Here is a 144,179-nt window from a genome sequence, read left to right as displayed (position 1 = left end):
TGGCTGGAGCTGCTGAGGGAGAGCAGCACCGTGCACCTCTCACTTCTGTGGAACAAGAGCAGAGGGAGGCACCGGCACCACCTTCCCATGGCTTTGACAAGGAGGAGGCAGAAGAAGAGGAGCGGAGAAAGTCATTGGCCCTGCTCAGCCCCACTGCCTTGGAGTTGGTTATGCAGGAAACAGCCAGGTGCTTTGTGATGGACATTGTGCATAAGGCTGTGGCTGCCATCCAGGCAAGAGCTGAGCAGGAAAAGGAGCAGGAGGATGTGGCCCAAAGCCACATGGATGTGTCAGTGGCAACAGTGACGCCAGTAACACTGGAGAACATCGAGACTCCTATGGCTGTAGAGCCTCAGGCAGAGCCCAGCTCAGCCCCTTTCGCCCCTGCAGCAGATGAGGCTGGAGAAGTCATGGTTTCGCCCGTGCCTGGAGATTATCAACAGGAGGCCGGCAGAGCTGTTGTCTCCCCAGCACAACATGAGGAGGAAGTTCTGGCTGCAGTGACGATGATCCCTGGGGCAGAGTCTGGGATATCTTACCTTGCACCTGGAGCAGATGATGAAGGAGAAGCAGCAGCTTCACCTTTGAGTCAGGGCTCGCAGCCCCAGGTGAGTGACACCCCTGTGACCGGCATTGGGGATCCCAAGGTGCTGGAGGCAACCCCAGATCCCAAAGTGAGTGTGTCAGGGGCATTGCTTGTGTTCCCGGTGCCTTCCAGCTGACATTCCCTCCTTCCCCTGCCTGTGTTCTTGCTCTCCCATCCGGCACCCCTCCTCTGGAGGAAAGGCACTGAAGGAGAGCAGCCCGTGAGGGACCTCCCCAGTGAGCAGCCACCAGCAGCAACCCCAGAGCCCAGGTGACGGCCAATGCACCACCCAGGCCTGGCGCTGGACACAGGTCTGCAGGGGAGAAAGCAGCCCACGGCACAGCACCCACACAGCTACCTGCAGCCCTGAGAGAGACACATCTAGGGAGAGCTGTCATCTCCTGATGTTCTGCTGTATGTTTACAGGAGGAGCCAGCGGCCTTCCCTGAGGAGAACGATGAGGAGGCCAAGCAGGAATTGGAATGTGTTAGTGACAAAGAGCTGTCTCAAGGGGAAGCCCTCACCATGTACAACATCTGCGTCAGCCCTCTGGTGCCAGAGCTCTTCCAGGACGCCCGAGAAGACATCCGTCTGGAATCCAGCATCCACAGCAATTTGGGCACAAATGCGACATCAGAGGCAGCTGGAGACCTGCAGAGTGTGTCTCCTGTCCTGGCCACTGCCACAGACACCGAGCTGGCAGCTCCTCCTCTGGCTGGAGCTGCTGAGGGAGAGCAGCACCGTGCACCTCTCACTTCTCTGGAACAAGAGCAGAGGGAGGCACCGGCACCACCTTCCCATGGCTTTGATAAGGAGGAGGAGGAAGAAGAGGAGCGGAGAAAGTCATTGGCCCTGCTCAGCCCCACTGCCTTGGAGTTGGTTATGCAGGAAACAGCCAGGTGCTTTGTGATGGACATTGTGCATAAGGCTGTGGCTGCCATCCAGGCAAGAGCTGAGCAGGAAAAGGAGCAGGAGGATGTGGCCCAAAGCCACGTGGATGTTTCAATGGCACCAGTGATGCCAGTAACACTGGAGAACATCGAGACTCCTATGGCTGTAGAGCCTCAGGCAGAGCCCAGCTCAGCCCCTTTCGCCCCTGCAGCAGATGAGGCTGGAGAAGACATTGTGTCGCCCATGTCTGCCAACCAGAAAGTAGCCAGGAGAGCCATTATACCTCAGAGAGAAGACAAGCAGGAAGATGCAGCTGCATTGAAAGAGATCCCTGGGGCAGACGGTCAGAAACCCCACCTTGCCGAAGGGGGAGATGCACAGACAACATATGTAGCACAAGAGCAGGAGGAGGCAATGGCACCACCTTCCCATGGCTTTGATAAGGAGGAGGTAGAAGAGGAGGAGCGGAGAAAGTCATTGGCCCTGCTCAGCCCGACTGTCTTGGAGTTGGTTATGCAGGAAACAGCCAGGTTCTTTGTGATGGACATTGTGCGTAAGGCTGTGGCTGCCATCCGGGCAAGAGCTGAGCAGGAAAAGGAGCTGGAGGATGTGGCCCAAAGCCACGTGGATGTGTCAATGGCACCGGTGATGCCAGTAACACTGGAGAACATCGAGACTCCTATGGCTGTAGAGCCTCAGGCAGAGCCCAGCTCAGCCCCTTTCGCCCCTGCAGCAGATGAGGCTGGAGAAGACATTGTGTCGCCCATGTCTGCCAACCAGAAAGTAGCCAGGAGAGCCATTATACCTCAGAGAGAAGACAAGCAGGAAGATGCAGCTGCATTGACAGAGATCCCTGGGGCAGGCGTTCAGAAACCCCACCTTGTCGAAGGGACAGATGCACAGACAACATCTGTAGCACAAGAGCAGGAGGAGGCAACGGCACCACCTTCCCATGGCTTTGATAAGGAGGAGGTAGAAGAGGAGGAGCGGAGAAAGTCATTGGCCCTGCTCAGCCCCACTGCCTTGGAGTTGGTTATGCAGGAAACAGCCAGGTTCTTTGTGATGGACATTGTGCATAAGGCTGTGGCTGCCATCCAGGCAAGAGCTGAGCAGGAAAAGGAGCAGGAGGATGTGGCCCAAAGCCACGTGGATGTTTCAATGGCACCAGTGATGCCAGTAACACTGGAGAACATCGAGACTCCTATGGGTGTAGAGCCTCAGGCAGAGCCCAGCTCAGCCCCTTTCGCCCCTGCAGCAGATGAGGCTGGAGAAGACATTGTGTCGCCCATGTCTGCCAACGAGAAAGTAGCCAGGAGAGCCATTATACCTCAGAGAGAAGACAAGCAGGAAGATGCAGCTGCATTGAAAGAGATCCCTGGGGCAGACGGTCAGAAACCCCACCTTGCCGCAGGGGGAGATGCACAGACGACATCTGTAGCACAAGAGCAGGAGGAGGCAACGGCACCACCTTCCCATGGCTTTGATAAGGAGGAGGTAGAAGAGGAGGAGCGGAGAAAGTCATTGGCCCTGCTCAGCCCCACTGCCTTGGAGTTGGTTATGCAGGAAACAGCCAGGTGCTTTGTGATGGACATTGTGCATAAGGCTGTGGCTGCCATAAGGGCAAGAGCCGAGCAGGAAAAGGAGCAGGAGGATGTGGCCCAAAGCCACGTGGATGTTTCAATGGCACCAGTGATGCCAGTAACACTGGAGAACATCGAGACTCCTATCGCTGTAGAGCCTCAGGCAGAGCCCAGCTCAGCACCTTTCGCCCCTGCAGCAGATGAGGCTGGAGAAGACATTGTGTCGCCCATGTCTGCCAACCAGAAAGTAGCCAGGAGAGCCATTATACCTCAGAGAGAAGACAAGCAGGAAGATGCAGCTGCATTGACAGAGATCCCTGGGGCAGGCGTTCAGAAACCCCACCTTGTCGAAGGGACAGATGCACAGACAACATCTGTAGCACAAGAGCAGGAGGAGGCAACGGCACCACCTTCCCATGGCTTTGATAAGGAGGAGGTAGAAGAGGAGGAGCGGAGAAAGTCATTGGCCCTGCTCAGCCCCACTGCCTTGGAGTTGGTTATGCAAGAAACAGCCAGGTGCTTTGTGATGGACATTGTGCATAAGGCTGTGGCTGCCATCCAGGCAAGAGCTGAGCAGGAAAAGGAGCAGGAGGATGTGGCCCAAAGCCACGTGGAAGTTTCAATGCCACCAGTGATGCCAGTAACGCTGGAGAACATCGAGACTCCTATGGCTGTAGAGCCTCAGGCAGAGCCCAGCTCAGCCCCTTTCGCCCCTGCAGCAGATGAGGCTGGAGAAGACATTGTGTCGCCCATGTCTGCCAACCAGAAAGTAGCCAGGAGAGCCATTATACCTCAGAGAGAAGACAAGCAGGAAGATGCAGCTGAATTGACAGAGATCCCTGGGGCAGACGGTCAGAAACCCCACCTTGCCGCAGGGGCAGATGCACAGACAACATCTGTAGCACAAGAGCAGGAGGAGGCAACGGCACCACCTTCCCATGGCTTTGACAAGGAGGAGGTAGAAGAAGAGGAGCGGAGAAAGTCATTGGCCCTGCTCAGCCCCACTGCCTTGGAGTTGGTTATGCAGGAAACAGCCAGGTGCTTTGTGATGGACGTTGTGCATAAGGCTGTGGCTGCCATCCGGGCAAGAGCTGAGCAGGAAAAGGAGCAGGAGGATGTGGCCCAAAGTGAAACAGAGGCACGGAGAAAGTCATCTGCCCTGCTCAGCCCTAAAGCCAGTAAGATGACACAACCCAAAAGAGACAGGAATTTCGTGAGAGGCGTCCTGCACAAGCCTTTGCCTGTTGTCTGCGAAATGGACGAGCAGCCAACACCAGCACAGGCCCAGAGTGAGGCACCAACACAGGCCAGGAGCCTGGGCACAGATAGACAGGGACCAGGACAGGCCTTTACACAAGGACTAGTACCACCACACGCCCAGAGACAGGCCCCACAAAGGGTCTCAGTTGTCGACAGAGCTCTGCAGGTTGTATTCAGGCGCAAAGTGAGGAAAGCACCTGAAGAGCATCAGGGAGAGGCCAGCAGAACCTTTGCCTCCCCGCGATTCTACAGGGATGAACAGGCAGTGCGTGCAGCAGCTCAGGACACCGAGGAGGAGCCAACTACATCATTTATTCCAGTGGCACCCAGGCCGCGCTGGTGGCACCGGTTGCGCCAGTCTGAGAATGCCAGGGCCTCCCCTACCTGGGAGACAATTGAAAGCCAACAGGGGAAAACCCCCAAGAAAATGCAAAAGTGGCAGCTGCAGTCACGACGTAACCTGCCACCCGTTGATGCCCATTCCATCACCTATGCTTGGGGAACCGCCAACCCAAAAGAAGGATTGCATGACACCAGAGATAAACACGTCCGAGAGCAACAACTATCCTTCTTCAGAAGGGCACTGAAGCCTCTGCGCAGGGCTTTCCACAGATCCTGCATCAGCCCGCAAGCGGAGGAATAATGCCCCACTGTCAGCTCCAGGCCCGAGGGAGCTGCGCTGAGAACGTCGTGCTGCAGCCTGCGCTCGCTGTGGACACTTCTCGGGCCAATAAACCAGATCCCTATCTCCCCAGTTCTTGCCTCTGTCTGCTCCAGCTTTTCCCTTGTGTCAGTAGCAGAGAAAGCTGCGGAGCGACCTCTTTCCTTGCAGCACTTCCCAGCTGCTGAGCTTGCAGTCCTGCTGGCTCTTGGCAGCACATGTTGGCCAAGTAGGAAAAGCTCATCCCGATGGGATGAAACAGTGTGTGATGCAGTGGCTCCCACGTCAGCTGGCTTTTGAAGCCCAGTGCCTGCTGCAGCCCGGTGACTGGAATGACAGGGGTGTAGAAGGGTTGGGAGGAATAAGGAGCAAGGCTTAGAATTGCTAAGGCCAGAGATAAGGGACGAGAGACTGTGATTCTCCTGCTCCTCCTGCACACGCAAGCTCTGGAGCAATGCAGGGAGAAGCTGGCGATGTTTCCAGAAGCAGAACTGTAAATGGACAGCAGATGGGTGACTCCACGCAATCCCCCCGTCCCCATCCTACAGCTTCTGACCAACCGAACAGGGGGGCTCTTGCAGCTGCCCTGAGCCATGGCCTCGTGTCCCCAGGGCTGCAGCAGAGGAACGACAGGGAGGTGGCCCTGAGGCTGCAGAGGTACTTGTGCAGGAATGTGCACACTGCTCTTGGCTTGTGTTTGGGATTGGAAAATCACCGTGCACTCCTGGCCACCCTGTGAGCAGCTGGCACACAAAGCTCCACAGTGCAACTCAGCCCACACGTCATTCTCATACCCATGGCAGCAGCGGTGCTTTCCAGGTTAGGAACATGGGGCAAGCAGCAGAGCACCTGCCAGCAATGCCGGCAGCGAGCATCAATTCCTGCATCAACAGCAAGTTCCTCAGTGTGCACTACAGGCCTCTTGCAGGCTGACTCCTTGTCCTGGGTTCAGCAGTAGCAGTCATTTTTTCTCCTTCTTGGTAGCTGGTGCAGTGCTGTGGTTTGACTTTCGGGCTGAGAACGGTTGCTGATAGCAAGTATGTTTTGAGTTACTGCTCAAATGTTTGGTTTGTCCAAGGCCTTTCCTGAGCTCATGCTCTGCCAGGGAGGAGGGGAGGCCAGGAGGAAGGAGAGACAGGACACCTGACCCAGGCTAGCCAAAGGGGTATTCCATACCATAGCACGTCATACCCAGGATGTAACTGGGAGTTACCTGGCAGGGCTGGAGCTCTGGGGGGGTGGAGGAGGTATCGGTTGGTGCTCGGTCGGGCAGGGTGGGATGAGTTATGGGTTGGTGGCTGGTGAGGTGTTGTATTCTCTTCACTTGTTATTGGCTTTATCATTATTGTTTGTAGTAGCAGTAGTGATTTGTGTTATACCTTAGTTATTAAACCGTTCTTATCTCAACCCATGGGGGCTACCTTCTTTGGATTCCCCTTTCTAACACTCCGGGAGTTGGGGGAGCAAGGGAGGGAGTGAGTTAACAAGCTGCGTGGCTGGTTTTAAACCACGACACTCCTGTGACACCAGCAGCCTCTGCTGTGCGCCCCTGTATGGAGGAACCTTTGAGCTGCTCCCAGCCCATCACCCCTTTGCTCCATCACCTGCTCTCCATCAGAGCTGGCTTTTTAATTCGTGTTGTGCATTTTCTGCAGTGGGATGTGCTGGGGGAAGTGATGGTCCTGTCCCAGTTCCTCCTATTGCAAAAGTAGGCATCAGCTTGTGCTGTGGTTTTTGGGAGAGGGGAACCTTGCCCAGAGAGGAATCATTCCACTTCCCAAAGAAGCCACACTCTGGTTTCCACTAACACTTTCCAGAGTGGCAGGAAGAAACCTGCCTCCAGGGTGCAGCAGATGCAGAGCATGAGCAGACCCACTCTGAAAAATGCTCCTTATTGGGTGGGTTGGTTGGAGCTCTCCAAAGGGCTCTGGAGGTTTCTGGGAAGTGAGTCTCAAAAACTTCTCGGGTTGTGCTCACTCTCTGTGACCACAACAAACTCAGGCTGAGAGTAAGGACAAGGGTGTGATCCCCTAAGGATGGAAACCCACACTGTGGCTAGTTGGAAATCAGAGCTCTCAGTTGTCTTGTGCAGCCAGGTCACAGGTAACTTCTCCTGGAGATAAGCTGGCCAGGGTAGCTCCTGGAATTTGGAGTAGAGCACAAGCCCAGACCTTCCCAGCACTGCCAGTGCCAGCACTGCAGTGCTGGGAAGTCACCAATGGGGTCTGAGTGAATGGATCTGCACCCAGGCAATGCCTTGGATGGAGATGTCTCTTCTCCTTGCAGGTAGAGAGCTTGAAGAGCTGTCACCTTGCTGCCTTCTGCTGATGATGGGTGCTGCCTGCAGGGCGCCAGATGACCGATGCTGTCCAGCCTCTTCTGGGCTCACCTCTGAATTGCTCAAAGTCTAAACCCCACAAATAGTTTTGTGTAAAACCCCAGACTGGGCTGTTCCTCTGCTGTCCTGTCCTGCTCCTCCCCTGGCACCGAGCACCTCCCTGGCAGGGCTGGATGTGGCTGATGTACTCCAGAGCTCCTGACCTCGCCTGCCTTCCTCCAGAAGCCATGTGTATTGGTTTAAATTTGCTTATACCAGCTGGAGGAACCCATCGGACATCTATTATTTCTAAGATTTCTCAGGAATTGAAAGGAGGGTCAACTTTCTTCTAAAGCCCACTCTCTTGCTGTAACACTGAGATGTCATGGGTATGTTTTACAAGGAAATATCCCCTTTTTAATAGCACCAATGCCCTTATTTTCTATCACAACTAATGGAACCAGCGGTAGAAACTCATGAGCAGCACAGTATTTGTGCTTACATTATCCTTACAAGGATAAACACTATTGCCCTCAGTTTGTATAGAGTGACTATTCCTGCTGTTTATAAGAGAGCACCTCCTTTTCAGGTGGCAGGAAGTGCAGGGTCAGTTCTGCTCTGCAAACTGAGGCCAACTGTACAATAACTGATATTTGCAGAGCCAGAGCCTATCAAGCAGCAATGCCAGAAAGCAGTTGTACTTCAGTTGTATTGCGCTTTCACCCCACCCAGAACATCAGAAGCTGGTACAGTCCCAGCTCCTGTTTGTAGCACCTCTTTCTGTACGGGTTCAGAAGTGTAAACCACATCCTTGAAATTTCAGATTAAATCCCAAGGAGACTGAGGAGTTTGCAGATGTAACCAGCATTAATTCAGTACATTAATTCTGCAGGCAGAAGAGCATCCAGTGTTCAAGTGCATTACAGCCTTTTGCTTATCCAAGAAGTTTTCTATAAGCTTGTGAGGAGAACATTGTCAACAAACATGAAAATAAAACCAACACAATCTTGGCTTGAGGAACATTTCCCAAAGCTAAGGATTACCATCACCCAGTGATGCAATATCACTTCCAGATGGTACCAGCATAAAGGCATGGCACATCCACAGCAGCTGTGAATGAGCTGTGGACCTTGTGTTGCTTCATTGTTTTCTCTCCCTGTGTCATAGAATCACAGCATCAACCAGGTGGGAAAAGGCTTTGAAGATCAAGTCCAACCTTAAAGTGAGAAGCATAATAGTATGTGTCCTGAAAGAGCTCTGCCACATGCTTGGTTCCCCAGGACTGCATGGCTACCCCTGCAGAAGCAGTTCTGACAGGTTGTGTTAAAACCCAGCCCCCTGTTTGCATGACCAGTACAAATCAGTAGATGTAGAGGAAACAGCTCCTGCACAGTGATCATCTTACCCTTTGCCAGTGCTCCAAGAAGATGCAGACAGGATCACATACCATACTAGATAGATTCACAGATGGTTTGGATTGCAAGATGTCAATTACAAGAATTAGGAATGTATTATTGGTAGAGAAGAATTGATACAGCTGAGGCAAAATAGTAAGATTTCTGGGTCTGAAAGCATGAAGCAGAATTATTTCTCTCTGATCACACCAAAGATTTCTGAGCTGATTTATTTCATAACTTATGAAAGATCAACACAAAATCACTGTTTTCTTTTCTTCTTCCCAGAACCATAACTGAAGTGGAGGCTGAGATGGAAGAAAGGTTGAACTCTGACTCAGTTTTCAAGGGCAGGTCTTTTGCTACATAACCCAGGAATTGTCTGAGTTTTCTGTTACGTTCTATGCTGCCATCATCTGGCTCTTTTCAGAAAACCTGACATTTTCCAAATCTCTGTTACCTCCAGGCCTGTTTTTCTCTGGGTAGGAAGCTTCAGTGGTTCCTGGGAAGGTATTTCACAGCAAGGATTTGCACTTGTCCAAACAGCAAGCTTCTCTCCAGCTGCCACACTCCCTTTTGGCTAGGCATCCAGCTCCCTTTGTCTAACTGAGCACTCAGGACAGAGGGAGGATGTTGATTTATGTGTCTTTTCACACTCCAACATACTGTTCTGATTCTAGCTCTTCTCAATCATCCAGCAGAGGTTTCTTGTTAGCAAGGCAGTTACTTTTCACATGCAAGCCACCAGGATCCTGACCATGTTCTCCTAATTCAGGGAACACAGACACCTGGTCATGGAAAACACCTTTCTTCCTACAGTAAATGGGTGTTCCCAGCTCTTCCAGTGATTAACTTCAATACAAACAGGTAGTTTACTTACCCTGAAGCAAATATTATCTGCTGCCTAACAGGGCAATGATAAAAGGTGAGAGAATCTTTCCAACCAGCTTACACTGATCCAAGGCCACACTGCTTCCAACAGATACAACCTTCTCCTCCTTCCCATTTGACTAGCAACCAGAGTACTGTGTAAAGCTTCAGAAACATTGCTCTGGCTAAAAACTGGATTTCTGATGGCTGGTAAAGTTCTCAGTGAACCATGAAAGCAGTGATGCTAATGCAGACATGGGGGAGAACGATACGTACAGTAAACTTGGCTTCATCTTCAGGCTGCAATACACCTAAGGAAAATCTTTCCTCTTTTTAGCATTTCCAGTCATAGAAGGGGGAAGGAATTGTTCCTCAGCTCCATTTAAACCTGCCCTGGTGCAGCTTGAGGCCGTTTCCTCTTGTCCCATCCCTTGTTCCTTGGGAGCAGAGCCCAGCCCCCTCCTGGCTCCATTCTCCTGTCAGGCAGTTGTAGGGAGCAATCAGGTCCCCCCTGAGCCTTCTCTTCTCCAGACTGAACCTCCAGGTCCCTCAGCCATTTCCATCACACTTGTGCTCCAGGCCCTGCACCAGCTCCATTGCCCTTCTATGGGAAATGTTGGGCATTTTGTTTATTCCCTGTTCTTCCCAGGAGCCCTCTGGTCTCTGTACATGCCAGACTAAAGTCTACTGAGCAAAACATGCTCAACTGCTTTGTCTCCCTGCCAAAGGATTCACCTAACCTGTTATGTAGGTAAACAGGAAGAACAGAAAAGCAGGGCTGCCTGCCTCTCAGCTGGCCAGCCACAGCCCAGTCCCAGTGCAGAGCAAAGACACCAAGCAGAACATTACTGTTGTACAGGAGCTGCAAACAAGCAAAGAGAGCACATCAATCAATGTGCACTTCTTGACAGGACACTAACTGATCGGCACAGGGAGACAACAACATGGGGTTACTGGGAGATGTTCCAATATGCTTCCCTACATTTCTTTTCCTGTACCATTGCCCAGGTGATTTAAGTAAGATAAGCTTCTGCTGGACATGTCCCTGTTTTTCACAATAGGGAGCTACTGCAACCAAAGGAGACTTTGGGGCCTGTAGTTTAGAATGACAAATCTTGGGGCAAAGCAGGAAAAAAGGGCATATTTAAACAGGGACTGTGAGGAGAGGCAAACCTAAAGGGAGAAAAGAAGAAGAGAGACTTGGTCTTAGAAACTTTAAGAGCAGCTGCTTGGATTTAATCCCCACAGCCGGGCCTTGAGAAAATCTACATAATCAAAACTGAAATTAGAGAGACCTGTCCTTAATGACCAAAGTAAAACCATGGCTAATACTGGATATGCAGAAATGACCACATATTCTGCACAAGCAGTAACTGCAAATGACAGTGTGCTGAAGTTTACAGGGTCTCTGTTTGCTGCTTAGTTTTTATTGACAGAACAGAGGTGGGACAAAGAAGATGGAGGATGTGACAGCTGAATTAAAGCTCAATTGGGAATTCAAATCTGAATTGGACCTGAATGAATGGAAGCAGGTCTTGTGCTTCCCCTAAAGAGCTTCACTGACCTGAATACAAGCTGAATGCCTCCCTCATGCATCCCAGCAGAAATGGGCTGAGACTTCCAGACCCATTTATGAACTGGCAGAAATGGACCTGGGCTTCCAAGGCTTGAAAGAAGTCCCAGTCCTATGGAAGCAACACCAAAAGCACATGCTTACCTCTGTAAAAATACCCATGTCAGCATGGTTAAACAGTTTAGGCTTGAGAAAATACCTTGCATACAGTTGTTTGCAGAGGAAATGCAGACAATTCCTTTATTGGCCCTGTATAGTATCACTGGCATTTATTTCTTATGCAGCCAATTTTCCTAGCCTTGACCTGTTTAACTTTAGAGCAAGTAGGAAACAGAGAAGCAGAAAATCATGTAGAAACATATGGCAAGTGTTCGTCTCTTGTGGATTAAACCAACCAAAGAATGCTTCATTTCATTTTTCAAGCAGGCTTTCTTATGTTTCTGGAGAGTGCTGATGCCCTGTAATATCTGAGCAAGATAGCATTAGGACCATACACACTGCACTCCTCCTTGCTTTCTTGATAAATAATGAACTCAGTGGTGCAGAAGCAGCACAACATGCCTGTATGAAGGCGACCTCAAAGCCCACTCAGCTGCTTCACTGCTGTGTATTAAAATCAATGAGTTTCTGCTACAAAAAGAAAGAGGTGTCCTTAGGTGGGAAGGAGATCTCTGATCTTGTATTGTAGCACAGCCACTGAGAGCCACAGAATCTACACTGCTTAGTCTCAAATAATACATCTCTTTTTAACAGGGGAAGCAAGGACAGGCTGAATACACTTACTATATCTATTGAAAGAGGGAATAGGAGACCTTTTCATTTGCATCTTAAGCACCTTCCCATTAGTAAAGACTGGACTGCCATTAAGACTCTTTTTTTCTCCTCTTTTATATAGCTAATAGAGGAAAAAAAATGGCAATATTGAATGCCAGGCAGCATCTGAGGCTGCTAACTCAGTGCTTAATGGATCTCAGTTACAGAGCCCTTATTTTTGTGCATGGGAACATCTATCTGGAGGTCAGCACATTTCATTAATATTTTTGATTAACACATCCTTCACAGTCGGTTGGAGCTTTTAATGCTCCCCGGTTAATGAAGTAACATCCTGAAGTAGCCATTAGCTTGGGACATAATACACATTCAAAATTGCTGTTTCATTAAGACAGCTCAGTTTTACCCCAGATCCTTCAAGGCTTCATCCAGCTGCAAAGAAGAGTTAGCAACACCCTGTGACACTAACATCACTTTGAAGCTCCTGTCCTGCCTAAGTGTTCCAGTGAGGAACAAAAGTGACAAGCATGTTTCACATCTGAAAAGCACATCAAGTACTTTATGAGCTCCACTCAAGCTGTTTGCTTGGACTGAACTTCTAACTGGAAGATACTTTTATCACAGATTACCTAAATTCCACAGAAGAACTTCCTAAAATCTTAAGGAAAGTCACTTCCTGGTTTTAGATGCTAGAGACGTATCAATCTCAGATACATCAGTGATTGCTAGCTTTGGCCATAGAATAAAATTACAAGTAAAAGTCAGAAAACCAAGATCACCTCAAAAGTGCTCTGAACTGCCCCATATGCTCCAAATATTCTCCTCTTACTGACGAGATTTGATCTGAAACTATTCGGATTTGACATCTGTGCACTTTCTGTCCCAGAGTTCAGTGTAGCCTACAGAGAACTCAGAGAAGGGGCGGAAGAAGCATCACCAGTTCAGTCTGCTAATGTATGGAGCTTTCTTTCCAAATGTAATGTGCCTGTGATTTATGCCTAAAAATCTTTGCCATGTCACTGATGCTGAACTTACTGTTTCTACAATATACCTTCCTCCGTCTGCAAACTGTCTCTGGTCTAATTTAATCAAGTTTAGCCTATTAATAGGATGACGTAAAGGGCAGTTATTTTGCTTATCTCATTAAACCCAGAAATTTGCTATACTGCCATGCCATTGAATCCCAGACAGTGGAGGAGCATTCAATTAGGACTGCATTATTCATCATTACTTACATTTAGTTTTCCTTTAGCCTCACTAGCTTCAATCTCTCTCAAAATACATACCACACAAAGAAACATGGCATCTGAAGGTCAGCCTCTATCACTTCTTTTGGGAAAGAGATTTCTGGGAAGGCAGGAAAGAAAATGGAAACGAAAATGTGTCCCAGAAGCCTCCAGGAACATTATTTAAATAAATAACCTAAATACAGTTGATTCCAGTTTCTCCAGTTACTGCAAAATAGACCCCAGCACAGAGCAATCTGCCATGTATTCAGTAAAACCTCAGACTGGGCTCTGGCAAGGAACTTATTTCCCTCTTCCTTCCTTCCTAATATAAAGAAAGTACAATTGGATGTGTGGGAACGTAATTAAGAGACACTTCCACAAGGACTTCCTGGACCAAAGAGACAGATACCACCTCTGCTTACAGGAGTCACACTCACAAGACAGAGGCCATGTACACATCAGCAAGGACTGGGGTTCACTAGAAAGAGAGCTGTGGAATGAAGCAGTGGGTGCTGATGACCTGACATCTTCACTGTGCATACCTCATAGGAGTTTACCTCAAACAAAAAGTAGGCAGGTTCCATCAGGGGCTGAATGCAGCTGGTGAGCATCAAATGTGCTCTTGGAACACATCACCCTCTTCAGTTTCATCTGAAAGAGATGCAGTAAAGCCCCCAAGACTGCTCCATGGTGTAAATCAAAGCATATTCAACAGAGAGAGGCAATTTGGCTTCAGAAGCATATTCCTGATCTGAACTAAACCACGGATCTAGACAGGGTATAAATTCTTCCATATAAGACCCTAACAGCATAATATACACAGGAATCAAATTCATTCTGTACTGTGCCCAGAGATGCATCCCAGAAAGTGGAATCAGGATGGGTGGTGCTGTGTGAGGCAAGGTGGTACTGTGTAAAAGACAAACAGGAGGGCAGGCAATGTTTTCAAATTAGAGAGTCTAATCTCTAAATTAGAGTAAAATCTGCTTTAGTATTTGAATCAACTGAGAGTGGCTCTGCAGCACGAGCCCCAGAGCTGAGCACCAAAAGAACTGTCTCCTCCAGTGGCTTGGGTGTTTCTGAGTCTCAAGTGACACAAAAAAGATCAAGGGTTTTTATAGGCTGAAGACCTGAGACACTCAGCTTTTCTGTATCTGGGCTTTGTCACACAGCATTAACCTACAGTATTTTGAGATGCCTAAACAGAAATAAGTTTATTTTTATTCAGACAGAAATGAAATATAGTTACAAAAATTAAAAGCAATCTCTTCTATGATTCTATTCTGTGCGCTCTGTAAGAGACTGGAAGACATGGATATTTGTTTGGAAACATTTACAACACACCTAAGAAGGAGGCAACCAAGTTAGCAGAGATTTCTAATTCAGTCAGAGCGGCCCTTCAGTGTTTCAGATGCAAGTCTGCCAGGCCTTCGTGTGGGAATGTGACACATGGGGGGTGACACAGTGAGGGTGGGTCACTTTCCTGTAACACAAAATTGAACAACATATTACGAAACATACAATTTAAAGAACAGCAGTCAGAAAGGTGATCCAGTGCCAAGTGAGACACAGCTCTTATCCACTGCGGTGGATCAGAGAATTGTAGGATCATAAAATCTCAGAATGACCCAACCTGGCCTTGAACACTGCCAGGGATGGGGCAGCCACAGCTTCTCTGGGCACCCTGTGCCAGCACTTCAGCACCCTCACAGGGATTTGCTTCTGCTTTAGATCTAACCTGAACTTGCCCTGTTCCAGTGTGAACCCATCACCCCTTGTCCTATCACTACAGTCCCTGATGGAGAGTCCCTCTCCAGCATCCTTGTAGCCCCCTTCAGACACTGGAAGCTGCTCTGAGGTCTCCACACAGCTTCTCTTCTCCAGGCTGAACAGCCCCAATGTTCTCAGCCTATCTCCATACGGGAGCTGCTCCAGTCCCTCCTCATCCTCATGGCCTCCTCTGGACTTGCTCCAATAGCTCCATGTCCTTCTCATGTTGAGAACACCACAACTGCACACAGTGCTGTAAGTGAGGTCTCACGAGAGCAGAGTAGTGGGGCAGGATCACCTCCCTCGACTGCTGCTCACACTCCTGTTGATGCAGCCCAGCACATGGGGGGATTCTGGGCTCAACACACACTGAAGCAGCTCATGTTCAGTTTCTCATTGACCAACATCCCCAAGTCCTTCTTCACACACTTTACTACTGCCTCTCATATCTGACTATGATCTTAGAGGTCTTTTCCAACCTAGGTGATTCTATGATTCTATGTGAGCAAAAAATAATGAAGCAGCCATCAGTGGCCCTGAGATGTTCAGTCTCCATCTCACCATGGTACTGCTTCTCTCTCCTGGCTAAACTGAGCAACAGGAATAAGGATGGTATCTTAACAGAGAAGGAAAAGGCATTCATTTGCTTTAAAGCTGTATTGGGTTAAAATTCAATAGCAGCAAGACTCAAAAGAAAGTAATCAGGAAAGTATTATCACATCTGTAACACCCTGTAGCAGTTCTGAGGACAAAATAATCTCTTCAGACAGAGTTCCTGAAGTACAGCAAATAATATTAAGGTAATTTCAAGCTACAAACACTGGTACTATATGAAGACAAAGGTCTCGATATGAAGTAAAGACAAAATGGTCTGTGGTCCTTAACATATATCTATGCTAGAGAGTGGTTCAGCTGAGAAGGACATGGGTGTATTGGTGGATGGCGAGTTGAGCAGAGCAGGCCCTTGAGCCAGGAGGGACAAAAGTGTCCTGAAATGCATCAGGAGGAGCGTGGCAGCAGGTTGAGGGAGGTGATTCCTTCCCCTCTGCTGATGCTGGCAAGGCCACATCTGGAGCACTGTGTCCAGTGCTGGGCTCCTCAGTATGAGAAAGACAAAGAGATGCTTGAGAGGGTGCAGTGGAGGCCACAGGGATGCTCAGGGGTCTGGAGCAGCTCTCTTATGTGGCCTGTTTAGCCTGGAGAAGAGCAGCCTGAGAGGATCTCATCAATGCAGGTCAATAGCTCAAAGGTGGGTGCCAGGAGGATGGTGCCAGACCCTTTCCAGTGGTACCCAGTGACAGGACGAGAAGCAATGACCATAAACTAAACTTCCTTAACATGAGGAAGAACTTCTTTATGTGAGGGTGTCAGAGCCCTGGCACAGGCTGCCAGGGGGGTTGTGGAGTCTCCCTCTCTGGAGCCATCCCAAACCCACCTGGACACGTTCCTGTGTACCCTGCTCTGGGTGGCCCTGGTTGAGCAGGGGTTGGACTGGGTGATCTCCAGAGGACCCTGCCAACACTGATGGTCCTGGGGGTGCTGTGATTTTTGAATATCCAAAATAAAACCTGTAGAGCACTAACTGTGTGTTCCCTTGTCTTTTGCATCACACAGACTCACATGAGTGGAGAGGAGCAGAGGGGAGACAAGGGGTGGGAAGAAAGGGAACAGGAGGAGAAGGGAGGAGGATGGGAAGGGCAAAGTAGCAAAGAAAGGATAAAAGAAGAAAAGATGGGAAGAAGTCAAGAAGGAAATGTAGGAGGTGGTACCATGACACAGTTCCCCAGCCTTCAGCCCTGCTGGCAGGAGGCCACAGGTCAGCAGTGAGCTGCCATCAGCAAAGAGCAGTCCTTATTTACAGTTCATAATCTTGACAGCAGGAGTCATCTCTGGGAAACGGGCTACGCTGATTGAAGCTTCCATCAGGCAGCGCAGGCACCATGGACTTGGACCAAGCTTGCCACACAGCTGGTGTTCCTGTGCTAACCAATGCCTGTGACAACCTACCTTTGCTTAGAGCACAAAACACAGAACAAGATCTCAGCTGGCTTTTGAATATTTCCACATCTCCAAGAAATCCCATGTAGAATCACACAATGGTTTGGGTTGGGAAGGACCTTAAGACCATCCAGTTCCAACCCCCTGCTTTGTGCAGCGACACCTCACTGTCACCCAAGGCTCTCTCTAACCCAGCCTTGAACACTGCCAGGGATGGAGCATTCACCACTTCCCTGGGCAACCCATTCCAGTACCTCACCACCTTCAACATTACCAGACTGAAAAGAACTGAAAAGACCATGGCTTTCTGGGATAGGTCAGAGGTTTACAGCCACATTCTCCAACCCCTGAAACTTCCACTGCAAGTGGCAATAGCCCTCCACATTTCTGACCAGTTCACAATTTCTCTGCTTCATTAGCTCTTTGTTCCTGACCCATCTATTTGGAGAAGCAGCTTTTCCAGACTTTCAATTTGTCTAACAGACAAGGGGTGATGAGTTTAAACTAAAAGAGGGAGATTAATGCTGGATGTGAGGAAGAAATTCTTTACAGTGAGGGTGGTGAAACCCTGGCACAGGTTGCCCAGAGAGGTGGTGGATGCCCCATCCCTGGAGACACTCGAGGCCAGGCTGGATGTGGTTCTGGGTAACCCGCTCTAGTTGAAGGTGTCTCTGCTCATTGCTGGGGGTTGGACAAGATGAGCTTTGAAGGTCCATCCAACCCAAACTGTTGGGTGATTCTATAGTACTCTCATTGTATCTCTAAGAAAATTCAGCATTCCTGATCACAGTAGTTCAGTTTTAGAATGTATTTGCTGTGATTTTTCCTGAAGACTCTCAACAGACCTCTTTCACTTACAAGAGTTCATGACATTTATGCTTATAATTCTTTGTAAAAAACAGCCCTTATCACCTGCCTTTTTTATCTGTCCAGAAATGATGGTAAATCACCACGACCTTTACCTCACTCACTAATTCAGTTAGGCTATGTCCAGAACAAAGGGCCACAATAAATGCCAAAGCAAGTGCTACACCCACTTATAAATCACACAGCCCCAATTCCCTTTTTTAACAAGTTAAATATTTACTAGATTATAGCCAGCAAACAACACATTAGGTCCCTCAGATGATCACTAATTTCTCAGAGGAAAAGCCTGTAGCAAGTATTTCTTAGCTCCACCGTGGACGTTTCTAAAACATATTTTTCCATCTGCTTTCCTTAAACTCACAAAAGACAGTTAAACTTCACCTGGATGGATATGTGCATTCCCAAAGCACACTAACACAGCATCAACAGGATTTAGCATCTCAGACTGGTTTTCTTCCAGTCCTTTTACCTTGTTGCTGATTGCAAAGGGGTCGTGGTAAATGTGACATCAAAATGCAGTCCTGCACTTTGGTTTCTGAACATCAAAGACAAAGAAGGTAAGATCTCAATTTCTTCACATCTATTTAGGCTGCACACCACCCTTAAGAAATATGGCTACCAAAATCTGTCTTTCCATAGTATTTTGATCCTGCTCTTCATTCTGTTTTTCTTACTAAATAAAACCCTGGTTTATGCTTCCCCAGTTATCTGGATCTGGATTATGAGGTTTTGTGCTTTCAGATGTGGGAGGAGAGGACTGAGAAGTATTTGTGTTATTCCATCATACCTTTAATGCCTTTGTGACAGTTCACAATGGATGAGTATCTATTTCAAAGTTAGAACTACACAAATCTTGAATATCTGTGTGACTGGACTATAGCTGCTCTTGGGAGATGGGGGAAAAAAGGACAGAAAGACAGGGCGAGGAAAAAGGAGAAGGGGATGCTGCAATATAGTTAAATTAAATCCAAGTGTTCTAAACCTGTTTCTGTGACATTAAAAAATATTAGAGAGTGATTTTGAACACAGAAGAAATGCTGTGGTCAGGGTGCTGATTTGGCCATCAGCAAAGCAGCTGTGCATAGCAGCAATCACAGCTCACACAGAGCTGTGGTGGTTTGGCTCACACAGATTGGGTGGTTTGGCTTTCATTTAAACCACAACTCTTACTGCCAGGACTCGGACTATTTTAATGACAATCTAATTAGCCATGTCTGGTTTAACCATTCTGGATACTCAGGAAAGGCATCAAAAAGCATTGTGAGGAGAGCCATCACTGAGAAGTATAAACAGAGACAGCTTTTGCCTTGCTTTGTGCATCCTCCTGGGGTAATGGTTGGACTTGATGATCTCAAAGGTCTTTTACAACCTGGTTGATTCTATGATTCTTTGGACACCAGAGATAAATGCAGCACTGGATTGCCTTAACCATGCCCCACACTGAGTTTTCTGCTGATTTATGTGATGATTCTGTATTCAGAGCTGTGTTCTCATGAAGCTCATGTTTGTCCGAACTTCTGAGTCCCAAACATCCTTAAATGCTAACTCCTGCTCAGCTTGCCTCACTCTCAGCACAGGTTATTTCACCTTTCAAACACTCTGGCACCTTAATCTTCACTTTAAGTTGCTGAAAGCAATTCCTATTTTTCCAGCGTTCCCTGTTCCATTTTTCAACTCCCCACTTTTTCTGTAGACTTCGCCTGAACAGATGAAGCTTCTTTTGAATGCAGGGGCCTGCTTTCTGCATGGCTCTTTACCTCTCTCTCACATCCTGTTTTAATAGTGATGCTCAGAAGATTCATTTCAGGTTGAACTCTCAGAGGACAGAATGAACCACAGCCTTTTTTCCCTGCTTTGTGATAAATTCCAACCATGGACATCCATACCTTGGTGCTGGTGTTGGTAGAGGCTTTAGAGAAATAAGCAGATGAACTAAGAACTGGTTTAGAAATTACCAAGTTTCTCACATGCTTTTTTAATTTCTCACTCATTTAACTGTACCTGTTTGTGTTCATGATTTCATCTAAATGATACACATAACTTATGGGGCTTTTCCTTTAATGTGTTTAGTTATAAATCAAACTGTTCCCATGCAGATTGCCATAGATTATTGTTTCTACCTGTAGAATCCCAGTTCCACTCCCAATCAACACAACCATGCACATCACATAACAAGTGAGATTAGCACATCCAGGGAGACCCGGTGAATGGACACAGAGATGAGAAAGGAAAATCAAAGCTGATGAATATGATGTGAATCACTGAGACACTTTGCTGGGCTCCGAATTAGCTGTAGGTGTGTTTACATGGCTCAGGAAGCAGACATCAGTGTTATCTTGGGTAAGTGAAGAGGTAACTGTATACACGTCAGTAGCCAAAAATGCAAAGATTTATAAAGGCTGAAAGTGTGAAGAACAAAATGCTGGAATTTCTAGAAACCATTAGCACAAATTTACCCAGATTACCATAAGCAGTGATTTCTGCATCCATTGAAAGGATTTTTGAGAATTGAAACAGACTTTGGGAAGGGTAAAAATAATGCCTGAAAACAGGGAATACTGAAACCAATTATTTTAGGAACAGTTCAGAAGGCAGCACAGCAAGGAAGATTAAACTGTCCATCTCTGTTCAAAAAGGAGGTGGCATCTCATAAAAGGTGGAAAATCAACATAATCCTTTTACACTTATTGTGTGATCAAACTATGGAACCTGTTGCCACAAGAGGGTGTTGAAATTCATGATTCAATATTAAGGAAGGGATTAAGTAGGGACTTCCAGAATTTTCAAGTATAATTTGGAGATCAGCTTTGGAAAAAAAATTATTTCATATTTCCAAATTCAAGCCCAATTTTGCCAGAGAGCAGTAAGGGATCCATGAGGGTAAAGGGAAGGACAGATTGATTATTCCTTGTATCAGTACTAGGCTGTGCAGTGTTGGGAAAGGGATAATAGACATAGATGCATCTTGGTTCTCTTCCAGGATGGTACTTCAATTCTCCTAGATTAGACAGTAGCCAAGAGTCCAATAAACTCTCCTGAATGTTCATATTAAGGGGGATAAAGAATGGAGATTAACATGAAAATGCACCATAAATGCTTCTGGTCATATTAAAATGTTGATTTAGTATACTTTCAAAGACTGTGGACACAGTTAGACTTGTTCTAACCTGTGTTGTTGTGGGGTAAGTTTTTATACAAAGAATCAAGAACATTGCTTTGCTGAGAGGAAAACCAGCACAGCAGAAAGAGGCTCTGTAGTCAGCAGAGGGAGTCAGCCAATTCCAGAAAGCTATTCAGCTATGTTATGAGTGGCCAAAATGCCCTCTGGAGATGCCCGTCTCCACTGACCAGAGACGGAATATAACACCTACCCTACATCTATAGTGAGACTTGGACATGGAATTGGTGGAACAATGTTCTCCCACTAACTTAATGTTGGTGTGTAATTTGTTAAATCTCAGGGTGTCTCTCAACACAGAACTGCTCTGCCAGCTCCCTGTGGGAGGCATGAAGCAGATGCAGGTTAATACATAGTGAAGATTTTCACTGACTCTAGTTTTAAGAACATCCCTCATTTTAAACAGCAGAATAAATTCCACCTCAGACACAGAGAAGGCTGAAGCCAAATTCTGGCAGCTTCAGCCCTACCAAGTGGCATTGATTTCTACATCCTTTTTCCTGAAGAAAGGATGTATAGAGTTGTCCCACATTCCTGTTGGCTGAAGCATCATGGCAAGCTCCTCTCAGAAACCCAGGACCAAGATGAATTTTGAGGTTTTCCAGTGTTTCAGCAGCCATTTCTCTTCCAACCTGTGTCAGGACACTGGTTTTTTAACAGCTGCTGGTGGGACTGTGTCAGAAGTGCTCAGGATGTGGCTATGCAGAGCAAAATGCAGGTAGCAAAGAGCAGCACTGTGGCCACCTGGCACTGTCCATATCACCTTCAAGCTGGGACTTGTATAAATCAGTAGCAGCCAGCTATGTAACTGATAGTGAAGTGTATCTGCACCCAGGGCAACAGGAGCCTGTGTGATTTCACTAGTTTAAGTACTTGGAAGCAGCAAAGAAAAGATGTAATAGGTCATGTCATGAAGGCCTGAAGGCAGAAGGGTTCTGGGGAGGGTAGGAGGGCTGGGTGCTGGGGGAAGCCTGGACCGACTCAGAGTGGCAGCTATAACAGCCTGTTTGACTGCAGAACTCAATTGTAGCAGTCAGCTCAACACCAGTCCAGCTGCTTCCAGGTAGTGTTTTCTGTAACAAACTAGAGGTCTTTGAATCAGGGTGAACACGTACTCACAGAATGTGGCTTAAGACTCAAGAGAGGTAGTTCTCTGTGTTTAAAGACGCTTCAAGTTTTGGAATTCCAGGGGGAATTCACAATCCACTATAGAATTACCGTGTCAGATTCTCCACTACTGCATAGTACCATGCACGCCAGCAGACAATGTGATTCCTAACAACCACTATGAAGGTGTAATTATAGTGGGAGTTTCTACATGTAGCACTAAACCTTTACCTACTATCATGTTAGAAAGATTTCTTTTGCTTATGCTAGGGCAAACACAGCTCCCTTCTTCCCTTTAATTCCCGCATGCCTTTCCCAAAGGCTAGATTGCAAGCAGTAAGCATGAAAGGGACACCACTAATGAGCAGCACCTATCTAATAGCCATTACCTAGGGAGATTCCCACTCCATCTGTTGACTGACAGATATTTCAACAGGAAGATTACCCAGATCTGATAAGGAATATTCCCATCACAGGCAGGTCTCATGCTCAATAGATGTTAATAACATTAGTCTAACATTTAAAGAGTGCCGAGCAGTACAAACAGGTTCAAGAAGCTTTGATTATGGATTCACCCTGACATAAATGAAATAAACCTCAGCAGTGCTGCCCTGATAGCTTAATTCTTGAATTCATCTTACAATGGACAAACCACATATTAAATGCAAAGTCAACAGAGACTTCTGGGCAAGTTAAATCATGGCAGAAGAGGTGAATGTTTTCCTGGTTTACTTTATAACACTCACCTTTGGCCTGTAATAAAATCCCTGAAATGAGCAGAGAAATTTTCAGGCACTTAACAAATAGAAGAGATTGGAGAGATCATTGATCCATCAAGCACTTGACAGCCCTGTCAGTGACCATTTTTATGCAAACATATAGAAGCTACCATAGAGCTCCTTAACTTCTTAAAGCACCTGCAGGGGGATGAGATATGAAGTGACAAGTGAATTGTCACCATTCCTACCAAGCAGCCATTTCTAGCAATTACATCGATACAAATATGCAGACAAAGTTATACAAACCAGTACTTTGTGCTGGTTTCTTCACTTGCTCTTTTTTGGCATGTGCAAAGCACATCTCCTTCTGTGATATATATATATATATATACATATATATATATATACATAAACAGAATGACAAATGATTCATTCAGCTGGTAATTAATTTCTATTTCCTAATCTGGTTTTTAAGGCAGGGAGATCACCATAACTCAATATTTAACTATGGAATCTGGTTTGTTTAAAGCTTCTTACAGAAAGTTGGAATATTTTTACATGCCCATTTACCTGTAGCTTCATTTCTGCTATTCAATTTTAAATTCTATTTTCTAATTAAATTTTATTTAATTGAGGCCTTTCTGAATGGGCAAACTGCCTGAACGATAACATTGTTCCATATACCAGATAAACCTGAGAAACAACTCAGAAGATGAGCATTTTATATCCTGAACAAACAACCCGTGCAACAATCTGGCTGCTGACTGAGGAGGCCTGAAAATAGTGACTAGAGAACTAAAAAGGACAGATTTGCAGGAGCATGAATGCCTGTCACAAGAATTACACAAGAGCTTTCCAGCTGGTAACAGACATCTCTGTCACCATGGCTGCATTCATAACACCTGACCACTCCCGTTACAGAACTGGATCAACCAACTAAGAACACGTCAGGACACAGGCTCAGGGATCCTTGTGCCTTAACAGCTGCTCATGGAGGTGGACACGTGGCCCCTGCACCGAGTTCTAAAGTTTCTGCTGATGACTGCAGTGGAATTTGGGTGTGAATCCATTCATCTTCCATTCCTTTATCTAGAATGCAGTAAGGCCAAGCCAACAATTCAGCTGTGGTTCTTCCTTAAATGCCTTCTTTTCCTGTTTGCCACATTTCCTTTTTCAGAAGGCCATCTCCTGTGGGCAATAAAGAGCTCAAGCAGCAAAATAAAAGAATAACTGGTATTTCATGAGGAGATGTTTAGAGCACTCACCTTTCTTCACATTCATAAATGTTTTTCTAGCCCACAACTATTTCAGAGATGTATTTGGGCACAAAGAGTGCTTTGATTCTATATTTATGGTAAGATCTTATTTCTTTGCATGTAAGGATTACAAATGTTTTCCATTTTCAAAGAGATAGCAGCACAAGTTGCTTCTCTCAGAAGAAAGTTTCCATTAGTCTGGAAACAGCTCATGTTGGCAATGCCAGCTGAGGAAACAGCAGTCTGGAAAACAGAGCAGCTGTTCTCTGAAAGAGAATGAAGTGAGAAAGCTAAAAAACCTTTGTCTCTGAGCTTGGGTTTGTCATCAACTACAGTTTCATTGTGATGGCCTCCCAAAAGCAAGTACTTAAAGGTATTAGTCTGCTAGGTAGACTAGAATGCCAAGTAGCTGCAACATGCTCTAGGTTGCAAATATTGTGAGTCAGTCCTGTTGAAACCCTAATGTGATGCTGAGGGCAGAGCATTGGGGCACTTCTACCATGGGGACTGTCAGGTGCAGAAAACACAATTTAATTCTCCAAGGGAAAAGCCATCACAAGGAATATGAAGCAGCCAGTGGAAGAAAATATGAACATGGATAATGCTCATTCTGGTGGGGATCATGCAGAGCACAGCAGAGTGGAGTGGGGTAGAGTTATTATTTTGTAAGGACAAAAGGAACCCTTTGAAATCTTTTGGGTATCAAGAGAGCTTTAAATGCAGTAATGGAAACAAGACACTGTCACTGAAGTGGCCTTTCCCCTACCTGATGATGGGCCTAAGGAGGATTCTCCATTGTTTTCAGGAGGGCTTCTTTTGTGTTTCACTGAGAACTGAGAGAAGGCAAAACCCGCTTTTTCACAACCCCAGGCAGGAGGGTGATGCACAGTGAGTAAAAAACCACAGTAAGCACAGCATTCCATTAGGGAAAATGTCTCAAATGGGGATTTTCCCGCAAGACTCATTACAGCTTTTCCACTAAGTGTGGGATTCAGTGCAGTCATAACTCCTCTGACTTCAAAGATGCCTGAGAAACGGATTTGGCCCTGGCTCTTTGGCAATGGCTATCTGGCCGAAAATGAAAGCTGAAAGACTCAGGAAACACCAGGGTAATCTTGTTTCCTTTTCCCCTGGTGCAGCAAGTGCAGAGCTGACTTCAGAACACAGGATGCTGTGTGTCTGCGCTGTCACTTGTCCACATGCTGCTGCTGGAAATCAAAGATTTAGCTTCTCAAAGAAGCTTCTTAGCAGATACTCCTAATGGCATTGCAGAGTAAATCAAGGTACTGAAGCACATTAATGCAGTTTGTCTTGTATTTGGGCAAGGGGCAAATATATTCCTCTACAGCCTTGATCCTTACCTGGCATTTCTCATAAAGATTCTCTGTCTCAAGGCAAGAAGCTTGACATTGAATCTGCCCAGACAGAGCTTGTAATTACATGTTTGGAATGATGAATACTTCATTTCTAAGTGTTCTTTACCTCCTCAGCCCCCGCACAGTAGAGATCACCATGCCCTAGGATTGCTCAGTGGTGTCCAGAAAGAGTCAGCAAATTCCACAAGAGAAGTTCCCTATAATGAGGAAAGAACTTTTTCTAATCAATCCTTGTATTTCAAGATGTTCTTTTACACAAACAAACACTGAACTGTATCTACCGACCCACATACTATTTTGCATCAGAATGAGATTTTAGAGATGCCTAAACTAATAATGCATGGGTGCTGTTTTGGGCCATGCACTGAGATCCATGCAACCCTGAGCATAAGGATGGACATAGTTTGTTCCCTAAGTGGGATTTTTGGTTGAAGTTGAAGGTTTTTTGTTTCAAACTAAAAAGGAAGAAATGACCTCTGAGAACTGAGCTGCAGTAAGAGGTGATACTGCCCATCTACACAAGGCTTTTCGAGGGCCTCCAGGTAGAGGGTAGATGCGGGTTATTATTCCTAGCATAACTTTGCAGCATCTGTCAAACAGAGAACGATACTCAGTCTTCCTTACAAAGCTGACGCTAGAGGGATAAAAACTGTATCCTCAGAAAGATACCCACAAGAAATGTGGATTTAGAAAGCTACAGCCAGGAGCCTATGAATGAGCCACTATGAATGCGTGCCACTGAAAATGACTTCTCACTTTCCAGTCAGTTTGGAGCATTACAAGAGTAATGCTCTTTTGGCTGGGTCCCTCAGCACAGATGAGATGCTAAGTTATTTGGCTGGTCCCTACTTAAACTCAAGCTTGCAATATCCAAGTGGATGCCTTAAAGAAATCACATTGTGCAGCCAGAACCTTCTTTAATGAATCTGATCTCTATAAATAATTAAAGCTACTTCCCCATCTCCCCACTCCCATGAGCAAACTTTGTGCTGTAACTCAGGGGACCAAAGCTCTTTGGAACCTCATGTTGGTCGATAGTGCCCAGAGCTGCTTCACAAACACTGACAGAAATCTGAAATAACTCTATCAAGGCTACACATCAGGTTTGGGGGACTTAAACTGGGTCTAAACTGGTGAACATAGAGGATCAGGCTCTATAAATTGAGGATCAAGTTCCATATAATTAAGTCCTAGCCACACCAAGGCATTAATATCAATTTCCCTATGCTGCAGGCTGGACAGATCACAGTCAGTAACTAAGAAGCGTGTTTAGTACTCACATGGCTCTCACAGCCACGGTATGCAAGCACCTATGGACACTTCTTTGGGAACCTTAGTTTCATCCAGCACAAAACCACGTGTTTTAACACATGTGTAAACATTTTTAAACACCTCAGTGCCATGGGTTAGTGGTGGCCTTGGCAGTGCTGGGGTAAGGGTTGGGCTTGATGATCATGAAGGTCTTTTCCAGCCTCATTGATTCCATGATTCCATGCAAAGGGAATTGCTGGTACCCTCAGGATAAAGGGTTATCATGTCAGAGTGTTGGAAGAGGGAGGACTCTCTTAGACTGGAATTCCAGTTCAGGGCAGTGTCTTTCTACTCTCAGAGTTTCATGCAATCTGAGGATTGTGTTGCTTCTACACTTGAGCAGCTGTGCCACCCTATGTTTACCTGTCATAACACAGCACAGGCTCTCCACGGGCAGTGCAGCCCCTGCCAGGATCTGACAAAACACAGACAAAAATCTCCCCACCCACCACAGACAGATGAGACCTACAAGCCTCAGCAGGTTCATCCCTGGAGCAAGGCCAGTTTCTGTGCTCCCCTTTTTGACAGTGCTTCTTTCCCACCAGCTGAACAAGTAATACTGGATGTGCTGTTTGTTAACCTTCCTATGCTCTTCTCCTACAAAATGTGATTGGTAGAGGTTTTCTCTGTTACCGTTCTTACCGATGCCACATAGACTCCTTCTCTATGCCCATCCTGTAAGTCCATCTCTTTGTCAGGAGGAAATACCAGCTGAGCAAGCCCTGCCCCATTCACAGTATGAGAGCTGAACTGCTGATCAAAGAGCTCTCAAGTTTTGTTGTTATATACCTGCCGATGGCCAGACAAAAGGGCAAATTATAGATGATGAATACTGCTTCTTTAGCAACTTACTTTCTCTTGGGTTAGTTAACCTTTCCCTAGTGTTCTTCATGATCTCTCATCCTTGTGATTTCTTCCTTGGTTTATGTTGTTCTTGAGGTTATGTTTAGATCTGTTACAGAAGTTCAAGCATCATCTATTTGAATGTTTCCAGAGGTGCTAAGGCACATGCAGAAATTAGTCATTGACATTAAATAGTACCAAAAGTAAAATGAAGTCAAACTAATTAAAAGCAAGGACTGGGCTTCCTGTATCCTGTGGATTTTTCTACTTGTTTATTTTTTCCCCTGGTCTTAAATACCCTTTCTGGCGTTCATTTTCCCCTCATCTCACTTACCGCTATTACTACGGCCCACCACCAGATATGTTCCTCTACAAATAGCCTATGTCTGCTCACCAAAATACACTCCTAATCTGTGTGTTTGGAACCACGATCTGCTATGCCCTACCTTTTCCATTAGATTTTGTAACCTTTCAGGCAGTGAAATATTCTGCATCTTTCCCTATTGTTGGAAAAAACACTATAGATACCATAAACCAGCCTACTGCCTAGGATAAATACAGACAGCTCAGCTAAAAAAATGAGTTATCTGGTTACCATCAAAGTGAAGGGAATGGAAGGCTATGTAAGTCCTGCTAGTTGTAGATGATCTTTGGTCACAGTAAACACTGAATCATGTTATTTAATGCACATTAAAAGGACATGTTTTCTAACAGTGCACTTCGCCTGGTATTGATAAGGTCTCTAACATGATCAGAAAATTCAGCTCATACAAAGCATCATGAATACAAAGCCAAACCTTTATGAAGGCTTCTTTCAGTTAATTTATAAGCTCACTATGGCACCATCGCCTGCCCAAGTGTTGGTAAAACACCTCGTGTGTCTGGAGCACAATATGCTTCACTGGTTTTAGAAACCCCTGCACAGACAGTGGTGAGTTCTCTGAATGAAGAGAGGCTATTTGGAAGGGAATCTGAGTTTGTGGATTTCCCATTCATAGATGCACACTTTGTCACGTATGTGCACACAGCTAGAGAGAGGTGTTAAGCCTTGTGCCTGGTACTGTGGCTTGTGCTGTACGTACACCGTAACTTACCACCACTGATGGCCATTTATCAAAGCAGATGGAATTCAATACCAACCAGAAGCTTGATTATTGACAAGTCAAATTTTTGCTTTCAAGAGCTAATAAAAGCACCTCTGAAAACAAGACAACTTGTGGTCACAAATAGGATCACAGAATGGTTTGGGTTGGATTCAGAGCTCATCCAGTCCAACTCCTGCAATGATCAGGGACATCTTCACTAGACCAGGCTGCCCAGAACTGCATCCACTCTGGCCTGGAATAGCAATTTACTGCACATAGAAACAGACTTCCAGCACTGCTGACAGGCAGAGGTTTTGCAGCTTTCCTCTGGTTGGAGCTCCCTGTCCCAGGTCTTCAGAAAGCTGCCTTTAAGTGTCACAGAACCCACCAAGCCCTCTTGAAAACCTGCCCCAGTGTGCTGAGCCTGTCACACAAGCAGCACGTTTGTAAAGAGCAACGTGTACTCCAGCAAACATCCTTGTCACAAAGGTTGAACTGAGGCAGTGATAGTGCTGTGATATAACAGAGAAGGAAACCCTGAATGTGAGGAGACACAGGGTCTCCTCAAAGCTCTGCTTACTGGCTGCATTTTCTGCTGCATACGAAAGCGGCCAGGGATTGCTGGACAAACTCAGTGGCAGCCCCTGGCTCAGGCTCTAGCCTCCCGGGATGAAAAATGCCACTCCTCATCTCCAAACCAAGTGCATCTGCTAATGCATAACATCAGCCTGGTTGTTGATTTAGTCAGGGCACTAAGATGAGATCTGAACTATAGCCCTCTGTGATACAGCCAGCCTGCTATATCCACACAGTCTCAGCATGCAAAGAATTGAGAAGTCAGCCAAGCCACACAGAGACATTTTCTGAGGTATTACATCATAGGCCAGCACCTTCACTTGGCAAAGCAACAGGGGCAGGTTGCTTTTAGCAAGCGCAGCTACTTGTGGAAAAGGATGGTAAGAGGAAACTGTTCAAGGGCAAATCACATTTGCTAAATGACAGCTCTGGTGTATTAGTCTGCCTCTGGGTCTGCACCAGCCAAAACCAATCTGTTAAAGGGTAAAATTATGGAAACCAGTAAGGCACAGCAGCCTGTTGGAACAGGATAAAATAGAACAGAAACACCCTTTGAACCATACCTCACAGTGAGTGCTTGATTCTGACTTCCAGGGTTTCCAACAGGAATCAAGGAGCTGTTTCAGTTCTCTTCTGGGCTGGGCTGCATTCTGATAGCACGGTTTTGGCAGTATTCCATTACTGCTACGGCTGGTTGCACTTGTTATTTTGCATGAACCTCTATAAAGCAAAAAGGCTGTTGAAAGCATTTGGGTGGATTTTTTCCCCCAACATTTATTTTACCAAACGACCAACCCTCACTTTAGGCAGATTCTGAATTCAGATCTCACCTAAATGGCTGTGCAAGGAGTAGTCCATGTTCAACAATGGCTCTCCCTCCCCATGAGTTTTCTCACCATTCTGCCCATCTGCCACATGGGAAACAGGAAATACACAGTGGAGCAGGAATGATTTTCCTGATTTACACAAACTCATTCACACTTCATCTGGGCTTGTAATTAGACAGTGAAAAGACAAAGTCCTTATACTCACATCTCATTACTCACACCACCAAAATAATGGCAAACCCAGTCCCCATTTAAAAATCACTGCTTCTGCATTAAAGAAGACACCTTAAAAAGTGCCAAGTTCCAAAAACCAGGTTGCAAGCAAGTGCATTCAGCAACTGTCACCACAAACCTATTGTTCTTTAACTGGTACAGTAGCACTGTAGATGCTAATACAACACTAACATCTACCTGCTAAACCCACCACCTACCTGTGACAAACAGCAAGTTCTCATGGGTCCGATCTTTCAAACACTTCTTCACGTAACGTAAAAAGTCAGAAGAAAATTGACAATAAATATCAGTAAGGAATATGTCTTCGTTGTTCTGAAATCAGCGTTTTCAGTTATGCAACAAGACATTTGCTTCTTGGATAACTTTACTTGTCTTCATTATCTAATACTGATTCCATTACTAACACTAATTTAAAAAGTGGTAAAGAGTTGAATATATTAAGTATAAATATTACAGGTGTTTAGTTTAAGGGAAGAGTCTTACTCCCACCAGCACTCTGAATTGTGTCTGTGAGCCATCAGGAAACTTCGTCTTCAGAGAAGAACGTGGAAATGTCTCATTCAAACCAGACAGTGCTGTCTGAGATAGAAAAGAAAGCTTAGGTGTTCTCATAACCTGGAAAATGTGTGGAAGAGCAAAGAGTGTTTCAGAGAGCTGGGATGATAGAATAGCTGGGGCAAGGGAATACCAGCCCTATGCTTTTGGTACCTTTATGGCTGTAAATGCCCAAACCAGTACTAATAAGTTTGGCTGAGCTTTTATTAAGCCCCTTTAATATAATCTAATTTGTCACTTTGTCCTGAAGATGCTAAGAAATTTGTCAGCTTTTGTCATAAGTTTCATCATTTTGTGTTTGCCACTGCTCCAGTATTACTGTCCATCCATAAAAAGGCCAAAGGAACCTGCTGGTTTTAGTCTGCAGCAATGGAGACTGCACTCAGACCTTGTCGCAGTTACTGCTTAATATCCATGTTAAAAAGCTGCTGGCATGCAGAAATTCCCACTTGCAACACCCAGTCACTGAATTTTGTTATCATTTCGCTAAAGCAAAAGGCCTTTCACTGTCAAATTGCTGTTTCTTACAGTGTTCCTGAAGAACCACTTAACGGCCTATGGAATAAGTTAAGCTCCTTTTGCAGAATAGAATTTCCATTAAACCCTTCTATCATTCTTCTCATAACATTCCACTCAGATTTTAGCATCTTTCTTGATACATTGCCAGCAAAATTGCACAATGCATTCCCCACAACAGTTATTCCCAAATACAGAGGAACTTCCATTCTCATTAGAACATTAACCATTTTAGCTACACGTTTGCTATCATCAGTTAATATTGATGTGATTATCCAGAATGACTCCCAAGATCTGCTCAGCACCATGACGTTTCAGGGCAGTTCCTTAAGTTGAGGAATTTCATCCTTTGTAAAGAGAGGACTGCTTTTGATATGGATGTTGGTTATGATCATACAGTCTGGAGTGTTCCAGATCACCCTGTGCCAGCAAATTGTCACCTTTACTTCTTAGCTCTCACTTCTCTGTTCTTGACTTGGCTTGATGTCAGTTTGGTTCCTAATGAAGGTAGAGATGAAAATAATGTGTGTACTTTATTGCCTTTCCCAGAAGGAACATCAGATTAGTGACAGGATTTATTTCCCATTTATTGGTACTCACTATCTCACTTTAATGCATTATTAGGTCTTGTATGAGCCTACCCAACACTTGGCCTGGAATTGATGATGTTAGAGTGACAAGCCAGAAATCAGCTGGGTTATTCTATCTACATCTTTAAATAGCAATGCACGTTTCTGTAAGGAGTTTTGAAATTTATGTGGTACAGGTTAAAGCAATGACTTCTGTGGCAGAACACACCTGTACTGATTGTACTAAAGAATGGTTAAGAAAACAACTACTCCTCTCCATTCAAGAGAAAATGACACCTTGCAAAGGAGAGAAACCGCAGCCAGGGCTTTGAGGCTTTGTGGAAGCAGCTATTACTGCCTTCGAGTGTCACAGCAGTTCAGATGGCTTCTTAGGACTCACTAGGAACTGTCACACTCCAATATGATGTGTACACGTATAAACTGTTTCTTGACTGTGTAGCATTGCTTGGGTTTCATTTAATGCAGGGCTATGAACACTAATTCTGATCCCTCATGGTGCTGAGGGGTGAGAAAATCCACAATAAACTAATTGTGGTGATCAACTTGTCTCCAGAATTTTATCAGTTTCTTCTCCTACATCACAAATCTCTCCTGCAAAGAGTTTTTACGTAGCAATAAAGAGAAGTTGTAAGTTGCTAACATTTTTGTACTTATTTTTAAAGGAACAAAGAATTTCAATGCCAATATGTTAATCTTCAAGCAAGAACTGATCAAGATACCTACCAGGATGACAGTACCAGATGACTTTGATTTAGGTTTTAGATACAGTTACTTTCAATCACTTCCTGTTTTTAAATGAGTGCCACAGATCAAAACACTGAGGCCACATACAGTTGTATTTAACAAGAACAGTCTTCCTACTGCAAAATGGTGCATCAAAATCTCAGCTGCTGTGAACACTGTAGAGTTGGTTTAGCTCTAAGCAGTACTGGTTCAGAATTATAACAACTGTGAATTTCTGCTATCATTTACTTCATGGCTCTTACATAGGTCAGCCTTAAGGAAAAAAAAAAAGAGAATCGCTTTCTTCACAGTACAAAACACACATGGAGCAGTCTGTGATTTCTGAACTGCAGAGGGTCACTGCCAGGGTCTATTTGCCACATGGAGGCATTATTGTCAGCAGAAAAATGAGAGACGCTGCTAATCATAGAATCACAAAATTATTTGGGTTGGAAAGGACCTTAAAGCTCACCCAGTTCCAGGCCCTGCCACAGGCAGGGACACCTCACACTAGAGCAGCTTGCTCCAAGCCCCTGTGTCCAACCTGGCCTTGAGCACTGCCAGGGATGGGGCAGCCACAGCTTCTCTGGGCACCCTGTGGCAGCGCCTCAGCACCCTCACAGGGAAGAGCTTCTGCCTTAGATCTAACCTGAACTTCCCCTGTTTCAGTGTGAACCCATCACCCCTTGTTCTATCGCTGCAGTCCCTGATGAAGAGTTCCTCTCCAGCATCCTTGTAGCCCCCTTCAGACACTGGAAGCTGCTCTGAGGTCTCCACGCAGCTTCTCTTCTCCAGGATGAATAGCCCCAATGTTCTCAGCCTGTCTCCATACGGGAGCTGCTCCAGTCCCTGCTCATCCTCTTGGCTTCCTCTGGGCTTGTTCCAACAGCTCCATGTCCTTCCTACATTTGGGACACCAGGAATGCACGTGAAATACTGATGAAGAATCCTTATGATATGTGTCCAGATAATGAGTCCTTGTATGGGCTGATAAAAGTCCAAAGGATAATAAAGATCTTCAGCTTTTCCTACATAACACTTTGTTATTGATATGAGCCTTGGAAAACAGAGTTTGCAAGGAAAAAGCAAAAAGCCTGATTAGGCAAATCTAACTGGTTTGCAGTTAAGCAGATTGGAGGCAGATGCCACCAAAGACCCCTTGTAAACTTCTAAAGTGCTGAGATTAACCCAGGCAGACTACTATGGCAGCCTACAGATAAAGGAGAATGCCTGAGATCTCCGACTGCTAAAGTTTATTTATCCCATATCCACATGGCAAGAAGAGGCACCTTATTCATGAACTGTAATCCTTTCCCTCACTTGGGATGATCCAGTTATTCAGAATGACTAAATGACAAAGTAATTGAACAATCAAAGATGTGCATTAGATCATTCTTATCCCACTTACAAGCCTGAAACTGAGGGTATATAGAAAACAGAGGTAACTAAATTAGATACCTTCTCACTAGTTAGGAGCATTCCTGTAAATCAGACAAGTTTGTTGGCTCATTACTCCGAAGATTAAGTAAGTAAATTAAAGGCAAAACTAGATATAAAATACAACCAAGAGGTTAATGTAGAATAATCGATTGTAGGCTCTTGTGAGCATATGATTCATTCAGAGGATGCACATAACTGTATAGGGAGAAGGGGAAGAACCAGGGCAGAAAGTGGATCTGGAAATACTGATTTAGCACAGGAGGATACATGGCAGTGCCTTTTATACCAAATGGTTTTGACAAGCTGTACTACACACAGCTTTTCCCTAAAGAGCTAGAAAATCACAAGTGGACCATTACTTCCAATGGAAGGTTAATCAGAGGAATTAAAGTAATTTTCTAGAAGAGAAAAAAAAAGAAGAATCAAGAGTAAAGATGTTTTGCTGATTCACATTCCTTTTGGAAAGCCCTGTGTAACCAGAATAAAACCCCAGTTGCTTCAGTCATGTTTAGTCTCTGTCCTACACATCTATTCTCGTATTGTTCACATTGTTTTCAAAACTGGCAGTTACATTACACTCAGTCCTACACAACAACCACCTTGTACCCAACCTAACGGATCAGTACAAAAAGAGTCTTTCCAGAATGTCCTACAAGTGCTTAAAGCTGCTCTGAGGGTTTCATAATTGCTTAGGTGAGGGATTCAAACTGGGATCGATTTTGCCTGCAGCCTGTCAGAGCAGGCTGTGCACCTTGAGAGCTGTCACCATGGACCCACAGAGGTAGACAGATTTGCTCAGGGTTTATAGGATTAATATAAAATAGGAAAAGGACCGGGGATTATGATAATGGTGAGCAGAAGTGGGAGGAGGAGGTGGAAGAGGCTGAGGCTCACCCAAGGTTTTTTGGAAAGCAGGTGTTACCAGGCTGGAGAAAGTACAAGCCAGCAGCTCAGGTGTTGCTGTTAGCTTTGCTGAAGCTCTCATAATGGTAAGGACATTTAAGGCAAAAGGCTGCAGTCAAAGGAATGGGAACTTGGAAGAAGAGTTGCTTCTAATCCTACTTGCAGCACTGTATGCAGTGCTGGTGTCCCCAGCATAAGAAGGACAAGCAGCTACTGAAGCAAGTCCTGAGGAGGCCATGAGGATGATGAGGGGCTGGAGCACCAGTCTTATTGTGATATATGATACACATCTTCATACAGCTGGAGAGAGGGTGTTTACATAAAGAGCATTCTTGAATCTCAGAAGAAAAGCATATACATATAAACTATTTCATTATTAACTCTTACTGGTGTTTGAAGTGTAACCTATGTGAAAAAGTGTTGACACAGATGCTGACACGTGGTGCTCCTTCAGGGAAGGGACAGATTACTGTGTGTGGTGCTCATTCCTTGGTTCTTCTCCCATTGCTGACTGTCTGTTGGAAACTGAGGATGTAGAACTTGTCATACAAGCACTGAGCAGCCATAAGATAATGTCAACCTTTCATCACAAGCCTGAGCTGCACTGGCCAAAAGAAGAGAACAGACCCACTAAATTAAAGGATGCTAACGGTGAACTGGAACTACTGTTCCTGGTTATTCCTTCAAACTCCAAAATTCACTGTGTCCAATCCAGTGACAATGATAAACAAGAAATGTGGGTTACATTTCTAATCCAAACCCCAAGAACCAGCTTCTTCAGGTCTCCTCACTGCACTGGCTCACTGATTATTGTTTGCACTGTCCACAGAGGATGATAAAATAGAAGCCTTTGATCTACCAGCAGTGTTTGAAAGGCCTATTAAGTCTCCAGAGGGAAGAAAAGTTTCCCCACATCATGTTAAACTGCCTGTATAGGTAAATTTATGTTCAACAGCTTAGTTTATCTAACAGTTTACCACCACTTCCCTTTCTTTCTACTCCTCTCTTCCCTTCTCCTGCTCTTTCCTTCTCCTTTGCACTTTCCAGTAGCCACAGTTCCACCCTCTGCCCTCCTCCTTTACTATATTGAAGCACCCCTCAATGATTTGACTCCTTAGCTCAGGAACAGCCACCGTGTTACTTGGTTAGCTCCCTGCCAGCTTAGTGAGTGGATTCAGCGAGCACACAGCCAAATAAACTGTGGGAATACATATCCAGGACTGAGAGAGGGAGGCAGGATGCTTTTCCTCAGCTCCACACAACCATTATAAACTTCTCATGTAGTATCACCCTAAGTGAATGCCAAGTAAAGAGTATACTATCACCCACTTAAGATTCGGGTGAAAAGAAGGAAGACAGCTACATTTTCTCACCAGAAAGGTTATGAAACAAGCCTAAAATCCTCACAATCAAAACAAGCCTTACAAGAAAAATAAAGGAAACAACATTATACCAGGGATTTTTTTTTTCTCCTAGTTAATAATCACCCCTCTAAGGTAAGGGGTTAAGTAAATATATGCTGCTATGAGAACCAGAAGTGAAATGTTTGAATCTGTTGCAAAATACAAGTAGGTGACACACTGTCACAGGCATCTGGATGACTGTTCAGCTTCAGCTGCTTGCGCTGCATCACTTTGAGCTCCACAGAGCACGCATCAGCTCGCCAGAGCCCCTGTGTTATTCAGATGACCTGCAGACAAACAGGGGACAGCTGAGATCAGCCTGAGTGACAGGTGAAGAGCTTTTCTCAGCCCCTGTTTCCAGATAGCAAACTCCTCACCAAAAGAAATAGGTCTTCCTCACTGAACAAAATACATTTTCAACATGTGTTATCTGCCATAGGTAATCTTATCAGCTCTGCTAACAATAGTTTTTGCATAATCTTATCACGTTTTATTATTTCCCATTAATAGCTGGAAGGGCTTATGGCAAACAAATTGTATGTGGGATATTTTTTGCCCACCCACAGCACAGGATACTGAGTATCTGGAGCACAGGAAGGATTGTCAGGGTCTGAGGTCATCATATTTTCACAGCAGCTTCAAGTTTCAGATAAATAGCTAAGCGCACATGCTCATAATACACGTCAGCATAAGATCTCTCATGGTCCCTGGACCACTGTAGTAAGGTAAGCCTGAGCCTGCAAGATAGCTGGGTTCATCATGTAATTCATGGCTGCCAGAAGAGTCACATTTCCTCCATCAGCTTTCTCCTCCCACTGCTGCTCCCCCAGCCAGAATACCATTCCTTCTTACTCCCTAATCATGGAATCACCCAGGCTGGAAAAGCCCTTTAAGCTCATCCAGTCCAACCCTTACCCCAGCACTGCCAAGGCCACCACTAACCCATGGCACTGAGGCCTCGTCTCCACGTTGTGTGAACACTTGCAGGGACGGTGACTGCAGCCCTGCCCTGGGCAGCCTGTTCCAATGTCTGAGCACCCTCTGGGGAAAGAATTGTTCCTCAGCTCCACCCAAACCTGCCCTGGTGCAGCTTGAGTCTGTTTCCTCTTGTCCTGTCCTTTGTTCCTTGGGACCTTGCTCTCTATTGAATCACTTGCTGAAGGTATCCTGAACTTACTCATTCTATGCTTTTCATTTTATGAAGCGGTGGATAACACCCAACTTGGGAATGAGATTTCAAGTGTAATGCTAGTGAGAAATGTCTGGTATCATTTGTAAGAACATAAGTAGTTTTGCTGCACAACTGTGTGAGGTTTCGTTTTGGGTTTTCTTTTTAATTGCTTTCCTGGAAGATGGGCGAATTCAATCAGTTCACAAAGCAGTCAGGGGAAGGAGAGTGGCTGGAAAATGTGGCTGGAAGTGTAGGAGGAGAAGGCAGCTATTCCTCTTTGCTCTGCTGAGAGCTATCAGATAAGATTCATCTCTTCTTGCAAAACACCTGAGCTCCAGTGCTCAGGGTAGAGCTTGCTACAGGCACAGGCTGGTTAGGCAGCTTCCCAGAGGAGCTGTGCCCATGCCTCAGGAGATGGGAATCAGCTGATGTAACCCACACAGCTTCCATTCTTCAGCCTGCAAACAAGAGGCTGGTCATCAGAGGAACTTGTGGAATGGTTTCACCACCTCCAGCCTTGTCCCTGGCTCTTCTGCGCCACCATACTCCCAGCCCCACCTGAAGAAAGGCTTTCTCCTAAGGAATTCCTTCTTCAGCTTTGTCCTCTAGTTTAAATCATCTATACATTCAGGGCTTCCACCAGCAGCTCTTGTACTCAGAGAAACCACTCCTGACACTAAATGGTCACAGAAATATGTCTGCAAGGTCTTAATTTTGCTCTGCAATCCTACTGAGGCTTATGAGACCCAAGCACCACCACTGTTGTCTTTGTGTCCTCCAAGAGCATCAGAATAACATGTCACACAACATACCTTACTATGGACAGCCCCAGGATTTGGCCCTGACCATGGGGTATTCACCTACTGAAAGACAACCAAACTACACAACAACTAATGGTGGTTCTCAGAGCCCTGCTAAGAATTCCCCGTGCAGTTGGCTGGGTAGGATTTAACTCTGCACTATTCTTGGAAGCATGTAGCTGCAGCAGTTGGTAACTGCTGGGTTGCAAGCAATGCATTCCACAACATGCTCAGGGCTCCGAGTCTGAGCACTTAAAGCTCTCTGCAGTTGCCTTTATTTCAGTTTATGTTTTGAAAAGCAAACACACACAATCCTATCGCATCTCTCAGCACCTGAACACATTCTGTTCGGAATCTCATGTTTAGTGTCACCACAGTAATTAAACTACTCACTGAAGGGTGGTTTTAAATGAGACAACAGTTTGTTAAAGCTGCTTTGTGGAGCCTCCCACTGGGAATGGTTTCACAAACCATTCCCAAAATACATGAGCCCAAGAACTGAGAAGTATCTGGGAACATGGAAACAGCTACAAAAACCCTGCTTAACTGATTAAAATATATATAGTGTGTATATATACATATATGCATGATATATAATCAATAGACTTTGACAAAGTTCACTGTGTAATTTTAGAAGACAGGGGCAGGATTATCTGTATTTAGCACAGTTTAGCACTTATAGCTCCACTGTGCACATAGGAAACACACCACGGAACAGAAGGTGCTGCACTCTAAAGTTTTCTACAATATTGGAAGATATCTGACCATTAGATTTATTATAAAATACTATTAAAATAACGTTTTAAAAACAATTGAAGGCAACAACCAACGACTCTTTCTTTAGTTTGATTTCAAAGACTTAATATATTCATGGTTATGAATAGCAACAGGAAGGGAGTTGTACCAACAGAAACATAATAGTCCCAGGTTTTTTTCCTCCCAGGGTGTGCCTCTACTCAAACTAGTAAAGAAGATAGAATTTAGCTTCATAAAACTGTATAAAACAGATACTCGGATGTTGTTTTGTTTCAGTGAGAGGACCCAATAAATTCGTTATGTTAAAGGACCTGCCTAGGAGGGAGTTATTTCTCCAGACCTGGCCTTCAGACAGAATGTCAATCCCTGCTGAGAGTTGGCAGGGGTTTTGTTGGGAGCTTCCTCTAAGAGCCTAAAAATACACCTTTTTTATAATTTCCAATACTGTATAATTGATGGAGGAATATGTGGCTTCTCCTTCCCCTACAATTTATCACGTATCTTTAGGCATACTGGCTTCGTACAATCTGGACTCTGACTAAACTATAACAGAAAGCATCTTAAATGTATTCACCTGATAGTGGTCAGGAAATCCCACATGCCATCAGACTCTCATCATTAGATTAAAGATTTGGTGACCAACAGAAACTGAGAGGCTATACAGCTGTAGATGTATGAGCCATGGAAGGAAAGCAAGCAAGTCTCCCGTAGACATGGTACACACAACTAGTCTGGTAGCTACGTGTACCCCTAGATGAAATATTTAAACATGAACAAGTACCTACAAAGACACCCAATACCTTTACTAATTACTATAGTTTTATGTATATTTGCATTATCTATTATTAGGTGTTATATATATGTATAAATATTATATACATATTATATTTATGTATATAAATTAATATTCTGGGGATAGTTGCTTTAACTTTGTCTCTCTAGATTATCCACAATTTAAAGCCTTTTGTCCCCATTATTAACATATATTTTTCATAAAACATCCTCCAGTTTAGCTTAGAATTTATGACTTGATGGATACATGTAAATGTCAGTTATAATATGAGAGAAATTAGGTCAAAGTAAAACAAATTCCGTGTGATAGGAGCTGCTTCTGTCTGGTAGTCTTCCCCTGGACTTCAAGTCTTTTATTTACTGAGGGCTAAGTTTTCTGTCACTGAGAAGTGTAACTGTCTTAAGCTTTTTAGGGAAAGACACCAAGTAATGCCCCATGATGAACCCCAGAAGAGTTCTTTGCCCAGGCAAAAGCTGTTTGCTGCTTATTGAGCAACATTAATGCACTGTTGACTGAAACAGCTGGAAGTACTTTGCAGATTAATGGTGAAATGGCCTTTGAAACCAACCTTGGAGACAGACAAACTTTGTTTCTTTGGGGAAATAACGTACAGCTAAAGAGAAAGGCTCCAAAAAAATTTGAGCAAGCAACTGCCCAAAGGCTTTAGTTGTCTATTTGTGTGCATTTCACCAGGAATAAACAGAAGTGGTTAGATCTTCAAATTTCTATTTTTGTTGGTTTATTTTTCACCTTGAAAATTCAAAACTTTGGTTCTGGTTGGAGAAGAGACCATTTCTCAGTCACTTGAGGCATCCCAGGCATAAGACCTCTCGATTGCCAGGATGCTGAAATAGACATTGTTAGTGAGTGGTCTTCAACAGAATTTCTCTCCTCTCCATTCCTCTGCTGTCAGAGAGTCAAAGGCTACGTGCAAACAGATGTATAGTGGCAGTACATTTACTCACTGTAAGAATAAACAATCTACTTTGATACCAAATCCAAAACACCCTTCTCCTGATTCAAACACAGCTATAGAAGGCAGCTCATCACAAAGTGAAATAATCACACTTCAGATAGTCAAAAAAGTGACTCATGAACATGATAACCACCTTTTCCAGAAAGTATAGGCCATATTTCTAACTGGTTACAATCTGGCCAACTCCATCCTCTTCAAACTCACTTTTTTTGAGAAGTGAAAGCTTCTTGCTCCTTACCTTTAATAAGAAGTTTCTTCTCAGAAGCAACTGTTTGCTACTACAACAATCTCTAACCCACCATGCATGTGTTACCTTAAGTTAATGGTTTATTTCAAAAGAAATCCCAGTGAAATGAGTCAGAGTAGAACTGAGGATGGCTCTGTCTGTAGAGGAGGACCAGGGACAGCCACTACGGTTCTCGATGCCAATACTAAGACTTTGCTCTGCAAATGAACAAAGGGACTTGCATTTCCAGCTGTGAAAGCGCTTCTGTAGTCTTCCTTCTAGATTCTGGGTCAGGATATTACCTTCTTCTGAATTCCCACCCACTTTTCTGTAAGAGTTCAGAACACAACTTGTGCTTTAGATTGTCATTATTACTCCTACATTAGGCACCCAGTGCAAAATGGAAATGAACAAAGGAAGAAGTGAAACCGAAAAGAATCCAACCTGTCTGATTCATCTTGTGATACCACAGTTTCTGCTGCATAACTCAGAATCTCTTCTACCAAAAGAGACACAGTTGCCCATTACAGAAACACAGGCTAACGCCTTGTTCTCACAAAAGTATTTTAGGTTTGGGTTTGGGATATTTTTCTTAAATTCACAGAATAGGGAGGTAGTTTCCTGGTTATATTTCTGCCAGGCATAAAAGCTCTGGAAACCCTTGTTCTAAGAATCCTGCAGACTGAAAACACAGCTGCTCAGATTCACTGATCTAACCCATAACACTGCAGATACTCCAGGCTTAAAGGGCAGACAAAATGACAGCTGGTCCATTTCTTCTCTAGCACATAAATCCTATTTAAAATAGGATTAAGAGAACTGCAAAACAACCTACTGAGTGAACAGCAAATCCTGCCGAGCAAAGGGATATGTATGATTTAAACAATTTAAAATGGGCTTTAAATACCTTCCTTAATAATGGCCACTTAACAAGGTAAGCAACATTTCAGAAACTATCTGGGGATTTAGGCTTGGGAAAGATACAGTATCTGCTTATTGGGTCTGTGGGGATATAACATCCACAGTAAGGTTTATAAAAGCATTTAAATAATTTTGGAGCATAAAGTTAGGAAAACATTTGAGATCATAAAAAATCAAGGCAATGTGATCCCATGGATTCTATTTTGAACTTGAAATACTGTTCTCATTTCATTCACTGAGAACGGAATCCCATTTATACCAGAGGACATATTCTGACCCAAAACAGACTTTCTAATTTCTGATGTAATCCTTTGCTGCTTTAAGTATTTTTAAGTATTTTGAAGTCCACAGACACCCTTAATCGTTAAGATTAACTTCACTGAAAACAAAGATGAGATAAATTTGGGGGGGGGAGGGGGGGGTTGGGGGGAGTGTGTGTCAAATATGCAATAAGGCAGGCTATTCTTGTGAAATATTAAACAGAAAGACTGTCTCCCTTGCAGCAAGAATCTATTTATTTAATTCAGTGCTGTGGTTGTACTTATTCTCAAACCCATAAACTGAAGACATTGCAATTCCCATGCAATCTGCTTCTTGATAGACCTCAGTACACTTGCCTTTGAACTTCACATTTGCTTTTATGTGGTATTGCTTTTAATTTTGGGTGCTGACCAAATGAAGCATATATTAGTATTTAAAATATAAATATTCACTGGAGAATAAAATGGGGTCTTGGCAAGTTTGAACAAAACCTCAGGGTGGATCACAGTAGGAACAAAACATTAATACGTCCTTAATCCCAGTGTGGAGTGGGATAGTTTGCTTGTGTATACAGATGAACAATGATATACTTAGAATCCTTGAATGGTTTGGGTTGGAAAGGACCTGAAGATCATCCAGTTCCAAAGATGGAAACTGAAATGAAATACTGATTCCTATCGAATGATGAGGGTGGAACTTCACCATCAAACATTGAGTTCTGTAATATGTTAGAATTTGCTAGTAATGACCCTGATTTGCCACCAAGGTTTAGGTCACTGATGACATATAAAGTAACACCCCTTACCAAATGCTGCTGAGTTTAGGCATCTCAATGAATTAGCAGGAGAAAAACCAAACATGCTGACTGACTGTCCTGTTGGTGTCCTCACAAAGACTTAAGTTACATGATACCAAGGGTAACACAAAGGAATTCCAGATTCACATTACGTATTTCTGCTGTTTGCATTCAGCTTTATCTTACCTGGGATTTTTTCCACAACTGGATTTTAGTAGAGGCAGTTCCACTTGTTTTGCAGGTTTCCCAGATGGATTTTGGGAGGCTGACTCCCACTCATGTAATTGGAAAGGTCAAAATATACACGAGCCCTTAAAGAGCATGGTGCTGATTTCAGAAAAAGTCCACAGCAAAAAAAAACCTCCAAGTCAGCTGAATGGAAATTCAAATTCAGCAGGAGAGCCACTGGCATTTCAGACTCATCTTGGTGACATTGAAATGATGATCCCAAAATCTTTACTTAGGCAAAGCTTCCCCCGAGTTCTAGATAGCTGACCAGTAATTGCACAGATTAACGCTTGCATTCAATGACAGACCTTATTGCTAAAAGCTTATTTTACTTTAAGTTAGCAGTTCTAAAACTTTCCTTCAGCTGTGAATACAGCTTCATCTAGAAAACTGAATTAAAACTGCCATCTCAATGAAACCCATGCCATCTACAGGGCTAACATTACAACACCTTAACACACACACAGGGTGAAATAACTTTCACGAAAAACAGGAGTACCTAAAAAGTTGAAAATGACCAGCATAATACACAAAGGAAAGAAAGAGAAATAGGAAAGTAATAAAAAGTTTATTCATACTATGGTGCTGGAAGATTCAGTTCTGGGCATGTAACAGTTAAAGCAGCAGTGGCACGCTAACTGAGCACATTAAAACAAAGAGTTGGCAGCTTCTGAAGGAAAAGCGCTTGTGCTCCACTGTTCCAACTTGTCAGTCAGCTCATGCCAGCACTCTCCACGTCTGCCTCTTCTACACACCCTCATTGCATGTGTCTGTCTGGACTGATCTGCTCATCTGTGTGGGGACTCTCCTAACAAGTGAAAAATTCTGCCTGCTCTCAGCTCTGGAATTGGATCAAATCACCTCAGCTTCTTCATAGCCTCACCAGGAGGCTTTTGCTTATGCTATCAGCCTGTTTTCCTTCACTGCTTGTCTGTTTCTGATTTCTAGAATGGAGGAAGCCGAACTGCTGAAAGAAAGATTCCAGGCCATAACAGTAAGTGCTTCCAGTTATAAATCTCAGTATTAAAATCAAAACACTTAGAAGGAGTATTGTGTTAATGAGCTACTGCGTGTTTTCTGAGAGTGATTTATCCCAGGACAGAAAGGGACTTATGACTGCTTGAAATTGTTACTTGTTAATTCTGGTGCATAGCTACTGCTTTAAGACAGCAAAGTTGCCTGTGCTGGCTTCATTACAGGTTGTATTGTGAATTCAGCTCAAGGCAGTGAAAGTATGTGTGCAAATCACTGCTGGCCAGTTTAAAATCCATATCACTGTCATCCCAAGTGAGTGTTTGCCTGAAGGACAGCAGGTCAAAAGGCAGCTAGAGAATTCCAGAACAAATCAATTTTTCCATTTCAGAACACAGAAGAGTTTTAGGTTTGCACTGTGGAATTCAATGCAGTTTCTGAATTATTGATGACCTGTTGTAAATATTGCTGTCTGGAAAGTAAAAAAGGATTAAGCAAATTCGTACCTGTCAGTTTGCAAAGGAAGGGAAAATAAAAAGGACTAGGTGCAGTTTGGGCTGGAAACATTGGAAAATATTCTGTTTCTCCTCTAATGAAAATCTGCTTCAAAGGATTTATTCTGTTTTAAAGGAGGGACTCAGCTATTTTTTAAAGAAATATAACCTAATGTAACAAAAATGGCTGAAGCCAAATTCTCCTTTGATTTGATCTCCCCTGAAACCTATTCAGTTACAAAAGAATTAAACTGAAACAGAAGTTGGCCCTTTGGAAGGAAAGGAAAACTGAAGGAGGATCACTGACTGACACAGCCAATCTCAAAAACAAATTATGGGAACAAAAGTATTTCTCACACTCTGAACATGACAGATTAGTTGTGAAACAAACACTACTGCCTGAATAATACGTTACTGGAACCAAACACATGGAGAGGGCAGAACTGGAAATCTGCAGGGTTTGAATAAGTTGGGGTTTAATTATGACACTTGATAAGAGCCAACAGGCTTTATCTGAGACCTGACTCACACCTGCAGTTTGGAATGATTTAGAGTTTAACTGCAGCGGTGTTTGAACCAGAGGCAAACCTGGGCTTTGTCACTAGTATATGGGCTCTAAAGGTAAAAAATGTTTTGGCACTCCCAAGAATTCCAGGCCTTGTAATGTTTTGCACTTCCTGGTATCCAGCAGGAGGAATGGGGCAGCAGACTTGCTGATGAGGACTCCTTTGAACATACTAGGGTTGGTGTCTCTGGCTGCATCTTCGCCTCCAGACAAATAGTGGAGAAGTATTGTGTGAAGAAACTGTGACAGCTTCGAGTGTCTTGCATTACAGGAAATTACATTTGGGTTCTGGCCATGACTTCATTTATTACACTTGCTGCGTAAAGCAACTATTTCTTCTCTACTTTCATCACTTGAGAGCATTAAATTGCAACACTTAGCGTATTTGTTATTATGCACTGCACAAATTAAGGAGCCTAAATAAGTTGAAGTTACCATCAGGTTTAAAAATCTGCAGTGCAGGTTGTCTAAGAAAAAAACATTGCAATTACAATTGCAAGTCACTCAGTGGCTGTGGGAAGGTTTGCCCCACACAACATACCTGGAATTTCATACCTACGAGATGTATGTTGTAAAGGATCTAAGAGAGTATAGCAAGGGGCACCCAGAACAGCTACACTTACACTAAAAACTTACTGGTTTCTGCTATCTAATGCTTGGCTCCTTCACAGCATCTGGCTCTGAGAGTGCCATTAGGGGCTTTCAAATTAATTTTCATGTCTTCTCTATGTAGCAAATTAAAAAAGGAAAACTTTATTATTGGTATTCTTATTCCAGAGAGCTTATTCCAGAGCTCTGGAAGGAACCATTTTTCTGTTATGTAGCTTCCACCTGCTGGTGGTATATGTGCAATAGAACAAGTAAGAAAAAAATCATATGCGTCCATTTTGTTAGAGAGGCTGTTGTGTCTTAAAATACAACAGCTCTAGCATTTGCTGTGGGCAACATTGAGGTGGAACAGCCAAAGAGGAACCTTAGGCTTAGTCCTTCATCAAATCCTCCATTCTAGAAGAAAACAAATCTGATAGAAGATGTAAACTGTGATTAAAGATTTGAATTATGACATTTCTGCTGTCTCGTGCCATCAGGCTCTAGTGTTCATAGCTTTACACAAGAGCCGTCAATAACAAAGCATTACCTTTGGAAAAGTATCTGAAAACAAAAATACATCAGCAAAAACATTAGCTGCCCCATTGGCTTTGTCAGTGCATGGCATCTGCCACAGACCAAGCAGACCAATATTGGTACCACTGTGGAACACTGATACAAACTAACGGACTTGGTACACAAGATACCTAGCAAGACGCTGCATGTGTTTCCCTTCCTTTCAGACAGATCCAGCTTAGAACACTATTCTTTGCTCAAAAGTCAGGAAAGATGCCTGCATCTTTTAATAGGAATGAAAATTAGGACAAAAGCTCAAGTCTTCCCTTGCATTGCACAGAGGGGAACCAATGAAGGTGCTCTTTTGTAAAAAGCGAACCTTGGCCACACTAACAAGAGCACAGTAAGAAAGGATTAGAGGATTTCTGCCAGCAACCTGATAACCTACAGGAGCAGAGTATGAAGTTTAGTAGAAGTATGGAATCCTTAGCTAGCTATCTAGGAATAAGAAATGACACCATCAGATGTGCCGTCAAAGCTTTGTTCAGCAAGAAAGGATTCACAGACAAAACAGCAGAATACACTGCAGGAAGTGTCCTAACAGGTTCCAGAAGTTATGCTGGCAACACAAGGTTCAAAGAGGCTCCTCATACATCTCTCCTGAATTTAACTTCTGGCATTAGACCTGCAGCTTTGATTAGCTATATAAAAGACCAACTATTTTAACCTATTTCATCTGGATAATTGTATAATCGATGTTCATTACCAACCAGTGAAATTAAAACATGCTAGAAACCAAAAAATATAAGCAGAAACCTTGAAGAAAAAAAAATACTGGATTCAAAAGAAACATAATAAAAAAGAAACAGGCAAAAGCTTCATTACTGAACAGGCTCCCTATTACACGTTTAACTTCAAGTTATTTGTGCCTTTACACTCCGATTTCTTTTGCACAGTATTTGTGTGTGCCACTTCTCATTTCAGACTGCCCAAACCCTTATTATACATCTCCACTTGTACAAAAGGAATATTTAAATTGACTTAAAATGTTTTTCATAGTATAAACAAAGTAAAAGTCGTTCTCTGGCTCAGAATCTTACCCAGAACTGTAGTAAAGAGAAAAAGCAGGTTTCTTCAGAATCGTAACAATCTGTATACACAAGCTTGTCACTCATCTAACAATGGGTTAGTTAAAGGCTATTTATACAAGGAGATCAAGAGCATTTCCTAGTTAAGGAAAGGTGTGAAGGTCAAAGACCAGATGCTATGTCACCAAAATCAGGACAGGTTGAGTAAACTCCAGCACAGCAGCTCTTGAATAGTCTCCATAAAGGGACAGAGCAGAAAAATTACATATCGTAGTGATCCTAAAGCATGTATTAAAGAACACTGGAAAAACTCAGAATCACTACAAGGATGAAGGCAGCATTTATCTTAGAGCAAGTATGTATCTTGCCTCATTTGGTGTATTAAAAAGGCAAACTAACTTCGAAATTATGAAGTACAGATGGTGTTCTTATTCAACAAAGTGTCCCTATAACCTGTGGTCCCACTGCTAATTTCTGATTTCCAGTTACAGTGAAGTGATTCAGCCACATACACTACAGCTCTTCCTGTTTCCACATCCCAGATCCTAGGGAAACAGTGGAGGACAACTCCCAGCCTTATGTCCAGCACTTCCTTACCAACTTTCCAGACTCCTTACACACTGCTGGTTCCTTCGGTGGGCCAAAAGGACAAGTCTCCTTCCTAAACAATACCTGTTTGAAAGCATACTCTGTGAACAGAACCCATAAGTAATCTGTTCCAACTGAAAGGAAAGGGGGATTAACCTCCAGACAGCAAATACTTCTGCACAAGACAAGATTATTTCCTTTGCTTCCCTAAAACATACAAAGAAACAAGTCCAAAAGCTGCCATGTTCAGTAACAGGATTGTGTAGCCTTGAGGTTGACCAAGAGCCTATTAATACAGCTTGTAAAAGTCACCTTCCTTTGGCATCATTTCTTTCCCAGTAGCTGCTGAGAACACAAAGTACTAAATCAGCATTTGGCCTCATATACAGGAGCCACAGGGACACTCCATGTGACAGCAGCTATCCAGAACCACAAGAGGCTCAAGTGTTCCCAGCATTTAGACTGTTCACCCATCATCTTTCTCCTATAATGCGTAGCAAAAAGGTTGAGGGTGGCGCTATAATAGATCAATATTATTTGGGGTTTTGCCTTCTCAAGTTCGGCAGCCTTTGCAAAGTCAAACATCTTCTTTAGTTGAGAGATAACAACATATATGAAGCATACTAAGTTCCTCTGTGTTCATCTTCACCACTAGTTGACTAGTAAAATAAATTTCTAAGTCTTTGTTTATCCCTATTTATTTCAGATATCAACCACAATATCAGCCAGATATCAGAGCTGGATTCACTAATAGCCCATTTCACTTAGCAATGTACCATAGTGCAGACCACGCAGACACTTTCCTCTCCTAAATGGCACATGGCCTGCCTTAGGACCTTCAGTCTGGACCCATTTCTAGCTTCATTTTGTATGTACAATTGTGCTCAAGGGGTATTTCTTCCTGTTTTCTTCCCTTACCCTTGACAAAAGTAAATGACTTTTAATTCAGCTCACTTCTTTGCGGTCATTAACATGTTTAGATGCACTTCAGAGAAGGAGTAATAGAAACCATACCTGCGTAAGACACATAAACTGGTGCTGCTAAGAATTCTGCACCAAGTGCTATGTAAGCTTTAAAATAAGGCTTCATTTGCATGGATTGATTTCTCCCTGCTCAACACCACTGGGTTGTTTTTAAGCAACAAGTTTTATTGTTCCTTTCATCTGTAGGACAAAAGGAAACTGCAAGAAGAAATTACACAGAAACGTCTAAAAGTGGAAGAGGAAAAAATGAAACACCAACATTTAAAGGTAAGTGTTGGATTTATGTCACTAAAGATAGCCTCGAGTTGTGCAGCACAAATAAAGGTTTGAGATTTGGGAATGCAAATCTTCATGCATTTAAATTGTGCTTTTACTATCAGATTTTCACAGCTTTCTGGAGTCTTGCCACAACTTCTTCTGACTTTAATAAGCATCACTCTTTGAAAAAAACAAGCCTACACTCAGGAGCTAATGTTATTTGATCACTTTCATGGCATAAAATGAGATCATAACCAGGAATAACTCACAGCTGTAAATTAAGCCTCCCATTTCAGACTGGGTGTGTTCATTCCTTAATTCCACTACAGCAGCCTCCCTCGGTGCAGGGTGCAGCACAGCCATGAGCTCTCATCGCACTTGTTTTCCTGGGAAACCAAAAAAGTAGAAATACAGAATCACAGAATCCACCAGGCTGGAAAAGGCATTTAAGCTCATCAAGTCCAACCATTAGTAGCCTATTTTTATTTGTAATAGCCTATTCTAATTTGGCCATAGCCTTTTGTCAGCTTGTTCAGACTCTGTGCTGAAATAATGATGTTCCTTTGTATATTATGGCCTGGTGGTGAACTCAGCATTACAATGGCCACATGACTAAGAAACCAAAAGATCCGTGTCTGTAGACACTTGAAATTGCATCGATTTCTACCCAACACCACCATTCTTTAAATGTCTAATGCAGCGTGCACTACATGTCATTTAGGGAAATGAGACAGAAATCTATACTTCTAGAAATATGCAGGACTTGGTATTTTACATACCCTTTTAATCATGTGAGTGGATAAGCAGTTTCAAGAAAGATATGTTGAATCCAATGCCAGGAATACGGCACGTGCCCTTGAGCAAAAGTGGGAAAAGCATATTTAAAACAGACTCCTCTTCAAAATAGGGACTTAATCCTGGGTTTCATCCACCCTCTTGAGTCAAGCCAAAAAAATGAGAAGTTGTGATCAACTAGCTCACTGGGCCAGGTAAGCCAAGGCAAAAGTCACTCATACTTAGGATTTATTGGAAGGTGACCGTAATCTTACCTACAAGAGGAGAATAACTTTTCCAAGTCCTGGACCTAATGAGCGGTAAATGTGACTCTTCCTCCACCTTAGTACATGGTTACATGAAGCACTGTAATTTACGTTCCAAGTTTCCATGCCTCTAACTTCAGAATGACCCTTTTGCCCTTCTTTTATAAAGGATAAACTGATCTATTCTAGACAACCAGCTAATCCTTACTGCTACTACAGGTCCAGCCCTAGGGCAACTTCCTTACTGATTTACTACGTGTCTTCAGCCAACACTAATATGTACAATGGAGTTAAAAAGTTAAGAAAAACAAAAAGCCAAAGCCACCTCACACTCAATCTGAAGAGGTTTCATGGAATTTTACAGAAGCTAAAACATCCCTGGAAAAACACTACTGACATGCTCTTCCTTTGCGAGAGGACAGAGGATGGGACTTGTTTGTTTGTTCTATGAAAAAATCATACACTTATCATACAGAAAGATTTTTAAATTAGAATCAGTCAGATTGCATGAGGCAAATCAAGGATCTATAGAGGAAATGATTCACTAGGCAAAGAGGGATCAAGAACCCAAAATGGAGACTATTTTTTCCAACTGAGTACTAAGGCACCTAATAGCAAATGTAACATTATTATATGAACATCTGTTGTTGATGCCCTAGAAGCCTTGTCTTTTAGCAAACCCATTTATGCTTCAGACTAACTCAGGTATTTCAATGGAGTCAAACAACACAAGAATCCAGTGGAGAAATTGCCTTAAACCAGATTTAGAACTCTAAAATATTTAGGCACTTCAGTAGATTTTATTTCTGAGGCTCATTTCCCTAGCTAGTCAGGTTGACTTCACTCATTTATACTCCTACTAGTTGTGTATGGTGAAATCTAGAGCTCTATGACCTATTTGACATTAACTCACACCTATCCCTTAGGAAACCATTGCAGGTTAGTAAATCTCACTGACACATGGATGTTCATGTTTGCTGGATATCACTATCCTGTTCCTCATTTTGTCCTTTATTCCTATTTATAACCCTTAGTGAAGGTTTATTAGAAGGGTTGTTGTTTGGAGGAGGGTGGGGAGGGTTTGGTCTTTTAAACTTCCTTTTCATAATTAGGAATCTCTGCTTCAGCTTCCCAAGGACTTTGCTGTCCCCAAGCTAAATTCTTACTAGAAAGAGACACCTGGGGTATCATAACAGGTCTTATTCATCTGGTAGAACTATACTGGAGAAGGAATATTTATAACTCACATGTGCACTTCAACCACGTGAAGCAGAGGACATGCAAGCAAATACATGCAACCTGTGTGGTTAGGGGTCCACGGGAACTGCAAGCAGTAACGGGGGCTACCAGTGAGGGTACAAGGGAAATTTCATCCTTAAGTCATTCTAGACACACTAACAGCTAATTCTTCTTCTTAATTGGGATCCTTCTCACTGACGCAACAAGGGAAAGGACCAGAGTTGCTTGAAAAGCATAAGCAACACTGATTTGCATGTGCTTTCCAAGACTTCTTCTAGTTTAGCTGATTAAGTTTTTGGTTTCCAACATGCCAGAACTCCATGACCACTATCTTGTAGGTGCTGGTTACACACCTTTTTATTCCAGGAGTTATCAGCATTCAACTAACATCATCTGTGAAAACTGTGAAGATGATTTATGCCTCCCCAAACATACCATAAGTTGAACTGCCATACTGTGGTAAAGCAAGACCCACAAATCCAACACACCTGCGTCTTCTAGCAAAGGAGGAATCTTGGAATGTTAGTCTAGCCTTGTTAAGGATCACAGTGGAGTTGTGCCTGGAGCACGTGTAGGACATTATTCATAGACGTTGCACAATATTGTCGCAGTACTCCTGATGTGACCATGAACTACAAAAGTGATGACTTTATATCACCCTGGTTATTCCAGGATCTTATCACATCAGTGTAGAAGTATCCCTTTCCCTTAACATAATGCAAAATGAAATGCTTTCATGTAATCCTGTAACACACACCACCTAGTACTGAACTTTACAGCAGAAGGAAATGCTGGGCAGCAGAAAGAACCCCACACCCCCAAAGCAGCTGCTCCTGCACTGGCTTGTACCCATGCGTCAGTGGAGCAGCCCTGAAACTGTCTTGCTCAGAGGCTGTTTCCAAACTGCACAATGTGTCACTCCTAAAAGTGTCTCATTAGATTTGAAAGATCACATGGCATTGAGTTGGGAGCAGCACCAAACTATTGGAGGAAAGGGCAAAAATAACGCTATTGTGTTTTGCCTGTACTGAAGGAGTTTGTTTTCTTGGGCCTAACCCTATACATACATGAAACTTTTGGTGATTTCAATGAGTGTTATCAGTTTCTGCAGCCACCAGTAGAGATTTTTGGAGACAGCAATGCTGCAATACTCCTTTCAAGCCAGAATTTAAAAAAAAAAAAATCTCACTTTTCTAGGAGCTCTACTTATTATTAAAATCTCATTAGCTTGATTGAAAAGGGAATTAAGAACCCTATTCCCTGCAACTGAAGAAAACAGGATTTTGTGGTCAGTAAGAGTTATGCCAGCACCAGCCTACATTCACCTACAAGATCAGGTAAAACCATCCTATTAAAGTCTGCATTTATTTCATTTAACCCTAAGACACAACTGCCAGGAAGTGCTGCTAAGTGATCCTACAGGGTCAAGGCTCAAGACATCAGTCTGGAGAAGCCCTTGTTGCCCAGAGATTTCCTAGGATCCAGTACTGAGATAGAGAATATTATCCCACAGGGCTAAAACAACTGGAAACACTCCAGTACTGTGGTGTGGCACAGAATTCCCAACATCCCTGTTTTAGCTACAGTTTCTATCACATCATGTATATCAGCCATGAAGCAAGCTGAAAATAGCCTTTAACTGCAATCTGGTCCTACGTGCATCCTCCTCATCAGCTGGGCGTCAGTAATAACATCATGTAAAGTGTACAGTAAACAGAAAAGTGGAGGAAGCAACGGTTTAAGTGACTCAAAACACAGGATGCAAGCAGGGATTCCAACAAGCACTGAGGTTAATGCAGTCTTCTCATCAGCACTGGGCACAGCTCTGCCTCAAAGCAGCCAAAATCCAATTTAACCTTCATCTACATCCTACAATTAATCAAACTAGATAGAGGAAAAAAAAAAAAGCCCTCAGAAAAACACATATGGAACTCAGGCATCTCAAGGAATCTAAATTACAAATGGAAAAGTCATGGTTAATGAAAAACCTTCTACGCATCCTTTTCTTCCCCTGTTGAAATAGTTTTCCTAAGGAGCTCTGACTCCCACTTTTTCCCCAAGGCAGTAACTGATTTTCTATTCCTGAGTTAGTCTGAAGGGAGTAAAAAGAGCACAGTGAAAGTTGCATGGTTTACAACCTCTAACTGCAAATAGGAACTCATCTCCAAGAATATTTTCTTACACTGGGAATATTTTGGAAACCTCTGTTGACTTTCAGCTGCCACCTTTCCTATTGTAAAGCAGCTAAAGGAAACAATCAGTGGATACAGTCTTATTTTTCACCATCTGAAAACACAGCTGAGAGGTTCAGTCACCTGAGCACATGTAATACCCCACTTACAAGCCACTACTGTCCAGGAATCACTCCACAGGTACTAAACGAGTGAGGACCTAAATACGTAAGCCCTGGATTGCCCCTACAGTAGCAGTTCTAAACATGTAGCACATCTGCTGAGACATGAATCCGAAGTCAGCTACCCATGCTCTGCCTTTCCATCCAGTCCCAATCTCAACACACACATCTATATAAATAGAAGTTTCCTTATAAACTCCAGAGATACCACTGCATTACTCACTCCCTAGAGATCTCTTCCCCCTACAGCCATACCTACTGAAATTTTCATCTCTTCCACCTCCTCCCAGAAGTTACGCAATGCCATGATCCCAGGAATCAGGGCTATTGAAATAGAATTGTACACTTCTAACTGGAGCCTTTTGCATGCATCTCATATGTGTGCTTTGATACAACTGTTTTGCTGTATTGTGAACAAGCACTCTACTGGATCTATTAATAGACTGTTACAGGTACTAACTGATTAGTTTCATCCTCTAGATTTTTATTGGGTGGATTAATGGGACATTGTTCTTAACTAGTTTGGGTTTAAGTCAATCTCAAAACACAAATGTTCCTTAGTACTTCTGTTTCAGTGGCGCTCACTGCTGTCAAGTTGCCTTCTGCTAGATACAGCACAGGAATGCAGATCACACCTACAGCATCAAGGCAAATACAATAAATGTTTGTAGAGCCTAACTTTTCAAGTACATTAACTTGTCTGTATTTTTCCCCATCAGAAAAAGGCCTTGCGAGAAAAGTGGCTCTTGGATGGCCTTAGTTCTGTCACTCCAAAAGAGCAAGAAGAAATGCAAAAGCAAAATCGGGAGGACCAACAACGAACTCGTGAGCTGGAACGTGACATTTTCAGGTAGGGCAATACCCCTACCCTTCTGTCTGATTTAAATGGTTCCTTCTTAAAAGTCCTACCTCATTTGGTAAAAAGACATCAGTAAGGCTAAATATAGGCAGTTTGATACACAAAGGAAAGCAGCTTTGTTATGTTTTTCAGTCTGATAAAATCAGGGAATGCACAATGGAAACTCCCATACTGTGAATTTTACGCACAATGAGTATCTTGCAGAATACTCATTTCTCAAATCCCAGGTATCCCTCCTGTGCTATACTCAGACATCATAGGTCAACCATCCCTGAGTTTTGCTCTGAGTTAGCAGTTGTTGGACCAAAATTTCATAACAACAGTAAGCAGTTTTAGAAGTTCTTCAGTTTCTCTAGGTCCTGCAAAGCCTTTAACACCTGACTTCTACCATAACACCACTCTTCAGAACAGTACAAGCCCTGTCAGTATCCTTTGCCTGATTTTCACTTATTTTCCATGCTGGTTTGTCCTCAGTTCGTTCCTGGGAGCCTGTTCTAGCAAAGGCCTTTTTCTGCCTTTTATTAGAGATGTTTCTACAAATCTCATTGCCTAGTGCCTGCCTGCCACATGGGGCTAACATTAAACTGCACACACAGCCTCACATACAACTCCTTTACTTACTGTGGACATAATTCTAGGTGCTTATTAGTACACTTAGCTTTTCTCAAATACCACAGGGCTCCATACACAATCAGCTCCTTCCCTGGGTCCAAGCATACCGACTGGTACTAACCAGTAGCACCCACAGAAACGGTGAAGTGTTCCCATTTCTTTAGATCCTGGAAAGTTTTGTCATCACTTTTTGAGGCTTCTTCCCCTATTTCAGTTCAATAGCAACTTCCTCCATCCTCTTACTCCACTGTCTTCCCATACACACTCTCTTGGCAAAGCTGTCACCCAGTTATCTCCCACCCACCTCCATACTCCATCTCTCCGACAGGCAGCATCCCAATGCTCGCTGGTCCTATAATTATGGTGACTTCTTACATGAAAGCACTTTTTCTCAACAAAACAGCTTTTCACACTCATCAGTAGAATTGACTGCAGTGGCAGGAACTCTAAGAACATCCCAGCAGGTTGTGATGATGAAGACATGGAAGAGTGCACACCCTATGACTGTGTGATCACAAGGAAAGAGCTGTGTAGGGAAGCTGTGTGACTGGCTCAGGAGCAACAAGAAAGTAGCTCCCCACCAGCCCACTGGAAGTTCAGACCCCTCCAACCACTGGGAGGATAGATTGGACTTTCAAATCCTTATTGTTTTTGAGCCTTTAAAGCTACCAAGTAAAAAACTTGGTTTGGTGTGTGGCTATGTTGGAAGAAGGATGCTTTTGTTCAGGCATAACCTGTGTTTACACTGTTCCAAATTCCTTTGACAACACCCAGGTGAAGAACAAGCAATGCTCTTATAGTGGAGATCTATCAATGTCTATGCCACTAAAAAAAGAAAGCTACTGAACTCCTGACATACTGCCTGCCTTAAAACCAGCAAAATCTTTTAGCAAGAAGTATACTGCATCTCCAGTACCTAAATCTAGTCTATCCCCCCATAACACATTTTTAGGGCTCTTTGCACCTGAGTCACTGTAATTCAGCTCTCGCAGCAATGCTGGCAGCAGGTCCCTCCTGCCCTATCCTTGGGAAGACATAGAACTCAGGATTAAGAATTAAAACTCCTCCTAAAATACTAGTTCAGAGACTTCAGCAAATAGGGTTGATTGTTTCATTCCCATGTCTCCCAGGATCCTGGGTTTGTAACTACAGCTGTAGAGTCTTTTGATACTGTTTTTGCAATTACTGTCCCGAATTTGTTGTCAGATCAGTGGCCTTAATTTCTGTTTCCTCAGAGACAAAAATTGAACATATGTAGTGATCTTTACTCCTCTGACTCTACCCATATCAATTTTTCCTTTCAGGTTACTAGAATTTATTTCTATTTCAAATAATCAAACAGTAACCCAAGCTGAAGCTTCAAACCTGAAGAACTCTAATTCATGGATGTAAATCAGCATCACAAAGGAATATTCCTTCTGCTATAACTCTAGATTGGATCCAAGAGCTGACAAAGGATTAAAAATTTTAAAGTTTATCTGAATTAGAAGTTTCCAGGTCTTTTAAAAAACACCCATAGGCATTTAAAGGAAGATTTCTAAATGTATCTTTGCTGTAAGGAGAGAGAAATTAAGGTGCCAAACCCATAATTTGTCCCCAGTTGCTTTCTGAAATCACAACATGAATCCTAGAGTAACATCTCAGCCTGTCTCTAGTTATGATAATTACAAGGAGTAGACACAGACACATTGTGAATGAAAAGATTGCACAATTAGTACCACATCACACAACCAAGAACATTGCACTAAACAAGGCTGAGGCTCCTCAGCTTGTACACTTCATGTATGTCTGAGTCTGTAACAGTGTCACTATAGACATGCACCTGCAACCTTCCCACTGGAATTTTTTGCCAGAGACTTGATTAACATTTAGCATATACAAACCCCCCCATTTCAGAATTCCTTTCCCATGTAGGTGGGATGCAGGGATGAGAGGTCTCATCTGTTGTGTTGGTTCTGGTTTGTGGTTTGCATTTTTGTTGGGGTTTATTAGGTTTGGGTTATTTTCTGTGGGTTCTTTCCCAATAGTGTCCTTTTATATGCCTGCACTTGGGAGAAATGTGTTAGGTAGGAATTCTTTTCCTGCACAGATTCAGTTAACTACAAGCACAAGTAATGCTTGTCTATCTAGATGCCTGATATTCAGACCATAAACCAGCCATTAAAATGCTGCTGCTAATGAAATTAAGTAAGTTTACTTGCAACTGCAGTGGAAAGAAGTGCAGTAAATGTTTGTAGTTACTGGACTTTCTCCTCTTATAAAAAAATATACTTTTTCCAGGAATATAAGGCAATTTGTTTTAATACACTTGTTTAATGAAACCTGTAAATGATTCCTCTTATTTTATATATATATATGTTGTATATATATATGTGTGTATATATATATATATATATGTTGTATCAACAAGAAACCAGTGAAGAGCGAGTGCCTTGAACCACTTTGCAGACAAATAGCTGAATGTTCTGGTTATTGACCAAAAATAACATTTACGTTATCTGTCCTATTCATCCCCTTTACATGTTAGAAGTTAGTGAGCCAAGGAAGCATGTCTTTGGTTAGGGTACAAGCTGAATGAAGAATGAGGAGCCCCATCTTCTCATTTAATCTTCAGCTAATAGCACTCATTCTTGACAGAATTAGTTGCTAAACAACATACTTAAAAATGCAGGAACAACTTTATGGTAACTAAGAGAGGTGTCCCTGCCTGTGGCAGAGGGTTGGAACTGGATGATCTTAAGGTCTTTCCCAACCCAAACCATTCTATGATTCTGATGGGTGTTTCCTAATGTGATAAATGATGTAGGCTGAGGCTCAATAGACTCAAGACCTGCTAAAGCATGTGACTCACCTCAAAACATGGGAGGACTTGCTAAACTGCCTTTTCCTCTCAGTCTGGTATGTGCCAGAGTGGTATCATCCTATCTGCTTTCCATCCTTAAGCTGTTTATTTTTCTTCTGGGGTGGCAGTGGTGCCAACTCCAGCAGATCGCTAGTGGCCAGCAGCAGTCAGGCATGCTCTGCAGAATGTCTTGATTCAGCTGCTGCTTTGGAGAGAAACCTCCAATTTAGTATCTCAGCTTCTAAAGTTCCATCTTCCATTCACACCTCCACACTACTTATTTCGCCTCTCAAATAACGAGCACTACTCAAGGAGAGGACAAATCTCCAAAGGGTTTAATAAAACAACTATATCATACTCCCATTTCTCTACAAAGCACAGCAGCACCATCAAAAGATAGTTTCTTATAATTGCTAGTGTAGCTGCCAGACCCTTTCAAGATATATACAAACTGTGATGTAACTTTATAAAATGTCGTTTATCTAGATGTTTCTAAAGGCTTAAATACATCAGAAAGATCACAGCCTAACTTCTCAACTGCACCAAGTCAGAACTCTGGGTTGAGTCAGTCTGAGCTCTACAGATTGCATCTTTTAAAAGGCTCTTTTCAACAAATACCTGTGTGCACACTCCCAGCATCCTCTGAAAATTAATCCTAAAATCTATGTCTATATGCAAGTATGAATGCAAAAAGAGATACTTATGGTGTAGATGCAATTCCCATTACAAGGGTATGAGAATTTTTCCCTAACTGCACACTGAGCAGTGAATCAGCCATGTTAATTACCATACACAGTGGGTGTTGGTATGGGTGTGAGAGTGTACATAAACTTTAATAATACTTCTCCTGATCTCCCAGATAACCATATAGGGTTTATAACCTTTGATTTATTTGGGGTTGTCTCTTCTCTTTTCCTCTCTCCACTCCCTTTTTTAAAACCTTTCCAGGATTTTTCCTCCTCTTCTTCCACCTGTCACCAGCAGTGTTTAGAGTCCAGACTGAAATAAATCCATAGTAAAAGCAAATAAGTCTTCAGTTCATTATGCTTCTGTGAGCTTTCAATGATTAATTTTCATATTATGATAATACTGCCATCAAGCCTCATGTAAAAATACATTTCAATGTACTAATCTGTAAAAAGTGCAGAAACATGGCACATGGTTATTGCATTACTTATATAGCCCTCCAAGAATATTCTTACAGTTTTAGCACTTATAACCAGTACCTTTGAGCAGGCTCCTAAGGGCACCCTAGCTTCTTGCAAAGCTTAGGTCCAAAGTGGGATCAGCTTTTAATTTTTACCTTTTTTTTAGCTTTAGTTTCTTCCTGAATGCTTTTTTCCTCAAATCTCAGTTCTGAGGTCTGTGATACCTTTGGGTTTCAAAAAAGAGGATATTCTCACTACAGATAACAGTCTATGTAGTATCCTATTATTATAGCTCTACAAATCTGAGTTTAAATAAGGCAAGAGCCACAGTGTTAATTCAGCCTCCTTAAGCAGTCACACACAAAGGACAAATAATGTTTCTCTGTCAGCCTGCATTCAACTTGTCTGGTCTGCTTAAAGGGATGACAGGCTTCTATTCTTACCATTGACTTTGGTGCAATATCATGGATCTTAACACATGTCTCTATGAGGGTTACAGGATATCATTACTCTATTTGTAACTGGCTCAGATCATTTAGTTGTAGTTCTGACTGATCTCAGCAACCAGTGATATTAGCTGCAGTTGCCTTAAGTCTACAGCCATTGGCTTCTGATGGACTTAAAACCAGTGGAAGAACTATTTTACTCCAATGTGGAAGGTTTTAAAATTTGCTTGTTTTCCCCTTTAAGTTAAAAGAAGTTCTTTCAAAAACAATCCTAAAAAGGAAAAGGTAGATAAACCAGAACTCACTTATATAGCACCTATATAAGTGAGTGCTATACCAGTAGTGACATAGTTTAGTAGTGGACTTAGCAGTACTTGGGTAAAGGTTGGACTTGATCTTAAAGGTCTTTTCCAACCCAACTGATTCTGCAATTCTATAGTGAGACATGCAGTTTAAGTCCCAGTCCAGAGTTAAATCTGAACTTGATCCTACACATTCATGGCAAAGTAGGACCAGAAGGAATCTACAGTTTCACAGCATTTCCTGATGCATGGAAAGTGATAAGCCAATTTCATATTCCAGCAGAATCTGTCAGGGTAAGTAGAATCAGCCCCACTAATGTGCATATTCACAATGCGTTGAATCTGCAATGTTGTTCTCTGCCTAGTATCAAATCAAAAGGAATTGTGATTGCAGATTGGAGAAGGAAATTGAGGCCCTGGAAAGAGAAGAAATGGAAGTCTCAGCTAAGGAAGAAGCAATTTTAAAGAAACTTAAGTCTGTTGAGAAAACAACAGAAGACATAATAAAGGTTAGTGCTATATTACTCCAGAAGTAGAATTTGTTACTCATTCATCATAATAACCATGGAAAGTGGAACTATCTGGTTCTGCTAGTAGTCATAAGTAGTGCAAGTAGTCATGAGATATTGTCCGAAGTGACAGGAGTTTAAATACAAGAGGAGTTGAGATATTATACTGTTCAAGTGCCCAAATGTCTCTGTTTGCTAGTTTATGGGGGTGGAAGAGCAATTCCTATCATTCCTCATCCATAGCACTGCCACCAACCAGCAGCTTTGCATCTCAGCCAGAGACAGATCTAACAGGTACCAAGTGAATACAGAGACCGAGTTATTCATACCCCTCCAGGTGATGTGCCCGGCTAAACTGCATTATGCTTTTTACCCCAAGTCCCTGAAGAGGGTATAGTGAAACATGACTTAATATTAGTCATTAGTCTTTGTCAAAATGTCATTCCAATATTTGAAAACCATCTTAAATAATCTCAAATAATATACTGATGAAGCCGAACTGTATAGTTCTACAGTTGTTCATACACACAGATGCTTGTTCTAAAAGATATGCGGGGAGATAAGTACAACAGGAAAGCCAAAGTAGAACTTTGAAGGGAAGTCTATGAAGGCAACCAGCTTAGGCCACACCATGAGGCTGTGTGACTGATGTTTTATGTCCTGCCTTCCCCTGTGTGCCTTGGAATCACACTGGCAAAAGAGACCTGAAAATTGTCCCCTTCTCCCTTGCCATGCTCTCATGGAGCAGGTTCCACTTTTAGCCCTTCTCACAATGAAGCTGTGCTTAGAAAAAGTTAAAACTAGCAGGTAAAGCTAGTTAACACTGTCTAGTTAACATCTTAAAACTAACTAATCACCTTTATTGTTAATGGTTCTCTTTCCTAGTCTGTGAAGGCTGAAAAAGCAGGAGTTGAAAAAGGTATGTTTAGTCTAAAAAAATATTTCCAAAAGGTTCTTTCAGAAGTCAGTGAAAGCATACTCATGTTTTGTGGGTCTTCTTTATTCAGAGGCAGACTACATATATGCCAGCATACCTGACCTGCCCAAGCATTTCAGGCCTTCCACACTGAGAAGTCCAGCACATGCTGCTACTGATGACGAAGAGAAGAGGAAAGGTACTGCTTATCAGTGACTTCAAAGGGTACCATATAGAATCATAGAATCATAGAATAGTTAGGATTGGAAAGGACCTCAAGATCATCTAGTTCCAACCCCCCTGCCATGGGCAGGGACACCTCACACTAAACCAATAAAATGGTTTGGGTTGGAAAGGACCTTCAGCTCATCCAGTTCCAATCCCCTGCCAGAGACAGGGACACCACACTAGAGCAGGTTGCTCCAAGCTCCTGTGTCCAGTCTTGAACACTGCCAAGGATGGGGCAGCCACAGCTTCTCTGGGCACCCTGTGCCAGCGTCTCAGCACCTTCACAGGGAAGAGCTTCTGCCTTAGATCTAACCTGAACTTGCCCTGTTTCAGTGTGAACCCATCACCCCTTGTCCTGTCGCTACAGTCCCTAAAGAAGAGTCCATCTCCAGCACCCCTGTAGCCCCTTCAGATACTGGAAGGCTGCTCTGAGGTCTCCATCAGCTTCTCTTCTCCAAGCTGAACAGCCCCAATGTTCTCAGCCTGTCTCCATATGGGAGCTGCTTCAGCCCCAGTCATCCTTGTGACCTCCTCTGGACTTGCTCCAACAGCTCCATGTCCTTCTTACATTGAGGACACCGGCACTGCACACAGTGCTGCAAGTGGGGTCTCACTTGCAGAGTGGAGAGCAGAGTGGAGGGGCAGCATCACCTCCTTTGACCTGCTGGTCATATAAGAATATTCCTATCAATTGAATCTAATACACTTTAAGGGAAAGATAAACATTACAGACAGCAATTCCTCCCTTCGTATCAGATACTTTTCATTTTCTATCCACGCTTAACACCTACTGGGCAGTAGTCTGGTTATTTTCTATCTCCTACAAAGCTTCCAAACTCATCTTTCAACTGCTGCTGTCCAGCACAGCACCATGGCCCACTGTTAAATCTGGCTTTCTCAGCCAAGTTACAAACACTGGCTCCTCAACAGTATGTTTTTCCACACAGAATTGGATCCAAACAAAAATGTTTTTTTACAACTTCAAGTTTTGACAGGATGGAAGGGGACATAAAATGAGGGCTCAATATAGTTGTTATGTTTGTGATATTTTCATGTGTTTGATAATTCTGACATTTATTCTCTATCACTATCAGAACTCTTTATAATACTCTGTGCAGCTGCTGCATTATCATTTTAAGTACTTGTTTCTTTCCACAGCATTGTTTGCCATGGAAATTAAAGTTGAAAAAGACATGAAGACAGGAGAAAACACAGTGTTGTCAACAATACCTCTTCCCTCAAAGGAGTTTAAAGAGACAGGAATTAAAGTCTATGATGACGGCCGGAAGTCAGTCTATGCAGTGTCCTCAAACGGCAGCACAACACAAAATGGGGTGGATGAACTTGCTCCTGTTGAGGTGGAGGACCTGCTACGGCAGGCAACTGAAAAAAATTCCCAGTCTCCCACAGAGTACCATGAGCCTGTGTTTGCAAACAAGTTTTGCAGGCCAGTTACTCCTCAGAAAGACAAATTAGTTCCTGGACCAAAACTGGAAGACACTCATAGAAGAGAGATGAATGGATTTAGCAATCATCAGACAGAATTCTTCTCCAAAACAGAGCCCTTTATGCAAAAGCATAAAGAGAATGGGCTTGATCTTCCAAAGGTAATACAGCCAAAATCACCCTCTCCAGTCCTTCCCCACTCAGAGAAGAATGTGCACATTAATCCTGAGAACAGGATGATACATAACGAAGGACAAAAAGCCATGCATGAGGAATTAAAACCTTCCCAGAATACCAGAGAAATACATAATGAGACAAGGTTTTCAAGTCTCTGCCATCCTAATGAAGCATCCCCTGCAACCCAAGGTGAGGAAGATGCTCGCTACAATGTTGTTCAAGCTGTGCCATGTTACGTGGATGATTCTGAACCAGTAACCATGATTTTCATGGGTTATCAGCGCATTGATGATGACGATGCAGAGGCAAACCAAAAATTATCACAATACGATGGGGTTATCCGCGCAGAGTTAGTTATCATTGATGATGATGACGAAGAGGATAGCAAATCTGAGAAACCAGCGTATCATCCCATAGGCCACTATAGTCAGGTTTATCAGCCACTGAGCAGGAAGCCCACAGAAGTCCCACAGATGAACACTGTGAGCAGTCTGGGCACAAGTCTGAACAAGGGACCCCATAAAAACTCCATCTCCCTGCGAGAACAAGAGGAACGCTTAAGCTCTCCGACACACCATGCTCATCTTCATGGCCAGGGATGTGGAGACGGCACTGAAGATCCCTCACTAACAGGTAACAGGAAAGGAAAATCTTGTCACTGCTGTTCACTCATGTAGAAAACTGATACTGCTCTTCTCCACTAGCAGCTGTTTCTCTTGATTTTGATTGTTTCATGGACTAATATGCAATCACTAATAATTTCTTTGCTCTTGTTTATTAACAAATGCCAATGTGCAGTTTGGTACTGGTGAATTATTTCGTCTTTAGCAATGTACTAGTTACCAGCTCAAAGTTTGGAAACCAAACTCTCTCAGAAAAGGCATTTCTGTAACCTTCAGAGATGCAAAGTTGTTCTCTTCCAAGTGACAATTAAAAGTTCCATTAACGCTACCCCAATTAGCAGAATTAGTTTTCATTTCTAGCAGGTAACTAGCAGCATTGCTTTTTAACACTGTATCCTCACTGGAATGTTTCTTGGAATGTTTCTTGTGTCTATCTGCATTCTAACCAATTCAGAGATATTTGCTCCTTAAATTGCTACCAAATTGCTCCTTAAATCAGAAAGACTGTTTCATGATGAGTTTTACTTAGCATTTCTCTAGAATCAGCATTGCCAGTCTTGCCTTGACAATGTTTATACAAGTTTTAGCACCTTTTGTTCATCTGAGTTAGGTATTTTTATAGCCTCTGAAAGACAACAAAAGAGTTTTCATTACTTCTGGTTAGTCCACATGGTCCATAGTGGTTTTTTTTTTTTTTTTTACCACTTTTTATATTCTATTGATATTGAAGGTGTCTATTTCTTACTATAAAGTTTTATAATAAAAAGTTGACAAACAATAGCAAGACCTTCCAGAAACACAGAAAGCGATACTTTAGGATTATGTTGCACTTCAACTTATACAACTGAACAGCACTTAAAATACATTTATAGGGGAGCAGATTTCAGACCATAGCCACATTCTGCTTCAGAGAAAGAACACTGGGCTTGAACTACAGGCAGCTCAGGGGTCCTGAACCCATGTTCTCTCCCCAGTATTCTCCAGACTATATTCTGAATTATTTTGCATTTTGGCAGTGGAAAAGTAAGTTTGGGTCCTGCCTAGAGCTCCATTGTCAGCCCAGCATTTCATTAAGTACAGGTAAAGCCGGGAGAGATGCTGGTTGCTGCATTACCTAAGGGGTATCAAGCATTTCTGCATCAGTATGCACTAATTAGGAAGAGCTGCTCAGTAAGCAATACTCTCAGTTTAGAGGAGTATCAGCCTTGTGCAACCATGCACACAATAGCCAGCAATTTCCGAGCAGTGCTTCCCAGCCTTTCTGATCAATGAGGCCACTGCACTGTTCCATCACTTGAGAGGACCTTTGCTTCCTTCAAGCACCAATTCTGCCATCTGTGCACTTCCCTGTATCCTCCAGGACCAAAGGCTGCTGCCAGCAGCTGAAAGCTGGAGTAGCTAGTACAGGCAAGATAAACAACTCCAGCAGCTGTTCCAGCCAATTATATTTTGGTAATAGTCCCCTAATTCCCCCATCACATATGTATAGGCATATAATGGAGAAGCAACACTCATCCGTTCACATCTAACAATCTTTGCTTATTTTTATCTCCTGAAAGAAGCATCTGAAATACCATCATTTTCCCCTGCCCCTCATAGGCACCCTCTAAACAATCTGGGTTCTCTCTCTTCTGCAGTTAATAGAAAACAAACACTGACTTTCAGGGGATGGAGATAAGTGTAAATTTAGCAAAGACATTTAAGAAACTGTATTGGGTCTTACCCATTTCATTACAACTATTCTACCATGGAAAAAATATCCCATTAGGAAAAAAATGGTTCCAATTAAATTAAAAGCAAATTTAAAAGTTTGGCAACTGCCTGAAAAAGGCACCCCAACAGTTAGCACTGCTTCCAAATGAGCGTTCTTAAGTGCCCAGGAGAAACTGGAACTAAGCCATATGCCTCTTTACCTCTCCACCTATTTATTGTCATTCCCTGGGACATTTTGCTCTGTGGAAAAAGCCAGGAAGTGACTCAGTTTTTCCCTATCAGTTCTTTAATCCTATTGTGACTTCTAAAAGGGAAACAAAACAAGGAAAGCCTCCTAAATCTACAACAATGTATTACAGAGTTGTTTCATAGTGAAATAAATTGTTTTCAAAGACAACCACTAGTCCAGCCCAGGAGGTTCACCCTAACCGCCACCAGTGAAAAGAGGGAGTCAAAATTGTCATTGGTACCTCACCATTCATTACTAAAACAACAGCAAAAATAACTCTCCAAAATGAAAGCTTTAGGAAACAATTGCAGCATTTGAACATTAAACAGGCATTAAGAGAATGGAAAGGAAGGAAGCACAGGACACACCTGGGCGATGATCCCTTATGTAACAATCTTACTGTAGCGAAGAAATGAACCTTCAGAGCAAGTTACGGAACAAGTTATTGATGGCCGAGGACAACTACAAGGCAAAGGAATTATTCCATATGCCAATCTATACAGAGAAATGTCAGATTAAACTAGGAGCTTTCAGCATGCCCCCAAACTGATAGAAAAGTAGGACATACCTCCTTCCATATGGAAGCAATTCTCCACTCACCATAGGCTTATTGCAGGACCAATATCTCCAAGTACATGCCGTCAGAAAACCCATACAGAGAGAAGGATGACAATGCTATAATTAGGGCACCAGTGGTTTGCATCATTAGAGCTTGTTTTCCTCTTTAAATTTCAGTCAGTGTGCAAATGTTTTGAAGATTCAATATTCATTAAGGAAATTAAAAGTCCTTGGGGAGAAACAAAGGCTAGACATAGTGGAATGAATAAGGCAAGAAAAACTTAAGCTAAACAGGCAATAAAACCTACTAACAGTGTGGAACAAGCTCTCATGGGGCATGAAGGTCCAAGGCTTTTAGCAGGTCTAGATGAGCTATTTTTTCTTCTTACCACTGGAAGCTGTGTAACCTTCAAACCCACATGTTTGTGTCAAGGAATAATAGACAAAAAAGTTTCCTCATTGAGAAAGATTCATGCACACCATATTTCTGTAAGACATAGAGCAAGGCAAAAAGGGACTAATGGCTCTCAGTAATGCATCAGACTAATTGTTCTCCCAAACCACAAGCAGGACTTGAATCCTTCAGAACTCCCTAGTCTGCGAACAGTACACAAGGTCTTTGTAAGAGCTAAGCTTAACATCAGTGGCCCTATGATATGAAATTACACTCAGATGCTTCTAAGATTTGCAACAACTTCAGCATTCAAAACAGCTCCAGTTGGGCATTTGCTGACATACGTAAATCAAGTAAACAGCTGCTTTGATGCCCCTGTCTCTCAGTAGAGGGACATGTGCAGGATGAAGGGACGAGAGATGCTATTTTGGGTGACTCTTCAAACGAAGAGGTCAGAGGGCTGGAGAGGATTCACAGATCAACTGCGTGGTGGGGGAGCTCTTACATATCAAACAGCAGCCTTCTATTGCTGTTCTAAAAATAACCTTAACATTTAATCTTCTGCCCTCCACTGTCACTTTCAAACTAACCCACACTATCCCCCATTGCAGACAATAGCCACACTGATGTTTATATAGATAGTAAGTCACTCTGTCAGACTTAAATCATAGGAATAACATTGACTCACTACACTGGGAAGACAGGAGAGTTGTCTGTGGACATCAACACAAAGGAAAAAAGGCTTCCAAACAGTAACAGCTCCCATGGAAGAGTGTAGATTAAACACAGAGTTTAATTATTCATGCATCCTTTGAATCAGTCAAGGACAATACCAGCTGTCTGCAATGCATTTGAAAAGGGAACAGTTAAATAAGCTGTGCTAATCTTCAAATAATAATACTGGAGTCATTACTTAATGTTTCTTAATATACCTCTTTCTTGCAAAATTACCAGAACTAATGCTTTCTACTGATTTCTTTCTATAATACTAAACCAATGCTTATTCTGCTGGATTAATCACTGGAGGTATGTGTAATTCTTCATTTCTCTATATGAAGATTTAGTGTCAGAAAGAGGAAGTTAGTCTGAAAATACAATGGCTTTATTTTCTTTTTCCAGCTCTGAGGATGAGAATGGCAAAGCTGGGGAAAAAGGTGATTTAACAGCTGTAATGACATGGATGTAAAGTTTGCTACTCAAAACAGCATAAAGCTAAGAAGAATTTCTGCAGCACACCTTTTTTGGATCAGAATGCTCGCTTTGCTCCTCTCTTTTATGCACCTGGGTTATTTTGCCCTCTGTATAACCCAGTGGACTTGAATAGACTTTTAGATTTGACCAACTGCCACATAGATATAAATCACACCCTGGATTTCTCTCTAAGTAGGGGAGAGTTACCCAAGACCATAAACAGAGTGTATATCCAAGTATGAAGACATGTGCATACCTGTTCCCACAGTCAGGAATATTCTGTTGCTATATACGTAAAGTAGATAAGCACCCATTTCCAAAGAACTTCACAGGACACTGTTTCATTTCCAAGTTTGATCTACCCAATTGTGATTGAAAATGCTATTTTGCTGGTAAGAGCATTGGTTAATAAAAAACTAAGCATGAGAGATGGGAGCAGGGAGAAATATAAATATAAAACCTAGTTTCCAAGCATGCCACCTTGGCTCAAATTTAAAGCATTCCTTTTTAAGAGATAACAAAGGACACTTAAAAAAAAAAAGAAGTCAGTTTAAATCTTTAGCTGTCTTCTAGAGCTCCACAGTCCAGACACCCTTCTCTTTTATATATGATCACAAAGCCATCCTCAGCGCCTCCTCCCTTCAAGACCATGAACAGCCTGACCTTCCAAGCACTGTTTCCCTTCATAGGTTGCTTAGAAATCCCTGTTTTTCGAGGAAACTGGTTTCCAGACAGACAGTGCCTGGCCAGGCAGTGCAGGCATCCCGACAGAAACACTGGAGTTGCTAATGGTTTGTCCTCCAGCATCAAGAGAAGCTCTGTTAGAGATGCAGCTGCTGCCAGGCACTGTGGCCCAAGGCTTCCATCAATGAGCAGGTTAATTCTTTCCACATGAGAGAGGAGCTGAGGGCTCTGAAAGCAGCCATAAGGTACAGTTATCCCTAGAGAAATAACATGCAAGTTGTATTTTTCCAGTACATAGTTCTTGGGGGTGAGAAAAAGTGCCTCCTAGCACTGCATTCTTCTACTCAAAGACTCAGTATGATAGGTCTTAACCTGGTTTTAATCACTGAACAGCTAAAGCTCAGGTTGTGTTATTCTACTATAGCTGACTCAAATTATGCACCAGCAAAGAAATGAAACAACCATAAGTTTTTTTGCTGGCCTTCCTTCTTTAAAAGCAGGAAACTAAAGCTACTACCTCATACTGAGGCAGGATGGTAGGTACACATAGCTGATGTGTAGCCTCTGAGTACTTGGTGGCTCCCAGTCTGAAGTGGGTAAAAATCTTCAATCTTAGGACCTGTCAGAGATGGTTACCTGAGGAGTGGTAGATAAACCAAATAAATATACCTGTATCACATTTTCTCTGTGTCTGTCCTGATGGGATTTTGTTACAGTAAGTTATTTTCCCTCATGTTTTTTCTGTTGTTTTGTTTACATCTTCTCAAGAGGTTCTTAACTGCATATTCCCAAAAGTGAGAGACTAGGAGACTGATACCAAGTAGTCACAAGCAGTTTTTGTAACAGTGGCTATGGATGGTCATCCCCTGCCTTCCCCAGTCATCTGTGCTATAAAACTTAAATGACCCGGCAAAGGGGACAAAAATGTGGTTGCCAACACAGTATTATTCAAAGTAGCTTCAAAGAGAGGAGACTGAAGAGAAACTTTACAATGGTGAATACGTAGCAAATCCAGAGGTGAAATTTGATAAAAATACAGGAAAAGTAATGTAAAACAAATAGAACCAACCCAAACACTACACAGCACAAGGAATTAAGTTGGTGCTATAGACCCCTTGGCTGGAAAGCAAAGTACCTGGGCATTGTTTTAGATAGCTCTCAGAAAATACCAACTCCATGCCCAGAAGCCATGAAAACAAAGAGGTCTCATTAGGGAAGACCTGGAAAACAAATCAAAACACAACTGCAGTATTTAATATTTAAAATTTGAGTAGAGTTAGGCACTCTATCTCTGAAGAGACAAATAAAGGATAATGAAGATTATCAGAAATGCAAAACAGCTAAATACAGCAACAATCACAGAGGGAGAGAGACATTAAGGCACAGATATGAGACACCTAGAGAAATGTGATAAAGGCAGGAAGGTAAAAACAATATAGAGAGCATTAAATGAGGATATGAAGAAGCAGGCTTAAACCAAAACCAAGCACTGTCTCACAATGACTGAGTAAATGGAGGGGACAAAAACATTAATAGTTTTTTTTTTTATAATAATTCATTGCATAGATAAAATCCAACCACCACAGAAGCTCATGGTCCAGCTGTAGTTTCTAGTGTAGGACATCCTTGCATACATTCTAGCAAGGGGCAAGGAGACCTGGCTGGAAAGAGAAGAGAAAAATATCATTGCAGTCTTGTTGCATCTCTTGCTTTAAGTACTCATTCCTACCGCTGCTGGAGTCAATATAGGGCTTAGGAGATCCCTGCTTTGCCAAAGGGCAATTCTGATGTCAAGTATATTGAAGCTATTCAGTTTGTGCCAGATAAATCCGAGCTGTCCCACACTAATACACCAGCTACATAGCAGCATGGATAGCAGATCATTCATTTGAAGGAACAGATGCACAAAATGGAGCAGTCAAGAGCTGTGTGCTTCTGGGAAGCAGAGATGTTCATCATCTGAGTGCTGCAGCTCCAAACCTTTCCTTGCTTGTGAAGCTCTGTATTAGAAGAACAGATTTACAAAAAGGCAAATCATATTTTTCACATGTTTCTATGGATGCCATGCAAAATAGCAATTCATCACTAAAGCCACACAATTCTTATGGTCCAGCAAAAGAAAAGTGTGAAACAAAGCAAAACCTGGAGTTCTTCTTAGTGCAGTATCATTTGTCCAGGATGAGTGTCATAGATACCTGGTTCAGTGGGCTGCAGATGTTCAGCTTTTGTGGTTTACAACATGTGAAGTCACTTTTGCACAGCACAAAGACGATCAGGAGCTATAGAGTGGTTGAATTACCTCAGGTATAAGCAAAAACTGATGGTAGCAGGTGTGTTTGGAGGAATTTTTCCTGTGCCCATTCTGCATTGCCACTTCCTCAGGTACGTGATTGCAACAGTATTGCCCTTCACACATATCCCTGTAACCAGACTTATGTAAGCAAAGAATTCCCCAGAATTATTAGCAGATCATTCCTGCTATTCACTTGGAGCCTTTTGTACTTCAGCCTGCGCCAAAGGTGTAAAACTCACCAAGATGTTAACTTCTGTATTGAAGTGCAGAAGCCTGCAATTTTTCCTCAATGGCTGCCATTCATCTTAGCTTTTTGGAAAGGGATGTACCCACTTAGAGCACAGTTTACACAAAGGAAGACAGGCTGTTCAAACAAAAGCTGAAGCATAGAGATCAAGCAAACACCCATTTCATCATATCTACCTGTATGAACCGGCTTGAATTTAAAGACTGAGTTTCTTAATAAAGCTTAAAATTTTCCCAAGTAGTTCATGCAGGAACACCTCCTGTTTCAGACATCCTTTACATGTCTCAACCTCTCCCTGCCAGATTAAAGGAAGCAAGCAAACTACAGGTGCTGTTATCTGACCAAGAGCGCCACATAGTGTCACAGAGCGTGATGGAAAACAGGCAGGAAACCTCTCCCAGGCGTCCCAAACCTGGGTAAAGCAAAACCACAGGCATTACTACACTAAAAACGAAGTCTTCATCTCATGAGGTTTATGAGGAAAACAGAGAACAGTGTAGATTTCAGTGTAAGGGGGAAAAACAAAGCATACCTTATGTACTCCTGCAGCCCGCATGTCAGCTACCAACATACTATTTCAAGCTGATCAAATTAGCAGTGAATTCCATTGAAATTGAGCTATTTGCTTCAGTTTTTATTCAAAACACGTGCAAGAAACATGGTTTGTGGTTAAGTCAAGCTTAGATGGCCAATATTTGGAGGCTGCACCTAACAACTCAGTCAAAACAGTAAACCACTGGTGAGCCTGAGCACAAGTTTCTACTTGACAGTGAATGTTTGCCTGGCTAGAAGAGCCCAAACAGAAACATGCTACTGTTGATTTGTCATCACAAGTTTAAGGTGAGAGTGAGAACACCAAAACCTTCTCAGCTCTTCTTGTAAAGAAGTTTTCTTGACTTCAGCGGGATTCTTTTATAAGCAAGGCACTGGAATTTCTTTTATGCACTATCATTGGAGAAAATGGAGTAAAATACAGCAGCCACCAGCGTCTCTAGAACCAAACTGCCTGTCACTCTTTTCCTGCTGATATCAAACACTTCCATAGACTTCTTCCTTTTTTTTATCCAAAAGAGTATAGCAGAAAGTTTGGGAGTCACTGGAATATGCTGACACTCTGCTTCCTCTTGCTAGTCATGCAGCAGAAGGGCAGGGCTGGTGCTGTGAACAGACATTACACAAGTCCTCCCATCAAATTAGTTGCAACACCACACAATATTGCTAGCCCTGGGAAGGAACAAGTTATTCAGAGCAACTGCCTATTTTGCCAACTTTAAAACTGGGTGGTAAAAGGAATTTTTTCTCTTCCTGAGGAACAATAACTTTGCATTACGAGGCAAAACTACTTTAACATTCAGTTTCAACACAAGTTTTTTCAGGAAGTGCTTAGGTAGCTTTAATTTATAAAACATCTCCAAAGAAAACAGACAATCCACTTTGCTGCTAGGCAGGATTATTCTTTCCTAGTTTCTAGTTGACAGTTTTTTCACACTACTAAAAGGGACAAAAACTTTAAGATATTTACATTCATGATTTAAAAAACCCCACTTTCATTGTCACATGCAAATGAAAACAACACGCAGCACAGCTATTGTATTACACAAAGAATCCAGCATTGCCTTTAATTAAAAAGCCATCAATCATGCCTTGTTTGAGAGATTTTCATCTGTAAACTCATAGTATACAAAAACAAAAGTCCCTCAAAAACTGAGCACTGGATGGGCCTGTGATTCCCAGACTTTTGAGATCAGAGTTCCCTGCAAATTAAAACAGACACAAACCACACAATTAGTCATATACCTTTTGCTCTTCAGCCTGAGGTTTGCTATATTTCTTCCTAATCCCCCTTTCCCAAGCTGCACACAACCAGCTTCCTGGAGGAAGGGAGACGATTTAACTTATACTCACCTGCAGTCTGCTGCCAACAGATCAGTCCCAGCTCTATAAATGCCCTCATGGTTAAACCAACTAGTCACTTAAGCAACCATAAAAGATCACTGATTACAAACCAACTTGCAGCTTTCTGAGTAGGACTCATTCCTGCAGCAGGCTACACTGTGGATTTGGGGAGACTGAGGAAGACAGAAATAAACAGCTTTAGTAAACAGAGAATGAATATTTTAAGAGCTGGCCACCAGGTAATAGAGATGTTGCTATATTACTCCAGGTCTCACTCTTCTGTCCAATACTCCAACACCTTCATTCCCAGGTAGCTTAGCAGCCCTAGCCTGAAGAAGTCTAGCACTGTTTGAGTTTTGGATAAGCACAACAGTGTTTACTGCACTTACACCACAGACACATTTTCTCTTTATGGTTTAGAAGCACTGAGGGGATGGGACAAACAGTACCTTGAGTGAGGCAAACGGTGCTCCTACTTAAAGGACTAAAATTCCCAAACTCATATGCTTGTGTGCATAAGTGTGCTGCTCTTAGAGCAGAGAGAATGTTCTTTGCATTTTACTGCAAAGACAGACAACAGCATTTAGCTCATGCATCATCTGCATTTGAGAGTTTTCCACTAAGTTGGTGGTTTAGTTGGTTTGTTTTTTAATGCACAATACTGTCACGAGCAGGAAGCCTTTACATCTCATGCCATTAGAACACAGTAAAGTGAACAGTTATGATAGAGTTCAGGTCAATCTTTTCAGTTTTCCCAATAATATTCATAAAAGGTTTAGGGAACTGTATCAAAAAAGCGTTTTCAGCATCTTCTCAGTTGTCTCAACCTATAAGCTTCAATAAAGTTCAATTACTGCACTTAAAAAACAAAGACTTCATTCCTTATTCAAGCAAAGCCTCCCATTAAAAGTCCCATCAGAACACAGCTTTGTAGGACTGCAGCATCCTTCTATAGGTTGGAATTCAAGTTTTTCCTGACACTGAGCATGACACACGTGCTGTTAATATGCAATTGCATCTTCAAGGAGATGTTGTGAGAGAAGTTATAACAGAAAGCATTCCTTGCAGGTTTAGATTCAACTGCACAAGATTTCATCACAAAATTCTCTATGACTTCTTTCAGATTTGGTTGATTGCTGCCAGAAAGGCAACGAGGAATACTATATTTCCACAGACATAGATGGTTAACACAAGCTGTTTAAACAGACGACCCTGCAAGAAAAGGGAAACCCAGAACACAGAAGTGTTGGTATTTTTATCATTTTGAACAAAAAAATCATCCCATTTTGTAGTAGTTATTTACAAAATTGTGACTTACCTCTGCTTCTGCAGATGTGAGTGACTGCAATATCTGTACTCTGTCGTACTCTATCACTTCAACTGTTAGTGGGAAGAAAAACAAAGTTTGCTCTTCAGAGGAAGGAGGGGGCTCATTTTTATACTGCAGAAGTCTTGATCCTGTGACTAAGTAACTAAGTCCTATAAAGCATCAAATTTGAAAAGCACTTGGAAGTCTCATTTGACATTTCATGACCTGTAACGTCACGCTCACAGCACAAGTAAAAAATGATTCTGGAGCTAACCTACAAAAAATAACTTCTGGACATAGAAATGACAAAACATTTTGCCTCTTCTGCTAGAGTGAATCATCAAAACACCAAGTTTTGAGCTGAACAAGAAGATATTGTTTGCTCTAAACCCTTTTCCTTTTCAACTGAACAAAACTAGATTTCATTAAGAAATATTTTCTATTAGCCAACATGAGAACCTTCACTGTTCAAACATTTCAGTTTCATTTCTCTATTTCTAGGAAGTAATTACTGCAGTTAAATTTAAATTTGTATCCTTTACAATCACTCCTCCTCTACCTGCCACCTTACACAGCCTCTTAACTAATTATGCTCTTCAATTCTGCAGATGTCTCATCCCTCTCTGAGATACAGGGTATTTACATGTGCATAGTCACCTCATCTCAGTGACACCAGCCCTGAAGCTAAAAATTCCCAGTGAAGTTACTACCAGTCTCTTCACGAGACTGGTTTACTGGAGTCAGGATTTCGCCTTCATTCCCTTGCTCACTCAAAATTGCAAGCATTTGTGCTCAGGTTTCTGATCATTTTGCTCATGCAATAGAGCCATTCATACCAGCAATTTGTCACAATAAAACACAGGTTACATTTGCATGACCTAACCTGGACTTTAGCTACTCACCTGGGATCAAAACCACAGCAAACAGTAATAGACTCTTGGAAAACACTTCTACATTTCAGTCTGCCCCTATCAGCTGTGGTTTGAGAAATAGGAGGCTGCTATTTAAAATTGAACAAAACCAACTTTTCTGGAACACTTTAGTCTTGAAACCTGGTTTACTCCCATATTGGTTTATACAGAAGATATGACACCATTACTTGAGGTTATGCCCTTCCAGCTTCCAAGTTAGAGGCCAAAGAACATCTGAAATTCAATCAATCCTCAGCACCCAACACTAGGAGTTTCACTTGTTTTTTACCTTTACGTATGAGACAGTAGCTGTGTATTTCCAGAAGAACTTCAACGCCAACATGCCAAGTTACAAAAGCAATCATTGTGTAGGTGTCCCAAGGGTCAGGCAGGTCAAGGGCTGTTAGGTTCATTCCCAAGAACATAGTCACCACTAGGCGGTAAAAACAAGATACAGGGACACTAAACATGCTGTGTTCTCAACACGTTTGGCAACAGACTTCCCACAAACTGCCTGAAACTGCTTGGGGAATGAGGTTAAAGGAATCCATGTAGCTCATGTATCTAAAAGCTTTTATTTTTCTGGCAGTGAGGGGGAAGGCAGGGAGAAAAGGAGAAAGCTAAGATACTTTTTGTCCTGTTCAGTGCCCTATCATATCCCAGTTATACAAATGCTAGCATTTGTGACTCTACCAAGAAGACTACAGTCACCACATTTGTGCTTAAACTACCTGTGGAAACTTGTTACTATTAACAGAATTAAGCTCAGCTTCTGGTCCTGCAAATTTCCCTTCTCCCATTAAATAACGTTAAGCTATATTGCTGTAAGGATGCTATCCCCAAGTCTTCCAAGGCAAAAAGAAATTACTCAAGAACAGGTCCTCATTACAGAGATCTCAGATTATTTTGGAATCTCTCTGGTTTTACACAGTCACTTCTCCCTAAAGCTGTACCTGATGGCCACTTCAAACTCATACAGAAGATGGCCAGCAAGAAAAGGAATCTTCAGAGATGCCTTGAATGGTTGCCTGTAGGGATTTTACATGAGGAACAGCCCAGGCAATGAATAAAATTCCTTTAAATCACTTAAAAAGTAGTTACAAGTATTACTCCTACTCACCAGCTAGTATTCTAGCTGCTGTACCAGTACTCCAGTGAAACCAGTTAAACAATTGCCTCCTACAAAACAATGAAACGCAGTTTCTTGATTACATAGCTGGGGCAGGGGTAAAAATATTTTAAAGACATCTTTTCAATGTAAAAATGATGTTTAAAGAAACGAGCATATTTCATTTCTGTGGCTGTAACTTAAAGAATTAGTTGTGAGTACCTTGGTGCATGATGAGATGGTCTGAAACCTGCCATAAGTGGTTGAAAGATTGCCAGTGCCATCACGGTACAGCCGAGATAGGGATGAAAACCTGCTTGCTAAACACAGGACACTTGTCTTTAATAACATATATACATAAAGATATAGAGAATACACCAAAAAGTTGATAATTTTATTTATGCTAGTGTTAGTAAGTTACAGTGGTAGAGCAGCACAGTGTTCAAACTGGCAGAGGTGCAGAACACAGCAAGGTGTCCTGCAGCTGGATGGAGATTGTACTCCTTGGCAGCATGAGATACTGGTAAGTCTTCCCAGGGTTTGCCCCACTGTTTTGTGTATTGAGAAGTTCTACCATTTGAAGAGCAGAGAGCAAGATGACTGTAGAAGCTATGCTCCACCCTCTTGATCCTCAATCCTGTGCCTTCAGGAGAACCCTATCTCATCATTCTTCCCACCACTTGTCTCTCCTCTCACCCTGTCTGTTCTGACCTTAACCTAACCACTCTATTCAGTTTCACTAGCTCTAGCTCATACCTGTGACCACACTCTCCCACCTTTAACTCAGATACTCTCTATGCTTTCCAATTTCTGGTATCACCCCACACCAAATATGATATAGGTGCCAGCAAGAGGTATAACATCTCTATCAAATTTTCCAGGCTAAGCTTAATCACCAGATACAGCTACATCAAGTCATCAAGCTCATCACAACACTTACTCCCATCAGGTTTGCCATGTCAGTTAGTTAGCCATCACATTCTCTCTCCCCTCCCAAATTCAAGTAATGTCAGTCATCAGTGAATCTCTTTCTCGTTCATTTGGTCCACCCTTTATATTTGAGTTAACAAACAAAACAAAAGCACACACTTACTTGGCTCCAACCTCCTCGGTAGATAAAAGGCAACACAAAAGAAATGCTTGTGAGCATTACTGTGGTCAACATAAGCATACGATGCACCTAGAAAAGTTAAGTTTGCTTTTAGAAACTTTACAGCTTTCTTAATATACCATTAAAGTACACTTAACATCTACAGTTAAAGATGTTCTTAGTGGTCTCTGTAGACTTTGCTTTTATTAGTAAAGTAGGTAAACTTTTGATTTGTAATTGTTCCATTTTGTAAGATTAGAAAAAGATAAAAATCACATCAAGTTTAATCTCCTGTTTCTTGGATCCAGTAGATTTATAGTTCTGCTTAAAATAAAGCTAGAAAATACAGCAAGAGATAGGAGGAGATTTTGCCCACCTGAAACCACATCTCCTTTCCTAACAGAAAGGAATGAGACCAGACAGGTTTGAAGAATCGTGCAACAATGACACCAATACTAACTGTGGTAATCCAAGCAATGAACATCAGTCCTCCTGAAAATGGAAAACAAGGAAAAGGTGAGTAAATTAGCTGCAAAGACTCTGTAACAGCTTAGTCTGTACATATATGGTCAGAATTTACCAGTAATAAGTTCTAATCACCTGGTTTGGACTACAGCTTTGTAGCAGTTATCTTGCTAAAGGAAGAAACATCCATAGAGAAGATAACCAAATTATGTCCACACAGCAGAACAGAACAGCTCTGGATATTGCGTGTTTCATATGCATCAGTACAGCCAGTACATAGTGGTGAGAGATGCATGTTCTGTCACCAACTTGGGCATGAGGGAATGAAAGGTGACATTTCCTACAATTTGTTTGACAAGCAATGAGTGATGGTTCTCCCATGGGCCTGCTTTAAAGTCCAGTACTGTGAGACAAAATACTCTGATTAACTTTGATGGCTCTGGACAGTCAGTTGAGCGGTTTCTCATTTCATATGAATTAAGCCAATATAATAACTAGGAAAAATTAAACCAGAGAAAAAAGTAAACAGAAATCTCTGATGAGGAGACTGAGGAGTTGGGAGCTGGGCCAGTTTAGCCTAGAGAAGACTGAGAGGGGATCTCATCGATGCAGATCAATAGCTCAAAGGTGGTTGCCAGGAGGATGGTACTCTTTCCAGTAATGCCCAGTGACAGTTTATGGCCAATTGCTCCTTGTCCTGATACAGGACAAGTGTCGCCTCAACATGAGGAAGAACTTTTTCATGTGAGAGTGTCAGAGCCCTGGCACAGGCTGCCCAGGGCGTTGTGGAGTCTCCCTCTCTGAAGTCATCCCAAACCTGCCTGGACATGTTCCTGTGTGCTCTGCTCTGGGTGGCCCTGCCTTGGCAGGGGTTAGACTGGGTGATCTCCAGAGGGCCCTGCCAACACTGATGATCCTGTGATGCCAACATTATAAATTTAAGAAAAAAGGCAAGTACAAGTTCATTTTCCTGGGCAAGAAGAATCTTATAGTGCTGTTCTTGAAAAGAAAGACTATTAATAACTTTGTCTTCACAGTCTCACATCTTGCCAGCCAACAGTACATACAAACGTGAGTGCCAGAAAGACGAGGAAATACCTACTCCACAAAAATGAGGAAAACAACTCTCCAGCCTCAGCAAGTCTGGAACTGGAAGACAAAACTAGAAGTTGCATCTTACCATGAGCCTTGATAAGTTGTGGAGACCGGGTACCTCCAATATCCTGAGGAAGGCCTGTGATGTTGTACATTCCATTGGTGATCAGAGGCTGTTGATGATGTTTGTGTATTACTCCACCTAAGTAGTAGCACAAAGTGGTTTATTTATGGCTGATGAAAGCCACTGCACTTGTAAACGTGCCCACTCCTTATTTATGAATGCAAGTCCTGTTGTTAACACTGAGCATAATCATACAAACTACATTTCTGACACACAAACCAGTAAGAATCTAAGATGTCATTTGAGCTGTCTTGCACACTTAATGTACAAGAACCAGCTCACCCCTCTATAGTTAACAGCTTTCTCCACTACAGGCACAAAATGTGAAAAATAACTCCCTTTGATGCTGTCCCCATTTTAGATGCTAATCTCCATTTTTAACAGTATGTGGCCAGCTCTCAAAAAGCTATCAGTTCCTACCACCAAGTGAACAGACAACACGTATATATAAGTTTAACTTCCAAAAGCAAACCCATAATCCAGTAAAGATGACTGGACTAAGTGACTCAAACTTGGAAACCTTACTTCAAATACTAACTCTCAGCTACACCCCATCTTACATAAGGGTTACTAACTCACGTACAGTTGTTCAAAGAAAGGCAACCATATCTAAGTCAAATTTACCTTCACTAGCTTCCCCATCTGCCAGAAAGATGTAGTAACTGGCATCCAGATTAAACCTCCCTTTGTGAGCAAGATGAACACTTCTTCTGAAAGAACACTGAAGAACACCATCTGCAAGCCTCCATGATGCATCCTCAAGGGCACTCTGTGAAACATGAGACATTCAATACGAAGTCTTTTCAGAATGTCAGAGTAATTGACTCAAAAAGTAACCAAAAGATAAGCAAAGCACCAAGAAAGAACACCAATTATTGTGGTGGAAGGGAGTGTGTAAAAATCTCTTGCATACCTACTCAGAAGGTACGTCAGTAAGTCAAAACAGCAACATAAGTGTTGGACTTATTAACACCAATTGCAACTAAAGTCTTAGCAAAGGGACAGAGTAATAAAGCACAAAGTTTCTCAGTAGAGCAAGCCCACACACACCTGTTTTTACTTCTAAATGTAACATTTCCTAGGAAATAAGTGTCCAACCAATCCCACCTTAAAGAATTATGGATCCACTTTACTATAAATAGCTGCTGTGCAAAATAAAAGCACAAAGCAGCAGCCCATCATTCATAACTTCAAACTTACATTGGTGGAAGTGTCTCAATTGTTTTCAAATGTACCTCTGAATCAAAAACAGGAGGACTTCTCCCCTTTAAATAGGCAGTGATGGTGTGAACACGGTGGTCCTGACCAACACACAGATACGCATCATCATCACCCTGGAGAGTTTAAAGGAGAAAGGTATTTATAGCCCAACACAAACAACTACTGGCAGTCTCCAAAAACTCTTTAACATATGCAACAAGACCCAAGACACATTTCTCTAGCTATCAAGCCACTACTTTCCAGCTTTCAAACACTTCAGTTTTAAAGAGGAATCACATCAAGTAAAACAGATGACACAGGCACATTATGATATAGACTTTTATTCCCACCACACACCAGGGTAACAGCCATATTATCAAAAGTTTATCTATAGTTCACTAAATTAAGCAGACAAGGCAGAGGTGGACAGTGATGCTACTTTAAAACTCTCTTTAGTTAAAAGTTGGATTTCCGTATAACAATGCTTTGCCTTTACAGCTAAGAACCAAGTGTTCATGCACTTGGGGCATGAATATAAACAGCATCTTCTTTGTGCAACAGTTTACAGATTATGCATTTGTCAAAAGCATCATCCCTTGACTTCAACACCAATTATAAAAAAGGATTTCTAAACACTGTTTCAGACTGAATGTAATCACTCTTGTACAAACAGTGATGAAATGCAAATGGGTTTCAGAAAGCATAGTGACTCAGCTTCTGACAGGTAAGGGGTTTTGGCGAGGTTACAAAGAAACATTGATCCAACCAGGAATCCCAGTGAACTATGGTGCAATCATACAGGTTGGATTCTGTCAAGACAGATCTCCACAGGGAAATTCTACTTCAGATAGCTAAAACTGAACATCCATCTAAAAAAGGCAACCTATGCTTCTGCACTATGAAAGAGAAGTCTCTCTTGTGACTAGCAACATTTCAGTTTTCTATATGCATGTTTTGCTCAAGTACTGTTCCATCTTTACTGAGACCACAAAAAACAACTAAAGCAGAACAGGACACTCACCATCCACTGGTCATGGGACAATGCAAATGCTAAATATCCTTCACTTGGACCACTCATTTCAATAAATACTGAGCTCCTCTCTTGTTGGAAGGATAGAAAAAAACAGGAAGCACTTTCAGGATCACAGTTTGAAGGGCTCCTAATGCAGAACTTGGTCCTTCCACAACCAGATGAATTAAACTAGATAATTAAACAAACAAACAAGTCATAAGCAGTGAGAGTTTCCCCTCCTCTTCTTCCCTTTTTACCCCATTCTACAAGATAGCATACAAGGAACAGCAATGAAATGCAGTCTGTCTACATACCAATCTCTTAACCCTCCCCTAAAATTACTCCAGGACTACTAGGTGAAACACTGGTGGGTTCCAAGCTGTACTTTGATGCAAGAAAAAAAAAGGTAAGCTTGAGAGAAACTTCCTTCAGTTTAGTTTTTAAAGAAGTAACAGCAGCTGCAAATGAGGGAGAAACAAAGGGAAGACCATCTTTTTGTTTCCTTTCTAAAGTAGGAACTCCACTGATACAGAAGAAGAAAACACAAAAAAAAAGCTTATTCTGGATCAAATACTGATGCTTGCTTAATTCAAGAATCAGTAATGGAAATCCATATCAGAAAGGAGTAACACAGCTGAACTCACTAAAGGAAATTTCTGAGCCTGCAGTTATTAAATAGGAAGTTACTAGTCAAAACCAGACTAAGTCTCTTTTCCCATTTCTCCTCTCAGGTATGCATAATATTTTCTAACCATTAAGTTCTAAGTGTTCTATCGATCTGAGCCTTGTGTGCCATGACATTTAACCTACACAAGTTCAGGCTACTCCACTAGCATGAGAGAAGAGCTGTCTATGTCCTTAGTCTCTGATATCTAAGTCACTCATCCATCACCTCTCCCTTTCTGTCAATAGGCTTTATCAAAGTGGTTTCATAAAACAAACATTAATTAAACATTGATCACAAGCATTAAAAATACTATTATTTCAGTTTATAATTACTTACTGGCTTTGATAACCAGGAAACAGGGTGTGAAGTTGATATAGCCTCTAATGTTGCATGCAAAGGTGTTGTTGGGGACAGTGCACTAGGCTGAGAAACAATGGGACCAGGAATCTTCACCCAGAAAGTCTTGTATTTCTTTACAACTGTGGCTCTTAAAAACAAACCATACACATGCTCGTACTGTACATCAACAACTGGTTGTTGCTTAAAAAAGGGAAAAAGGAAAAGCTATAGTTTGCACAACTTATTGTAAAACCCCCATCTTTAGGCAGGCCTCTACCATTTTAAGGATTAAGGTAGGAAAATATCTGAAATCTCAGTGGAAAAATAATATTAAAATACATGAGAGCATGCTCTGTCGGATACAAGTGAACTTTGCCACATGCATGAATATTTCAGTCTTGAAGAGAGTTGTATAGCTTCTATCCATTAGTTCCCCAAAACCTAGCAGGAGGATGTACATATCATTTTGTTAAGTACCAGCACAGAAAGAGTCTTAATGCTGCGTGTTACAGACATGAGAAATGAGTAGTTAACTAGAAATAGTAAAGAAATTGATTTCCAAATCCCTTTGTGCTCTCCCCACAAACATCAAAATAATCCTCTCCAAGTATTCCCTAAAGCACAAATCTCTGCATTAATGCAGACTCTGCAGCAAGTAAGATGTGTCCACTTTTCAGGCCATTAGTCCAAGGATACTTCTCCATTGCTGGCCAATACTTGACACAGCAATGGCACAGGTTTACTTACTTGCATTTTAATCAGCTAGAACTAATACTAGATTTACTTACAGAAACTGTACCCGTTTTGGTGCATCCCCAGGAGCAATCCAGTAAACTTTGATGTGTTTCTTTTTTGCTTTACTTGTGTGACTGACAGCTGAATTCTGAAAACATACACATACGAAGACTCACATACTGGATATGCAGGAAGGAGATTTTAGATAACACAGTTATCACAGGCCATAACTAACTTCCAAACCAACACTGCACCATTACATTGCACACAGGCACTGCAACCAGCTCCTCCTCAGTAAAAGTCGGCCACTGAAACTTATACATACTAACAAACTGTGAGGCTAAAAGGAACAACTAGAGGTCTTTCAATCCAGTAGACTCCAGTGGCAGTGTTCAAGGCCAGGCTGGATGGGGCTTGGAGCAACCTGGTCTACTGTGAGGTGCCCCTGCCCGTGGCAAGGGTCTGAAACTAGATGATCTAAAGGTACTTTCCAACCCAAACCATTCTATGGTTCTATGACGAGAGAGGCCCCTGCCGCATTTATGCTGTAATGGTGTGATAACACTGTATTTTTTTTTACAGTAAGATAACTGCTCCATGTTTTTGATAGTAAGAGCATGAAGAGACAGTGCAATGACCGTAGAGAGAACAGAACTAGTATCCCAGAGGACAAGCCCCAGAAGTAGACTTGGGATCAGTTATTTGCATAAGATAAACAGATCAGACATGGCACTGAACTAAGTCCTTGGAGCACAAAGGGCATAATCCAGACACCCCCATGGCTTTACAGCACTGATTAATGCATTAATTGGATGTCACTGAGCTCAAAGAAGACTACACAGGGTCTAATACAAACACCTCAGTGCCTGATGTCCCACTTCAGGACACTAAACCGTACCTTGGTACGGCCACAAGTCAGGAGCTGAGACACTCTCTGGTCAGCTAACATAAAAGAACCAAGTGCAGGGGTCTCCAGGTGCTCTGCATCCCGGGCTTGGATGAAGAAGCCTTCAAAAACTGGTCCAGAAAGACGAACTGAAACCAGAAGAAAATTTAAGGTGAAATATGCTCCAGAGGAAGAATGAAATATTTCAACCACCAGAAGCAAGCTATTGAACAAGTACAAGTATTGAATGACTGTTGAATGGATTGCCTGAGCAAGATTCAACTGCTTAGACAGATCTAGTATAACTGAATAAAGACAAGCTACACAATGAAACAGTCAGTTAAACTCCTCAGCTATAACTGACACATACCTTCTATGCGGTCCCCTGGTTTAAATTCAGTCCCATTCACTGTAATGGTGTGCTCAGGTGACAGTTGTGGAGAGCTACCATGACAGGGTATCATGCTGGCGCAGGCTTCTCTTACTTTTCCATTTGGATAGCCACCCACAGATGCATAGAAACAAATAAACATCCAAACAGCAAAACCAAGGCCAGGCAGCTCCATCTATAGAAAGTAAAGAGTTAGAGGCAATTGAATACAATACACATGTACATTACAGGTCACTGCTCATCTTCAAATGAGGGAGTTAAACACTACATTTTAAAATCAAGTTTTAAAAAGCATGCATGAAAAGACACCATCTCCAGCTGCACACTAATGTGTGTTTCTGATAAATGACAGACTCTGCAGCAATGCTCACAGATAGGATGTTTCAGGCCATCAAGGGTACAGGTAGTAGATGGATCCCTCCATACAATGGGTGAATTATTTCTCTCAATGCATTTTGACACAACTTCTCAAATTTCCTTTGCTTACACCTCTCTCATTCTTCCCTCTCAAAGCAAAAAATAATCCAAGTCCCTTGAACATCTGCACAGGACAGATGGATCTTAAAACATGTTCCATTGCTGTATAAAAGTCCACAGTACTGAGGAACTACACAGCTGGTATCAAGCCCACTCTTTTATTAATCATAGTTCCAAATTACACATCGTAACAGACTGCCCTGTGTTTCCACAACTCATGTTTGATCCTCATATATGACAAATAATTCCCAGACAACAAATTCCTCTTTCTGCAGGAAAACTAAAGTTGTCAACACCTGAAGTACATTTTACACATGCAAAAGAGTGGGAATTTGGTATAAAAATTTAGACAAAGAGACACTGAGGTGCTGGAGCAGGGCCAGAGAAGGACAATGGAGCTGATGCAGGGCCTGGAGCACAGGTGTGATGGGAATGACTGAGGGACCTGGGGGTTCAGTCTGGAGAAGAGAAGGCTCAGGGGGGACCTTATCGCTTCCTACAAGTGCCTGACAGGAGGATGGAGCCAGGAGGGGGCTGGGCTCTGCTCCCAAGGAACAAGGGTTTGGACAAGAGGAAATGGCCTCAAGCTGCACCAGGGGAGGTTTGGATGGAGCTGAGGAACAATTCCTTCCCCAGAGGGTGCTCAGGCATTGGAACAGACTGCCCAGGGCAGGGCTGCAGTCACCGTCCCTGCAAGTGTTCACACACCGTGGAGATCTCAGTGCCATGGGTTAGTGGTGGCCTTAGCAGTGCTGGGGCAATGGTTGGACTGCATGAGCTTAAAATAAAGATCTTTTCCAACCCCGCTGATTCTATGATTCTATAAAGATGTGCTTGCCTGTAGCAAACATACACAAGACTTCCTTTTCTTTCTTTTGGATACTGGACCTCCAGACAATTAGACAAAAAATATCATTGCTTGTAACACTCTGAATAAGGGAGCAGTATGCATGAAAAACATGTGGGGTAGTAAGACCAAGAGCTTAAAACAGTTATATGAACAGTAACCCCAGCATCCATCACACAATATTTTGCCCTGCCACAATACTATTTCCTATAGAACTGTGGTAATTATTTTGTTAGTCAGCACCATGCAAGGTTTACAGTTGTATTGTTCACAGAATATCTTAACCAACGAGAAGTGTTTGTATATCCACAAGGCCAGAAGAAAAGAGATAAACTTCTTTTCCATCCTTTGGCACAAGAAGCAGGTTATCAGCTCTAGTGGAATATATACAAGGCAAGTATGTCTACCTTCTGGAAGAGCCAGGCCCATTTTGCACCAAGGGATAAGAAGTATCAAGTTATGAAGCTTCCTGACAGAGCACGTGGACAATGAAGATAAGAAAGGCACAGACGCGTTTCAGACTAAACTGACACCTAAAAGGCAGTCAGATGAAGACAAGGCATGTCATTAGTCTTACACACTCTCCAAGAGCCATCAATATTATTTTTTCCAAACTTCTACATTCAGTGCTAAGATCCCACAATACCCAGGGCAATGTTACATTTGTTCTTCAACAAAATAGCTCCTCAGTGACTTTACATCAGTAAACAGAAAAGAATCAGAGAGAATGAGGGATTGAACAGTCACATTTCAGGAACTAGAAAAAAAAAAACAAAACGCTCCAACCTCAACTCCTCCTCCCACATACTCAAAATAACATGATAATATCATTAACTGCTAGTTAAAATAAGCCTTTCCTTCTAGCACAAATACTTCCCCAAACTGCCACAAGGCTCCATCAACATGATTTATTCAGGAGTTCAGGAATCCAACAGAGAGCTAAAAACTGTGGTTCAGTACAATGGTGGAATTCAAACAGCTTTTACATCTCCCAGTGAAATCTTCAAACCCAGCTGCCAGAAGAGATGAGGCTGCATACTGCAGAAACAAGAAGAAGAGTAGGCTGGTGCACTAGTTTAAGTAGCAGAGGATGTGGTAGGGATTTAAAAGGAAACAAGAAACATTCCTTGGCAGACTCAACTGACAAAAACTGGAAGAAGAAAAGAAGCAGAGATGAAAAGAATGAAAAAGGCCAAAATCTGGAACTACTGTGTTGAAGAGGAATTTTGAAACATTTCTGTTTTAAACAGGGTTAACTATACCAGAGCAATCTTCTCTATGTACCTCCAACAACGAGAGCTACATTCTGTAAAGAATAGTAACTTCCAGATTCAAATTTAGCCTTCCTCAAACAATACATTCAGTTGCTTTGGGAAGTCTTTCCTTCCTTAATCTGGAAATATGTCAGGGCACTCTCTGTTCTCCACTTACACAGCAAAAGAGGCAGATGGAAGATGAAAAGCCCTCTTATAACACCAATCACTCTGTGATTCAAGATTCATTTTGTACTTTTAGGAAAACACCTGAAGTGTTACTGGAGGCAAAGCAGTACAATAAGCCAACATGCTAGACAACGTCAAGCTTTAAGAAATTTTTCCTTACTTCCAGATTGAAGTGCTCTGGACTTTAACTCAAATACCACAGTAAACCCCTTTTATAACACAGTAGAACTTCATATTTAAAATTGTTGTTTGGAATAGTAAAAAAAAATAGAAGTTTGCATCCACTCATCTGCTGCCCCTAGGATCTCACTGCATCTCCTTACCCCTTTCAACAACATGCACACAAACCCTCAGCCTTCAGGCAAGATCTTTTCAAAACAACCCTCAAACCAACCACAACAAACAAGGAAAAAAAGGACAAAACCAGAACATACAGGAAGGAAAGTAGAGGGGAAATCCAAGGAATGTGCAGAACTTCCTCATATAACAGGTTAAGATGTCTCCTTTAGCTCTAAGAAAGGACATGTCACAGGAGCATGAAACAGTGTCGTGCCTTGTGAATGTGACAGGCTGGCCAGAAAGGAACAGTGAGTCTAGAATGCTGAGCACATAGCATTAGGAGTTCAAAAATGAACATTATTTGAAAAGACACTTAAGGAAGTGGTTTTTAGTTACACTAATAAAACAGCAACAAGCAATTCTGAGAAGTGACAAAAGGTATCTTTATACTCAGCCTGAAGATTATTTATATTCATCCTTAGCCAATAGAGCATCTGCTTTGCTGAACAGACAAAAAGAAACAAAAACCCAACCAAAAAAAGACCCCAGCAAAACCAAAAACACACACCAAAGTCAGCCACTGGCAAGCAGCAAATCACTCCTATGTAAAACAGTCACTTCCTTCTGTAAGGTTATATGGTTTCCTCTTTTCTCTTTGGAGTTCTATAGCCATGATAACATAACTTCCCTCCAAGTGATGCAGTCAGGATTGACTGCATTTTTAGACATATAGCACATATATTATATACATGACACCACAGTGCAGAACAGTTATTGAGAATTAGAGGAGTAAGTAGCTTTAACATTCCAAGAATTACACACAGAGGTAAAAGAATACAGGTTTGTAATAAATGAACATACAATAAACTGCAGAATATACCACTGCTTTCTGATATTCACCTTTGTAGGAAAAGCAGAGAAGACAACTAAATCTCACAACTACACCCAGAAGTACAACCCAGAACAAAAAGGGGTTTGATTAATGTCACAATGAATCAGCAGACCTCTGCAAGATCATCTTTTCTAGATAAGAACATGACAAACTGCAACAGAACCTTAAATCACCAACTATTGCCATTAAAGCTAAGATTCAGAATGAGAATCTACGTTAACTCTGTTTTTGAGGTGTGTAAGCTGTGGAACAGCTAGCCATTACCTACAGCATTTGAAAATACTGTGTTTCCACTAGAACTTATTATAAATTGTAGGTTTGTCCCTCTTGACAGATTTTGCTTGCAAGTTGTATTAAGCAGCTTTGGCTGTAGTGGTTTATTTGTGACCCTTTAAAATACAACTCATTGGTGACAGCCTATGAATTCGCAGACAGTCCAGTTCCCTGTACTAAAGAGGAAGGGGAATCACTGACTTCAGGACTGAAGGATAACAATGTTAAATATAAAAGCTAATTCCTAAAGCAGTTTTCAGCTGGCAGCTCTCCAGCGTTGTTAACTTACTATGGTTTGAACTGCCTTGAAGAACAATAGGGAGTTTAAGGATTTCTGCACATTGATCCAACATAAATGCACTTCACTGAAATGCTTGTATTAACCAAGGACCTGAGAATATCCATCATCTCCTTCCTCTACCCTGCCTCCATGCCAGCTGCACCAGAGAGCATGCAGCAGTAAATGTCCTGAAGCCATAGGATGTGCTACAAGCATACTCCATAGTCAGAACACAATCACATAAATGTGATTTTAGTCTTGTACTATAAGCAGAGTTTTCAATGTTATATACAACTAGAGACAGTATCAGATGCAGGAGTCCTTTTCATATCCTACAGATCTACTAGGGCACACCACACTGTTTCACAGTATCAGGCAGTTAGTCAAACTGCTGTTCCATACCTTGATTTGGAATGGAAAAAATACTTCAATATTCATTAGTTTGAGGCATGACTGGAAATTTGTTATTCTACTCCTCACCCTCCCTACTTTAATCTTCAATATAATACAAAACTCACACCCACTGGCACAAAAGAAAGCTTCAAAACAAGTTTGTTCTAACAAACTCCATCATCACCTGTAATTCTGACAGGATTTCAAACTTCATGTTTCTCTTAGGGTGCAGGGAGGAAAAGAAAGAACTGTATACTTAAAACCATTTATAATGCAGCTCTCTAACAGAAAATAAAAATATACAGAGCAACAGTCATCTTCTCATCACACTTTCCTAACTTGTGCAAAATGCTTTAGAAGGAAGTTAAGCTTTTCCAAGGAAGCTGAGTAACTGGAATGTCCATTAATACTTACTTCATATGGAATTTGATTATAACTGTAAAATTCAATTTCATACAAAGATTGCTCAATAATAAAATAATCTGAAATTTCAGACAAGCATTTCTTGAGCCAAGTTGTTTCAGATGTTTGCTGGATAGGTCAGAACTCAGGACAGAAATAGAGCTTTTATAAGCACCCTTTTTGGGGGGAACTTACATTGCATACAACCCACCAGAAATTTGGAGGAAAGTCATGTAGAAAGAGCAGAACAGGGGTCCCAAAGGTACTCCACATATGGCCAGTTATTCCAACAGTAGTGGGATGCAGAACAGCTATTTGAAGTAAGAGACAGCCAAAAAAATCCCACTGAGCACCTACAACAGCTATGCCCAAAAAAATGAACTAGAAACAACCATTTCAGTTAGTACGAATGGAAATGAAGTAGCTATATTTCATACTTATGACAGGCCATAATAAGATGAGAACACCTCTGTGGTAACCCAAACATTAATGGTTAAAGGCCAAAGTAATTATCAGTATACAAGGGAATTTACACTCCTTATTACACCTCACAATCCTACTGTGACTGGATTTGGATAAAAAGAGAGCAGCAAGTTACTCCCTCCTGTGATGAAAACATTCCTTCAGTCCCTGCAGGTCTCAGCCCTGGTAGCCTAATTCTTCAAGAGCACAATGTTCACACAGACTCAGGAACTCCTCACAGAAATCATGTCAGTTTTTAACAGACCTTAGCTGCAAAGTACGAAATCTAAAGCTAGTTTCAGAGAAGAAAAAGAGATGAGAGAAGGGGTAAGGCAAACATACTGCCAATTCAAAAGACAAAAAACTACAATGGCCAGAAGCTTTCTTGGAACCACCATTAGCCAAGAGTGCAAGCAGAAAATTAAAAAGCCATCTAAAGGAAAATAAGGTGTATTAACAGAATTGTGCCATGTATCTTCAGAAATACACTCTTACAAAGCAAAAGTGGGCTGCCTTGCTATTCAAGAGTCACCTCCCCTCCAACTTCAGAGGAAGAGCTTGGGTTAGCTTCTGCTCATTTAAATGTGGTCATAATCACAGCAGTGGGATTGAGCAAGAGCAGAAAACAAGTAGTGCTCACATTGACAATAACTTATTACATTTAAAATACAAACACTTCCATATCCCCAAGATGACAAAACATACACACCTCAGCCTCTTGGTCCTTCTACTCAGGAAACATCCAAAGAGAAGTTCAAGGCTTGTCTGTTCCCAAATCAGGTTTTGTAACAGTTCAAGTGTAGATATTTACCTCTCAGCCAGTACTTCTGTTAGAGTGAACAAGTCCAAGTAAAACTGACACTGTCTTTCTAATCGGAAGACAACCTACATTACGTTGGAACATCTTGCATCTAACAGCATTAACCTTTATCAAAGCCAGGATCACAGGGAGTTTGAAAGAAGAAGCAGTACACACACCAAAAAAAAAACATTTCTAAGTGTTCTTTACCTCGAGCACACATTTTATACTGCTCCCCAAGCTCAGCCCATGAGACCCTACACATCAGCTGAAGTGCATGAGCTGGAACAAAGCAGGGACCCTGCAGCTTCCTTTGCTTTAGCAGACATCTACTTCCACAGAGCTCAGGCAGTTTCATATTAAGCGATTATTTTAATTATCTTCTGGCACAGTTAAGGAAAAAAAAAAACCTACAAAAATAACAAAAGAACCACGAAGTCCAACCACAGCTTTTAAGAACTTCTTCCTGAAGGTAGAAGTTGGTACAAGTTTGCAGCTTAATTTTAAAGCTTATTACACATTTACTCCCTACCAAAGAGACACATTTTTACTTTTAGAAGCATGAGCAATCTTACAGAGGAACATGGTAATTTTGTCTTTTTCCCATATATCCCACCAAGAATGAACAAGAGGCAAGGATTTTACCCCGTTCAGTTTATTATTTAACTTTCTGTTAGGCACCTGCTCTGCACAGAATCTTTAAGCCTGCAACCTTGCAAACTTTAAACTCTATAAAGAACCCAAAGTTACAGACTGATCTATAACAATAAGCAAATCCAACTACAGGATCAGTACATTTACTGTCACAGCTACCACACAGCTATTCCGTACACACATTGATGAAAAAGCAAAATAAGGAAGCAATATTCACATAACATTAAGAAACAAACACTATACAAGAGGAACATGGCTGGGGTGGTTTCCAGCCAAAATAAGCCAGAGCTTACCTTTTACTCATTAAGGCAAGCAGGCTTAAGAATTTTCCTTAAAGCAATTCAGGACTGCCCGCATGCAAGGCAGCTTTAAAGGTGCTTTAAAAGTTTCACAGCTACTATAGACACTCTATTAAGCACACCTAGCTTTCAAAACGCCTACAATCTCCACACTTTGAGCATTTCCTAAGTTAGTCTAAACGCGGCATCCTGCAGCTACAACAGCCCCATCCACCCCCCACCACTGCCCGCAGGGAAAGGCAACGGGAAAGGAGGCGGGCCCGGCAGGGCCAGCCCCTTCCTCTGCAAGAGCCTGCCTCCTACCTCTCCGCTCAGAAAGCTGGAGTACTGTGACATATGGTAAGGGCACGTCGTTCCTATACTGGCTCCAAACGCTGGGGGTGTTGATAAATGCCCTGGTTTTGCGACTAGAGTCTTGCCGCTGGGGGTGTTACTGAGAGATTGTCCTTACAGACGCTTGCTAAACTCATGTGCAGTGCTATTCGTGTGCCTAAAGGTGCTCCCATTCACAGGCTTGCAAAATCGGGTTGTTCTCAAGAAAGCAAATAAGTACTGGCTGTAACTGGGGTCTTACCTGCTGAAACTGCAGTTACTCACACAGGCTTCTGTGAGTTTGGTTTTATTTCCTCTTGTTCCTAGTCCTCTATTGCTCATAAAGCGGCAAAGACAATTATTGAATAAAAATACCATGGGAATTTTGTCCTGCCTCAGATTAGAAATACCCGTATTTTCTTTAAAATCACTTCTCCACGAAAATGGAACTTGCAAATGCTCTGTTAGTATTCTACTGATTTCTATAAAAGCAGTATTAACCCTAGAAGTCATAATATATATATGAGATATATTTAACATGAAAAACAATAATGAACTACTTTACCTAGCCATACAAATGACTTGTTTGTTACACTCCTATTATCTTGCTTATGAAAGTCACTGGGAAGCTCAGACTTTCACTGATCTTACAGCAACTGAACTAAGTTTACAGCACCTGAAGAAACACAACACATAATCAATAGCTTAAAATGAAATATGGATATTTCCCCCTAGCTGGGGGGAGTGGGCCGTATAATTAGGTTTATGAATGAATATTAATGAATGAACTAATGAATTTATGAACTTAACAAATAACAAGTTATTAATAAGGTCACCAAAATATGAAAGAGTTTGACAATCCTAAGCCCAAGTACATCCATGCTTTATTAAGTGCTTGTGTGTTTCTAATTCATATATGCTGATTAAAAGCGGCCTTCCTTGCAGATACAGTATTAGTATGACAAATACTAATATACATACATTTACAGTATGAAAACTCTAGTGACCAGAGTGATCAACATTTTTGATGAACTTTAGATCCTTAATTTACAAAGAATATAGTGGAATCAATATCAAAATACTTTTAAGATCTTATTTTAGGGTCTTGGTTCATGGGCAAAAAGGGGTCTCTGAGACATGTTAGAAATATAAAAATACATATGGACATAATTTCCTCATTAATACCCACAAGGAGGGATGAAGCAACAATCCTGCTGGAAACTATAATCAGAGCTTCAGGAAAAAAATCATTTATCTGTGAAAAGTAAGGGAGGGAATATTGGTTTGCTTCTCATTTCATAGCTTCTCTTATTTCAGAAGGTGTTGGCTCTATTGCCATACAGCTATAAAGCAAGAAAACCAGGAAAACACCAAGAGAACCAAGAAAAAAACAACTGCTCTTAAGTACAGAGTATGAGTACCTATACTCCTCCTGAACTGGCAATCATCTGTCTGTCTGGAAGGACTTTTCAATCATATTGATATCCTTAAAAGAAAAATTGTTAGCAAGTTTTACAGCCTTAATGAAAATATTTCTATGAAAGAGTACTGCATGCTGACTTGTGATGTGTCAACAGTCAACATGTATCAAGGAAATAAAATGCTGTGAGGGTGCTGAGACGCTGGCACAGGGTGCCCAGAGAAGCTGTGGCTGCCCCATCCCTGGCAGTGTTCAGGGCCAGGTTGGATGGGGCTTGGAGCAACCTGCTCTTGTGGAAGGTGCCCCCACCCATGGCAGGGGTTGGAATGGGGTGAGCTTAAGGTTCCTTCCAACCTAACCTTGTTGAGGATTCTATGATTAGGATATACGAACCATAAAGAGTCCACAGATGCATCTTCTGTGTGAGTGTTCTGCAATTACAGTTCTATCAGTATGTTCATAATAATTATGAAATTATTGCAAAGCATTAGTTTCTATTTTAACCAAAGTATCAGAGACAAAGAGGTCTGGGAAGTTGGGGTTTTAGTTTCCTATAAGCCTGAAGAGAAATAAAATCATGTAGCCTGCTACTGAAATATGTCAGAGGATGACAATATCAAGTGGCATATAAGCAACATAATATCTAACATGAAAAGAAGCTGATGTCTTTTTTTGCATAGTTTGTTACAGAACCTCAAGGAAGAAAGTGAAAGCTTATAATTTGGAAAGCAACAAGGAGGCTTCATGCCAAGTACATAAAGGGGAATTTTTGTTCCTTAAGAACTGAGGAAACAATTAAGTAAAATATATAGCATTTTGGAAATGAAATCTTGCACAGTTCAAGGTATATACTGATCACTGTGCTATTTTTTAAGCCCAAAGTAATATGGAAAACAAAAAGTCATTGAAGTTAGGTCTGAAGAGGCCCCATGTTATTATGTGGTTCCTTGTAATCAGTTTTCCTCTGAGGTATTAAGCTAGCTATACAGCAAGACTGTGGTCTTTTGGAAGATCAGTCCTTGCTCAAGGTTCATGTATGGTGCACAAGACAAATGGTTTCTCTGTGTTCCTGGAAAGATTATCTCAGTAAAACACTACTTGAGCTTAAATCACGTGATGTGCAAAAAGGCTGCATCCCTATCAGATTGTCTTGGTGATGGGTAGCTTGGATCTAAGAAGTTTTTGTTACTGCTGCTTTCTATTTTGATATATTAATATGCATTTGAAAAAGTGCATTTAGACTTGGCCCAATACATGCGGGATACTGGTCCTCCTATGAAGACACCCCACTTCTGTGTATCCTACACTTACAGGAACAGACTTTTTTCAAGCTTTTTCAAGCTTTTCAGTATCATCATCTTAGCTAAATATGTATTAGGGAAATAATAACAATAATATTAGATCGGAAAACTTTTTCCTACCAAAACAATTTGCATATGCATTTTTTTCTCCAAATAGAGGAGAATGTTGAGTCGTTGAAACAACCCTGACCATCTAAAAGGAAATAAATGTCCCAGTGTATCATCCTTAAGCTTCCTGTTTCATACCAACTGACTTACTCTATTTTGTGGAAATAAAGGATACAAAATAGATACATATATCAAATAGATACATGTATCCCACTGACCTCCAGAAATATCCTTTTTTGTGAATGCTTCCCTTGGTCTTTCTTCCTCTCTGTTCATCAGCCCCTTCTACTGTCACTGCTTTTACGTTGTTTTATGTCACGTATAAAAATGAAGCCTTAGAATTGTATTTATACGACGATACTTGTTTATCTAGAAAGAAACCCTCACTTCACAGCTTTCAGCTGATTCCCCTCCCCAACCACCTGGTGGCATTAGCCACTAAGTAAATAAGCCTTTGCACTCGACTACGTGGAAGCTTCACTTTGGTGTCCCGGAACACCAGCGGCTGAAGTACTTGCGTCCTAGTTTCTACCCAAATGTGTATCGACTCTGACTTCAAGAGAATTCCTTCCAAAAACTAACGCCTTGCATATGTGAAGTAAAAGAATGAAGTTTGCTTCCGTGATCCCAATTTGAGCCAGGTCTATGCAGGTGCTATGATGCAGTGACAACCTGCCACTGGCTCTGGAAAAGTCTCCACTTTCACTCAGTTCACAGCACAATCAAATCAATGGATAAAGGAATCCAATAAAGTAATTTTATATGGGCCATCACTTTATCTGATGCACATTGCTGACGTTTTATTTGATAAAAGTACTGAACAACTCACTTTCTTGAGTTTTCTATATTTTACACCAACATAGGAGAGTTGTGAGAAGGGTAAGAGAAAGATTATTTCATCACAGCTTTCAAGTCCTACAAGCAGCAATCCTCACTTGATGAGCACAAGGGAATACGAAGTCAGGTGTGACCCAGTCCAGAGATGCTACGGAAAGCTGCCTCCTGCAGAATCGGGTTAGTACATGGTCTCTGTGCAAGCTGGTACCTTCGAAATTTCAAGCCTTGGGGGAACCTGCTGCATGGCACCTGAAGTGACACAATAAATATGTCACAGACACACTTGGAGGCAAAATATCAGTACTGTACTACTGTAGGGGACAGTGATTCTTCTACCACCAAGAATCAAGCTGGAATGGAGAGCTGGAGTTTGCACAGAGATAAGATACTCTGAAAAGCTGGGCAGCAGCAGCAGTTTGTCTCAACATACAGCAGTAATTCCTAGCTCCTATGAGTACACATAGGAGCTGCTGCTCAGCTTTGGGCAATCTACCTCTGATCAGCAATCCTAAAATCAAATACATGGGTATCTTACATTAAGTAAGAACTTTGAATTTCTGGTAGCAGCAATTGATGATGGCTCAACTTTAAATGTTGATTTAGGTGCACTGATTGCTATATAGCAAAAGAAGAGCTGTCAGTATGAATTTTAGCTCTGTAGTGAAAACCTTTAACTTTAGAGTGCAAACCACTCTTGCATCACCTTCCCTGCTCATGCTTAACTTGGTGATAGAATGCAAAAACATGTTGAAAAGGGGCCTGGGACTGAACATGACTTGGCAATGAGAAATCAGGGATTTCCAAGGCATGAAGATGAGGAAGAGATTAAAATTATCTTTTAAAACAAATGCTTCTGTAGTCATACATCTGGTGAAATATTCTCCTGCTGCAACACATTACAGCATGGTAGACTGTTTAAATTGCTATGGCTTGAATTCTATCTGTGATGAATGATTACAAAGCAGGCATACAGACCCCAGTATTAGCTTTCAGACAACCTCAGGTTATGTGGGACTAGTACATAGTTACTTCTTCACTTAAAAATCAGATGCCAATTTCATACAACAGACATAAGTGCTATCAGTTGTTTGCCATTTGAACTTAAAGAGCTGTTTCAGTAAAATTTAAGGATTATCATTTTAATGGACCTGGAAAATATCCATGGTAATATCACTGTAGTTTGATATGTTAGGAAGGGGCACCATAAAGAAAACGGACTGTGCAAGAGACACTCTTTAAATATTTATCTTTGAGGAGGAAATATAAAACCAAAAGAGCAGATCTGCCTGATAAAACTACGAGAGCTCCTTTAAGAATAGATAATCTGAAGTCTTAAATCTCAGCATATATCACTCTAAATGGAACAATTTATGGGAAGATAAAAGTGCTGGTAGTGATTCAGCAAACTGGTATAACATACTATCCTTGTAAAACAAAAATTGTCCCAATATGCATTAATTTCTTCTACTCTTAACTAAGTTAAATGGTATAAGAATACCATCCAGACACTTAGTTTAAAATGTTGTTTGCCAAGTCACCACAATTGCAGATTATTAATATCAAATAGATGTGATGCTGTTAGCTAAACCATACGCAAATAAATCTCAAGCAATTATGTGAAAAGCTCCATGTAAACATAACAAAATTTTATTCTGACCTCTTTAAAGACAAATGCATTAAATTGTACAAGCTTCTATTAAAAATTTATAGCAGACTAACTTTATATAGAAGTTAAAGCAGAAAGCATTCCTTTTTTAAGGCCACACAGTAAAAGAATGGCTAGACTGGGATTAAAAATAAATAAAACTGTGTCTGCAATCCAAAAATTCCTGATGACACCAAGTTCATCTTTGAAAGGTCAAACCAACAGTGCCAAGTAACTGGAGGAAAGGGCATTTACAAGTTCAATAAGAGCAAACTGCACACGCTAGTGTCCTAGCCTCTCCATCTCATTTGATCTCTTATTTATATAGACATTTTTATTCCAGCCTACTAGTTATTCGCTGCCTATCAGGCTAATGCAATCTGTTTATCTATTTAAAAGGGATTAGAGAAAAATATGCTACAGGTGACTACTTCAATGTTCTGACCAATATTTTCTCTTAGTACTAGATTGTAAAGTCCAAGGCCATGTGTAATTTCCTGCAGGGCACATAACATGTCCAAGAACAGCATTTGCTTTCAGCCACTGCATAGGAAAGCTCTAACTCACAGAAAAGACTTCAGTCTCATCAAATTGCGGAGAGAGTTTTAAAGAAAACAAGCTTTCTTTAAAATCAGTGTTGCATTCCTGGATGAGATCTCTCCACTAGAAGAGGACAGCTGACAGAAGGGTCAACAACTCTGAAGCTTCCTATTGTTTGAACCACAGCCCAGTGTTAACTCATGAATTTACAGGTCATGGGTGTGGGGCATTGAGAAAAACTGTGCTCTCACTTTAAATGTTATGAAGTCTCTTACTCCTGCACACAGGCCAAAGGAATCTGCATTTAATTTTAGTTAGCTGTTCAGTTAAGGTCTCTCTCTGCTAGTTGGTTTTTACTGTTGTCATTGGGAGCTATTGTTCTGTTATTAAAACTAATTATTTCTAAAAAAAAAGAGTACTGTTATGCAAGTACTCAAAGTTCCCACACTCTGCAGTCATAACCTTTAAAACAGGCATAAAGCAATATGACATTTGACACCTAGTGAATGGGCTCCCCAAAGTGTACCGAGGCCATGGCTAGGGGAAGTGTTCTGTAATCCTGTGATGCAAAACAGAAAGTGCGAGGGAAGGGAATACTAAGAAGATGAATGTAAAAGAATGGAAGAATCTTGGTACAAATATGATTGAAAAAGCTGGGAAATTATTTCCTGATAATGACATTGATATGGTATCCACTCTTACTTTGAAGCAACTATTGATCTCTTCCTGCTATGGTAAATCATATCACGCACAGAGAAACTGCAAACTGAAAGTAAAATGGTACTGTCAAATCCACCATTTAGATGCTAGTATAGCAAATTCCATGATTGATTGCTGTTGGCTGTGTCCTACACAATATCTACAGTGCTAAATGGTAGCACTTATGCACTGATGTTTTGCTGGTGTGGTTCCCATATACAGAAAAATTGCTCAGTTTATGTCTGCTAACACAGGCCAAAGTCTGTGAGGGATGTGTCAGCATAAGAGGTGATGCTGACAGAGAAAGGATTAGAGCAATCTGCTCTGTTTTCTGATTAAACTTCATAAACCTGCTATATTCATTCAGTATCGTTGTAATGGTAATTTTTTTCATATTGAATTGAAGGCAAATGAAATTATACTGTTCTAGTCACTAAGTGATTCAACAGTACTCGGGGAACTTTTTTGCTGTGTAATGGATCGTGTCCTTCGTTTAGGCTGTTGACATCTGTTCTAGCTACAGCCACAAGTGTTGATCAAAATAACTGCTTTAGGATTTGGAACCAGGAGGTTGTGTGCTAGTTTGGTTTCCTAATGATTTTTGTCTTGAGTAACTTCAAAATCCTTTTTCACAAACTTGGATACATTTCAAAACATGTCTAAATGCACAGTATAGTGGAGACATATTTTAAAACTCAGTAGCAGTGGTGAAATTGCCTTCAGTGGTACCCTTTGGGGTTTTTCTTTTCATAAGGTATTCAACATGCACTTTAGAGTAACTATTAATGCAAAGGACTTGGCTACATAGGCATTATTTGCTCTTCCTCTCTTAGAAGCATTCACTGCCTAAGCAGCTCAGGGAATTTCTAAATCCCACAAAAACAGAATGCAGCAGGACAATAGAAAACCTGGAGGCAGACTCCTGTATGAGGCTCTGCAGCAGAGTCACTTCTGGCTGCTGAAGCCTGTTGAGCACAACTGCAAAGAGATGGTCCAGATCTGTTTCAATTATATGTCTGTTGTTTTTATTCCTAAAACTCCCATATCTGTTGGAGCATCTTGTATTTCCCATTCCTATATCTTCTTTGCTAGGACACATCCTAATCAGAGAAAACAGCCAGCAAACCAGGAGAGGTGGGCTTCTGCTAGGTGCAAGTCTGTCCTTGTATACAAAGCACACAGGCCTGAAATATGAGTAGGAAAAAGTGGGGCAAGGAAAGACAAGGAAGATGGGAGAATCCTACTGGGCCCCCAGGAAACATCAATGTAAAATAATCCAGATTGAAAGTATCACTTCTGAATCTGAATCTGAATGAGTCTCACTGAGGTGAATGTTAAGGGAACTGCACAAACACACAGGGGGCTTTTTCCCCCAGTCTCTCTAGGGACTCTAATATTGTTGGGGCATAAAAGCTGACATATTCATCACTTACACCAACATGAAAACCTCTCTCAACAATACCAGAAAAACGTGAACTGTAATGAGGAACAAAGAATTGTTCAGAGGGAGGAGCAAGTGAAGGAGGGAAGGCAAAAAAACAGCTACCAAAAGGTAACAGACTCAGTCTGAACTGGGTGGAAGTGCCTCCATGCATACATAGAATCATAGAACAGTTAGGGTTGGAAAGGACCTTAAGATCATCCAGTTCCAACCCCCCTACCCTGGGCAGGGACACCTCACACTAAACCACGTCACCCAAGGCTCTGTCCAACCTGGCCTTGAACACTGCCAGGGATGGAGCATTCACAGCTTCTCTGGGCAACCCATTCCAGCGCCTCAACACCCTTAAAGAATTTCCTCTTTATATCTGACCCTAACTGCATCATAATCAGGTGAACACGTTGCAGTAAAACACAATTATAAGGCTATGCATGGGATGACTGAAGTAAAATAGTTGTCAAAATTGTTTTCCAGGCTCCTCCCAAGTCCACAAAACACTTTGAAAATAAAAAAAGCAACAAACAGTATAACAACATCGTGACTGTAAATTGAGAAGCACTGTGGTGGTGGTGGTGTTTCATTTCAGGTAGTTCTAGGTAATAAAAACAAACTGACCTTCCGAAGCTGCGAGTGGGGGTGACCTTTGCAGTGGGATGCAGTCAATGACTTAGGTGGTGAGAGGCCTGGAGCAACCGTTCCAGGTATTCTGCAACACAATGCAATGGGAAGGGCTGTCTGGTGATCAGGATGCTCCAAAACAAGGCGGGTGGGTTTTGAGGTTTGGAGTGGTGTTTGTATTTAAAACCACCTTACCTCTTGCTCAAAGAGAGATCCCCGCAGCCCCTTTCCACACCCTATATATAGCACTTAAACACTGGCTGACACCATGTTTGCTTCGCAGCGCAGCCTGTCAGACAGGAGCCGGCCGCTGTGTGCAGCGGCGCGGCACCGGAGGCGGCGGGGCGGGATCGGCCGCGGAAGCCCCTTGGAGCGGCATTTCCATCGCCGCAAGGAGCTACTCCAGCCACTGTTTAAAGCCACGTTTCCCTCAGCGGAACGCCCGTTAAAACACACGGAGCGCTGGCCCGAGACCCCGGCGGTTGGCGATCCCTCATGCCGTGGTGGGGGCTATGGCTGTAAATGCAAGGGCTGTGATGGGCTCCCCGCGGGCCCTGGTGTGCTCCGAGGCCTGCCTGGTGGACAGCTCAGCCCGCCCGCAGCCGCACCGGGGACGGACGTCGCCCCTGAGCTAATTCTCCTCCCGGGGAGCGCTTCTCGAGGCGGGGCGGGGCGGCCCTAGCCCGGCCTGGCCCAGCCCCGCACCGCTGCCGGGGCGGGCACTGGGCTCTCGCGGGAGCTGCGCAGGCGCCGCCCGTCTCCGTGCGCGGCCGCGGCGGAACCGATAAAGTTTGTGTCAAGAAAAGCAAGGAAAAGAGAAGGAAAAAGAGCGGTCCTGCCGCCGGCGAGTGTGCAAGTGCCTGCCCGGGCCCGCACCGCCGCTGCCTCCGTCCCGACCCGCCCCGTCCCGGCTCCGCTCGGCCTCAGCGGGGAGCTGCGCCTCCGCCGCTCCGCGGGCCCGCTGGTAAGTATGGAGGGGGGATGAGGTGGGCGCCGCTCCACGCAGACAGCGCGGCGGTGAGGGGCCCGGCAGTACCGGGGCGGGCTAGCGCAGTGACAGGTGTCAGCCCTGCCCCCCGGGGCTCTGGCTGGGGGCCGGGCCGCGCTGTGGGACGGGGAGCGTACCCGAGGTGCTGCCGGCGGCGGTGCCCGGCCAGGGCTGGGCGCCTCCCGACAGCTCCCTCGCACCCTTCTCCCTGCCCTGCAGCGGCTTGTCCTTGCGCTGCCCCGGCGCTGGGAACATGTAAGCGGGAGCGTGAGGCGTGGCCAGCGGCCGCTGTCCCCCGGGGGTCGCCGCTGACCTGTGCGGGTTTTGTTTGTGTTTCCTTATGGCAGGGCTTGCTTTTCCGTCCCCGAAGTGAGTTTTCTGGTGCGGGAGGAGCTTCGGGCAGCCGGCTGCAGCCATGCCGGGCGGTAAGGAAACGCGGCTGCTGCACCTCGGCGAGATGGAGAAGCTGGACAAGACTCTTTTCAGGCTGGAGCAAGGTAGGTCGGGGCCAGCGGTCTCCTCAAACACTGCCTGCTTCTTCTTCTTCTCGCGGGGTGTCCGCGGGAGCTCGCCACCGCCTTCGGGCAGCAGTGGGAAGGGAGCTCAGCCTGCGGTGGGGTTCGGGTTTTGCTGCTGTCAGTCTCCAGGGAATGAAGTGCAAAGCATTTATAACGTACTGACGTGACTCCAGGAAGCCTTTATAAATCTAGTGTTTATCTGCAATGTGTTATGTTGCACCCTTTATAATTTTGAAATATGTCAATAATACTGATACCTTGCAAAGTCTGAGGGGACATTTCAGAATACGGACTCTTTAGGTCCTCCTGAATCTTAAATTGCCTGTCAGGTGTCTTAGAGCTGTGCTGTGTTAGTGTTCTGGCTGCTTGCTTGTCAGAACTTAACGTTCTCTATCTCTCTGAAAGTGTTCTTAAGTCTATTTAGAAACACACCCCAAAAACCCTCTAAAAACCCAAACCAAACAGGAAACATCCCCACTAGTTGGTCCACCATTATGCTGCTCAGCAAATTCAGACTATAAATCTAAAGCTGTCTCTAGAAACCTTCTTTAATGATGCAACGATTTTTACTGCTCATGAAATTTTGTGGGTTTTATCACTTCATGTTACTGATATAAGAACCTAATATCAATGTGGCTTAGTGGAGGAGTAAGATTTTGGCTCTTAGGAGTAAGGCTTCTCTTCAACTGTATGGATTTCAAAGTTTCCTGACAATCTGAGCTAAGGAAATGTCAGTAATGAAGATGTGCAGAGTTAACCCTAACCTCTGTTTTTAACTCATTATGTGAGTTTTGTTGGAGGGAGTTGCACATTGCATGGCTATCAAGGTGCTCTGCTGGTGGCAGTCACTGAGAGGGCAGAGCTAGTTTTAAGCACAGCATTCTTGATGTCAGTGTAACTGTTACAGGAAATAAGATATCAATGGCATATACCCCTGTCTTCTAATTTTAGTAATCCCTACAATGAAATGTCAGGACAGTGCTGGGGGGAGGCTACTGAGCCTTACGAAAGTGATTTTTTTGTGTTAAGATTTTTTTCCTCTGTAAATGAGCTTCATCTTATGTGACAGACATAAAGATCCTAAAACCACTGCTTTACACAGGGGGATTTGGTGCAGTGTGATTATGTTAGTAAGAGGAACTGTGAGCTTGGTGGGATTTACATATAAATGGATTCAGATGAATTGCTCTTTTTCAAATTAAGATAGTGGAACTTGCCATTGTTAAGGGTTTTTTAAACTTTATAATTAGTTGTCTGTGTATTAAGAACTTTCTCTTTTTGCAAATCCTCAGGTTTCTTCCTAATTTTGTAGACTGCTCCAGCTAGTAGGTGTTTCACTACAGTTAACTACATGGCTGGCATGTAATCTAGTCAGTTACTGTGCAAGCGCTTACAGCTGTTCCAGTCACTTGAAGGGGCCCTGTACTTAGCTATGCATACGATGGTGGCCCTCTTCCTGAAGATGGAAACTGATTCTGAAACCTACTGACTAAACTGAATAGCTCATTTCCAGTTTAACAGACTATACTATGGGTTTAGTTCCTAATAATTTAACTTAATTTTGTCCCCAACATTAGTATCTTCAGCCTGAATACTACTCTTTCTATGTGTGTGTGACCTGCAGCAGGTATGCAAAACCCCCTTTGGTTTCTTGAGCTCTCTGAAAGTTTAACCAACTTGCTTGTGTGCTGCAGATGACACAGAAATATATGTCATTCCAAGATTAAAAGCATAAGAAATTTAGCCTTGTTTAGTGAACCCTCAATTGAGAAGGAAGGGATTTGAAATATTTTCTGTTTTGAAATGTGTTCCTAATTTTTTTTCAGATGCTTTCATGGGTCAGCTTAATACATGGACTTGGGAAACCTAAATTCTTAAATACTACATAATCCAAAATCTGCATAAAAATTTATGTAGCCTGATGATTGTTTTGCTGAATCTTGTTTTTTAGGCTTTTCATACAGCAAAGAGGAACAAATGGGAAAGGAGTTGAATAGTACTATCTATATAAGTAAAGGACTATATGTAACATGTGCAAAGAACAATGTTAAGAAAGTAGGGAGAGGTGATGCTGCAAAATTACACCATTCTGCAAAATTCTAGGCAGATATGTTCATGCCCTTTCTTAATGTCATATCAAATAGTGATTTTTAATTACAGAATATAAATATTTTCTTGATAAAGTGGTTTTTATGTCTTGAGGCTTTGAACTACAATTCCGACTGGGCCCAACTCTTCAAGGCAAGCCTGTGACTGTGTACACAAATTATCCAGCTCCTGGAGAAGTATTTGATCGCCACAAGTTCAGGACACTATCGTGGCATAATCCCACAGGAAAAGAAGATGACTCTGACAAATACTGCAAGCTGGATCTCCAAATTTCTGGGTCATACCAGTACTATTTCAGTCTTGGGTAAGCAAAATTATATACTTGCAGCTGGATGCAGTCTGCTGCCTTGGTTTACTCTTTAACCTGAAGAAATCTCAGTTGAGAATAAAAGCATTTTTTTCATGTATTTTTCAAATTGCAATCATGGGGCCTCTCTGAATCTGCTAGTGAAAGGCAGTAGCTGTGGTGCTTATTCAATACTTTCTGATGCATAGATACTCTGGAGAATATACAGAACAGGCTCTTGGTGAGTGTTGGAGAGCCAAGCCATTTTTACAAGTTTTCAAAGTCATCAGCATTCTGAGTACTTGGATGATTAATTCGTACTTCCTTCATTGACTTTGAAAGTTGTTTTCTTTCTTTCTAGAAACAGGTTCCAGCATTCTTTACTTCCCACTCTTTATTTCCTTCTTTGTTTCAACAGGACAAGTGCAGAAGATACACCAGTATCTGTAATGATTGTAGTTGGGTATTATGAGTTCAGTGGTCTAATTCCCTTAAGCTTAAAAGGGCATTTAGCTCAGGGTATCTTCCCAAAGATGTTGCTCTAAATGGAGGTCTTTGTACAAAAGATGGGCAGTCTTGCTTTCTTTGTGTCTGTCTGTATCCCACAAGGAGGGAGAAGTACTCTGCCTCAGAAAATAACAAGGGCATCTCACTTTTGCAGAGAGTATAAAGCTCTGTATCCCAATTGTACTCTTGTAAGCCTAGTAGAGAGATGATGATGCCTAAGAAATGAACATCTCTTCAGTGTCTCCTCTTCAGCTGCTGTCAGTCCTGTTCCTTACCTCCCCACAGCCACTGTACTGGGTTACTGTGATTTTGAAATCGTTGTGCTTGTTGAATTCTCCTTCTGAAACTGTCTGGCACAATGGATGTTTACCATACCTATGAAAATGTTTGGGTTTTTTTTTTCCCTAGAAATGAAAAAAGTGGCGGAGGTTACATCGTTGTGGATCCTATTTTGCGTGCTGGGGCCGATAATCATGTGTTACCTTTGGATTGTGTTACCCTCCAGACATTCCTCGCTAAGTGTCTAGGACCGTTTCATGAATGGGAGGATAGGCTTAAAGTTGCAAAAGAAACCGGTAATGCTCAGACATGTGTTAAAGGATATACTTTAATCTTCTGATCAAAACCCAGAGTTACACTGAAGAGTTTCAGTGGGGACAGCTCATTTGTTCTTCAGTTTATAGACTAAATATTTCCCACTAGATTCAATTCAGTTAACAGATTTTGTGAAATGATTAAAATATGTGAGGAGGTGTAAAAATTCAGGGATTTCCTAAGATGGGAAACCTCACTTGTTTTATTGGTTTAGGTTTAAGATAGACTTGGAAGTTTGTAGAACTGACAGGGTTAAAGCTGGTGTTACATAGAATTTCAAGGGGAAGATTTAGATCATTTTACACTGTTATTCCAATCCCTAGCTTTAAGTACATGTTATAACTGTGATTTATTATGCTGCTTTCAATTCCCTTTGGATGAAATCTGTTTTTTTACTAAATAAAATGCTTTTTTAATATGTAGGTTACAACATGATTCATTTTACGCCACTGCAGAAGCTTGGACTATCGAGATCATGTTATTCACTGGCTGATCAATTAGAAGTAAATCCTGAATTTTCAAGCCCTAATAAACAGTGCACTTGGAGTGATATAGGAGCTCTTGTGGAAAAGCTGAAAACTGAATGGAATATGCTTTGTATTACAGATGTAGTCTACAATCATACTGGTAGGATTTTTTTTGTGTGTGTGTGTTTTATAACCAGATTAGTCCTATAATTGTATTTCATTATTTACCTTAACTTCACCCCCTTGAACTCATCTTTTAGTAGCTGTTTTAAGAAACTTACTTGTCTCTGCCTTTGAATATCTCAAATCCAGGACAACTCTCTACAATTATAACTGATATGTCTCTGTAACAGTGTAAAAGAATTTATTATTGTTAGTGAAATGGTGAATAGACCCCTTCTTAAGAGAGAATTAATGAGCTGTTCATGTGTCTGTATTTTTATAGTATGGTTATTTTTATGATCTGCAGTGTGCAGCTCCCACATAAATGAATGGCATCTGCAGTATGAATTTTTTGGTGAACATGAACTGAGTACTCTCTTGTTAGACAGGAGATTATTCTTGTAGCTGCTTAAAAGTAACTGTCCAAATTTGGATATAACATGCAGACAACAAACAATAGGGACAAGAGGCTGGGATTAAGTAATGGAGGAAACATTACAGCTCAGTTTGTGTGTGTGTGAGATAGCTTTGTTTTGGGGGGGTTGGGGAGGGAGATAGGGTGAGAGGCTAAGCATATATGAGCCAATGCACTGAAGGCTTTACTTCACTGCTTGAGCAACAGTGAGTTTTCTTCAGTATGATCTGATAAAACTTACAGTACTTCATCATTTGTAGATTTACTGATTATTTGGATAAGTTCACCTTGATTATGTTTATAATGCGCTTGTCATTTTACACTGCAGTCCTAAAGATCATACTTTTTCATAGCAAAGTACAACAAATAGTTATGTATGTTTATGTTGCAGTCCTTTGAGGCTTACAAAAACCCTAGTAAGAGATACCTGTGAATTTGAAATGTGCTTTATTTGCTTTAGTTCTTTGGTGTTGACTGCCATCCAATATTATCAGTCTGTGATGCAGCGTGGGCCCTGTGTTTGCTGTATCTGTTTGCTGAGAAGTTACTAAGTATAGTTATTGACTCTGTGTCTGAGGAAATTTTAAGTCAGTTAAACATGAGGCCTTTTAAACATTCTCCCAATTTCAGATCAAAAACTTCTTGTATTTCACCAACTGGGAAGTCCAGTTTTATTAACATGTGCTCAAGATTCTGTCATCTTTTTACTGTGTATATATGCACGCTGCCAAGGAGAATGTTTTTAGGGACAGAAATACCTAACTATTAGACTCCAAAATATGTCTGAGAAGAAAAATGTCACTTTATTTGATTACATTTGTAGAAGGGCTTTTTCAGGTTACATTCAGAGTTTGAAGTAACCTTCATTGGGATGGATGATTGATTTGTACTATGATAAAAGGTTGTTTAGGTGTTTAGAAGTCTCCTAACAGGATGGGAATATGCCCGGGGTCCTGACTTAAAATCATTAAGCAAGATCTGGTTTGATGCCTTTGTTTCCCGTGTTCACACTTTTAAATTCCTATTTCTCGGCCACCTTTGTTTTGTAGAATCAAAACCTCTTGATTTACAACTGACTCCAAACTTAAACATGAAATTTGGCATAAACAGAAGCATATGCTGAGAAATGTGTCAGTAAGCAGTCAGAGCTTTTGGGGGTCTTTTGAAATAAGAAAATAGGCAAGTAGTTTTGGAGGTTCTTTTTGTCTGGATCTCAATTAACTTTACTTTGGTTTTATTGAACAGCAATTTCTAGTAGTTAAATTAGTTAATTCCTGCACATTAGGGTAGTTTAATAGCCCCATTTAAATGGAAAAGACAAAAAATGTGTAGGCAATTACTTAGAGGGGATGATGGGTACTTGCACATTGTTATTAATTATGCAGAGTGTCTGCATTAGAGCTTAAGTTGTCTCACATAAATCCTCTAATGCTGGTAATTCTCGCAGCTCATGACCCCTCAGCTTACAGTGGCTGTATCTGTTAGTAGTCCCTGCTTTCTAGCTGAGACCACTGTGTAAAAATGGGAGTGTTTCCCCTCTGTATCTGCTGGAAGTCAGGCAGCTCACTGTCAGCATTAAGCAGTTAAGATGTTTGGTTTCCATGCTGAAGTGGAGAACAGGCTGTGTGCACAGTGGACATCAGTGGGAGTCAGGCTTTGATGGTAATGTGTCTTTTAGGCTCTAGTGAAAGCCAGCATCTGTCGCCTGGCTTGAAAACTAAAGTAGGTGCATGTACTAATGTTAAATATAGATGCACCTTTGGCATGTTACGCTGAGTAGCATAGATAAACTTGCAAACCCTGGCTGGTAACTGGGTAGATGTATCCTTTTAGGGCTGCCATTTCCTTTGAGGTGTTCAAACACCCTCCCATAAGAAATACTGTGTTTGCTGGCATTTAATTTTCACCAGGAGATGGAAAAAGGAATGTCACTTGGGTGCTCCTCTGAGCTTTCAGTGGCTATAATGAATCACATGAAGTAATAAAAATGGATTAAAATAAATTATATCTTGCTTTATGCTTCAGAAGAGGCTACTACTGTATAACTGGACTTTAACACCTGAGCAAATCCTACTTTAAGCTCTTGAATAATCACATCAAACACCTTTTCTCAGCTTTATAAATGGGAGGAAAAAAAAAGTCACCTTGGGCAATGAGCAAACTTAGTTTATACAACAATGTCCTTTGAAAAATGTGAAATACAGTCCTTTGAAAAATATGAAATTATTTTCTTAAATAAGAATGCAACAGCCTGTAACAACCTGAGCTCATTGTTGCTTTAGGCAACTTTAAAATAAGTAAGGTATTTTTAGTTGTAGGTGGCATTTGAGCCAGGAAGATCTTAATTTCCACCAATGGTTTGACCTTATAAGCATGGAATTTTGCCATGCTCATAATGGTCTTGCAGGCATAACGTAAGAGTGTGCTCAGAAGAGCTGGTTGTATTATAGACTGAGAAGGGATTCTCTTTTCTTTCCCTTTAACATTTTTGTTTGAACTTCCTTGAAATAAGCAAATTTGGGGTTTAGGTGCTCACTGTCTTCTATAATTTGGACACATTAATGGCTCTTCATGTTTCTAATATTATTTTTCCCTCGTGTGAAGTAGTACTTCTGTTTTTTCTCTGCTTTTCTGGCACAATGGATTAGTAAGATGTGGTCTATGAGAAGTGATTATCAACAAAATAATTGTAAACCCTGAATAAAAACTGTATTTGTTCGTATGCATTCTGTGCTTTTCACATTCAGTTTTCCAATTGCAGATACCCAAAGGCATATATAAAAATTATTTTCAGTTGAAAAGTGTTTAGGACAGTTCCAAAAATGGACACAAATGAACTCCTGGATTTTTTTTTCTTCCATGTCATGCTTTCAAAATCAGAATCCTCTCTGCTATACATTCATTTACTCATGCTGCGACAGGCACACTACTGTCTATTAGAATCATGGAATCAGCCAGATTGGAAAAGTCCTTCAAGATCCTCAAGTCCAGCCGTTCCACCACTAAACAATGTCAAATACTACACCCATTTTCTAGTGAAGGCTCATTGCTTTTCTGATTTAATTCTTAATGTCCAGTGCATCTTCTGGTGTTTGTTGATAACTACAAGGGTTGTTTAGAACAGTCAGGTGGCATGTTTGAGCTGAACTAGTTTTCCCTTTGTGTGCACTCATCTTCCTGTGTAAGTCTCAATGGCATTGCTGCCCACTAGTCTGCTACTTCCTATGTACACAACAGGCTCACAGCTAATCCTTTCTAAAAAGCTCATTTAACTACATTTTTCATTCACTTTTTGGGCAGTGTGTGTAAAACTCTTGCTCTCTGGCTGTGAGTGATAGGGTCAAGAAAATTAAAACCCAAAAAAATTGAGTAATCTTAAATCTTGGTTTGGGATGCATGTTTAGCTTTTAATACACAAAGAACATTTCATGGTCATTGTTTGATGTATTTCCTGCAACAGAAATGTGATTTTGGTTTTTTAGTGTTTAGAGTTGTTGGTACTATTGTATATTTTATGTAACTATCAAGGTTTCTCTGTGGCCTCTGCAACTATTTGTTGCAAAATAATTGCTATCAGTAATGCACACCTGCATAAGACATGGAAAACTTTAGTTGAAACATGAGCTAACTATACATGCTGTGGTACCTTAACTTCTTGGCGTTAGGATGTTTGCACAAAACAACAAAGTGTTCAGTGTGTGTACTTACTTTGTTTTCTTCCTCCCCTCCCTTTCTGGAATAAGCCACTAACAGCGAATGGCTCAGGATGCATCCAGAATGTGGCTATAACCTTGTAAATTCTCCTCACCTGAAGCCAGCTTGGGTATTGGATAGAGCTCTGTGGCACTTAACCTGTATGGTGGCTGATGGAAAGTATACTGCTAAAGGGGTCCCTCCCTTGATTGAAAATGATCATCACCTGAATGTAAGTGATTGATAACTAAGTATAAGCTAATGAACATTATAAATAGCTGAATAAACCTGTAATATTTCCAAGGTTGTGGAAATGCATTACAAGTGGTGCATACTTTACTGTTATATTTAATGAAATAACTCTACTCCTTTTGTCCTGAACCATTCATATGAGCACTTAGCTTTTCTTAAGTCTATCAGTTATCAACATTATTAACTAACGTGATTTTTATCTTTATAGTGTATCCGTAAAATAATATGGGAAGATGTGTATCCAAAAATTAAACTATGGGAATTTTTCCAAGTGGATGTTAACAAAGCTGTGCAGCAATTTAAAACCCTTCTAACTCAAGGTAAAGTAAGAGTATGTTGCTGAAGAATGTGGATTATGTATTTATAGTACAAGAAACTTATAGGTAAACTTAACAGTAAGCTGGAGAGCAGAGTAATACCAGTTTTTTTCTACATGAACAATCTGTCATGCAGATTTAAGCAGACAAAAATGCTCTGAGGGCTAGTGAAGCCTTTGAAAACTTTGCACCCCTTCAAAGCCTTTATCTGCCTTATAGTAGAAAGAAGAGTTGTGTCTCTTTAATTCCTATTTCTGTGTTATGGTGAATACTCTTTTTTTTTTTCTTTTTTATCTTGTTCTAAGGCAAAATGAGCACTAAATCTGATCCAAATCAACATCTTCAAGTAGTTCAGGACCCTGATTATAGGCGGTTTGGCTGTACTGTAGATATGAATATAGCCTTGGCAACATTCATACCACACAGGTATTGTATTATTGATTACAAGTTAAAATTACAAGTGAAGTTAAATTTGTAAAACCAAATAAATTGAACTATTTTCAGAAATGGGAAAAAAAGAATTTTTTAATTTCTTTTAGTTATACATAGTGCATATTTAAAAAAAAAACTATTTAAATTGCTCTCTGCTTTCAATGTCCTGAGAAGCAATGGACCAGCTGCAATAGAAGAGTGTTGTAACTGGTTTCGCAAGAGACTTGAGGAACTGAATGCTGAACAACAGAGACAAACTCATCACCATCAAGAGCAGGTCTTATAATTACTTGTGTTGTAATGCTGAATTGTTTTAAATTGCAAAGAAATGTAGGAGTTTCAATAATGCCTAATTTAATCACTTCTAGGCTGTCAATTGTCTTGTGGGCACTGTGGTTTATGAACGACTGGCTGGTGGTGGTCCTAAGCTGGGTCCTATCACTAGAAAATATCCTTTAGTTACCAGGTACATATCTATTTCTTTTTCTTAATTATCAGAATCTTCCAGGGAAAGTGATTTCAAAGTTCATTAAAAGTATACATTAATACCTACAAGTGTATGTTTTGTTTCCCCATGGAAAAATACTTCCTAATGAACTGTCTTTTTTAAGCCACAGTGGTAACTTATGTTCAGGACATGAAACAGTATTCAGCACAATGAAGTCATATGTAGTGGAAATCGTTCTTGTAGGTGGAAGAGGGGTGAACTGGGAAAGCGTACACCTGTCAGGTTTTACGTACTTGAGACCATTCATGTATCTGAAGAGCTAAGACTTTAATTGTATGCTACTAGCTAACGCCAAGATAGTGGCAGCATGTCTTTTCTCCTTTAGGGCATGCTACCAAGCAGGAAGCTCTCCATCACTTATAGTCTAGTCTGTATCTGGTTTATCTGGTTTATTTAACCAGTTCATAGCAGATATTTTTATTTCAAAACCAACAAGTTTCAGTTTAGGTTACTTTATGTAGTTGGCTTGTTTTATTTGTCTGTCTGTTCTGTAGGTATTTCACTTATCCATTCAAAGAGCTTACAGTGGAGGAAGAAGAAGCTATGATACATCAACCAGATAAAGCTTGTTATTTCATGGCACATAATGGCTGGGTTATGGGAGATGACCCTCTTAGAAACTTTGCAGAACCAGGTTTGTAAACAAACTTTGAATCATCCTATAAACCTTTTGATATTCTAGCCAAAGCAGAAAGGGTTTTCTTTAATGTACCTTTTTTTCCAGGTGTATTCCTGTGAAACTGCAGAATAGCAGACAATTTACGGCAGTTTATTTCCCATTCAGCATAGAGATCAACTATAAGAACTGGGATTTGAGGTGCAGTTTTGCAAGATTTGAGAGGGAAATAACCAGCTTTCTGCCACTGAAATGGGGATATCCTGCCTCCCTGCTTTTGTCATTGTCTTTTCTGCTTACTTTGTACTTTGTTCCAACACCACTGCTTGTTTGCATTTCCATAAGACAATGGCAGTGGCGGAAAGATAATGCAGTAGAAAGGTGGATAGTGTTTTACTGCATTAGTGAGCAAAATGTGGATACTTGAAAGGGTCACTTAGTGGCAGTCAAGAGATGACCCAGTTTATCCAAATTAAGAATGCAAATTACTTGTGAAGGGTATGAAGGGGTATGAAATAACCATGCACTAAAGTATTGCATTCTAACTCCTTTGAGGGCAGCACTGATATCCAATAAAAGCAAGAGTAACAACTCTAGTTTTCAGAGTAGGCATTCACTTTGTAAACTGAATCAAAGGTCAGTTTAATTCTGATCTAAGAGTTACAGTCTGTTTTAGAAGCTCATCTAATTGATATTCCAGAGTGCTCTGGAGTTTGCAAATGCCTTACTTTTGCAAAGTAATCTACAGCCCTTTCACTGGTTTTTATTTACTGTTTAATTTCTGTTTGGGTTCTTTTTTTTAACCTACTTCACGAGGCTGAAGATAATACATGTGTCAAGGGTGGGTTTTGTTCAGTTGCCTTTCGGCTAATTGTCCTTTCTTCTGGCAGACTTCTCTGCCACCTTGGGCTTTAGTTAGCATACATAATCTCTGTTACTGAGTTTTCTCTCTTGGAATCATAGAAACACAGGATGATTTGGGTTGGAAAGGACTTTAAAGCTCATCCAGTTCCAACCCCTGCCACAGGCAGGGACACCTCGCAGTAGAGCAGCTTGCTCCAAGCCCCTGTGTCCAACCTGGCCTTGAGCACTGCCAGGGATGGGGCAGCCACAGCTTCTCTGGGCACCCTGTGGCAGCGCCTCAGCACCCTCACAGGGAAGAGTTTCTGCCTTAGATCCAACCTGAGCTTCCGCTGTTTCAGTGTGAACCCATCACCCCTTCTCCTATTGCTGCAGTCTCTGAATGAAGAGTCCCTCTCCAGCATCCTTGTAGCCCCCTTCAGACACTGGAAGTTGCCCTGAGGTCTCCATGCAGCTTCTGTTCTCCAAGCTGAACAGCCCCAGTTGTTTTCACAGCCTGTCTTTGTACAGGAGGTGCTCCAACCCCTGATAATCCTCTTAATTCATCTACAGCTTTTTGAGTGCTTTATACTTGTGTTGTATCTTTGGTTTGTGACACACATTACTGAACCTGAGAATATGTTGTGAAAATATGATACATAAGGTTACAAATATAGGACATGCAAAACTATCGTGGCTAGTTCTGTAAATGGCCCTTACAAAAATAATGATGTTCATCCAAAGGAAGACAGTTTTTCTGTCCATGTGGCTGTGTTGCCATTCGTGAAGATAAAAGGTCAGCTGTGTTTCAGTGAATGCTTTTTGAATTTTTGGTGAGTTACAGTCCCTGCTCTTTACTTACTAGTTGCATACTCTTGTTCATCTTTCATTGTGTAGGCCCAGTCAGTAAGGTGTCCATAATGTGAGCTTAGGAAATCAGTGTGGCTGAAAAGCCATCTCTTTGCTAACCCAGGTTTACTTTTCAGCAAGTTTCCTGATCTAATTCAAGCTTCAACGACTAAAATAACTTGTGGTACATCAATATAGCTGGCCTGGGTGTAGCAGAAAGCAATGAAGTAGCTACATCCTACCCATCCTGAGTGGTGCTGACCCTGTTCATACTTTGATCAGGTTTAGATAAGATGAATATAAATAGACCTTCAGAAGACTGATGGCTCTAATGCAATTGTATTTCTCTTACGTGGCTCTATATATTGACATCTCCATGTTTGGCCTGGATATTGCATGTTGCAAACAGTGTGGGGTTTTGGTGTTTGGTTTTTAAGTGATATTGCTGCCCTGTGATTTATGTAGGCCAGAAATAATTTGTTTTAGATCTGACTGATATTTCTTTGGCACAGTTAAATCTCCATAAGTATGTTCTGTGAAGTACATTACAGATGAACTTGGATTTAAAGATTTTTTGTTACTGAATGCATTAAAAAGAAGGCAAAAAATTAGTATGTGAAACTAGGTGAGATGAAGAGTAAGTATTTTCATACACACAAAAGCTGTTTAGGAACTTTGTTTATTTAAGTGCCCTACCAGCCTCTAAGTACTTTGGAAATTTGCCTTACAGCATCAGTCTGCTGGTAACAGAAATGGAATCTGAAGCTGGGGCTGTGGCAGTTTCTATATGGTAACACAGAGAGATGCTTTTCAATTTGGCTGGTGTAAACAACCGAACTATTGATTCCCTTCATTTGTTTGCTGCCTTTTTCTTTTTTTTTTCCCCCTCAAGTACAGTTTTTGTACTCCTTTGAAGAATTAAAACTAATTTTATTTCAGTTTGAAGAATTAATATCACTATAGAAGTTTATTCTCTTGGAATACTCTGAAATTGTGTGTCAGTGTAGACTACGTAGATTTTGAGTTGATACAGTTATTGTTAGACTCTTTATTCTTCATCACAGTGTTCTTGGAAATGAAATCTCACATTCTGGTTTTGGTACACGTTCTGCACTATACATATATGCTATAATGAATTTATTTCCCTTGCAGGTTCAAATGTTTACTTGAGAAGAGAGCTCATTTGTTGGGGAGACAGTGTGAAGCTGCGTTATGGTAATAAGCCTGAAGACTGCCCATATCTGTGGGCTCACATGAAAAAATACACTGAAATCACTGCCAAATATTTCCATGGTGTTCGTCTTGACAACTGTCACTCAACACCCATTCATGTAGCTGAGGTATGTAAAATTAGGCATGTTTGTTGTAAAGCAGGCTCTGCCTTTGAACTCAGTCCTGCACCATTGCTGTGGAATTTGCAGGATCTACACAGCAGAGTTCAGGTGTGAATGAATCTTCTGCATAGCATAAGCAAGGTTTCTTGACTGGTGATGTTGGGTATAGTTTCAGCTCTGTTAAGCAGGTCATAGAGTGGTGTAGCTATTGTATCTTTTACTTCTCTGCTTTATCTGAAATACTACACATGCAGATGGACCTGACTAAACTTTCCCTCACTTAGCTATGGACTAAGTGCAGTGACTGCCAGGGTGCAGTATGTCAGTTTCAGCTGGGGTCATTGCCAAGACATGGTTCAAAGTCTTAGTGTGTCTTTGTCATACATATTTTTGCTGTTCCTGAATTAATCAGGAAGAGGTTTATTTCCCAGAATTGAAAAGTTGGGCAAGAAGTTGTCTGGCAGGCTTATTGCTACGATTAGTGCTTCTTGTTTACTACAGTGCTGACTTCGTCCAGACATTGTACTTTGCTAGGAAATGAGCTTTAAGTGGAGTCTGAGTAGTACAGCTTGTCAGTGCATAGCCTTAGCTTGGTTACAGAGCTTACCTACATCTATAAAGAACTCTCTAAAACGAGTTGAGTTGCACACACAGGAGCTCTTAAGTGCAGCCATTTCCAAACTTCTGCCATTCTTTCATTTATTGTTACTGGGTTTGGAATGGTAACTGTGAAGGCTAAAGCTGAAGTCTTTACAGGTATCACTCTTATCCAATCTTTGTCTTTCCATTTTGAGCTAAAGTTTTGTTTCAAACCAAAGTTGTAATTAGCTTTAGCTCTTAAAAAGAATTTGCTAGAATGAATTGTAAAATACAAATGTGCTTGTATCTATCTTAACTGTTAGGAATTTCTTTAATGGACAGCATATGAGTTACTTAAGTTTGGTTACCATTCATGTTCATGATTGCATATATATAGCTGACAATGGATGCCCTGCATTAAAAATGTATTATGATCTATAGGAGATGCTAGCAACAGCCAGATCAGTCAGACCTAATCTTTATGTGGTAGCTGAACTCTTCACGGGCAGTGAGTACATTGACAATATTTTTGTCAACCGCCTGGGAATTACCAGCCTGATCAGAGGTACAATAAGCAGATGGAAATGATGTAGGATTGTCATGTATGGTTTGGAGGTTTTAATGTGAAACTAACATTGGTATGCTTTTTTTTTTCTTACATATCCATGTTTTTTGCTTATGCAATTACCTTTTCTTCATTTTCTATTTAACTTGCCTGTGTTTTATTCTACTTCTTGATTTTTGCTCATGTTTGTGTGTCCTCTTCTATGTAACAACTTTTTTGTTCCTTAATTTTGCCTGTTTATCTTTGCTGCATGGCATTTTCCTATTGTCCACTCCCTGCCTAGCTTTGAAACTTGTCCTTTTTTGTATCTACCTTTCCTCCCTTTCTGTGGCTTTTTTTGGCTGTGCTTTTTGCAGTACATGCTGGACACAGCTAGGAAATTGCGAGCCAATTTGTATGTAGTGGCTGAGCTGTTCACAGGAAGTGAGGAGCTGGACAATATCTTTGTGAATAGGCTGGGCATTACCTCCTTAATAAGAGGTAGGCTTGCTGTGTGTGTGCTGTGTTCCCCACAAGAGATTATAGATGACATAAATGCTTGTTCCAAGGAAAAGTTGCTTCTGCATTATGCACTATGAATTTCATACTCTGTGCAACCAGAAGTACATTTTTTTTTATTATGACTTCCTTGATATTTCAGCAGAAAATACAGTACTAGCTGTAAAAGACATCAAGACATCCTGCATCAGTTTACAGATGGTTAAATATTTCCCTTATTCTAGTGAGGGAAGAGGTTGTAGCACATTTGTGCTGTGAAAGTGCTGCATTGTGTCTGACTTCTGTTGCATGAGTTTCTTAAAGCCTGTGAGGAACAGTTTCAGATCTTTTTTCTCCCTCTTCTCTCTTAGCTTTCTCTACCTTAATCTATGACACTGAATAGCTCAACAATGCCCAGGTTGCACATTCACACTGGAGCAGATCGTTGTATGCAATTTTTGTATTTTTTTAATGATTGAACACACCAAAGTAACAACTGTGAAGTGCTGCATTAACATCTTTGTGCATGTTTTACTTCCTGGTAGTTACTCTTATGCAAACATCTACCTGTTTTGTTCTTTAGAGGCAATGACTGCTTATAATAGCCATGAAGAGGGAAGGTTAGTTTATCGTTTTGGAGGTGAACCCGTTGGCTCTTTTGTTCAGCCGCATTTGAGGCCTTTGATGCCAGCTATTGCTCATGCACTCTTTATGGATATTACCCATGATAATGAATGTCCAATTCAGGTGAGCACCTAAACAAAACCCCAGAGTTTACATTGAATGTTTTCTGATTTGCTGTTTCTGAGCCATGAGAGGGCTTGGTAGAAGCTGAATGTTTTCCCTGAGGGAAAATGTGCTTCAGTTCTTCAGGTTGTAATGCAGAGAATAGAATTTTATCACAACTCCCTCTGATGCTCAGGATTTTTTCTTTTAAGGGAAAAAGTGTATAAAGCTACTTCCTGAGCTGGTTTGATTCTTTCATTTCAGCCACTGTAACTGGTTCTGTTTCTGCTTCTTAACCTGTTCTCCTAAGCCACTCTACAGGGGAGAATGAAAGTTATGGTGGGAACTGGAGTGCTTATTTTTGTGGGCTTCTCTCAAGTTGCTTTTGTTAATGCATTTGTAGTTAGTTTTACCCCTCTTTTAAACTGAGAAGATCTTCTGCATGCTGAGTTGGGAGGGATGAATAATGTCTTTGTTCCACTGTGTTTTTAATGTAGCACCGATCCGCCTATGATGCCCTTCCCAGCGCAATGATTGTTTCCATGGCATGCTGTGCTACAGGAAGCACCAAAGGCTATGATGAACTAGTACCACACCAGGTATGTGTCTGCAGTTGAACTCCTCAGTTCTTTTAAAATATGTAAGCTTTGTTCTTGTCTTAGGGCATACTTTTATGCTGTTCATTTGAAATTCCAAGCAGTTAATGAGCTGGTGTTACTCTGGATCATCGGATTTCATATGAAATTTGAATTGATTATATAGAATCAGACAGGTTGGAAAAGACCTTTAAGATCATCAAGTCCAGCCATTACCCCCGCACTGCCAAGCCTGCCACTAAAGCATGTCACCCTCAGCTGTTCGTTGTTTTTTTTTTCCAGAGTAGCTGATATTTGCTTAAATCTTAATTTCTCTGCAGATCTCTGTGGTATCTGAAGAGAGGTTTTATGCAAAATGGAATCCAGCAGCACACCTGGCTTCTGGTGAAGTTAACTTCCAAACGGGAATTTTAGCAGGAAGGCTGGCCATAAACAGACTGCATCAGGAGCTGGGGGCTAAAGGCTTTAATCAGGCAAGAAGTGAGAGTACCACTGTGATTTCTCTATATTCCTGTTGTGAGTGAGCACAGCTCCAATGGTCTGTCTTTTCTAGGTGTACGTAGATCAAGTTGATGAAGACATAGTGGCAGTGACAAGGCATTGCCCTAACACACACCAGTCTGTTGTGGCTGTAAGTCGAACTGCCTTCAGGGATCCTAAAACTTCATTCTACAGTAAAGAAGTACCTGAAATGTGTATCCCAGGTAATCAGATTTCTTTTCAAGAGATGGCAGGCATACAAAAAATTCAAGTTATTCTCATTCCATAATTTTATACTGATTTCATGTGTTTCAGGTTGAGAATTTTCAGTATATAACACTCTTTTTATATGTACCAACATGCATCCACCAGAAGTGGTTAAAGAAACCTTAAGAAGCTTACCTTGCTTAGGGTTTTCAAGGGCATTCACGTTGGGTCTGCTTTCTCTTAGAAGCTCCCCACGAGAGGGTGTGCTTTTGTTTGCTGTCTTGTTTGTGAGCTGTTAAGAAATAGTTAGCAGCAAGAAAGTTAGTTGTACAGAGCTGGGGCAGGGATTGCTATTAAGTCCTATATTGTGAAAGCGAAAATATCGTATTTGTAAGTCATTGATGTTCAGCTTCCTTGTGTATGACTATTTTTGTAGTTTTAAAATACATATTAATAAGAAATAACTTTATAGTGCATAAGTTAATGTAGACATAATATTAATATTATATATATATATTACCTACATATGCAAAGTATTTACTACACTTAATAGTAGGAAATTATAACAACTTCTATACAGTACCTGGACACATTTTTGAAGAGAAGCTTTCCAAACTGGCTTTTTATTATACTCAGTTTTTGCATGCATGCTCATGTTTTAGTCACATTACACGTTAAGACATTTACAAGTGGCTGCAAGACCTGTATGCAATAGTTTGTAGTTTACTGAGAGGATAGAGAAAATTGGACCATTTGAATATTAATGGTAACTGTTACACTTTGAAGATAAAAATAGCATTCCAGGCTGGTTTGGGTTGGAAAGGACCTTAAATCTCATCCAGTTCCAACCCCTGCCACGGGCAGGGACACCTCACACTAGAGCAGCTTGCTCCAAGCCCCTGTGTCCAACCTGGCCTTGAACACTGCCAGGGATGAGGCAGCCACAGCTTCTCTGGGCAGTCTGTGCCAGCGCCTCAGCACCCTCATAGGGAAGAGCTTCTGCCTTATATCTATCGATCTGTAGCTACAGCTTGGAAACCGTTCTTACGGTTTCTCATATAAGATAATAGAGACTAACAGATAGTAGAAGTCAGTTTGTAATTCACTAATTGGTGACTGATTTTTCGGTTCAGTTATTATGAAGTAACAAAACTTTTAACTACATTGCAACAGTGAGTGTGTAGTGAGTGTTTATAGGATACTTAAAACACTTCCTCCCATCTGGTTGTTCTTTAGCTGGAAAACAAAGGCTTGTATTTTGAATATTTGAGGGATTCATTCTGGGTATTTGGGGATCTAGTTTTAGATTTTGCTTCAAAAGAACCCCTTCTCAAGTATCTTAACAGCTACAATATGATTTAACTTTTCTTAGGAAAAATAGAAGAAGTAGTACTTGAGGCTCGGACTATTGAGAGAAGTGCCAGTCCTTACAAAAAAGATGAACGTTTTGTAAATGGATTGCCTAATTTCACAGTGGAACTCAGAGAGCACATCCAGGTAGGCTCCTGCACCCATGTTCTCATGTAATACTTTAGCATTTGTGTTATTTTACCTTAGAGAAGACATTGAATTTCTGTTGCAAATGTGTTCTCTTTTCAAAGATCAAGGACAGTAAAATCATAAAGCAAGCTGGAACCACCATAAAAGGGCCGAATGAATTTGTTCAAGAAATAGAGTTTGAAAAACTGACCCCAGGAAGTGTAATAGTGTTCAGGTATGGTGTTACAGCTGTGAAACGGCTGTATTAGTGAACAGAATGATGGGCTGCTTTGCTCTGAGACTTGGGAATAGTTATTTGAAGTGCTCAGTTTCTCCAAGTTATGCACTTGTCTTCACAGAGTTAGTCTTGACCCAAAGGCACAGGAGGCTGTTGGTGTACTCCGCAATCACTTGATCCAGTTCAGCCCTCACTTTAAATCTGGAAGTCTTCCTGATGATCATTCAGCACCCATATTAAATACATTATTTTCCTCGTGAGTATGCTTTCAGTTTCTAAAGTAGAACTGAGAGAACTACACTTGGGAGCAAAGAACACTGTAAACTCAGTGAGGATTTTGTTGTTGTTGCTTCTGTGGGTAGATTTGGATTGTCAGAAGGCAATAAAAACTCAGATTCTTTTTGTGTATAATACAAGCAGGGTTAATGCTTCAAAACTTCCTGGGCTCTTTTGTTCATGTTCTGTATAATTGCTGCTTAAAGTGGACATGCTACATGGAGTGCTTGTCAGCGTAGGGGTTTGACTGTTCAGAGTTTGTACTTAATACTGTGTTTCTAAAAAATACTGAAACATCAGAGCAGAGCATCTCAAAATTTAGGCTCTTAATTTGCACGATGAAGTGGTGAGTTATTTTGGTTTGAGGCTGAAGCTAGCATTGTTCATGAAATCCTTTTCTCTTTTTCCCTACTGATGCTGCTCTTTGGGTTTAGAATTGGTTTTGTTTTCTCCACTGTTTTTTCAGTATTGCATCTAAACTGACTTTGGCTGACCTAAATCAAGTTCTGTATAGATGTGAGGCAGAAGAGCAAGAAGATGGTGGAGGTTGTTATAATATACCAAACTGGTCATCACTGAAGTATGCAGGCCTCCAAGGTAATAGTTTCAGCAATTTTTTTCTGTCAATTTAAAAAACATCACATAGAGCTGCCCAATCTGGCTCATACCTTAATGCTGGTTTATGACTAATACCATTGTTTGGGTAAAAAACATAAGTGAGGGTTTTTTTCTGCTTGGCCATGCTACTAATTAGAGTTGTACCCAGAAAAACCACGTACTAAACCAAAGCTCTTCTCTCTTGATACTCTGGGCTGTGAAATGAAGTTTCAATATGTGTTTTAACCCTAATGCCATTGCTTTTACAATAAAACCAAAATACATATATCTCCAGTGAAAAGTCACATTAATGAAACTCAGCATTACTAGATTCTGAACACTGCTGACCACTTATAAAATGTATGAATTGCATCATACTAGTTATTCCACAACTTTCATAACTGTATATGATGTTTGCTGTGGAAACTACTATTGATTTGTATCCTCCCTCATTGTGCCAACCTAGAGAATGCAGTTAAATTCTCTTAAAGCATAGGATCATAGAATCACCCGGGTTGGAAAAGCCCTTTAAGCTCATCCAGTCCAACCCTTACTCCAGCAGTGCCAAGGCCACCACTAACCCATGGCACTGAGGCCTCGTCTCCACAGTGTGTGAACACTTGCAGGGACGGTGACTGCAGCCCTGCCCTGGGCAGCCTGTTCCAATGCCTGAGCACCCTCTGGGGAAGGAATTGTTCCTCAGCTCCATCCAAACCTCCCCTGGTGCAGCTTGAGGCCATTTCCTCTTGTCCCATCCCTTGTTCCTTGGGAGCAGAGCCCAGCCCCCTCCTGGCTCCATCCTCCTGTCAGGCAGTTGTAGGAAGCGATCAGGTCCCCCCTGAGCCTTCTCCTCTCCAGGGTGAACCCCTGAGGTCCCTCAGCCATTCCCATCACACTTGTGCTCCAGACCATCTGTTGCTGTGTACCTTTTCTTCCTGGATTGTACTTGCTACTTGTGATAACAGCGTGTCTTTTAATACAGAGTTGTGTTTGTATCTTCAGGGTTAATGTCCGTAATGGCAGACATTAGACCAAAGAATGATTTGGGTCATCCGTTTTGTGATAATTTAAGATCTGGTGACTGGATGATTGATTATGTCAGTAATCGCCTGATTTCACGTGCAGGAGCCTGCGCAGAAGTGAGTAAAAATACTTATTTGGTGACCTTGGAGTTTTAAATGACTAGTTTGTTTCCTTTTCAGTTGCTGCTCTGTTCTGAACTTTAGTCTGTCTATAACACCTTTTGTCTAGGCAAGTTCTTGTAGGACTTCCAGGACACCATTTTTCTTCCCTCTCTTCAGTCCTGTTTAAGAACAGACTGCAAAAGGAAAGTAAAAACTACCTAGGGTATGGAGGGGTTGATAGCTCTGGTGGAAAGGCTGGCAAGCTCCTCTGTTTATTACTTTTCCTCACATAAAAATGAAGTAACTGTTATTTCTTTAAGTACTTTCAAAAGAGGGCCTGAATACCAAGGTGTACATTATTATCATAGAGTTACTATAAGATGGCACAGTCAATCACTGAGATTCAGGTTACCTGTATGCAGTCCTTTTCTTTCTTTGTCATATTTGATTTTCCTGCATGGCAGTTACTTTAGTGCACAAGATGAGCTGATTTGAGTAATTTCCATAAAGAATATAATAATAAAGTCTTTAGCATTCTTACTTCATTTTGTTCCTGAAGTCACATGTAAGAAAGCAGAAGAATGAATAAAGCAGCTGATGTACTGAAATGGATGTTGAATTTGACTCCACAGACTTTTTATAGAAAGGAAGTTGCTCTGATACCTGCCAAATTTACTGCTCCTCAAAGACTATTGCTTGTTTGTTCCTATGTAGTTTTTGAGTTCTTTTGTAGTGTCTTACTCTGTTTTGCAGAAAATATTAAGTACCTATAACAATAGGTAGTTTCTGTTCCTAAGTTCCAGGTTACAAGAACAATGTCACCATGTAACACATTGACACTTACTTTCTTCATCTGCAAGGTTTGAATCTTGTAATGTTGTGATGATGCTTTTTTAACAGGAGGACTACTTCCCATGTGTTGAATGCTTTACAGTGACACAGAGATGGTGAAGCTCCAGAATCCAGAGCCCTAGGCCCAAATCTGCAGTCATTTTCCACTAGTGGCTGTAAATAATTCAGCCTTCTGATAGTTTTCCTATCTTTGTCTCAAGCTTCATCTCTTCAATCTTGTCTTTAAGCAATTAGAAACCCTTCCCATGGGTTGTAGTGATGCTTTCCGGATGCTCAGTTTTGATAACTTCTTTGTGATATTTAGGGTTTTTCCTACGAGACTAGGAAAACATAATCTCTTTTTATAGTTGGTTGTTTTGCCCATTTATGACATCATAATTATAGTACAGATTTTTCCCTACTACTTTAGGAGCAGGAGGGTGGAGCAGTTCTACCATAGATATCTATCATGGACAGCTTTGAAGATGTGAATGGTTGCATGCTGGTGGTGGTGTTAGTAACAGAAGAAGATCTAATTTTTGTGGTAGCCAAGCATAACTTGGGTGTAATAAATGTACACATACTTCAACTAGCTGGATCCTGAAAGCACTGGTTTTGAACCCTAGTGTTATCAAATTCTAATTATCTTGTGTTTTAATAGGTTGGTAAATGGTTGAAAGCCATGTTTGTCTACCTAAAGAGAATTCCACGTTACCTCATACCATGTTATTTTGATGCCATATTAGTGGGTGCATACACGACGCTTTTGGACGTGGGATGGCATCAGATGTCTAGGTATGCTGGGCAGATCAGAGCTGGAGAGGTACCTGCACATATTTGCACCTTTTCAGTTTTATCTGCTGGAGAATGTGATTTAAATCTCTTCAGACTTGTCCAGTGTCAAAGGGTAAAATGGGTAATGAATATCAAATCCATCTTCTGCCAGTGGTGGTTTGGAAGGCTGAGGGTTTGCATAGCTATGCAAGGCTTGAATCTGTAATTCCTGTTAGTGGTGTGCAGCAGGAGGAGGAAGCCTTAAGCTGGCATTTCTTTGCCAAGCTTCAGAAACCTTTTTTTTTGCTGTAATTTTAGTACAACTGCAACGATTCGTGAAGTTCAGGGAAAGAAAAAGATAACCAGATTGTCCTTGTGCTACTGCTTTGTTCAATGTTTCTAACACAGCTGAATAGCCTTCATTATCTGAACACTTTTCATGCTTCTTCAGACAACTGTTTAATCTTCAGCATCTGCTTCTCTTTTCTCACTTGGAAAGGGAAGGGAGATGAATTTAATGGAGGCTTTATTCTAGCTGTGGTCCCTCTGAACAAGTCAGGTTTGGGGTGTTTTAAATACAGATGTTAAAATGGGACTAGAATTTGCTATGGCAGCGAACTGCTGTGCAAAGGGGTACATTTCATGAAAAAATATTTGGGCCTGGACTTGTCAGGAACACATGTTGCATTAATTTAGACAGTGTTCACTGATCTATACATTTTTATGTATGATAATATATATTAATATGTGATGATCTTTCTTTAAAAAAAAAAAGGTTTGACAGGAGCTCTTGTTCGTGGTAAAATATCTTTCCTCATATTTTTGAGGTCTGAGGTCTCTATGAAGGCATCATGTAAACCAAGCTTTTGGTTTTGTTCTTTTCCCTAGAAATATTTGACATCAGTACTCCCACTGCCATTGTTAAATTAAATTTTAAGGCTAATATTGGGCATCCATTTACAAACTGAATCTTACGTACTGCAAAATAGAAATATAAACCCATTGTTAGTTTATTATGTTCATTATGCCTAATACAGTAGTCATTGGTAAATGAAAAAGGATAGATTTTGTAGATTGATGTTGCTGAACGTGAATTTATTTTAACTGAATTATGTTGCATTGCAGTTTTGTGCAGAATGGATCAACATTCGTGAAACACCTTTCCTTGGGTTCGATCCAGATGTGTGGCATAGGAAGATACTCCTGTCTGCCAGATCTGTCTCCTTCATTGCATGATGTTCCCTATAGGCTGAATGAGATTACGAATGTGAAAGAGCAGTGTTGTGTTTCCTTGGCAGCTGGTAAGTGAGGACAACATTAGAAGTCTTTCAGAATAGTTCAGCTGTCCTTAGTAACTGTATTTAAAAGTGTCTTCATTGTGTTTGGAATCCATATGTCAGCAACCAGGAATAAAATGTAAGTATAAAACATAGGTAGCAGTTTTACTTGCCTTTCCCCTGGGCTTTAACTTTAAAACTATGGGAGTTCTGCCTAGTGGTACTACTCTCTGAGAAACGCATTTTGTTACTGCTCTTGGGGGATGGGAGATGGAGCTTATAAACACTTTATTTAGTGCATATAGATAAAAATATATTTTTTTATCACAATATGGGATCCATAAGTATGTTCTCTCTTTCCATGAGACTTGCTGGAGTTGAATAGACTTGGTGTGATAGACTTCAGTTTATCTTCCTTTAAACATGGATTTAAAAACTGAATTGTAATGAAGTACAAGGGTGAATTCATTTTTCACAATTTCTCAGAGAAAAAGAGCCTTTAGCAGAGCAAAACGCCTGATCTGAAACTCTCCCACAGGAAAGAGCATAAAAGCAGTCAGCAAATAGTGTTTATAGCTCCTAATGTTCATCGAGCATCTTGGAATCTTTGAACTGGGCACTTTCCTATGTCCAAAGTATTCTGTATTTAGTGGCCTAGAATTAATTCAGTTTTGTTCTGAGCTGGCCCATTCCTTTTCTGCAACCACAGAAACTTTTCACATCTCCAGAGCCTGTGGCATCTGTGTCAATGGGATGTTTATTTCCTCCTTTCTGCCATCTGTCATGGAATTTCACTGCTTTTAGTTTCTGGGTTTTAGTTACATTCCATCTGCCTGCTTTAGTGTTACCTAGCAGGAAAGAGGCACAGTGTTCCCTTTAACTAGTCATGAAGATTAATTGCATCCAAGGGTTTGAGTTTACGTCTTCCCTTCACATACTCAGTGGTAGCTGTGTCTGAGATTTTGAACTTGTACATGGATTGTCATTCTCAAGTGTTCTTATCATGTACTGTAAAATCCACAAGTGTGTAGGCAGAATTTGAGTGTTAGCAAATACTTTGGACGAGTAGGTGAGGGAAGTTAAAATGTTCTGTCAAGCATGCACCAGAGGCTGCTGGTTTGAGACTTCACCAAGCAGAAATTTTTGTCCAGTAAGTTAAACTTTCAGGTTAACAAATGGAAGTAAACACAAGGATGGTCCCTCCTGTTGTACTTAGTAAGCTGTATCAGTCAGAATCATAAGTTAGGTATTATAAGTCTGCAACAAGATGTAGTCTAGAAGCTGCTGGAAAAGAGAAGCAGGATTCCTTTTATACTGGCTGAGAACAGTTTTGGCCTGAACAAATTTATAGTGCTCCAGTCTTGTCCCCTTTGTACTACCAAGATGCATGGCCCTCCTGCTGGCAAAGCAGTGTAAATCCTCACATAATTCTGGCTTTTTGGTTGTTAGCTTTCTTTCTGTTCCTGTAATTAAAAGAGTGGCACTTGGTTAAGTTACAAAGTGACTTAATTAAAATGGGACTCTTACTGAGGTGAGAATTTCTGTTGCATAATATCGGAATTCTAGCAGATGCTCTAAAATGAGGTTTTCTTTGATTCTATCAGAACTTGGGGAAATTGTTTCAATATCTTCATCTAGAAAAATTATGATAAATGTGAATATATTCTTATTTGTGGTTATTTTATATGTACATGTGTGCTTGGAGATTTCTGTTCTATCAGTAAATGAGATGAACAATGACCTTTTTCTTTAGGATTACCTCACTTTTCCTCTGGAATTTTTCGCTGTTGGGGAAGGGATACCTTTATTGCACTGAGAGGTCTAATGCTGGTTACTGGGCGCTATCTAGAAGCAAGGTAAGACTGGCTTAGACTTAGTTCTTCCTGGGTGTGCAGTTAGTTAGGAAAATGGCATGGTCTCAAAGCCTGAGATGACACACAGGTGGTTAGAAGCAGTTGAGGTGCAGTGTGGCCCTGGATGGATTTGGGAGCTCTCTCAAAATGAAATTAAATACTACTTAAATGATTTTCTCCTGCTTGCTTAGCACCATGAAGCCAATGTTCTGTATAGATTACGGTAGTTCGAATTCCTATAACACTACTTCTTATCCTTAAAGTCACTGTGTTTCACATGTACCTGCAGCATTGTTGCATTGATTTGATACTTTGTTAATATTTAATTTGGGCAGAGATTGCCACATGATATAAACATAAATATTGGCTTAAACTGATGGGTTTAAGTTGGCATTTGTTCATGATGTCGTATGTTTGGCACAGGCTGCCCGCAGAAGTTGTGAATGCTTCATCCCTGGCAGTGTTCAAGGCCAGGTTGGACAGAGCCTTGGGCGACATGGTCTGGTGTGAGGTGTTCCTGCCTGTGGCAGGGGGCTGGAACTGGATGCGCTTTAAGGTCCCTTCCAACCCAAACCAGTTTGGGATTCTATGATAACTATTACCTTTCTTATGCAGTAAGATCTGCAGTCTATTAGTATATTTATATTCCCTTCTAAAGTTAGATGGAATTCATGTTTTCCACAAGGTATGTGCAAGGGTTCTCAAATGAAACTTCTCATAAATTCAGTTGCCATCACCTTGTTGTATCTTAATAGAAAATTCCCATCTACTCCTGCCCTCCATCCCCATTCCACCCCAGACCCTCTTCAGAATGAATTCCAGGGTAAACAATGTTAGTAAAATCCTTCCCTGTGACCTTGGTGGGATTTGGATTTAGATTCTATAGTGTTAGCTGTGAAAAAGCAAACTAGCTTTGTCATATCAGCAGATGTTGTGTGTTTTACACAGACTTGACTCAAATGTATGCATGTTGAGGAATTGATAGGGAGCAGAGGTTTTATTGTAAAAGAAATAATGCCAAATGAAATAACTGGTAGCTTTCACCAGCAAACTTCTGGCATCACTCTTTAAGATCCTGTGTGTCTCCTTGACCCACCTTGCTAAAAACTTGTATGCTTTGTACTTAGTACACGGTCCAGTAAGGGCCTTGAAAGTAACTTAATCAAGACTGTGTTTTTGTTTTGTTCTAGAAACATCATTTTAGCATTTGGTGGGACTTTAAGACATGGTCTCATTCCCAATCTGCTTGGCCAGGGGACACATGCGAGGTACAACTGTCGAGATGCTGTATGGTGGTGGCTTCAGTGTATCCAGGACTACTGTACAATTATGCCAAACGGATTAGACATTCTCAGGTGTCCTGTTTCTCGGATGTACCCAACAGATGACTCTTCTCCTCAGCGTGCGGGCACTGTGGTAAAGATCCCTTCTGATTTAAGTATTTCATTAGGAATGTATAGTTGTGTTAAATCTGGTGTTTATGGTGAAATTTGAATTTCATATTTTAGGCACTTCTTGCTACATCTGCATCACATGATTAGACAAGTGTGGGGATTGGGATGGAGAGAAAAAATTCCATAAGCTTCTAAATTCGTTCTTTGCTTTTTGCCTTGGAAAGTTAAAAGCATTAAAACTTGTATGCAATGTATTGCCGTTGACAAAGATGCTACTGAAAATGGTAGATGGGGGTTTTCAAGCCTCAGACTAGAGGTTAAGAGTTGCTACTTGCTTGCACATTAGAGCCTTTCTGCTGATTTTTCATATTGCCTTTCATGTATCGTCCAAACATGCAATCCGTCTAGGATCAGCCGCTCTATGAAGTCATACAGGAAGCAATGCAACGACACATAGAAGGCATACATTTCCGAGAAAGGAATGCTGGTCCACAGATAGATCAAAATATGAGAGATGAAGGTAACAGAACACTTGCTATACAATTCAAAAGATGCTGGTTATGGCTTATATTTGTTTAGGTCTTGATTATGTTTCTGAAAAACTAAGAATGTTTAATGCAACTAAAACTATATTTCTTTAAACACATTTATTATCAGCAACTGTTACATGTTGTGGTACAAGTTATCCTTAAATAAATCATGACTCAAGTTAAAGTTGCTTCAGAAACCTACCTCAGATCTGTTGTTTGGAGGAGGGGTTTGGTTTATTTAGGAGGTTTGGAGTGGGGAGGAGGGGAGAAGTTGGAGTTTTGTTTTGCTTAAAATATGACTTCACACATGACATTCTTGCTGGGCAGGTTTTAATGTAACTGCAGGGGTTGACCATGAAACCGGATTTGTCTTTGGAGGGAACCGTTTCAATTGTGGCACTTGGATGGATAAAATGGGAGAGAGCGACAGAGCTCGCAACAAAGGAATTCCAGCTACTCCAAGGTGTGAAATCCAGGCTGGGAAGGGGAGGATCTTTAAATGTGGGGCTGCTTTTAACTTAAATTCTCCTGCAGAATCATAGAATCAGCGGGGTTGGAAAATCCCTTTAAGCTCACCCAGTCCAACCCTTACCCCAGCACTGCCAAGGCCACCACTAACCCATGGCACTGAGGCCTCATCTCCACGGTGTATGAACACTTGCAGGGACAGTGACTGCAGCCCTGCCCTGGGCAGCCTGTTCCAATGCCTGAGCACTTTTTGGGGAAGGAGTTGTTCCTCATCTCCAGTCTGAACCTTCCCTGGCACAGTTGGAGGCCTACTGTGCCTTCCATTAATACATCTGAGAGGTGATCTCTCAAATGTTCTAACAGTTCGTGCTTACTAAAATGTTAATGCTATTTTTTTCTTTTTGTTCAGTAAGTAAAATGAAAGGTGTGTTTTTAAGATGCAGCCCTCAGCTTCTAGCATGGTCTTTGCCCCCTGCAAAGAGTTCACTTTGGAATTCAAGTAATAAAATGCAGTTTAGGAAAAACTGTACTAGCAATATTTTGTTATTTAGGCGTACTAGAAGAGATATCTATTGGTAATTTATTGTTTGAATACTTGCTATTTACAATTCAAAAATACCTACCATGTGATGGACTCTTTATCAGTGACTGTAGCGATAGGAGTAGGGGTGATGGGTTCCCATTGAAACAGGGACAGTTCAGGTTAGATCTAAGGCAGAGGGTGAGGGTGCTAAGGTGCTGGCACAGGGTGCCCAGAGAACCTGTGGCTGCCTCATCCCTGGCAGTGTTCAAGGCCTGTGGCAGGGGGTTGGAACTGGATGATCTTAAGGTCATTTCCAGTCCAAACCAGTCTGGGATTCTATGGTTCTATCTAAATTCTTGAAGTTGGGATGAAACACATTAAAAACAAGCTCTTAATTCTGTGTTCGCAAACTGCTGAAGGCATCCTTGCTTGACTTTGGATGTGAAACTGATGCTGTACTATTGCCATCTGTGGGTGAGACTTGAAAGAAGGCAAGTTAGGCAATTGAATTGAGAACTGGGGGAGATTGAGGGAACTGCCCCTAAAGAGGCTAAATCAGTGATGCTGCTGGAGAGAAATTTTGCATCAAGCAGGCAGTAAAACTCAATATGATATGAGACTTATGGACATGGTGATTATTTGAAAACCATCTGACAAAAAAGGCAAGTCCAATAAGTGCATTTAGTGCTTACTTTGATGCTTCGGTTTTGACTTGTGTAATCTAATACAGCAGAAACATTACCCAAGTTAGCAAAGCGCACTAAGATGAGTGGAGAAGCAGTGTGTTGAACACAGTTTTAACAGCAGAGGACCAACTTGTTTGAGGCTGATCCTTTTTTTCATGTTCTTAACCACATGTTTGTAGTCACTGGTATAAAATAACCTTAAATCTGTTCAAATTAGCTGCATATGATAAAAAAGTATCTCTTAGGCAGTTTGCAGTCAGGTGCTTTTCCTTGCTTTTAGCTGATAGAAAGCCTCTCCTGTTTTCCACCCTTTCCTCCATAGTTTCTCCATCGGGTAGAATCCTACTGATCTAAACAAAAGTAAATTAACTCAGACTGTGTCTTTTATTCTTGGCCCTTCATGAAACTCAAAAGTGCCACATAAAACTGAGCATTCTTCAAAGTGGCAGATAAGCTTCAGTGTGGATGAAGTTAAGATGAAGTTTGCATTTAGGGCAAAAATAGTCTAAACCATGCCTATACAATGCTGTCAGAACTGAGCTACCACACAGGAAGGAAATCAATTGTTGGCTTTCTGAAATAATATCTTAGTGTTGAGCAGCAGCCAAAAAAGCTAATAAAACCCAGTAACACTGAGTGTCATCAGTAAAGGTTTTTAGAACAAGACAGAGTGCATTATTCTGCCTCTTGGTGGAACTTTGTACTTGTTATCTCGAGTGTTCCGTGCATTGCTGCTGTCAGGAAGGGCATGATAAAGGTGATATGGAAAAGGGAAGTGAAGGCTCAAAGGGTTGGAGTATCTGCCTTGCAAGGAGAGACTGGAGTGTCTAAGGACTCCTCATTTTCAGTTCTCATGCCATTTAGGAAATGACGAGTAGTGATGATGATGGAGCTGGTATTCACAAATCACTGCAATCCACATAACACTGCAATACTGTAGAGCTTTGGGATGCTCACACAGGAGAAATGGGGGAATAGGAGAAGAATAGGGGGAAATGAAGTGTCTAAACAAGATGTGTTTTTCTTAGTTACCTGTTCCTTTGAGAGTCGATTAAAGTAATTCTTGGGATTTTTTGTATCATTACTTTAGAGATGGCTCTGCTGTGGAAATTGTTGGCTTGTGCAAGTCGGCTGTTCGCTGGTTGCTGGAATTATCTGGGAAAAATGTGTTCCCATTCCGTGGAGTCACTGTAAAAAGACATGGTAAAAACAAGCACATCTCATACTTGCCTTGCTGGAGTATCAAAATAACCAGACTGGTGCAATCATGGCTATATAGCATCAGGGATGATTATCAAACTACTCAGGAAGGCATAAGGGAAAAAGGGGGAAAACTTGGGAAAGAAAGTGGTATGATTAAAATCTTTTGTTACTAAGAAAAGAAAAATGATTGAATTGACAGTCTGCTCTATTTCAAATATTTAATTCCATATATCAAGCTGTGGGTTACAAAGGAATCTTGGAGTCTAACAACATTTCTCAAAATGGATGCAAGTGATGGGATTAGTAGTTATGATGACTGCATCACTCTTTTCAAGGATGCCAAATAAAATTTCCATGACACTCTTTCTGTCCCAATATTCACAACACAGAATACCATTTCCTCTGAATTTTACATAAATATCTTTAGCTGTCCCATATATTTCAGAGGGATGCTGCTCTGTTACAGAGTTACTTTGAGCTTACCCAGCCCAAGTGAATATATGTGCCCTGTAAAGCTTTCTTACTCTTCAGTGAAGGAGAATATTGGACAGCAGTTAGCTTACTGGTTTTTTTATTCTCTTTTAGAAACCATTAATGTGTTTTCCTGTCAATCCTAGACAGGACAGATTCTTAGGTCATGAACTTACCTGTCACCTCAGGATTTCTTCAAATAGCCAGAGCAAGACAACTTAGATTTCAGTGCACAGCAATATTATGGTCTGTAGATACAGAAATGTTATTTATAGGAGTTGCCTTACCTTTTTTGTCCCAGGGTTGTAAGCAGCTTCTTTAGATTCAGTTTGATTTATGGACATTCCCTGTTTTTTCTAATCTCATGTAACTGGGTTTACATTTCATTCCTCTGCTATTGAATCCTATTTTAAAACAATATAGGAAATATGTGAAGAGAAAGCTTTAAAGTGCTGCTTATCCTAATGTTTTGAGACTGTCTTTGAATTATCCAAAAGAGCAAAAATACATATACCAAGGACTATAAAAGAGCTGACAAGTTACGATGCTGCAATGTTACGTGTAGCTTTTAAACTTAATTTACTATTTACTGTAGATCACAGTACCTCACACTGTTTGCTCTAGCTAGCTGCATAAAAAAACTTGTGCACGTGTCAGAGTTCACCTGCAGTAGAATTCAACTTCTAGATAGTAACTCTTTGCAATGTTACTGGGGCCTTTATTGTGTTAGGATATCTTATGTAAAGCTTCAACAAGCAAAACAGTAAAAAGCAGACACACACATACATACACTGCTGGTGTTACCACTGTGGCTGTTCTCAGAAAATAACCCCTGTATGTAACGTCTTGCAGGAAGGGAGGAGACCATCACATATGATGAATGGAACAGAAAAATCCAAGAGCACTTTGAAAGGCTCTTCTTTGTTTCTGAGAACCCAGAAGATCCTAATGAGAAACATCCCAATCTCGTTCACAAACGTGGCATTTATAAGGACAGCTATGGAGCTTCAAGTCCGTGGTGTGATTACCAGCTCAGGCCAAACTTTACAATAGCCATGGTTGTGGTAAGTGAGGGGCAGTGGGGGGAAGCATTTGCACTTAAAATTCTCTTTATTATTGAACTAAGCTTGCCTGGTAAGGTCCATTTGCTTGGCATTATATTGCCTAGAATAACTTTGCAAGCTTTTCCATGCTTTTAATATTGGTCCATCTTGGAGTATGTCCTAAGAAATACATTCTTCGCTAGACTTGCCTAAATGAACCTGCTGTCCAGGGTATAGCTAGAATCAATTTGGAGTGTTTGTTGTATTCATAATGTCTCTTTAGGTTAGGTCTGGGAGGCTGCTTTTCCTGTCAGACTGGCTAAAAACCATAGGTTGTTTGTCTTTATCAAGTTTGTGAAGAGCTTCAGCAATAATACTTGGCAAGTGAATTCTTATTTTAAATGCAGGAAAGCATTGATGGCTTCTGTCTTCTTGCATGCTCTGACCTGTAGGTTCCAGAAGTTGATTCAGTAGTATAAAACTGGAGCTTTTTGTGCTCTTCTACATTTGTATGCACAGTCTTTTGTGTGTGTACACACAGAGTTTACTCATTAAATGTTTATTATTTGATTAGGCCCCTGAGTTATTCACACCTGAGAGAGCTTGGAAAGCTCTGCAGATAGCAGAGGAAAAGCTGCTTGGTCCGTTAGGCATGAAAACCTTAGATCCAGAGTAAGTATAGTAGAGATAAGTGTTCATTATAGAATGTGATAGTGGGAATTACTTGACACATGGGGGTAGTATTTCTTATTTCTTAACCTTAGATCCAGAGTAAGTATTGTAGAAATAAGTGTTCATTGTAGAACATGACAGTTGTGATTATTTGACACATGGCAGTAGTATTTCTTATTTCTTATATACCTGTGAAATAAGGCTCCAATAAATACTTACAGAACAATTCTTTTGCTGTTCTAAAAGCCCATGAAATTTTGCTATTCCTGTAGACGGTCACCTGTGGTTTCAAATGCCACACAGTAAGCTAGTCAAATTTGGTGTCCTAAGAGATGTTGAACTTGTATCTTGATGCATACTTACACATGATACAGTGAACAGCACTACAGTTTGAGTAAACATACAAGGGTAAAATTATTAGTTCCAAGTAATTCCAATACTTTAACTGTTTTGCTACAAGTTTAAACTGTATTTGGAATTCCATTGTCATGCAAAACACAGAACCTGGCAGAGACCTCCCTAAGTTACCCATCCTTAAATGTAAAAAAAAAAAAAAATAACAAATTTTGGTGTCACTTCTGCATTAATTTTTATGTAGTTTTATTCTTAAGGCTTTGTATAATTTCTTTTTTCTTCCTTGCAGTGATATGGTTTACTGTGGAGTGTATGATAACGCTCTTGACAATGACAACTATAATGTAGCCAGAGGTTTTAATTATCACCAAGGACCTGTAAGAGCCAATTTCTTCAGCTTTAGAAGAAGTGCTGTTTCCTTTTCAAACTGACAGCTCTAATGATCTCTCTTTGTTCTTTGCTTAGGAATGGCTGTGGCCAATTGGCTATTTTCTTCGTGCCAAATTGTACTTTTCCAAGCTGATTGGTCCAGAGATCTATGCAAAAACTGTAGTTATGATTAAGAATGTTCTTTCTCGACACTATGTTCACCTTGAAAGGTAAGACACCAACTAACACAGATTCCAAGTGTTCAGTCAGCCTACTGGTATCCACTATCTAGTTGCATCTATACATATCTATAATATCAACAGCATCTGTTTTCTACATAGAAAGTTCACTGCTATAAGTGCTATTGCAGATACCAAGTCAGGTTTTAAGTAGAGCTGAGATCTAGTGCTTTTTAGAGAATGCAAAATTACTAACACTTACCCATGTAAAGACTGGGTGCAATAAACCTTGTCTAAAAATTAGGATCTACCGTCACACAGAAAGTTAATTTCACAAAAAAAGTTGGTGAGTTGTTTTAAAATAAAACATTTCCAAACAACCTGCAAAACAAAATCATGAAGGGGTTGGTAGTGACAGATAAAATTGGGGCAGATGAGACAGAACCATCAGTGTTGGCAGGGACCTCTGGAGATCCCTCAGTCCAACCCTTGCCAAGGCAGGGCCACCCAGAGCAGGGCACACAGGAACATGTCCATGGTGGGCTTGGGATGCCTCCAGAGAGGGAGACTCCACAACCCCCTGGGCAGCCTGTGCCAGGGCTCTGACACCCTCTCCTCATGTTGAGGTGAAACTCGTGTTTTAGATAAGCTGCTGTGAAGTATAGTTAGGACTTCTTATGTTAGAAATAAGGAAAGTAGCATGACAGTATTTCAGAATCTTAATACTCTTGATATTCTGAGAGGGCAGGAGAACTTACCTTTGCATTTTGAGTTCTCTCAAACCAAACCACCAACCCCACACTGGGTTTTTTTCCCTCTTTTTCTGTTATATTTTTAATTCTTAAGGATTTGAGACAAATGAAAACAAACACACAAAGATCTTGCCCTTGATATCTCTTCCATACAATCTGTTCTGCAGTACTTCAAACATGCAGTTATTTGTATCCATAAAAGTAACTCAGTAGAACAGGTCATGATAAAAGGGTTTTGTTAAGCAACTTTTTGCACTACCTAGTGTCTTGTCCCAGTGTCTTTTTTTCTAGTAGTACCAAATAATCCACCATAATCCACTTTCAAGTGTAGCTTGATACCATTCAGTTATCTCAAATATCATTCCTGTTCTTCCAATTGCACAACTACCTGAATGACAAAGATGCGCAGCATGACAGCAGTGTAAGTTCAGATATTACTAGTAGCAGAAAATCTACTTTGAAGGAGAGGCACCCACAAAAAACACAATTCCCAGCTGCAGGAAAAAAGCCACATCATGGTTATTAAAGTACAAACTGTGCCTGTAGGACAACAGATCTTTAGTCATGGTTTTCAGTCCCTCCTAGGTAACTTTCTGAATGATTTTAAACTGAAATGTTCTATTAATTTCAGTGTATAATCTAACAAGAGTACTTGTTTGTTTTTTCTTATATCAGATCATCCTGGAAAGGGCTTCCAGAGCTGACCAATGAAAATGGACAATATTGCCCTTTCAGCTGTGAAAGTCAAGCCTGGTCTATTGGGGTTATCCTTGAAATCCTTTATGACCTGTAAAAGTTGATTTATTTTGATCAAGCTTCTGTGGTCTTATTATTGGGCATAAATGAACACTTGGCTTATATTGCAGGGGAATGTCCTATCTGTACAACCAGTGAAGCTGTGTCCTGACTTTCAAAGATGCTGAATGCCAGCAGCTCCCTTGCCTCTAACTGTGTAGAACTTGGGTGGTGTATTTGAAAATCAGGCCACGACAATCAAACAAAACTGCAGTGCACACTTAATGCAGAAACTTTTACTTCAGGAGCAAGTTTAAGCATATGCACAAACTTAAAAGTAGCATTATTGTTTTTAGACTTTTTGAATCAAAATCTTAATGTAACAAAGGGAGCTCTCTGCTGAGCTAAAAATGAGTAGCACAGCTCTGTTTTTGTCTCATAAAGAGTAAATGGCTGTTTTGCAAATGCATGCTTAAAGGGGCATACACTAACGTACAGCTTTGAGTTTTGTATGGTTTGTGATGTGGCACCATACATTAATGAAGGCATAACTTGTTGTCTCTCTGTTGAATTATATTACAGGATGTTTTTATGGGTTCAATTGAACACTCCATTAGAAATAAAATTTACAAATGCTGCAATAAGCCAAACTTTGAAGTTATATATAAAATTTTCAACTTTTCAACTATCTTGAAAGTTAACTTTAGCAAGAATATCCTTTACTACACCATTTTTCCATTTATTTAAAATACTGTGGGCCATGCAAGAAACCTTCTTCATTTAAACCTGGTTTTCCCCATGAGGAATTCATGAGAAGCGTGTACATATGCATACAACACGTGTTGGTGGAGGCCAAGGATACAGAAGTCAGTGTGCTTGATTGCTTAATTTATGGAAGTGGTTTAGTCACCTTGGCCCTTTATTCTTAGGAAGATCCTAGCTCTGTTGAAGCAAGTGGAAACACAACAGTAGCGAGAAGAAAGGTTAGCAGTAGGCTACCAGAGAACAGAATGTTTCTAGGCCTTTTGAAATCGCACCAATAAGAAAAAGCATCATACCTCTATGTACTGTTCTTTGGGGATGGCACCAGTGAACATGATGCAAACCATGTTCTGCCACATTTGGATGCCTGTATGCCCTAATGGAGTTCAGTTCAGTGTTCCCATAATGGAAGGCTGTTTGACAGGAGTCCAGCTGGTAATTTTCAACTCCCTGTTGATATTCTGTGAGTTTTCCATCTTAGTATAATGAGACAGAGCAAAGATGACAATACTTCCTACATCACAAGGGAGGGACAGCAAAACTGTTAATGGCATTTCTTAATGTTAGACAGCACAAGCTGAAAAAATATACACAGGCTGTAATTATAATGCACTAATGACACATGTCAAGTTCTCACTATATCCATATTTTAAAGTTTCTGTACGCTAAGCACAGTGAAAGTGTGCTGTCTTGTTCTGGGAGATGTGTTACAGGTAGATAGATACACTTAAGGGCCAGGTAACAGGCTGAAAGTAGATGAATCTTAAGAAGTGGCTGTATTTAGACTTTGAAAGGCTAGAAAGCATTTCAAGTCCCTTCTGAAGTGAATAGGCAAGACCTGTATTGCACCTCAGTTTGACTGCTGCAGTACATGGGGTGGAAGGCTTTTACTTTCTCAGCACAGTGCACGAGATATGTCATTTGTTTGAAAGCATTACTGAAAGGTCAGCCCCAGATTTACTTTTGTATTGTGGAAGAGGCATATAAAGTATTTTTCACCATTCACTGAACCTTCCAAAATTCTTGTTAATGATGTTGAGGTGTATCACTAGGTTTTTACTGTTTTTCTTGTTATTTTTTCTCACTTGTTATTTGAAGGTATGTTTTTATAGCTCCTATGGCTTAGAAAGCAGGAATAATATGGCATGAAAAATCATTCTGACTCGATGAAACCATTTTAAAATTGGAAGTGCATCCTAAGAGCTATTGAAGGCTTTTGAAAAATATTTTAAATAGTATACATTGGCGATAACCCTCTTCAGTGTTGGAAAAAGAAGTGTTAAATTAATCACCAAGGTCTTCCTATGTTATTCCAGATGACTTTCCACTGCTTTGCAAGCTGCACTGCTGATAGAGACTGCATATTTGTCACTGCTAGGGTTTTGGGTTTTTTTTCATTCACCAGTACAATTTTAAAGCTAAATCATCACTGTGTACACTAAAGTATGTGTTATGGAACTTCTCAACATGCCCATTTATAATGTTGCTTCTGTACTGGTTTGTTGAGCATAGTTAAATAGGGAAAAGTATGTATCCTAGTGGTTGACTTTGCTGTTAAGTGGCAACAGAAGTAAGATTTGAGGTTGTAACTGTTGGGGGATTTTTTGGGGGGCAGTGTTTATCACAAAGCTACTCAACACTGTTGAGACAGTTTAAAAATTAAGAGGGAAGAAAGCAGTGTTAGATTTAACACTCATGGGCTCATATTCATCTGGATGGAACTCTATACCTAAATCATTTTCACCTAAAAATAGCTGACATGTTGACTGATACATGTTGAACTGTATTTTCATTCATTAGTATGATTTATATTACACACTCAGAAACTCAGTAATGCAAAGTTATAATCACTAAAACATGTTTTAGAAATAAGCTAAGTAACTTGGTAAGAACTGTGAATCCATGTGTTCCAGTTAGTGTTTCTTGATCTATATGGTAATGACACATCCGTCTTCTCTTCCTCTCAGTTGAAATAATTTTGACTGTTTCCAGTGTTCATAGTTAATAGCTCTTGATTTATTTGGAGATTATTAACTTGAATTCAGGTGAAATCAGGTATCCTTCCACGCTGCATGTTGTCATGTAAATGGAAAGACAAGTTTTACATGTGTCTGCCTAGCACAGCAACACCTGATTTTAGGTGTCATTCACTTATTTCTGAAATGCACAAAATAAAACTCTTTCAGACAAAGTAACCTTTTCATGTGGTTATTCGGGGGGGGGGGGGGGGGGGGGGAAGGGAAGAAAGCCAAACATTAGTGTTGCTGCTTGTTCAATTGTTGCCCATTTTACACACATTGGAGGGGTAATAAACTTCTGGGGTCAAATGTTAGTAAATGCTAACAACAATTATCAGCTCATTTAAAAACAAAGCAAAATCTAACTCAAACCCTATACATGAATTCTTATGTTTGTGTCTATGTTGGCTGCCCCAGCTGGGATTGAACAGGAGAATGGGATCGGGCTACAAGTCATTGTGTGATTTGAAGCCATGGTACTGCAGATTCCACAAGGATACTGCCCAAGTGCTATATACACAGTTATTAACACAGTGCAACATCCCTGCGGCTTCAGAGAAGGGATTTAACTTTCCAGCCTTGCACAGGTGACTGACAGATAACGAGGTTTGCACCTACCCCTTTTCATGGCATGCTTTAGACAGTCAGCATTTTTCTAGTCCTCTTTTCAAGCATTTCCTTCGAGAAAATAATCTTAGTTGTTGAAAAACTGTTAAGAAACTGGAGAAGTGAGCACCGGCAGAGTTGCTGATGGAGGGAGCTGGTAACCTCCGAGCTGCCAGCCCTGTCACTTCCAGCAGCTAAACGGGAGTCAATGGATAAAGTGTTAGCGGTGGCCGCTGAGGCTCCTGATGAAAGCGCCTCGGCAGGCTGCAGGCAGCGGTTTGGGAAACACTCCCAGCCCGGACACTTGAGCTCTGACCTTGTGCTAGGTCACCAGTGACTGCTCACCCCATGCCCTGAGGAAGCGCTTCCTTCACGGCCCGAGCCGTGCCTCACGGGAGGCCCGAGAGCCCGCCCAGCGTCCGCCGCCTCAGCCCGCAGCGCGGAGCGAGCCGGATCGTGAGGGGAGACCGGGGTGCGCGGTGTGAGGAGCCGCTTAACGCCATGGCGGTGCGGCCTCGTCCGGGGGAACGAGTGAGCCCCGCCCTCGGGCCGAGGCGGTCAAACTTGCCCTGGCTGACAGAAAACTTGTGGGTTTGCTTTAAGCAGTAGGAAGGAAAAGCCATTTGCCCATGAGTGTGTGCTTTGCTGTGCTTCAGGGCTTATACACCTGGCGTCTTCACGTAGCAGTGTGAGGGGGAGCTCAGCCCTCAGAGCTACTGCACCCAGTGTGACCTGCCTGTGCATGGTAGCTCACTGAATTAAAACAGGCTTCTAACTGTGGAGTTGTGCATTAGAACAGGGGCTTCTTACTTAGGATTTGTGCATTAAAACAGGATCCTTACTTTGGAGTTCTGCACAAAGTGCACTGGTTCCTTTGGAACACAGGCAAAGGGGATGTTGATTGCCGAGCAGGAGCAGCAAGAACAGACCTTGACCAAGGTGCAGCTTCTTGTGGCTTGTTCTAGAAATCACTGTTTCTCACAGGGTTAAACTCCAGAGCAGAATTAGGACCTTCCAGAAGCTATGCTGGTTGGAAATGAACCTGAGAGCAATGTAGAAAGAGACTTGGTGGTCAGTCACTATGAGCTGTCTGTGCTGCTGTAGCCTCTTGAGTTGCTGTAGGCACTTGCACACTCCTGTGGCCAGTGGTGTGTTCGTCTCATTCTGGAATGGCCTCTAATCTGCGTCTTTCAGAAATCTTTCTCTTATTGTGCTACATCCATGCTATCTGCAGCCTTCCACCCATATACACAGGTGGCTGCTCTCCCTGCCTAATAATCTGAGCACAAATTATGCTGGTATCATTGACTCTGTTTGACAAACACTGTAACTGTTCACCTCAATTCATGTGATTTGTGAGACCCAGTAGCACTTCTCTGTGTGTATGTGTGTGCGGCAGCAGTATCTCCATACAACTTCAGACAGAGACACTGTTCTCCCTTTTGCAATGAGAATGGAAGGTGGCCACAACAGAAGACAGCTGTGCTACAACCTGGCAAGGGCCTTAAGGTGGATGATCTGACCTCCAAGCACTAGTAGAGGTAAGTTCCCCATATTGCATTTTCTAACAGACATGGAGTTGCATATTGCTAAGACTGACTTTGGCAAATAAATCCAAGCCTAATTTTGTGTAGTGATGGGAAGTGTAAGATGGCATCTTCTAATCGTTCTAAAGGAAGATAATTGCATCCACTTATGATTCACAGACTTGCATGTACAGTTATTTCAAAGCATGATGCCATAAGGTGGAGTTAAATGGTAATAGTGGAAATCTCTTAAGTGTTCTTTTTAGGGTCACGATCATATAAAAATTCAGTAAAACAAAAAGAAAGATCTGTTTCTTGCAAGTGACATCAGAAATGAAAGTTTTCTACAGAAGGGAAGATCTGTTCTTTTGTGGGATACATTCAGGAGCTGTTTTAAACTTCTTTGTAATTTTCTTACAGCCATTGCCTATAAGGGTCCTACATACAGCCTAGACCTGGAGAATGGTACCTGCTCTCATAATATGCAATGAAAAATTGGCTCTAAAGGAAAAAGTATGGCTCGCAGTTGCTCACATAACACCTCAAGAGTATCAAACTAAAGAGGTTTTATTGTCTTAGCAAGAGCAGGCATTGGAGGGCATTAGTAGGCTAACTATTGTGGAGAAGTTTTGTGGAATTATGCCTCAGGAGAGTTTGGAGTAGTACTTTGACATAGGTAGCTATATAAACTTTGTGGATGTGAATGGTTGGTTTAAACATCATTGGTGACATGTTAGAAAGGATCTTACTTGAATGATTGGTAACCTGGAGGCCAGCACTGTGGGCTGGCTAGAGGTAAACATCTCAGTAGAAAGCTGGAGGTGATAGATGGGGTAAGGATAATGCACCTTTAAATCATAGCTGGAAAATTAACATATTCATAGCAGTTCAGGTTCACACTAAGACTAGGCTGGGCCATTCAGCTCTCTGGGTATTCTGTCTGAGGTCTGGGTGTTTCTGTGCAGCCACACTTGCTTGTCTGTGGTTTGATGGCTGAAGGCTCTGTTCCCAAAGGTCAAAATAGGATTTTTAGACGTTTAGAAAATGTTTCGGCAGCATATTCCCATGTAGAGGAAGAGGGAAAACGTGTATCTGTCTTTGACAGTTCGATGTTTTAAAGAAAACAACTGGGGCTGTTCAGCCTGGAGAACAGAAGCTGCATGGAGACCTCAGAGCAGCTTCCAGTGTCTGAAGGGGGCTACAAGGATGCTGGAGAGGGACTCTCTATCAGGGACTGTAGTGATAGGACAAGGGTGATGGGTTCACACTGGAACAGGGGAAGTTCAGGTTAGATCTAAAGCAGAAGCAATTCCCTGTGAGGGTGCTGAGGCGCTGGCACAGGCTGCCCAAAGAAGCTGTGGCTGCCCCATCCCCGGCAGTGTTCAAGGCCAGGTTGGACACAGGGGCTTGGAGCAAGCTGCTCTAAGTGAGGTGTCCCTGCCTGTGGCAGATGGTTGGGACTGGATGAGCTTTAAGGTCCTTTCCAACCCAAACCATTTTGGGATCCTATGATAATTGCAGCTAATTAGTAGACTGCAGTATTAAAAAGTTAAAGAATCTATTTATCTCCTAAAGAATGGGAAATGCAAGGATGTGAAACCAGGTTTATGTTAGGCACTTGTTTGTGCCTAACCATCTAATGGTTCTGTAATTGTTCACATTTGTGTCTGCCTCCTATATGTTTTGTTTATGTGCAAATAAACATATATGAAACCTGCAATAATTCTGCCTGGGCAACCTTTCCCTCTAACTGGTGATTTGAACTGCAGTATTTTATTACATGGGTTTCTCTAATGGCATTCAACTTGCACACAGCAATTTTCCAGGACAATCAG

General features: G+C 41.5%; 3 protein-coding genes and 1 long non-coding RNA gene across 9 annotated transcripts; 2 read left to right on the top strand and 2 right to left on the bottom strand.

Moving 5' to 3' along the window:
- Positions 1-14,386: 14,386 nt before the first annotated feature.
- Positions 14,387-30,279, bottom strand: LOC115947464 (uncharacterized). Of its 2 annotated transcripts, XR_004081391.1 has the most exons (4): positions 30,049-30,279; positions 29,782-29,938; positions 25,510-25,600; positions 14,387-14,615 (listed from the first exon to the last, which is right to left on the bottom strand). It is a non-coding gene; the product is annotated as an uncharacterized lncRNA (long non-coding RNA). The 2 variants fall into 2 exon arrangements; XR_004081392.1 differs by lacking the exon at positions 25,510-25,600.
- Positions 30,280-43,998: 13,719 nt separating this feature from the next.
- On the top strand, positions 43,999-69,581 carry PALMD (palmdelphin). Its single transcript, XM_005140655.3, has 8 exons — positions 43,999-44,331; positions 49,319-49,399; positions 54,742-54,872; positions 60,626-60,740; positions 61,626-61,659; positions 61,748-61,855; positions 63,043-64,140; positions 68,144-69,581. The coding sequence occupies exons 1-8, from the start codon at positions 44,287-44,289 to the stop codon at positions 68,185-68,187; spliced, it is 1,656 nt and encodes a 551-aa protein (XP_005140712.1). The 5' UTR covers positions 43,999-44,286; the 3' UTR covers positions 68,188-69,581.
- Positions 69,582-72,814: 3,233 nt separating this feature from the next.
- Positions 72,815-101,105, bottom strand: FRRS1 (ferric chelate reductase 1). Of its 5 annotated transcripts, XM_031054460.2 has the most exons (17): positions 92,161-92,389; positions 91,124-91,241; positions 84,647-84,842; positions 84,289-84,425; positions 83,444-83,538; positions 82,653-82,803; positions 81,659-81,838; positions 80,673-80,771; positions 80,062-80,206; positions 79,399-79,515; positions 78,130-78,245; positions 77,757-77,843; positions 76,886-76,983; positions 76,676-76,734; positions 75,845-75,988; positions 74,654-74,715; positions 72,815-74,547 (listed from the first exon to the last, which is right to left on the bottom strand). In XM_031054460.2, the coding sequence occupies exons 3-17, from the start codon at positions 84,840-84,842 to the stop codon at positions 74,455-74,457; spliced, it is 1,779 nt and encodes a 592-aa protein (XP_030910320.2). In that variant the 5' UTR covers positions 91,124-91,241; positions 92,161-92,389; the 3' UTR covers positions 72,815-74,454. The 5 variants fall into 5 exon arrangements, with proteins under 5 accessions (XP_030910320.2, XP_030910321.2, XP_030910319.2 ...); XM_031054461.2 differs by lacking the exons at positions 91,124-91,241; positions 92,161-92,389 and adding an exon at positions 101,085-101,105; XM_031054459.2 differs by lacking the exon at positions 91,124-91,241.
- An 814-nt stretch (positions 101,106-101,919) lies between these two features.
- Positions 101,920-140,385, top strand: AGL (amylo-alpha-1,6-glucosidase and 4-alpha-glucanotransferase). Its single transcript, XM_034063842.1, has 34 exons — positions 101,920-102,051; positions 102,423-102,572; positions 104,796-105,006; positions 105,904-106,070; positions 106,513-106,716; positions 110,877-111,058; positions 111,287-111,398; positions 111,701-111,821; positions 112,002-112,104; positions 112,196-112,293; positions 112,830-112,969; positions 115,793-115,980; positions 117,475-117,598; positions 118,179-118,342; positions 118,819-118,920; positions 119,238-119,390; positions 119,471-119,621; positions 120,977-121,101; positions 121,206-121,318; positions 121,443-121,577; positions 122,064-122,194; positions 123,197-123,333; positions 124,811-124,944; positions 126,049-126,224; positions 127,954-128,056; positions 129,244-129,469; positions 129,856-129,967; positions 130,305-130,440; positions 132,745-132,857; positions 134,181-134,392; positions 134,946-135,043; positions 135,687-135,774; positions 135,863-135,996; positions 137,373-140,385. Exons 2-34 carry the CDS (start codon positions 102,491-102,493, stop codon positions 137,488-137,490), a joined length of 4,593 nt encoding a protein of 1,530 aa, XP_033919733.1. The 5' UTR covers positions 101,920-102,051; positions 102,423-102,490; the 3' UTR covers positions 137,491-140,385.
- Positions 140,386-144,179: the final 3,794 nt, after the last annotated feature.

This window comes from Melopsittacus undulatus, chromosome 6 (assembly GCF_012275295.1).
Source record: "Melopsittacus undulatus isolate bMelUnd1 chromosome 6, bMelUnd1.mat.Z, whole genome shotgun sequence".
In the NCBI taxonomy this organism is placed as follows: Eukaryota; Metazoa; Chordata; class Aves; order Psittaciformes; family Psittaculidae; genus Melopsittacus; species Melopsittacus undulatus.
Note: the sequence above shows the minus strand (reverse complement) of the source record. Positions and strands in the feature narration are given on the sequence as shown.

Bases quoted from the DNA above. Each gene is read 5' to 3' on its own strand.
- PALMD (XM_005140655.3), top strand. From the start codon at position 44,287: ATGGAGGAAGCCGAACTGCTGAAAGAAAGATTCCAGGCCATAACA. The intron at 44,332-49,318 runs GTAAGTGCTTCC...TTTCATCTGTAG, and splicing joins AAAGATTCCAGGCCATAACA to GACAAAAGGAAACTGCAAGA. The intron at 54,873-60,625 runs GTAGGGCAATAC...TTGTGATTGCAG, and splicing joins CTGGAACGTGACATTTTCAG to ATTGGAGAAGGAAATTGAGG.
- FRRS1 (XM_031054461.2), bottom strand. From the start codon at position 84,842: ATGGAGCTGCCTGGCCTTGGTTTTGCTGTTTGGATGTTTATTTGTTTC. The intron at 78,246-79,398 runs GTAAGATGCAAC...TTCCATTTTCAG, and splicing joins ACAACTTATCAAGGCTCATG to GAGGACTGATGTTCATTGCT. The intron at 74,548-74,653 runs GTAAGTCACAAT...CTTTTCTTGCAG, and splicing joins TCACATCTGCAGAAGCAGAG to GGTCGTCTGTTTAAACAGCT.
- AGL (XM_034063842.1), top strand. From the start codon at position 102,491: ATGCCGGGCGGTAAGGAAACGCGGCTGCTGCACCTCGGCGAGATGGAG. The intron at 106,071-106,512 runs GTAATGCTCAGA...TTTAATATGTAG, and splicing joins TAAAGTTGCAAAAGAAACCG to GTTACAACATGATTCATTTT. The intron at 129,968-130,304 runs GTAACAGAACAC...CTTGCTGGGCAG, and splicing joins TCAAAATATGAGAGATGAAG to GTTTTAATGTAACTGCAGGG.